Consider the following 112,966-nt stretch of genomic DNA (forward strand, 5'->3'; position numbering starts at 1 on the left):
CACATCCAGCACCCTGCACATCCAGCACCCTGAACTCCACACCCCTGCATCCCTGGAATCCCAGACCCTGCACATCCAGCACCCTGCACATCCAGCACCCTGCATCCCTGGAATCCCAGACCCTGCACATCCAGCACCCTGCACATCCAGCACCCTGCACCCCACATCCCTGCATCCCTGGAATCCCAGACCCTGCACATCCAGCACCCTGCACATCCAGCACCCTGCATCCCTGGAATCCCAGACCCTGCACATCCAGCACCCTGCACATCCAGCACCCTGCACATCCAGCACCCTGCATCCCTGGAATCCCAGACCCTGCACATCCAGCACCCTGCACATCCAGCACCCTGAACTCCACACCCCTGCATCCCTGGAATCCCAGACCCTGCACATCCAGCACCCTGCACATCCAGCACCCTGCACATCCAGCACCCTGCATCCCTGGAATCCCAGACCCTGCACATCCAGCACCCTGCACATCCAGCACCCTGAACTCCACACCCCTGCATCCCTGGAATCCCAGACCCTGCACATCCAGCACCCTGCACCCCAGCACCCTGCATCCCTGGAATCCCAGACCCTGCACCCCGCTGCAGCCAGCTTAGCTCCTGCCATGCACATGCACAGCAGGAGTCTAATTCCTGGCACAGGAGTGAAACCTTTCTCATCTCACAACATGGAAGCAGAAGATTTTCACTACTAAAGCTGTTTTCTGGAAATTGTCTTCTCTTCTCATGCCCTTGAGCAGCAGCAGCAGGCCAGGAGAGCACGGACTGGCAGCCATCCCCTCTCAGCTGCCCGGCTCTCCCCTCCTCAGCCAAACTTGCCACCAGCCCGTTCATATTCTGGGATTCAGTTTCTTCACGGATGTAAAAAACTGGGAATAATCACCACTGTGTGTGTCAGTTCTGCAGGTACAGGCTGAAACACCAGAGGCCTTTCTACCAAGCAGTAAAAAAAATAAAACATCCTGGATTATAAATTCCTGCTGCAGGAGAGCACCATGACAGCCTTGGGATAAGGGGAACCTAAAGCCACCAAGAGAATCCCCAAAACAATCCCAAAATAATCTCCAAGTCTGAGCAGAGCATGGGCCTGAGCAGGTTCATTGCCAAGGTTTGGCAGCAGCGTGGGATGTTATTTTGTCTAAGTTACCAGGATAGTTTAAACAGTTTGAAACCAAAACTTTGCAAGAAAGACCCAACTGTTACACCCAGGTCCTGTTTCCAACAAATCCAGTCAGAACTGCTGAGAGGCTCCCAAAAGCAACCCTGACCCCGGGAGCTGCAGTGGAGACAAGGGGCACAAAGAAGTGTGGGCTACAGGGCAGTGCACCTGTGTCAGACACAAACCTACCCCACCTTTCCTGCTCTCCCACAGGGTATCACAGGAGAAATAAAGCACCAAGGCAATGAAGAGAGGGGAGTCACTGCCCTCACACAGCATTTCTGAGCTCAGGAGGAAGAAAATCACACAGAGAGGGAGGGAGCAGCACTGCAGAGGGAGTTCCAACTCTACTCAACTACCATGTTTGTTTGGTTTGTTTGGACACAGCTTCAGGAAACAGAAAAGTCTCCTGAGCATGACTTGGCACTCCGAGTGCTCAAGTCCCAGGAAAACGAGGGCTGATGAGGGGTGAAGAAAAGGGAGAAGGTTCAGGTTGGGTATCAGGACAAGGTTCTTCCCCCAGAGGGTGGTCAGGCACTGAACAGGCCCCTGCACACTCCAGCTGAGGCAGCAGCAAAAGCAGAACTGGAACAGAAACAGCGACACAAGTGAGCCATGAAGAACAGGCCTTGCAGCCTGGAGAAGCTTTGGGGAGACCCAACTGCAGCCTTCCAGTGCCTGAAGGGAACCTGCAAGGAAGATGGAGAGAGACTCTTCACAAGGGCCTGGAGTGAGAGGACACAGGGAATGGCTTCCCACTGCCAGAGGGCAGGGACAGATGGGATATTGGGATATTGCACCCCAGCACCCTGCACCCCACACCCCTGGATGCCTGGAATCCCAGACCCTGCACATCCAGCACCCTGCACAGGCTGCTCAGGCTATGTTCACTACCACGCTTCCCTGGGAGGGTGGGCAGGCCCTGGCACAGGGTGCCCAGAGCAGCTGGGGCTGCCCCTGGATCCCTGGCAGTGCCCAAGGCCAGGCTGGACATTGGGGCTTGGAGCAGCCTGGGACAGTGGGAGGTGTCCCTGCCATGGCAGGGGTGGTACTGGGTGATCTTTAAGATCCCTTCCAACCCAGGTCATTTCCATGATTCTGTTCTTTCAAAAACTGTATTTCACTCCACCTACACTCAACCCCTGCTGTCACTGAGGGACATCACAGTCTTGTTCTTTGTAACCAGCTCCAGGACTCACTTCAAGCTACTCCTTTGGAGAAAAGTGGGGAGAAAAGGGGAGAGACTGGCTCAATTTCTGGCTCTTTGTGAAAGCCCATCTGAGAAGAGGCCGCTGACTGCTGCTTGGGCTGGTGGCAGCAGTGAACACTTCTGACTAGTGCAGCTCATCTTACCACGTGCCACGAGAGCTGGAACCTCGAACAGGAACTGGTTTCAGTGGAGCTCATCTCCTCTGACTCTTTCCTCCTCTTGAGCATCTTCTCTAAAGACCTCAAGGGGCAGATCAAGGCCAAAGAAAGCTACACTCAGCCTCAGGAGCCCACACCACCTGCTCAACCACAGCAGGGCTCCACTGAGCAGAGTTTAAATTAAACACAGGATGCCAAGCTTAAAAATATGCATTTTCCTTTTTAAAAAAAAAATGTACAGTCAGATTTGAAGTGGATCTACAAGAAGATACTCAGCTATCTTTAAGAAAAGTAAACCTTGCAATGCACTGCACACAGTTTTCTAACCAACAAGAGCCAGTGAGTTGGGTGAACTGCAGCGTTTCCTGAAGGAGCTTCAGTGGCTTTTTGTTTCTACCATGTGAGCAGAGACACTCAGAAGGCAGCACAGGCTCAGTTCCTCTCCTCTCAGTCCTGCCCTGCAGCCAGAGCTCAGCGTGAGGCTGGAGTGGGCACGGTGGGCAGGGGCAGCTCCATGGAGGGAGTCTCAGTCACTTCAGCCGGGCTGGGCTTGCGGAGCTCCAGTTTCTCACCGAGTTGGTTGTAAAGTTCCTTCACAGCTTCCCCACTCTGCAGAATGAGAATCAGGGAGGGGAAACAGCAGAGTCACACTCCATTCCAGCCAGAACACCAAGTGTGCCTTCACCCCGTGTGTTCAACACAAACCAGCACAGAAAGAGGGAGCCATGAGGGAATTAGGCCACAGCTTGGTACAGCTGGAAAGCAGAGCTCGTGTTCCATTAAACAAAGTCTGCAAAGGCAGCTGCTTTCATTTGCGATCAGTTTTCCCTTTCTCCTGCTTCCCTTCCTACCTGCTTGGTGGGCTCCAAAGCCTTCTGGAGAGACTCTAGTTTGGTTGGGGCCACTTTGTGATGCAGATGGAGCAGCAGCCTGAGCACGTGTCTGTGCACATTCTCCTTCCTGCAAGAGCCATTTGAAAACAGAGTAACCAAGACACACAAACACCACCTTGTAACAAGGAAGCAACAGCACCAGAATAATTCACCCCACCACAGACTTTGCTACAGATTTCCAAAACCCCTGAGAATTGTAGCTTCTGTAAGGGGCTAACTTAGTGTAAGCACTAACACTGCCTTAGACCTTCAAGGATACAAGGAATTGTTCAACAGGAGTGGATTACCTGCACAACCATGAGGAGGGAGGGGGAGATTTCAAGCACAGAGTGTGTGGAGGAAGCAGCAGCACATGCTGCTATGCCCCAGCAGCAATTTCAGCGGCTTTGGGAGAAGCTTTCTAGATGCTGAACTGGTCTGCAGGCCAGCAGCTAAAGCACAGTGCCTGACCAGAGGTAACAAGAGATTTTTGTGTGCAGATGATATTGCAAAGAGCTGAAGTTAACTCTACATATCCAGAGCTACTGCAAAGCCTGAAGGATATTCTCCTCTGCAACTCCAACTTAGGGATAATGAATTACAGTTTAGATAATCATTCACAGTCAAGACATAACCATTTTGCTGATAAAAACTTCATCCCAAAACATAAACCTTTCCTTAAAGGGAAACAGCATCAGGATAGTATTTCCACTGCCTGTGAAGAATTTGGTGAACTATTAAACCATTGTTCAAAGCAGTAAAACCTCAGTCAGGCATTCTGTAAACTGCCTCTCTCCCAGTGAGAAAAATCTGCTTTACCTGGAGCAGGCAGTGAGGAAGAAGCCATCAAAGAGACTGGTGCAGAACTCCTCAAGTGCAAACTCATCACTGAGCAGGGTGAGGTTACCAGTGAGCAGATGCAGGAAAATGTCACTGAAGGCCAAGTCACTGAATGTCTCAACTAGAAAACACAGAAAGGAAAGAAACAGAGACTGACAAGGATGTGCCAAAAGCTGTCCACACAGCTCCTGCTGAAAACCCTGCAGTGAGGTTTCATCATAGAATGGTTTGGGCTGGAAGGGACCTTAAAGCCCATCCAGTGCCACCCCTGCCATGGCAGGGACACCTCCCACTGTCCCAGCCCCATCCAGCCTGGCCTTGGGCACTGCCAGGGATCCAGGGGCAGCCCCAGCTGCTCTGGGCACCCTGTGCCAGGGCCTGCCCACCCTCCCAGGGAACAATTCCTTCCCAATATCTAATCTAAGCCTACTTTCTTTCAGTCATTTTTTTTCTAATTTCCTTTGAAAACAGGCAGCCCAAGCAGGTGGCTTTGATCTTTCGGACATAAAAGATTAGGAGCAGATTGCTCCAGAGACCTCCTGCAACTCATCCCAGAGGAGTCAGCGAACAAGATAATACTGGTGAAAAAATTAAGGCTGTGTTCAGTCCTATTTTGTTACCAGTTTTTTCACCACACACAGCCAAGTCCCAGCAACTTCCGGCCACCTGCAATCACCCTGGGCAGCAGCAGAATTAGGGCACCTGCTCTGTTGTCTTTCACATTCATTCCAAACAGTTTTCAGCTAATCTCGTTGCTAATGGAGCCCCTGATGTAAGGAACCACTGTCCCTAAATGCTCAGATCAGCAGAAAATTGCAGCCAAACCCACACACTCCTACAAGGACTCACAGCTAAGTCACCAGAAGAGCCAAAGGCAGAACATTATGTCCCTGGCTCTGACATCCCTTTCACTCCAGGTTTAGTGGCCTCCTGGGTGTCCAATACAAGGCAAAGAACAGAAGATGAGACAAAAACTTACCTAGTGCTGGCAGGAGCCTAAGGAAAGCATTCTTATTCCTCTGTTTGGTGATGTGAAGGATGTAATACAGTCCAATCTCACAGGCTATTCTGTTCTCCTGCAGGAACCTGTTACGGCACAAGCAAAGTTTATTCACTGATAAAGCTAAAACAGATTATTTAAAATTTTAGATCTTTTATTAAAGAGATTTAAAGTAATTTTGGAATAGTTATCAAGTAGGTACAGCAGTGGCTAACCTCAAACCCACTGAAGAGCAGCTACTCAGTGAGTGAGCAGATGGATCATCCCCCCTATGTTCACCACCACGCTCCAGAAACACTGAACATTCAGCACACAGCTGGATTTAACAAAGAACATTTATAATGTATTCATTATAAAAGTGCTATTCAAAATGGGCTCTAGAAGGAGCCCAAATACTCAAAAACTATACAAAGTCCAATGCTGTGTTAGTCTCCCAAAGTCAAATACCAACATTGTCATAGAGGAGAGTACAACTACAGTATCCCAGATTCTGGCACACAGAGAAGAACTGTGCTGGAAGTTAGTGGAAGATTTGAACACAACAGAGCACACAGAGGTTCTAATTATTTTTCTGACATCCCTGGAGTGACAGGTTCTCAATAGAGAAAGAGTGGGGGTGCCAAAAATGCCAACTTTATGATTTCAAATAGTGCTCTTCAGCATGGGCATTCAGCACGGTCCAGTGTGCTGCACCCAAAATCACCCAAAACTCAGCTTCCCAAAACTTGGGAAGCTGAACAGAGACACCAAATACTCTCATACTGAATGAGAGCATGGCTATTATGGAAATATTACTTTTTGTAGATGAATTTTATTTGAGGAAGCACAATGGAAAGCTGTTTTGTTAAAGGGAAAGTTCAGACTTGATGAATTAGCACTGAATCTCATCCCAGGAAGCCTTTCCTTTAGCACAGGCAGTTTTTCCCTGTCAGTTCTGGCTGGCTCCCTGCTGCTTTGGTGTCAGGTACCTACTTGGTGAAAGCCTCGGGAATGGTGCTGGGGTAGGGGATTGGTCCCTTCTCCTCCGAAGGCAGCTTCTGATCCACAGTGAAGGTGTGGTCATCCACCACAAAGGACATCAGCAGGGGCAGGAACCTGGTGATCAGCTCGGCTTCCTTGGAGGGAGGGAAGGACAGAGGGAAGAGAACAAAGCCATCATTAATCACTTCATGCCACCTAATGGTGCCGAAGTGCTCTAACAAAAGCCAGGCAGTGTGAGGAGCCTCACCCCACACTGAGGAAAACCAGCGCACAGACATCCAGTTCCAGCCAAAATTCTTGAATAATTCACTTCCACATGTTCCATGGTAATTAGGAAAACTCTGCTTCATCTCACTACAGAAATACTCCTGCTCAACCCCCTTCTTTGGACAATTATGCAGCAATTCTTCTGAGAGGCCCTTCCCAGCACTGCTGCAGCCACGAGATGTGCTCAGGATGACATCAAACTGCTGATATCAACAATTACAGACTCCCAGCATGGCCCAGGCTTATTTGTGGTAACACAACCACAAATAAATCACATTTTAAAGACAGATTCAGAGACTCCCTTTGGAAAGAAACTCAGCATTTTCCCTTAGAGTTCATGAGAGAACGCAAATCACAGCACTACCTTCAGAATTACTGGTCACTCTCACTGCTGCAGTTCCAGTGTTAATGCACACCCTCCCTGTGGTGAATTTCAATGTGCCAGCAGTCAGGAATAGATGTATTTTGGAGACTTCAAATGCCCCCCTAGGTAAACATTTACTGCTTTATAGTTCAGAACAGAAACAGCAAATTCCTCCTGAGGAACAGCCCTGCTGTGCAACACCAGGGTTGGCCCTCGTGCTCTCAGCTGAACTCCACCAGAGATTCCTGTAACACTGGGAAAGGATTTCCAAAGCATGGAAAAGATTCCAGTCAAATGTGGCACTACACAAAACTGCTGTAACAGAGAGCTGGAAGGGAAAAACCATTTTTCTTGTCAATGAAAAGCTTCTAAACTGCTACCAGAGTTTTAGACCAGTCCTGGAAATCCTGCTTTCCTCATGCAAGATGTGTTCCACGAACCCACCGGTTGTGTACAAGACTCCAGGAAAAATGAGAGAGCAATGAGCAACCAGTGCAGTATCTAACAGAGGTACAGGCTGATTTTAGAACAGTAAGGACCATGGAAATAAAAAAGCAGGTAAAGGAAGCTCGCAGCATATCCACTATGTCACCACTGGTTTGTTCCCAAGAAAGCTCTGATGAGACATTTGGAGAACAAATGTTAAATCAGGAATGCAATAAAATAATAAACAAGTCTAAATTTGATTCATTGTGTTAAAATTCTAAACATCAAAAGGGCTCACCATTTTTGGTTCCTTGAAGACTTGGCTGTCAATCATGTCCCAGGCCCCCTGTCCCAAAGACAGCATCCTAAGGAGCAGCAGCAGATCTGGGCTTTCCTCGAATTTTAAGGGGAGAAGAAAAACAGCTATTTTGATCTTCCACATGAGATATTTATTTGGAAGTAGTGGTTTATATTCAAAGCTGTTCTGGATTAGCAGCTTTAACCAACACTGCTTAAGGCATTCAGTTCTTCAAGTTAATTGAAAACTGATCCTCAAATGGGCATCGAATAACTGACACACCTGAGGGTTTGTGGGGGGTTGTAAATTTATAATGCACCAGGAAGCTTGCAGCCATCTGAGCACATCTTTTTAAAATGTGTCCAGCCCAATTAGTGCACTAAAATATATCGTGTGACAGGACAAACCAAGTCATCTCAGCAGAGGAAAGGAGGAGAAAGGGTGTGTAAGAATGCCAATGGGTTTTTTTGTTTGTATTGTGTCCCGAAACCCAAACGATTTTCAGTCTTAAACTGTCACAAGGAAGTTATTCCATGCAACAATAACATTTAACGACTCAGGGATAAACCCAGCAATGGCTCCCGTTGTTCAGACACCTGTCAAGGTGCCCTTCTTTAACACTTCAGCACCTCCTGCAGACTCCACTTGCAGGAACTGTGTTTTAGCTCAGCCACCAGACCAGAACAGTGCAAACAAACCCACGGCATTCACTGTGGCAGGAGAAAGGTGCTGCTGTCAGACAAACTGATGGAAGGACAAAGCAGGGAGGCACAGATTCTACACATTATTCTGTATTTGCACAGCTGCCAGGGCAGAATGAGCCATGCAAAGAATTTACAGTCAGTTTGGAGAGTTCCAAAATGCCCATGTCCAAACAGCTCCTGCAGAGCTCTGCAAATGCACAGGAATCATGTTTCCCTTATTCCAACCGATTATCTGGGAACTTAAGGAGACTTAGACAGCGTCAGTCCTTCCCTGATGGCTGCCAGTCAGCCAAGACCACAGTTCAGGTTAGGCACACAAGCTGCAGTGCTTACCCTGGGTAAGGTGTCCTGCCCAACGAGGTCTTGCAGGTGCCTTATGGTGCTCAGGGCTAAGGTGTTGATGGCAAAGGGATCACACAGGATCATTGATAAGTCCCTGAGAAGAAGTAAAAATCAACACTTGTCACACATAACCAACAACCCCATTGTACAGATCCATACCCAGCTGTGTGCACCTGATGAACCTTCTCCTGCCTTGCAAAGAAATAACATTCATGGTTGGTTTTGACTTGGAGGAGCACAAAAACAATTGCTGAGAGCCTTCTGCACTGAGATCAAGCACACAGCCAGCTGAAGCCCTGCTGGGACACAGCCCACAGGCAGTGGAGCTCTGGTGGCCCCAGCATTTTAACCTGGCAGGTTTTGACCAACTCCAGAGTGCTGAGGACAGAAAAGTCTCAGAGGCCTTGGAAAAACAACAGGTAAAAGTGATTCTCAAATAGTTTAAAATACCAATGGACAAAATCTGAAAGTACCAGCTAAATAAAATACTGTGAGGGCACCTTCCAGAAAAGTAAGTGTGGCAGATCACAGCAGGGGTGTCATTTGGAGCTAATGGAGTACTTTAACTGACAAACACCACCAGCCCGTTTTCTCTGGGTTTAAAGCCAGACAAGACATTCATAATAAGTTATTCTGACTCCCTAACAAAGGCTCTTGAATTTTGTTATGAGGCCACAGGGGAGACTCAAGAGTGGCAAGTGAAGCAGTGCAAGCTCTGCCACCAGGATGTGCTTGGCTGTGCCCCAGGGCACTGGGGGATGTTTGGGATGTGACTGCACAGAGGGGCTGCTGGAGGTTTGCTGGCTTTAGGGAAAAATTAACACCTTCAGCACCTGTCGGACGTTGAGAGTGCCAGGAACCCATTTTCACTTTCCCAATGAACAGCCCAAGTGCCTTACCCCAACACCTGTTCTTGTCCTTTCTTCACTCCATCCAGGAACCCTTGCAACTCCCGAGCTCTCTTGTTGTCCACGAACTTCTCCCGAATGCAGGCGTCGAGGCACCAGGTGAACTGTCACCAAATGGAGGGAGCTTTATGAACCCATTAAACCAGCAATAAAACACATGATGGCAGAGAAAACAGGCTCAGAATGACTCCCCAATATCTGGAATTAAGATGCTTCATTAATGCACTTAGGCATGGTACCACACTGGTCACAAACACAGGGCTCAGAAATGCCAATATCCCAAAAGGAGGTCAGGAATGCCCAGGGAAGTTAACCTGGGGTCACTTTCTGCCCTCCCAGGAAAGGCATTCCCTGGGAACTAAGGAGCAGGCATTTATTCAATCCACCACTGCCCTGCACACCTGTGGATTTACACAAGTAGGAGACTGAGAAAGAAGCGGCATCACTTAGAAATACAAATTTGGTTTATTTTGGCCATTGCAATAGCACTCTCACTCTCTAAATAAGGGGATTTTGACAGCGGAAGTGTTTCTGCTTTAGAGCTGTATTAGTAAACTAGTTTTTAAGCATAATACAAAAGGCTTTTTCAGAGAAAAGCCTTGTTCCAGGTCAGAGCGATGCTACCATGAACAAGGGGCCAGTGACAAGATCCTGCTGTGACATTAACACATCTGTCACCTCCCAATACTTGAATAGTTTCATGTGTCCTTATAATTCAATATCCAAAGTATTCACTGTTACACACAGAACTTACTGACAGATGGAGCATATCCACAACTGGGAGGGAAGCCTGGAGTAAGAACCTGGGGCGAGCTGATGGTTTTTATTATTTCTGCAGCATCTACACAGATTAGATATCGGATTAGACCTTGCTTTTAACACTGCCAAAGTTCCCTAAATTTGAATGATTCATGGGTTATGAAATGAAAGCAAACTACTGCTTAACCAAGATGAAATTTTCACCTGAAGGTCCAAGGAATATAAGATGACATTTAGGTTCAAGGTCTGAATTCTCTTTACAGGAAGGACTCATCTTCTCTGGGATTTTTCCAGAAAACTCTCCATAAATACCCCCATCTGTCCCACATGATTGGTACCTTGTGACAGGGGTCAACAGTGCAGATCTCACTGATCTCCAGGTCATGCAGTGACATGAGGAGCTCTGCCCTCAGCGTGCAGTAATGGACATTCCTGGTGCGAAGGAACAACGTCCTCAGGAACTGCAGCACCATATCATAGAGCTTCACGTTCTTCCCAATCATCTGGGTCAGCTTCTGCACCACCTGAGCTCAGGGTGGAAGAGATGTGGGCTCAGCACCAAGAGATGCTCTCATTCCACACACACACAAAATTAAAATTAATTCTGTTACGTGATTTACCAAGACTGAAGCATCTGCAGGGACATGAGGTCCTGAAAAGGAACTGTTTACTCCAAGGTTTCCAGTAGCATTTGTCCAAGAGACATTTACCAAACCTTCAACAGCCACAACAGGTTTTTATCTCTGCCCACAAGTTCCTGTCTTTTACCCTTCTGATTCTCCCCCCACCCCCTCAGGGGGAGTGACCGACTGGACGTGTGAGGCTGAGTGCCCAGCTGGGGCTGGTGCACAACTCTACAGTGCAAACCTGGAGTAAATTGCACCAGGGCATTTACACCCAATTATTTTGAAAGCAAAACAGGCCTAAAACAACCCCTCATGTAACAGATGTGCTGCCCTCTCTTAAATTATGGCTTTACACTGCCTTATAGTTAATTTAATTCAAAGAGGAACTTCTCTGGATGCCAATTAACTACAGCTTTCCATGTCCTTCTCCATTTTCACAAAAAAAAAAGCAACTTCAGTTGAGCTATGTCCACTAAAAAAGGTCCCAAGAAAAGAAATTTAACATATTAACATATTCAAACTGATGTGATAGAGCTGAACAGCTGAAGTGTATTAAAGCCAGACTGAACAACAGAGAAAAAAATCTGGCCTTGCTTTTTTTTTTTTTTTTTTGAAGTCCATAAACAGCTTAGAAAATTCATCAATTATTACATAACTACTAAAATAATTCCTGCTGCTTTCATGAAGATGTGTAGAAGAAAATGGCCTGGTGTTTCTTGCATTTGTTCAGCTGAACAACTTCAGCAGCAAAGGTGGGCAGGGGAAAACAGACCCTGTTATGTGATGGTTGACTGAAAGCTGATCAATTCCCCTCACCAGCACGATGTGAGGGTTCCCTTGTCCTTACCTCTCCTTGACGCCTCGTTTTGGGAGATGGACTGAAGAAATTTTGCAGGAAGGAAATATCATTGCTGAAGAGAATGTTCTCCTTCTCCAGGATGTATTGCTTCAGCAGGGGTGACACCTCATCCCCAAAGAGAGCCTGGTTGTCCTGCCAGATCTGTCTCTTCACCTCCACAGCACAGGCCTTGTACAGGTCCTTATCAGCCATCACCAGCTTCAGCTTCTTCTCAGGGACCTGCAATCCACACATTCAGCTGTCAGTGAACTTGACTTTTTAGGAAGCTGCATGGATTGAAGAAAATAGGGAAATAGTCTCATCTGATTATGAAAATATAAAATGCTTTTTGCATTAGTCCACTGAGTTATTAGCAGATACAAGAATGTATTAAACCTTCAGTCAGTCCCCAACACTGAATAACACACCTGCAGAAGGAGCAGAGTCCACCTGCCAGAGCCACAGCAGAGATGCCACAGCAGTGACACACCATGTCACACCAGCACAAGCAGTGCAGTGGTCCTACCTTGGGCAAGTGCTTCATGACACACATGACCACGGGCTGTATGGAGGGCATCTTGACCAGGGAAAAGCTCTTCTCTAGCAGATCTTCCAGCTTCTTGTATCTGAAAACATGGAAAAGCACCAAATTAAGTACCATGGAGCAGTGAAGGAACAAAGTGGCTCACTTCAAAGCCACTGCAACTCAGCGCCTGAGGAACACAACTCTCCTTTACAGAAGTCACCCATCCACTGTATTTTCACGCAGAACTCCCAGCTTACTCTAAGGAACAAACAAGACTGCTGACAAACCTCTCCTCGACCTTCCCCTCCAAGGCGATGGCAGAGACCCTCTCCAGCAGCTTCTCCCGCAGCTCATCGAACACGGACTGGTGGAACTCGAGCCGGGGGGTGCCGTGCAGGTCCAGGAAGGGCAGGGCATACTGCAGCGAGGGCAGCAGCACCCCGTTCTCCGTCTGCAACACGAACCGCAGCGAGGACTGAGAACGGCACTCGGGATAACAAAAAAAGCGAGGAAAACCCCCAGACAACACTGGGGACCGTCCCGTGCTCCCTGTCCCCGCACAGCCCGGCCCCACACGGCACCTCCGCGGCGCCCAACGCACCTGGAACTGCTCGATGGCCTTCAGCGGCTCCGTGCAGTTCGTGAGGGTCTCCTTGAGGTCCTCGCCATTGGCCACTCCCAGCTCCTGCAGCCCCGCGTACATCTCGGCCTGGCCGGGTCCGCGGGGCCGCTTCCCGGCTCAGCTCCCGCTCCCGATCCTGATCCCGATCCTGATCCCGCTCCCGCTCCTGATCCCGATCCCGATCCCGATCCCGATCCCGGCACCGATCCCGCCTCAGCTCCCGCCCCGGCTCCGCGCGGTCCGCCCCAGCCCGCCCCCGCAGCCCGCGGCCCCCGCGCCGCAGCACGAAGGTTCCGCGGCACGAAGGTTCCGCGGCGGCAGCCGTGGGTGTCCCCGGGCTCCCCGCGGGCTCCGAGCGGGGCCACCGCGGCCCGGGGAGCTCGGTGCGGCTCGCTGAGCGCCGGGCAGGGCGGACAGGGCTCAAAGAGCCTTTGGACAGCGCTCTCACGCACATGGAATCACAGAATGACGGAATGGTTCGGGCTGAAAGGGTCCAGAGCGGGTCATCTGGTCCCGCCTTCCTTGCCAAGCACGGTCATCCCAGAGCGCAGGGCACAGGATTGTCCTGATGCTTCTGGAATATCTCCAGTGAGGGAGACTCTCTAGGCTGCCTGTTTAGTGCTTGGTGACCCACACAAGAAAGAAATTCTTCCCCATCTTCAGGTGGAGCTTCCTGGGTATCAGTTTCTGCCTCTTGTCCCACTGCTGGGCACCGCTGAGCAGAGCCTGGTCCACGCTCTGACACCCACCCTTTAGACACTCATACACATTGATGAGGTCCCCTCTCAGCTGTCTCTGCTCAAGGTTGAACAGGCCCAGCTCTCTCAGCCTTTCCTCGCAAGAAAGATGTTCCAGAACCTTGACCAACTTAATAGATCTCCACAGGACCTGCTCCAGGAGCTCCCACATGCTGGGACTGTTGGGAGTGTCCTGTGCAGGGCCTGGGATTGGACTGGATGATCCTTGTGGGTCGCTTCCAACTCAGGAGATTCTGTGATTCTATGTTTCCATGCTCTAGCCAACAGCATTAATTACATTTATTAATTACATTAGCAGGGGGTGTCAGAGCAGCAGAAGTTGGGGTTCCTGGGGGTTTCTGAGGCTTCCCTCCTGGCTGATCACAGGCAGAGAGCAATGAAAAGAGGAAATACCACCAAAAACAGAGAAGTGGCCGTTCCCTATTCCTGGTTTGATCTTCAGATCCATCACCAGTCTGTGGACACGAGCAATCAGCCAGTTGTGCACAGTTTTGTTCAGAATTTCCATTTTCAGGCATGGGGCTTTGTGGCACTGTCAGGAGAAAGCAACATGTGTTTCATAAAGTCTGAGCCTTGGTTATTTTCCGCAGGGAGGCTGTCAGGAAGGGGGGTTCAGATCCCCCAGAAGGCTGGCACACAGAGCAGCCCCTGCAGTCCCCTACCCACAGCAAGGGCCAAACCAGCCGGAGTCTCTGCAGGTGGAAACCCAAACATGCAGATGTTTCTGTGTCCCAGGTGCCACCTGAAAGTGGCCAAGGAGTCAGGTACAGTTGGAAGAACCAGACAGGGTGTCTGTCCTCTTCCCCACCCCAATGGACCTGAGGGGAAGCACCCCAGGTCCACCCTGGAGCCCTCAGAGATAAAGTTAAATCCAGTGACAAGGAGTTTCCCCACTTCTAATCTGGAAGCTCACACTGCCAGACGTGAAATACCAAAGGGATGAGTTTTGCCTGCTTTCTGCTTATTACACAGCTGAGTTAACCCCACATTTCTGTTTACCTCAACCCCGTTGCCTGGGGCGGTTTCGAGGTTGCAGCGGTGCCCTTGCAAAGCTCGCACTGGGACGGGCACGGAGCTCTGCTGTTATTTATGGACAGCAGCGATGCAAGGGAGCGCTGCCTGACGCATCGCAGCCGGGCCCACGCTCCTTGTGGTCCCTGTGGCTTGGGGCTGGGCTGAAGTCAGAGCCTGGCCCCGGCCACGCCTTTCTGCTCTTTTTAAAGGTTGTTAAAGCAGCCGGTATCAGTTTGCTGCTCCACTGCTTCCTCTTTGGTGAAAGGAGAAAGTTCTTCATGTCTTGGCGTGAGCTGCTTCCCCCCTGGCTGGTGATCGTAGCGGGACTGACGGGCATCGTGCTGCTCTGTGTCTCCACCAAAGATGTGCCCATGGCCCCTCTCAGGACCAAGGTAAGGGCTCTCGAGGGGTGAGACAGGCAGTTAAACTGGGCTGGTTTGTTGCTTTTGACATTCACTTTATTACTGAGCTACTTACAAACCGAGGAGGGGACTGGAACAAGGCTGTCAGGACAGGTTGGCATCTTTCAACATGCTGTAGCTTTTCAAGCCAGAAACAAGCTGACCCCTTTGGTTGGTCAGGGAATACAGGCTGGATATGGTCCATGGATCAATGGAGATGCTCAGGGCAGGCTGAGGGGAGGCAGCCCATGTCAGGAGCTTCCCCAGAGCAGCAAGGAACCAGTGGCGTCAGTGCAGGCTCCTCTCGAAAGTCAGTAGGAATGTGCCCCTGAACTGCTGCTTCTGTCTTTAAAAAAATGTCCTTCATGCCTTCTCCTCTTTGGTCCTATCGTGATTTCAATCAAAGAGCCAGCATGCTCCTCACAGCTGGGTCAGGTCTGGGGGGGTTAATGCCCACCTGCTCTGTCTCTTGATGCTCCCGTTGCTGAGGTGAGCTCAGTGGCACACCATGGTTTAACCCAACAGGTTATCCTGTGTGTTTAGAGATAGCACCCCTCCTCCACGTTCCTCTCAGACACGAAATTGGATTAAAAACCCCCTTATTGCTCCGCATTCTGTCCTTTCCTGGTGTTGGGCACAAATGTGGTGATCCCTCCCCTTCTCCCTTGTGCTCTCAGCAGCAGCCTCTCATTTTCTGAAGGAGGAAAAAAATCCACATTTCTCTTCCAATGCCATTCCTTTCTTCCTCTTCTGCGGCAGCCGACGTGTCCCTGCTAGAAATCCGAGCTGTCACTGGTGTGGGAGGCTGCCAGCAGGCTCGGGCAGGGAGCTCCATCCTCCTTCCGCATTTCTGCTCCAGCCCAGCTCCACCAGCCCCTGGCTGGGGTGCCAGGACTGGTGCAACTGGGAGTTCCAGGAGGGCAGCAGGCAGCCTGCGTCGCTCAGAGGCTGCAGCCAGCTCTGGCTGGTGCTGAAACCCTTCTGGTGGCATTAATATCAACCTCTCAGGAGGTTTCTCCTCCCACTCAGTTACAGCTCTGTGTGTGTGTGTGTGAGATACAGCTTTGACCACACGCTACCATGGAGCTCATGAGTTTCCTTCCTGTCTGTGTAGGAGATGTCCCAAACTGGGGTCATGTAATAGGGGGAAGAGGAGCCCTAGGCTAGCTCTGGAGCTATTTTGGATGTGGGTACATCCAGAGCTGTGCTGTAGGGTAGTCCAGTGGCCTCCACTTGCTCACCCTCCTCTACTGGGAGCAGCAAGGCTCAGTCAGCAGGAAAGAGACAAACAAAGAGACAGAGAGCCCTTGACCTGGGCAATAGCAGAGCTGTCAGGGGATAAGGGGCTGAGCTGGTCATGTTCACTGCTGCTGCTCTTCCAGCCGAGACACCATCTCTGTCTCTGAGGGGCTGCTGTGTTGTCTGTGCTGGTTGCTGCAGCTCTCACAGCTCTGCACGTATCAGGGCAAACCCAGCCTGTCTCACACCGTCACTGCAGTGGGACATCAAAGAGACACAGGACTCCTGGCTTCCTCGGGAGAAGCGAGCTGCAGCCCTCCAATTCCTGCACAAAAGCCTGACAAACCAATCAGCAGCAGCTTGAGTCCCAGAATCAGTGGAGAACTCGTATAGTGCCATCTCCCACTGCTTTAGGACCTGTTTTTCCTGAGCTCCAGGTGGCTCAGCTCTCAGGGGAAGCCCTCTGCCTGGTTTCAGGAGCAGCTCCAGCACATGCCTCTGTAGGCCTGATGTATTTCTGGGCATTTCTCCACTCCTGCTGTTCCTCATGTATATTCAGAAATGCAGATGGTTCCCTGCAAATCCTCTTCATCTTCTGGCTTCACCTGCTCTTTGAATGTAACAGGCAAACTCAAATACTGCAGTGCAGGCCCAGGGGTCACCCAGAATTGCTGTGTATGCTGGGTGACCCTACAGCATCAATCAGCTTGCATTCAGTGGTGGTTTTCAGTAGAATGTTCTGGGTTTTTTCCAGTATGGCATTGTTCTGGATGCTGGCCCATCCCGCACCGTCCTGTTCATCTACCAGTGGACAACCACCAAGGCAAACAAGACCGGGGTGATCAGAGGATGCAGTTCCTGTCCTGTGCAAGGTAAGGTGCCCAATTCCTGCTCAGTGCTCTGTGGGACTGGCATGGGATGGATGGAAAAACAGAGACCTGTGCATGGATCAGGGCCACAAATTCCTTGGCTCCTGCACCGCCCAGCTGTGCACTGAAATAGTGAGGCACAAGGTGCTTATTTTCAGCATGGCTCTTCTCTACTGGGCAGATTTAGCCACACACAGCTGGACATCGGGTACTTAGCAGTAACAGGATTTTGGGGCTGCTGCAGGCAGGGAAGCACACAGAGAGGATGGGGCTGGTCCTGATGTCCACATGGATCAGTGGCAGAGCCAAGGTTGCTGGAGCTTCTTACCCAGGAGCAGCCATGGAGACAAAGCTGACTGCAGTTTCCTGGTATCTTCTGCTTCCTCCTGACCATGCCCTGGGCAGTGAGTGGGGTAGCTCCAGGACAACAGAGCTGCAAAGACTCCAATCCCCTATGTGGCATTTGACAGCACAAGCATGAGTTCAGCTTGCCTTTAGGTATCACATTTCAGAGAATTTTAGGATTTTCGTCATGAATTTGAATACGTTTGGCGTTACCAATACCAGCTGAGAGGGTTACATACATTAATGATGGGGTTTTCCTTCCCTATCTCCTAATCTTGCTTTGATGTTAAAGCCTGATTATAGCGGGATGCTGGGAAGGACTGAGCCCTCAGCAGCAGCATGCTGTGGGAGGGCAGCTGCACAGCAAGCAGGGAACAGGCTTTGTGCCCTTGCAGGCTGTAAACAACACAAATCACACACAGAAGATGCAAGAAGGGCTCCCTGAAACCTTGTACGTGTCCCTTGTTCAGTGGCTGGGTTCAGCAGCAGCTCTGTGAGCAGCACAAGAGGCCAGGTGTGAGCAGCCCTGTCTGCATGGCAGCACAGCCACAGCCCTGCAGGGGCTGCAGGAAAGCTGCAGCTCAGCCCTGCACAGGGCCCCAGACAGCAAAGCACGTGCTGAGGGAGTCAGGAGGATGGGGAAGGGAGGCTCTTCCTGGTTCAAAACCAACATTTAAGACCCCACTGACTTGATGGAAAAATGAGTCGAGGCTGGCACACAGCTTCCCTCTGCAAAGCACACTGGTTTCCTCTAGAGCAGGGGTGTCTTGCTTTCTGGCAGGGGCTTGGTGACTGGAGGAGAGAGGTGACACATCAGTCTCTGTGTGTCCTTTTGATTATTTTTAGAGCAACTAAACACATTTTTTCCTCTGTGGGCTGAGACAGCCTCAGCTGCTGCAGCAGTCGTGTGGCTGGGATAGATGTCTCAGCTGCAGAGCTAGGGTAGTCTTAGTGCAAACTCCTTCATTCCATCTTTGCCAGTCTCAGCTGTGTCCTAGGATAGCAATCTCTGGGGTAACAGCTCTCACAGTTCTCCCATAACTTCCCTTAAAATTCCATTCTGTTCCATGGTCCTCAGGTCCAGGAGTCTCCAGCTACTCAGATTCTCCTCAGAAAGCTGGGAAGAGCTTGGAGCCGTGTTTGAACTGGGCCCAGAACGAGATCCCAGCAGAGCAGCACAGCCAAACCCCCCTGTACTTGGGAGCCACCACCAGCATGAGGCAGCTGAAGTGAGTGAATGTTGCAAACCCACACCCAGAGATCAGCACACATCACGGGATCATTCTGCAGGCATCTCACCCTGTCTGCTCTGCAGTGTGAGCCATCCCTAATCTGCTAGTCAGGTAAACCTTCCTCAGGCCCTGAAGAGAGGAGAATGGCTTGGCTGTGTCTCCATCCTGTCCCCCAGGCAGCCATGAAGATGAGAGTCCTGCAGCTGCTGCCAGGCTGGGTAGCATCTCCTTCACAATTACAATTTCACAATTAGCGCTTGAGAAAACACCCATCAGTCTGGAAGCTCAAGTGTTTTCAGTTTGTGTGACAGCCCACATGGGCTTGCAGGGGTGTTTCTTGTCAGCAAATGGGAAATGGTGGTGGGAAGGTTCACCTTATCACACATGCTTTTGTGGACCCTGTTCTCAGTCACTGCATTATCTCCTTTTAGGCACTGGGGAAAAGTAAGGTCTGGAGGGGACCAGACCAGTTGGATGAGGCCAGAAGATTTCCTCAGTGACAGAGGGTACTAAGGTCCCAAATTCTTAAATGGTGGCACAATTGTTCAAATCATCCCTCTGCTGTTCTTGCCTCTAGTGCCATGCGAGGGGAGAGGGAAGCAGCAGCAGGAGTGGAATTGTCACTGTGTCTCTGGGCTACTGCCCGAAGTGGGGAGCACAGCAGAAGCCCTGCAGTGTGCCCCCACTGCAGGCTGCTCCTGGCAGGGTCCTGTAACATCAAATGTGCCTTCTTTTTCTTTTGTGTTTAGCCTCACCCATCCCATCCTCTCTGACGGTCTCCTTGCAGCTCTGACTGGGACCCTGAAGTCGTCCCCCTTCAACTTTCAAGGGGCACAAATCCTGTCCAGCCCAGAGGAGGAAGCATTCAACTGGGTTGCTGTTAACTACGTCTTGGAGAACTTCTTCAAGGTAAAGGATGATTCTCCCTGGGGCACACAGAGCTGGGCTGAGCAGCTGCTGTTAACAGAGAGCCACAGAAACACATGGAGGGATGGGTAAACCCCTGTACTTTAAACAGTTCTTCAGCACAACTTCCACTGTCTTCCAGAGGAGGCAGCTTAGATCCAACACCAGCTGGTTGAGGTGAGGTGTTGCTGCTGTCTCTGGAGTGCTGTGGGATTGCCACTGGAGTCCAGCTGTCCCATGGGGTATCTTGTGAACAGTAGAGAAGCAGATTCTGTTGCTGCCAAAGCAAAAGCCCATCTCATTTCCTCTCAGTCAGACACCAGGGAGGCCTGGTCTGTATTTAGAAGGCACTTGCTAAACAACAAAAAAAAAAGTTTTAGTTTTTTGTGTTTCACCCATCACTTCTCAAGCCAAAGGGTCTCAAAAAAAACTCAGAGGGCAAGAGAAAGGTGGGTTAGACTGAGTTACCCCTCATCAGGGATGTGAAAAGCAGCTCTGATAGCCAGCAGCAAGCACACACTGGTTAGGGATTGCCAGACCCATTGACAGCAGTACGGCCTCCCCCGGCCAGGCACAGAGTGTTCACCCCATGTAAACTCCCCTGCCTGTGCTGCCAACTTCAGCATTGCCAAAGTCAGTTCTGCAAGACTGCAGGAGATGAGGCCACAGGGTTCTTCTGACAGAAGGATCACTTTAGCATCAAGGCTGCACTTGAAACCCTTATCTGCCCTCTTGGAAACGTCCCTGCCATTCCCCACCACCCTCCCCGCTCTCCCCTGCTCCTGCCTGCTGAGACACTGCCTGGTTTGGCCATCCAGGCTGGGGAGCCCTGTTTGCCCCCACGGACTGTGGGAAGGCTCTGTGCAGGTGGCAGTGCCTGTACAATGGCTCCTCTGTTCCCTCCAAAGCCACTGGTTCAGCATCCTCGTGTCCTGTGGGCAAAAAAGAGTTGGGCAGTGGGGCACCATGGAGCTGCTTTCTCTCTGCACTAATGCTGGCACCTGGCTGTGACTGAGATGGAGAAGTCTCAAGGTCTGACCTCTCTTGTTCTTTTTGGGTCAGTACGACTGGCGAGGACAATTGGTCCCCTCTGGAAAGGGGATGGCAGGAGTCCTGTCCATGGGAGGAGCCTCAGCACAGCTCACTTCCGAGCTGGAAGAAGAGAAGCAGGCCCCAAAGGAGGGGGTGAGGCTGCAGCTCTATGGGCAGACACACAGGCTGCACACCCGCCAGTGCCCCTGCCACGGCACGGAGCAGCTCCGCAGCAGGCTGCTCTCCGTGCTCATCCAGGTGAGTGTCTGCCACGGGCACCTGCAAAGCTCCTGGGCACAACATCACTAAATGACAGCTGCACAAGGTGTGATAATGGGCAAAATGTCAATCACTTTAAAGTCAATGCCCCTGTTTGCATATATTAGAAAAACCCAGTGCATTTGTAAAACATTCTCTCTCTCCAAGCAGACACACAGGCACCCATTCAAGGTTTTCCTACTTACAGGTTCTATTTGACTCCTGCTTAGTACACACATGCACAAAACTGCTCTCCAGAGGTGTCAACATCACCTTCAGGGTGAGGAGAGGCAAGGCTTGCCTTGGCTCCTAGGAACTGCTCCTCCATCCTGGAATGGGAGCACCCAGGAACCAGTTGGGGCCTTCCATTTGGGGTATTTCCTTTGCTGACTTTAACCCTGAAGCATCTTTAAAAGAGCAGTATTTCATTTTGAAAACATGCGGGTGTTTCAGTTCTTCCAAACTTTATTTCACTTGGGAAATGGGGGGGAAGAAAAGAGTGGTGTAAGATGGTACAAACTCAAGAATCACCTTAGTCTTCATCAAAACTATGTTTTTTCAGGACTTAACTTCTCCCTGCCCATCCACCTTCCTCTCTGTAAAGCCCCCCTGCCCTTATTTGAGACCTGAATGTCCCACATTGGACACCAGCTTCACCACAATTATATAGGGAAATTTCTAGAGATAAGAAACACTGATTCTTGTGGGGTTGAACCGTTTGGAAGGCAGATCAGAACAGCAACTAGAAAGAGTACAGGATGCATGATACTGTATTTGTGCTCTAAGGGAGGGTGGGTAGGGCTGGGACTCATCACCTCCCACAGCAGGTCCAGTCACTGCACTGGCCCCAAGCTCAGCAGGAGCTGGGACCTGGCTGGGCCTCGTAGTTGACCCAATGCCGTAAGATTTGGCAAAGCTTTCACAGCCTCCCTGCTTGATCTCAGCATTGTGGTGCTTGGGGAAAGCTGTTCCTAACCATGTTACATTCTGTCTTCCTGTGTGAAGCCCTGGGATGCCAATGTCCTCTCTTGCTGCCTCTGTCCTTGTTTTATTCTGTCTCCAGGATCAGAGAAGTGCTAAAACCATGTCCAATCCCTGCTGGCCCCTCAGCTACTCCCGGGAAGTGCAGTGGCAATCAGTGCATGCTGGGCCTTGTGCTGCCAGTGATGACACATGGGACATCCCTGGCCCCAAGGAGGTCTTCAACATCACGGGCTCCAGCAACCCCACTGCCTGTGTGAGACTCGTGCAAAGCCTGCTCAACTCTTCCTCTTCCTGCAGCTTCTTCAAGCATTCCCTCAGCAGTGCTCTCAAGCCTCTCCAGACCAGGTTTCTGGTGAGTTCTCATTTACACTGGGGTAAACAACTGGTATGGGGAACCCATGAACTGGGACCAGTTTGACCATTAATAAATACAGTGGGAGCAGCCAGACCATGACACTCCTGCCCTCTCCCCCTCATTGCCACACAGCTGTTCAAATGTGGATCACTGGCTTCCCACAGTGACTGTGGTGGAGCTTTCTTCATCCATGTCTCCTCAGTGTCTGCTTCTGAGACCAGCTCTGGGGCTCCGCAGAGCCAGCACGGATGGGACAGTCAGGACTTGTGTGCTGAGGTCTTCCCACACCAAGTCTGTGGTAAAGCTGGAGATCCTCTGTCCCTCCCTTAGCAAACATCTGGTCATGCTGCACCACAAGCACTCTTCTATCTGAGAACCTGGATTCATTGTCCAAAGTCATTGGCTTGTTAAGCCAGGAGCAGCTCACGATCCTAGGGCAAGCTGAGTGCATTTCCAGGGAGGGTAGTTACGGACATTTCCCCAGCTCCCTGCTCCTGAGTCTTCCAGGGACGTGGTGCCAAGGAGCATAGGGATCATCTCCCAGTCCTCAGCACTGGTGACACCACACCATGAATACTGTGCTCAGTTTTGGGCCCCACACTGCAAGGACATTGAGGGGCTGGAGCATGTCCAGGGAAGGGAATGGAGCTGGGGAAGGGGCTGGAGCACCAGGAGTGGCTGAGGGAGCTGGGAAAGGGGCTCAGCCTGGAGCAAAGGAGGCTCAGGGGGGACCTTGTGGCTCTGCACAAGTCCCTGACAGGAGGGGGCAGCCGGGGGGGTCGGGCTCTGCTCCCAGGGAACAGGGACAGGAGGAGAGGGAACGGCCTCAGGCTGGGCCAGGGGAGGTTTAGATTGGATCTTAGGGAAAATTCCTTCACCAAAAGGGTTGTCAAGCCCTGGCACAGCTGCCCAGGGCAGGGGTAGAGTCCCCACCCCTGCAGGGGTTTAAAAGCTCTGTAGATGTGGCACTTGGGGACATTGTTTAGTGGTGGGCTGGGCAGTGCTGGCTTAATGGTTGAACTTGAATTTAGACATCTTCTGCAACCAATATGATTTTTTGATTCTATGACCAGTCTATTGTCCAGGCAGAGCCAGGGAGGCTGCTGGATGCAGGCTGAGAACAGAGCTGTTTCCATCTCCAGACACCAACAGCTCTGCTCGTGTCCTTTGAGCCCTTCCAAGGCACTGGACCCAGCCCTGCACACCAAGGGCACCCTGGCAATGGACAGCCACTGCCCCTCACTTGCCAGGGGTAATTTCTGGTGTGCAGTGCAAGGACACAGAGCACAGTCCTACCTGATGATTATTTCTGCTGCTGTTGTAGGTGGTTTCTGAGGCCATGGACTTCATGAGAGGAGCTGCACCCTCTCCTGACTTGGGCCAGGCTGTCAGGAGGCTGTGTGGGATGTCCGTCAGAGAGGTAACTGTGGAATACCTGGGGGTGCAGGGAGAGTGGGAAGCACGTTGTGTTGTAAAAGCCCTCAGGGCTCAGACTGACAGAGCTGTAAGTTAGTGGCTCCCTCAAGGAAAACTTAGATTTGTCTGGATTATGTGGGGTTTGGTTTTTTGTGGGGTTTTTATTTGCTTTTTTTTTTTTTTTTTTTACTTTGAGGAAACAGGCTCCACTTATTTTCTTTCCTCTCAAATCCCAGCTGCTGCTGGTAACACCTGGACCTAATTAAATGAAAAGCCACAAATACCTTTTACTATATTGTAAGGAGTAAACAGGAAGGCTGTCTACTGACTCCTGTACATCACCTTGGTCTTGCTGTTATTCTTCTGTCCTTCAGTGCAAGGGACACATCCACCCAGACTCCAGGGTTCCCATTTCATCTGGGCCCACAGAGCTCAAGCCAGGGGGAGTTTGTCGGTTCTTTCCTCAGTTGGTGGTTATGAGGTCACCCTCATTTGCACTTACACTGATGGAGCATCCACAGCAACATTCAAATGGGACAATTTCTCCAGGGTTTGTTAATGAGGCAGCAAAGCCCATAAGCAGTTCCCTAAAGCATTCTCTTCGGGAAGGAGGAGAAAGATCCCAGTTCCAGTTGGGAGAAAGGCTGCAGCATTAGCTCAACCTAATTAGAGAGCAGGGAATCAATCCTACCAAGCAATTCACCAGCAAGGCAACCTGGCTGTCAGTCCTGCTGCTCTTGGATCTGGCTTAATAAGACGGGATCAAAGGCAGTAAAAGATGACACTGATTTCCACCCCACAGCCCAGGGAGTGCAGGAAATGTGGTTTCAGTCTGCACAAGACACAAACCCCTCCTCCAGTCCCACAGTCAGTCCCAGAACAGGACAGGAGAGATTATAGCAGACCTGAAATTCAGTTACTGAGTATTTACTTCTTTTATTTCCCCCTCTTTTTTTTTTTTTTTCCCTTTTTTTTTCTATTTTTCTTTTTCGGAAATGGCACCAGCTGATCAGAGAGTCCCAAGCAAGCCTGGATACACTTGTTGATTACTGCACTGAGTCTGCCTTCATCTTCCATCTCAGTACAACAGGATACACTCTTGACTTTGACTGGCCTGCTTGGACTGCATTCCAGAAGGTCAGTTCCCGCAGCAGTGTTCCCAGTTACCAGGGAGGGCTGGTCCCAGTACAGCCAGCCTGTTCCCACACTGACAAGCCCTAACCAGCTGGGCTTCTCCAGCAGGATGGTTTTGCAAAATGGATTCATAGTTGTGATAAACAAGAAAACCAGTGTTAGAGAGCTAGAGATGACACTTGTCCCCACTGAAAAACAGATGGGTCAAAAAACTTACCTGGATCAACACCATCTTTAGAAATCTGTGTTGACAGGGAAGGAAGAACAGCTTGATCTCCACTTAAGGCTAAGGACAAGCTGCTGATAACATTTCCTGAGCCAAAAGGTGCTTCCCTACTTTTTGCAACCACCTTTATACTCATGAGGGGTGATAAATTCCTTATAGAATCACAGGATCCTAGACTGCGTTTGGATTGGAAGGAAACTTAAAGATGATTTAATTCTACCCCCTGCCATGGGCAGGGACACCTTCCACTATCCCAGGTGGCTCCAAGCCCCATCCAACCTGACCTTGGACACTTCCAGGGATCCAGGGGCAGCCACAGGCTGCTCTGGGCACCCTGTGCCAGGGCCTGCCCACCCTCACAGGGAAGGATTTCTTCCTAATATCTAATAAGATAACCTAATCTCTAATAAGGTCTGAAATTGCTTCAGGATCTGGAGGCCCTAAGGACAGGGGGATTTGATTCAAGTCGTTCCCTTCACAAAAGAAAAAGAAGCCTGTTCCCAGACCTCTTCAAAACTGGCAATCACAGCCATGGTCCCACTGAGCAGGGCTACATGGTGACCATCAGAGAAAGGCAAGGTAATGAGATAGGTCCGGGGCCTCCAGGGAGCCCTGCCTGGAAAGACGGAGGCAAGCAACATAAACATAAGTCTGAGGTTCAGCCAGGGCCAGAGAGACAACTACCCACAATGCAGACTTAAGATCCACTGGGAAAACCAGTCAGTAAGCAGAGAACAGCACTCCCCTACAGCACAGCTCAGGAGAGAGGGGCTGCCCAGGCCAGAGCTTAAATGCAGCTCCCATGCCCATGGGCAGAGGTGTGGGTGGAAGTGCCATTAAGGCCTCTTGGTGTACTCAGGGCACTGAGAGAGAGAAAGCTCCTCATTTCAAGGCAAATCCTTGGATCAGTCTCAGATAATACATACAAAGCCCTGGGCCCATGCACAGAAACACAGCTGGGGTCTAGGCCATCTCCTTCTCTTCTGACCTCTCCTTTTAATTTCAATAGATGGGTGACAGATCATCTGGCTGGACTCTTGGGTACCTGCTGAGTCTTACCAACACCATCCCCCAGGACAGCCCAAGCTTCCTCAAGGGGATTGAGCCAGGGGTCTGGTCCTTGCTCCTGATCCTCTTTGTTGTGCTGCTCATGGGCTCCTTCATGCGCATCTCGTACCGAGTGATGGTCAAGGAGAGCAGCTCCAGCCACAGGAACAGCAGTGCTTTTGATGACTGACAGTTTTCTGCAACTCAAGACTTGTCAGAGCACAGTTAACAGGGTCCAGACAGAAATCACAGAGGTGTAAGTCACTGGAGGATATAAGTCATTTTCCTGCAGGGCTCCCAGAGCCTCGATGTCTTATTTCAACTTGCTGGTACTTGGACTGCTGTACTTTGAGACAATGGATCCTGCTCCACAGGAAGTCTGTGATTCCTGGTGGATGGCAAGCTATTCATTCTCCAAACAAGAACAGCCTGCGTGGCTCTTCCTTGGGCTACAGCTGGGATTACTCATGTCAGACATGAAACAATGCCTCTGAGTACGCACGCCCTGAGCTATTGCGATGCTAATACTGAATAATCCTGTCAAATCAGGAGAGGTGGTGTCTGAAAAAAGTGCTCTGTCCTCTTCTATGCCCACTTGAGAGATGATACCATTAGTGAGAGATTGCCATTAGTGAAGACTGGAAGAGCATTAAAATACAGTCAGAATATAACAGCCAACTGCTTCCATGTTCTAGGGAAAATGCAGGTATTTTCTGCCCAATCTGTCTGTGCTTCCATCTCAGTGATGATGTCCAAGTGTCCCTTCCAATGAATATTCCTGCTGACCAGGAATCCTTCAAAGCCAATCCTTCTTAGTCTTGGCCTCTACAAAATGCGCAGAGGATCAAAGGAGAAACAAAGGGCAAAAAAGAGTTTTTGTCTCTCAGCTGAGTCATGGCCACTCAGGGTTAAAATTGCCAACTTAAACTCTTTAGCCAGGACTCAAATTAACACATCTAATTTCACATTTGCTAAAGCTGGGCTCACGCTGGGCTGAGGTTCACCTGTTTGCTCATTTGCACTGACCTGCTTGCCTTGCTGACTCTGGAATTGTCTCAGCTGACACTGTCCTTTAGACCAGAGCAGACTCAGGAACAGAAGCTTTCCTAATTGTCACTTTCATATTAGACCATGCCCAGAGTTACTTTATGATCTAATAATCAGGATTCCCCTGGGACTTGGCAGTCATTCTGGCTCCTCTGGTCTGCTCTGCACGTCTGAAAGATGAGGTGCTGTACAAATTCTCTGTGTAACTGTGAAGAAAAGGAATCGATTCACAAACACTGTCCTTTGACTAAGGCATTTAGAGCTCACTTCTCAACTGTTTCAGAGACTTAAAACACACAGGCTGTTAAGAGCCTCAGGGATGAGTGTCTCCCAGGCTTTTCAGACCACTTTAAACAGAAATGTAAATGCTCACAGATGCAGTGATGTGCCTTGCAGGATTTTTAAAGCTACCATGGCACCTAAATCCTTTCAAATCTGATTATTTGTCCCTTGTGCTCCCAACTGATAATGTACGACACACACACCCACCCACCATAATATTGGGGTATTCATACATTTTCAGGCCAATTAATGAAGATTTGGAACCTGTCAGTCAAGTTTTGAGGGGTGTGGAAATAGACCTAAACAAGCTTCATATTCATTTCTTTGAATTGCACGTTAGATATTTTTAATTATATCATGTCATTAAAGATGTTTTAATAGACTGTCTGTGTTATTCTTGGCAAGAGATCAAAGCGGGGGGGTTATTGTGAACACAGAGTGTTTCAGTGAGCAGGATGGGGGCTGCTGCTGCTGCCTCTACTCAAGAGCTGTTTTGCTGTATACTTTTGGGGTACACAATGAGAACCCCTGAAGGCACTTTCTTTCCAGTGAAAGAAAAAGATTTCAGATAACCTGACTGCTGGTATTTAGTTGATGAGAGACATGCCTACACCTTTTGATGTGTTCTTTGCTCAAACCATCTGAAGAAGGTAGGAGGGATCCAGGCAAGGCAGAGTAGAACAAATAAAGAGGTTATCATGGAGTCAGCAGTATCAGGGAAATTCCTGAGACTTCATTCATCCTGCACCTGGAAATGCAATCCTTTAACAGAGCTCTGGGATTCCTGGCTGAGATTTGGGACCTGCCCAGGAAGAATCCTACCACTGTCAGAAATGGAAACAAGCCAGTGGGATGCCAGGAACCCCTGGACTCCAGGGTGCTCTGGCCTGTCAGTCATTGCCCCTTCTTGAACTGGAATAGATCACAGGGTCCAAGAGAAAAGGATGTCAGCCAGAACTTCCCCAAGCTCTTGTTTAGAAGCTTTGGGACTTCCACACAGATAATAAGTGAGTAATTAGGCAATGAGCTCAGTGTGGCCTCCTGACACTTCACTTTTGCCTTGCACATGCCACTGAATTAAATCCCTGACCCTTGAGCCACCCTGACATTGAACCACTGCTCTGCCATGCAAAAACCCACAACCACTTCTTTTTCTGACAGATTTATAGATGTATTTACTAGATGATAAAATAGATTGGGATTTTAAAACTGAAGTGGTTTTTTAGCAGTAAAAAAAGCCATAAAATAACAAAATGGAGAAACTGTGAGAAGAAAGGAAACTAATACTGGTAACATATTCCTTCCTCCCAGCTCTCTGTAGAGCAGCTCCTTCATGTCAGCCCCATATAAGTTTGCAGAATTAATCCCCACATTATCTGGACAGCAGAAATCTACTTAAAAGGAGATTCTAGATGAATTCACTCACTTTATAACAAAGATGCTTGCAGGCCTTTGGTTATAATTCAACTGTGGAAATGATAAATAATGAGGATTTTCTAACCATCCATAAATTCTTTATGTTTATTCACAGGTCCCTCACTTCTCACTCACGCTGAACCATGGGAGAGATAATAAAGTCGGCTCATGTGCAACTGCAGTTCTGCTGCTGTCAGCAAATACCAATGAGAAGGAAATAAAAAGTATTAGATACAAAAATTGACACCAGAAAGCACTTTCTCTGTTTTAGCTCCAGACATACAATGGTGACTGACCTGCATCTGGTTGTTGGGGCCTAACTGTCATTTAGGCATCCCAAAGCACTGTGGATTCTCAACCAGTACATCCCATCTGGGTTGTCCCAATGATTCCCCATGAAAACTGAGAGAAATAACAGTTTTTTGCCTGCAGTCCCACTCTGCAGTACCCACAGGGCCTGAGTTGTTTCTTTCTTCCCATTCTGACATACCTAGGCTCCCTGTGGTTGTAGGAGAGACCCAAGTTGAGGCCTTCGAATCCACAACCAGTTGGGGAGCAAATCCAGCAGAAGATGAGAGGAGTGCCTTTTTGGATGGCTGGATTTAGTATCAGTGTATTTTCATGTTGTTCTTATACCCTGCCTCTGATCCTGTATCTGAGTATCTTTCCAGAGAAGTAGGCAGCCATATGATGTTTATATCCTACCTCATGGACTGTCACTCCTACTTCAAGAGCTAATTCTGAACACACCGAAGAAGAACAGGCCTGAAGGAATACTGGGATCAGAAAACCTGCAGTAATTTTTGCCACAGCTTTCTTAATATAAAAGTCCTTTCATAATGCCATCAAACCCAGGCAAGTCACAGTGTTTTGGTGTTTTCTACGTGCAGACATCACTGTGTACTTGTACATTGAGGTGACCACGCTCCCACCATGTGAGATATTCAGAGCCCTCCTGCAGTCAGATGCTGTCAGACCCTGTTCAAGTCAGATAAATACAGAGAGGAACTGCTGCTCCCCGGAGTAGTGTGCAATGCCAGGGATCAGTCACGAGAGGGAGGCTGGCAGAGCACCCCTAGGAAAGCCTTAGGAAATCTCTCCCACCACAAATGACATCAATTAGCAAGGAGGCTTCTCTGGGAACATGTCGTGGATGCAGGGGGAAGACACTGCAGTATGGAAACCCTCTCTGTGTGGGATGTGAAAGCAGCTCTAACCAAGGATGTAAGAAGCCATGACATTGGAAGAAGTCCTCTATGCAGGGAGACAAGCACTAGCACAGATTATGGATGGAGGCTCTTTTGGGAACAAGAGGGAGAAAGAATAATCACTACCAGGAAGAGGATGGCCCTGGGAATGAAGAGGAGGTTTGAGAGAGACAGAGGAATGATAAAATCAAGGTTTGTGTGAAGGAAAGCTTATTTTTGTTCACAGCAGGGGTGTCACCATATGTGCACCTCATGATCAAATTAGTCACCACTTCTTGGTGGAAAGTCTCAGGAGAAACAGATCCTCCAAATGGAAGAAGATAACAGCTACCAGACTTATCACTGGACAAGGAACAGCAGCGGAGCTGTGGAACCTTCATGGGAACAATGTTCAAAGTTCACAGATTTTAAACATGAAGGAGATGTAAATGGCCAATTAATGCTGAACTTTACATCAAGTAAAAGCTGGTTTAGCATTAACTTGTCTCACATTATCACTGACAATGTTAAACACTCCTGGAGCGAAAGCTCTGAAGGGACAGACTCACAGCCTTGTGAAGGGAGTTACTCAGTGGAAAGCATCAAACCAAATGGAAGGAGCTCTTCTTCCACACAGATCATGGTCAAACCACAGGATTCATCAGGACAGGAGGTTGTTTATGCCAGAAGTTTACATGGCTGCAAAAGGTGATTAGATAAATTCATAATAACCCATTGGGGCTATTAAAAAGTTACTTGCTTGTGGGTAAAGAATTGCCTGAACCACCTGCCACATCCATATCGGTTTGCCCTGTTCTTTGGTAACTGCTGTGGACCATTAGAGACAAGACACTGGCTTGGGTGGACCCGTGGCTTGATCCCATTCAGCTGTTCTGATTTCCCTTAGGCAGGAATCCCACAACTGCACCTCTCACTCACTGGTCTCTGGAAGCTGCCTCTCACCTCCATAATAACTTCAATATCACAGGAGCAATAAGTTCTGGGAAACAAGATTGTTTATCCTTAGAAGTAACAATCAGAAAGATGAGAATGAGAAAACACCTGCACATACCCACGTCTCACTTCAGTGTCGCCATAAACCTGGCACGACCCCAACACCAAAAGCCCTCTGGTTCTGGAGGCAGCTCCCCCACACACTCATCCTCCAGCATCCCTCCCTTAAGTCAGGGCTTCAGGTTTTTACCTACAGAAGCAGAATTAGTTCTGTGATTTCTGTCTGGTCTCCTGCCAGCCCCAGGCAGAGGCTCAGTTCAGACTGGATGCTGTTTCAGAGACACAGGCTGCAATCTCGCTGGTTAAGCACCAAGAGGAGAATGACAGCCGCTGTCTGCCTGCCTGCCTGCCTGCTGAGGGGAGGGATCAGCTCTGTACACACACACAGAGAACGCTGGTTCAGCGAAAGGGGAAGGCAATATGCAAAAGTGAAAAGCAAGTCCCTCCCCACTCTGCTTAAACCACTTGTGTTTACAGTAAAATCTGTTTCCAAGCCAAAAGCAGTACAGGTAGTTACAAAATCAAAACAATTACAATAAAAAGTTAAAAAAAAACCCCTAATACATAATTCAACAAAACAGGAATGTGATTTCCAACTCAATTTTAACTTCCCTGTGTCTTTCTTTGGGTTATACCCAGGGTCTTCAGCCATGTAACACTGGCCCTGATGTTTTCTAGGACCCCTATTGCAGCATTAATTTATGCAGCACTTACAGATGGGACCTGCCCCTAAAAGAGGTGAAACCTCCTTGCTTGTCACTTGCAGCAGAGTTTGGGGAGAGCTTTCAAAGCAATCAAATACCAGCTAAGACAGAGGTCTGCAATGAAAACACGATGTGGGAGCCACAAACATCCCACCTTAGTGCTGCTCCTTTTTCTGCCCTCCCAACTGCTTTCCAGCATTCCTTACTCTGGCAAGCTGCAGCCTCTCCACTAAACCAACGACCACTAGAAATGCACTTCAGCATTTTGCTCAGGCAGGACCATGGAATGTGCAGCTTCTTCTCCCAGAATTTGCCCCAGAATACCCCTCAGTATTCCATACAGAGGTTCGCCTCGGGAGGAATGCTCCATGTGAGCCAGGGTTCTGGCACAGACCTGTCATGGTACTTGCCAGCTCACCTCCTGGCACACACTAATTAATGCTGGGCTGCCACAGCAATAGAAATCACAGGGCTGACATGGTCGGCAGCTCCAGCAGCTCTCCATGGAGATTCCTGGCTGTGTTCCTCCTCAGGGAGATCTTAGCAGTACTGGCATTTTACTTCAATTTTAAAAATTGAAAAGTATTTAAAATAGAATTTTAAATTTCCTGTGGATGTAGCTAAGAGCAAAGTACTCACTGACTGGGATAGAATTAGCAAAAATTAGTGTTGCACAAATAATTTGGAATGTCTCCTATGCCATAAATATTCAGGTGGCTGAATCTCCTGGGGAAACATCTGGAAGCTCAATCAGAGAGCAAAGTTTAGCTCCTCCCTAGGGTCCTACCCCTGCTCTGCTGGGAGCAATCCCACTGGTGTTCTGGAGACAGGTATGGGAGCCTTAACCGAGCAGAGCATTTCCACTCTCACACTCCCTCTGGGAATGCTGGGGGTGGCAACAATTGCTCACTCCACACATTACAGAGCAGCTTCCCAAACATGCAAGGCAGTGCGGGCTGGAGTAGAGGCTGTGGGAAGCACAAAGGCTCAGGATTGCTCACACAGTGAGGAAATGGATGGCACTAACGCACAGGCCTTGGCTTTCTGGCCCTGACTGAGAAAAAGCCAAACCTGTATCTGCATTAAATACAGCAGCACTTGTACCAGGAAACCTCCCCCAAGCCCTGCAGTGGCTCCCCTGCTCCATTTCAGGGAGGGTTTTCCAGGGTTTCCCGAGCACACGCGCCTGTGAACGCTGTGCTGAGCACACCTGATGAGAATTGATGCTGAATGTACCTTCCTGCACAGCACAACACAGGCAACACACAATACATTCCCTGGTTTTAATCAGAAAGAAGCCAGGATTCCTTTTGTACATTACTTGGAAGAGATGGCATCGCATCCTGCAGGAAAAGCTGTCTTCACTGATTAGCACAGCCTGGTGTGAAATCCTGAGCAAGTCTTATCCAGATTCATCCTGGCTGCCTTTGATACCTAAATGATGCTGCAGTTTTTCGAATTGGTCACCTCAAACACCATCACAGAGAACAGAAAGGTGTTGTCAGAGGACTGCTCACAGCCAAGCCATCCCTTTCCACTCATTCCAGTGTGAACACTATTCAATCAATGCCGGTAATTAGTGGGATAAATCGAGACCCTAATGCCTCTGCATTACTCAGCTATCTCAAAGGGAACTGCATAAACCTCCTGCATTCCGGCTGCGGATGTGAAGGATGAGCCGTGTGTGTCTCCCTGGATACCTCTGAGGCTGACCCAGGCCTTTCCCAGGACCTTCTCAGGTCACTCCTGATGCTCTGGGACTCCTCCCAGGCTCTCTGGGGCTGCTCCAAGTGCTCCTGGACTCCTTCCAGCACCTCTGCAGGAATATGTTGTTTATATGCCAGAAATATCAATCACCATAACCTTTATATTAAGCTGACTACCAGAGGACATTCAACCTCCAGCCACAGCCTTCACCGGGCTTCTATATCCTGCCATCTCCTTACCTGACCCAGCCACAGGATTGGATTATTGTTATCCAGGCGCAGATTCCAGGATGTGTACAAGCCATTTGTGTGTCACAGAGCTGGCTTGTGTCAGCAGAATTGAGGTCATGGCTGCCTTTGCCTCAGCCCACCCCACGGCGAGGCAGCAGGATGAGACTCCCTGCCCTGGGAGCTCCATTAGGAGCCTCTTTCAAGTTTTTGCTACAGTATGAAACAAGAAAAGATGCTGGGACTTGTAGACTCAGCTGGCATCACAATGAACACATACAACCATAAAAAGATTCTGCTGGAACAATAGTCAAACACGCTTAATAAAACTGTGACCAGTGGATGCACTGCCTGGGCAAGAACGTGCTCACAAAGCTGGGCGGTAGAATAAGGGACAGAGGAAAGGCAAGGGTGGTATTTATCCAGCCTGGGGTGTCTGGCTGCCTCATGACAGGGCTGCAGCACCCACACACAGCTCAGGATGGACGTGCCCATGTGGGGAAGCATTGGTAAGCAATGTCTAGCTCACACAGATCCCCTCACAGGCAGGACCTCCTCACTGGGGCCTTCCCCTCACAGCACACAGGCCTCTACAGAGCTGCCATTGCAAGGCAGAGCACCTGCACCCCCCAAGCCTCTACACTCCCCTCACAGCTGCCAGGGCCCCCCGCACCCCCAGAGCCCTCAGACCCCCTGAGCCCTCAAAGCCCCTCAAGCCCTCACAGCCCCTTGAGCCTCCCAGTCTCCTCACAGCAGGCAGACCCCCTGAGCCTTCAGGGCCCTCTGACCCCTCACAGCCCCCTCAGCCTCCCAAGCCCTCACACCGCCCACCCCTCCCGCCACCCGCCCGCGCTCTCGCCCCGACAGCGCCCGCGCGCGCGGCCCCGCCACCCTCAGGCAGGGCCGCGCGCCAGAAAGTGCTGGAACGTCGCTGCAGCCCGCGCGTGCGCACGCGGGGCTCTCCCCCCCCCCCCCCCAACGCGGCGCTGCGGCGGCGAACGGGACATGGGGACGGGGAGGGAAGGAAGCAGGGAGACCCGCCTGGAGGAGGGGAGGCGAGGGGCGGGGGGGAAGCGCTGGGGACCCGCGGGGAACCCGCCCTGTCCCGCAGTGAGGAGGAGCCGCCGCCTGCGCTGCGCAAAGCGCGCACTCGGGTCCGTGAATGGGCAGCTGCGGCGGCCACCGCCCAGAGCCCGCTGCGGAGTCACTGCGACGGTTACCAGGGCACTTGGTTCTCCGCCAATCAAATGGCGTTAGCTCATCCCCCAGGGCCGGCAGCCAATCGGCTTCGACATCAATCATTCAATTGAGCCAATCGAGAGCGCCGTGAGCGAGCTGGGGCGGGCACTCGCGGCTCCCGGCTGCCTAACTGTAAAGCCAACAGACAGGCGGGCGGGGCGAATAGGAGCCGTCGGTTTGAGTGACAGCAGCAGAGCCAATCAGATTCTCTCATTTTTAGAGCCTCGCTATAAGTATCCAATCGTTGCTGCGGATGGCCGCCTGGGCGGGGAGAAGACGGCTGCGCGCGCATTCCGCTGCTATATAAAGGCTGGCGGTTGCCTCACGCAACCAGAGTCGGTTGGGGGAAGGTTAGGGTCGGTGATAGTGCTTGGAGCCGCCGCCATCATGAGGGAGATCGTGCACCTGCAGGCCGGGCAGTGCGGGAACCAGATCGGAGCCAAGGTCCGGGCGGGGAAAGAGGGCGCGGGGGCGGGAGGGGAGCGCGCCCGGTCCGGCGTGGCCGCTGCTGACGCGCTTCTCTTCGGCAGTTTTGGGAGGTAATCAGCGACGAGCATGGTATCGACCCCACCGGCACCTACCACGGGGACAGCGACTTGCAGCTGGAGCGCATCAATGTCTACTACAACGAGGCCACAGGTAGGGCCCGGACCCACCCCCCAGGCTCGCCCCAGCCCCCCCGGCGCGGTAGTCACGGCTCTCCCTGTGTTGCAGGTGGCAAGTACGTGCCCCGCGCCGTGCTGGTGGACCTGGAGCCCGGTACCATGGACTCGGTGCGCTCCGGGCCCTTCGGGCAGATATTCAGGCCAGACAACTTCGTGTTCGGTGAGTGCGCGGGGGCGGGAGGAGCCGCGGGGTGGGGCGGGCAGGGCACTGCGGGGCTGCCCCGCCGCACATGCTCCGAGGGACCGGCCCGGACGGGGCTAATCCTGGCGTGGAATACCGGGATTGCGGCTGGGAGCAGCTCCGAGGTGGCACCAGAGGTCGTTGCTCTTCCGATTCTCGTTACCGCCTCCGTGCGTGCCACCAGGAGAAGTGGAGTGGCTGCTGTATCATTGATAATTAATGTTTTCCCTGTGTCTGCCGAGCCACTGCAGAGGTGCCTGTGTGAAACCACAGCCCTGTGCTCGATAAGATAAAAGCTTTCATAGAGCCTGATGCTCTTAAGCTTTGCTTGCAAGCAATAAGCAGGAAGCAGTGACCGTAATCTAATACGAAAATGGCTCTTTTCCAGGTCAGAGCGGAGCAGGAAACAACTGGGCAAAGGGCCATTATACGGAAGGTGCTGAATTAGTCGATTCTGTGTTAGATGTTGTAAGGAAGGAGGCAGAAAGCTGTGATTGTCTCCAGGGCTTTCAGCTTACTCACTCCCTGGGTGGTGGCACAGGCTCTGGCATGGGTACCCTTCTCATCAGCAAAATCCGTGAGGAGTACCCAGACCGAATTATGAATACTTTCAGTGTGGTGCCCTCCCCTAAAGTGTCAGATACTGTAGTAGAGCCCTACAACGCCACGCTGTCGGTGCACCAGCTGGTGGAGAACACGGACGAGACGTACTGTATCGATAACGAGGCGCTGTACGACATTTGCTTCAGAACACTGAAGTTAACGACCCCCACCTACGGTGATCTGAACCACCTGGTGTCGGCCACCATGAGCGGTGTCACCACCTGCCTGCGGTTCCCGGGCCAGCTCAACGCTGACCTGCGGAAGCTGGCGGTGAACATGGTTCCCTTCCCACGTCTGCACTTTTTCATGCCTGGTTTTGCCCCTCTCACAAGCCGTGGGAGCCAGCAGTACCGGGCTCTAACCGTGCCAGAGCTCACCCAGCAGATGTTCGATGCCAAGAACATGATGGCGGCGTGTGACCCTCGTCACGGTCGCTATCTGACAGTGGCCGCCGTCTTTAGGGGCCGCATGTCCATGAAAGAGGTGGATGAGCAAATGCTAAACGTTCAGAACAAAAATAGCAGCTATTTTGTTGAATGGATCCCTAATAACGTTAAAACGGCAGTCTGTGACATTCCACCTCGCGGCCTCAAAATGTCTGCCACCTTCATTGGTAACAGCACGGCCATCCAGGAGCTGTTCAAACGCATTTCTGAGCAGTTCACTGCGATGTTCCGCAGAAAGGCTTTCCTGCACTGGTACACGGGCGAGGGCATGGATGAGATGGAGTTCACAGAGGCTGAGAGCAATATGAATGACCTGGTCTCTGAGTACCAGCAGTACCAGGATGCCACAGCCGAGGAGGAGGGGGAGTTTGAGGAGGAGGCTGAGGAGGAAGCTGAGTAAAGCTATGCAGTTGAACACCTGTAAATTTTGTTTAAAGTTGTATGAACTCTCTCATTCAAAAGTTCTGTTTGTGTTGTGTTATTATTGCTGTTTCCAAGTCACTCCCAATGCTGTACAGGCACCATTAAAGCAGTTTTCACAGTGCAAGTCCCCGTCTCCTCTGTTCACACCGGTAAGCTTCCCGCGTGCCGTCCCCGTAAGTGAGCCCGTAGATGTCCCGCAGGTCTGCAGAGAAAAACAACGCACTTGGCACGAGCACTGCCACCCTGTCCATGGCAACCCCCTTCTCTCCTGCCCTCAGCCAGCTGGTGCCCCGTTGTGTCACTGGCACGGTGGCAGTCCTGCTCCTGGTGGTGTGGGGAGTGAAGAAATTCCCTGGTACTGCCTTAGAATCAGGCACTGCTGGAGAGGAACACATTTAACAAGGAGGCTAGAATTAACTCCAACCTGTATCTAAATTTAGGTACCTGCCCATGGCCCGTTGCAGCCTGGCCTGGCAGGAGCTTGAGCGGGGGCCACGGGAGGTTTGAGCTGCCTGGGCACAAAATGGTGCCATGGAGCTGCCACCCAGCACTGGGCGTTGCTGTTCTGCTGCAGCTCCTCAGCACTGCACACCCTGCAGGGAGCCCTGGCCTGGCCCAGGGATGCTGGGCACAGCTGTGACGGGTGACACCAAAGCTGTCCCATGCACACAGCCCTCCTGCAGTGATTTCAGAATTCACTGTAAAGGTTTTGAAAACCAGATGTTAGTGCAGCCTCTGCTTTTGGGCTGAGCTGAACACCTGGCAAGTGTCTGACACTGGTTTGTCTCATGAAAACCCTGTATTAACTGCAGCTTTTTAGGATGGAACCAGTTCATATGCTGAGTGTCAACTTCAAGTGACAAAGCTTGAAGGAGCTCCTTGACTGAGGAGCTGGACAGGAGGGAGCAGGCTGCTTCCCTGCTGAAGAAATTCTGTTCAGCGTTCTAAATTATAGCTGCTTTTGTTTAAAGGTTTTCTGCCTTAATTAATTTTCTCCACCCAGAGCTGGACTGGTTGGAGCAGTTAAAACTGTGCTGACTGGTGGCTCCAGAGGCAGGGAAGTGGGAATGTCTGCAGGAATGGGGCCCAGTGTCAGACCTGCACTCAACATTCTCCTCTCTGGTCTCTGCATCAGCCCAGCCCTGCCAGGAGAGTTGTTTTCCCACTCTTTGCTTTCAATCCTACCACATTTTATATCTTCTCCCATTTTCCCCCTCTGCACTGCAGTAAGGACAAGCAGTGAGTTCCGTTCTTCCCAGCTGAGCTCCATGACCTCCCACCCACATTGCTGAGCTGTGACCAAACACAGCAATGCATTAGTTGCTGATTTGTTGAGATTTTTTTAGCCTGGTACATTAATGTTTTCAGGTGCATGGACACACCTTCCCCTTACTCACAAAATTCCTCCAGCCCTCTCCTTTTAGGCAGCCCAAGACGTCACAGGGCTCAAGCAGGGACTTGTCCTGTTGGCAAATACCATTTCCCCAGGCTTTTTGTGCTTTCTCAGCTCCTTCCTATCATCTACCTTTTCCTTTTTATCAGACTTCAAGCTTTTTAGAACAAATCCCTTTCCTGACATGTGACAGGTGGGATGTCACTGAGCCTCCCCTGCCTCGGCAGGGGGGTGGTGGCTGGAAATGTGAAGCCTAGGAGAGGCTGGCAGTGGGAATGCTGGGCATGGCACAGCTCCAGCACCTCGGCACAGATCGGAAAAAAATCCTGCTACCTGTGTGGAACATCTCAGGAATTGTTCACTTCTGTGCCACTCCAGCCCATAACAGCACTACTTAACCCAGTAATTAGTGACTTTCGTTTTCACTCAGCTGATGAACTTACGTGGTACAAAGCCCGAGTAGAAAGGTTTGAGTCCGGCACGGGTGTAAATTTTGGTGTCTGGCCAGTGTGTCCGGGGAAATCTCGTGCCCAAGGTATAAGGTGGATTTCTTTCCAAAAGCTGGAAAACAAAACAAAAAATCCCCACAACAACATGGAACAGTTTATTTTAAAACATACTATTTTTACCGAAGTCATGCGCTTTGACTCTGCATTATATAAAATATTTAAGCCAACATAAAGCAATTCTCTTTCCAGTCCTGCTTTCTTCTAATTAAGAGCTACATCACATCGTCCCTTTTTCCACTCCATAAATTTTTCTCCTGGCAGGTGTGGGCAGCAGTCCCTGCCACCTCCTCCTCCATGCCCACGGCATGGCCCAGGTGCTGTCCTTGGGATCCCTGCACTCCAGGCTGCAGAGATTTCTTCCCTTGGGGATCATCCCCAAGTCCCAAAGGCCTCGTGCTCCTGCTCTGCTGTCCCTGGAGCTGGGCCTGCTCCTGTGCTGTGGCTGTGTTTGGGTTTGACACCCTTTGTGTTTCCATGACTCCCACCAACAGGAACAGCCTGAAATTCCCAGGCCAGGAGGGACAGGAAGGCTTAGGGAGCATTAACTGAAGGAAGAGTGTAAATCATCTCCCAGAAGCGTCCCTGCCCTCCAAGGCCAGATGCAGGCAAGGGGCTGGGCACCAGGGTGGGTGTCACAGCTGGGTGTCACAGCTCTGCAGCCACAGAACCCCTGAAAGTGTCCCTGGAGCTGTGCCAGGGATGTGGAGAGGGGATGTGGGTCACGGAGCCCAGCACACTGCAGGGCATGGAGCCCTTTGTGAGTGGGATGGAGCCCAGGCTGTGGCTCCTCGAGAGGATTTTTGCTTTGCCTGCTGCAGGCAGTGAGCAGTGATCCATGGCACATCTGTAACCGAGGACAACTGAGATTTAGGGCAGGAGATTAGTGGCTTGAAGTTGGAAGCTATCTTAGCTAGAAATGTGGCGTGATTCTCTCTGGTGCTGCCGAGCCCTGCGAGCCTGGATTCCACTGAATCCCACGGTGGACAGACACCTCCCTGGCTGATTCATGGCAAGGCAGGCGTTTCTGAAGGCATCGGGGGCAGAAAGGCTTGGCAAACAGCACATTTGGGGATAAATGCCCGGGTTTTGTTCTGTTTGCTCCATTTCAATTCCTATTCACTGCAGCAGCAAAGGAGAAGGAAGCCAGCGCAGGGAAATACATTTCATCCAAAGCACAGCATTGCCCTGCTGCTCTCCCTGCTGACTCATTTCTTTCCAGCTGATTTCTCTGAGCTGGGGATCCTCAATCTTGGATGTTTTTCCTACATCAGCCCCATACGCTCGGGGACGCAGGCACGGCAGTGGGTCCCAGGGAGCAGGAAGGGCTGAGATGCTGCAGCCTGCATTTAATGAGCTGGTCCACACAAGGCTGCTGCATCCCAGAGATCTCGCTGCATCCCGGAGATCTCGCTGCATCCAGGGATCTCACGCCATCCTGGGGACAGGGAGGGATGTGTAGCTCTGAATGCAAACTATCAGCTGCTGCGGGAGGGATCTCGTTTTCCCGTGCCGGGGGATTATGTGTCATTGTATGGGAGCTCTTACAGCAAGGGAACAACAGTTTTTCAGAAGGGATAATTCTGCATCCTTCCCAAAAGGAGGAGAAAGAAGATCGAGATCCCTTTAAGACAAATTGTGTTAGGAAGGGGAAAAGCCTTACAACCAATTAAAAGGGAGACGTATCACAGGAAGCCATCCAGCACTGCCAACCAGACAGAGGAGATGTATTCCATACGGGAAGTGCAGATAGTTGCATCCTGTATTTCTGCACTCAGAGCAACATTTTTAACAGCCGCTCTTGACCCAGCCCTCATAGATTTGCTTAATCCTTTTATGAACTCATTTACCCTCCCTTAATGTCCCAAGGAAACAAGTTACAGAATTTAATTGCTCGTGTTTTTTTTCAACGTTACCTGACAGTGTTTGATTTTGCTTGTACTTATATCCCAGTTCTAATTGTACTATTGAAAATTCGGGTGGATCAGCATTATGCACATTGTTATTTCAATAATCTATAATCTATAATCTACCTGACGTCGGTCAAATTCCTTCATGGCTTTCTTCACAGATAGGATGTAGTTCATGCCAATGTTGTCAGTGGCACAGGGGATGAATCCAGTGTACCCTTTGGATGGAGGCAAGAGAGAACATTTTCTGCTTGAGAACATACATTGATCATCTAAAGATCAGCCACTCTGAGAGTGGAGGAGACTGGGATGAATATAAAACCTTAAAGTATAGGAAGGAAAAATTAATCTGTTTAAAGTGTAAAATTAACTCTTACACATGGGGTATCTTCTCTGAAAGAGGTGTTTTTTCCTTATGATTTCCAAGGAAAACAAAATGGCCTGAGCTGGTTTTTGTTGGTCTCCATGTGGTATGGGAGAACCATCTCATTTTCTTAGGTTTTTTTTTTACATCCACAACTCTTTCGCATTCTCTCCCAACTTAATACACATTCAAGGGCTAACAACAAGCTGTCCAATCTTTTTTCCTCATCTGCTCTGCCCATCCAACAAATTCCCACAAGAGAAAATTTATAAAGTCTAAAACTACATAAAACCTAGTGAGGTAGAACTGAAAAGCAGCCCAAACTCCCTCTTTCCAAAGGAAAGCTTTGGAGAGAGGAGTTCGTCTTCTGCATCCTAAAGTATGGACTCTCTCTCCTTTTAACTGAAATATTGTGATCCCTGTACTCCTGTGAGCCACTGCAGAGTGAAGGGTCCCATCCTCTGGAGTCAGACCCTTGAGGGAGGAGCTCAGCACATCACCTGTCACAGTTCTCCTGCTGCACAGGAATGTTCTCCCAGAGCAAGTGGGGAGGTCACAGAACACCCCTTGTTGGACAGGGTTTATGCCTTTGTGGTGGTGCCATACACCCCTGTGTGTGGATTTGGTCATTCAGGAAAACATCTGATTTCTAGGAGATGAATAACCACCCCAGCAGGGTGGGGCAGAGCCCAAGGCCCAGCTCTCCTCACCCTCTGGAGCTTGGCCCCACAGCTGCAGGGAACCGAGGTGGTTCCTGAATCCCTCCCAGTGTCCACGGGCACAGAGTGGCATCCACAGGATGACAACATCCCAAAGAAACGCCCATGCAGGGAGAGGAGCAGGGATATTTTCCATCCCAAACGAACTGGAGACACTGGGCAACACCTCTGAGGTTTCCCCATGGGGGAGATGGGTCGCAGCAGTTCTTCAGAGCTGCAGCCTCGTGCTGCACGTGCCCTCCCTGTGTTTTACCGAAAATGGCTTTCTGCTGGATGGCATTTGGCACAGGCAGCACTGGCAAGGTGTAATCCGCCGTCGCCCCTCCTGGCAGTGCCACACCTCCGGTTTGTAGCTGCTTGAAACAAAAGGAGAAAGAAAAGAAAACACCAGTAAAACCCGCTTCTTCCCTTGGCTGCAGAGCTTAAAGCACTGCCAGGAGCTGGGAACAGCAACTGCCATTTCCAGTTCTTCCCAGCTTTACACTGAGAGCTACCCCAGCGATTTCTGGGAAGGTCAAATTACGAGATGAGCAAGTAGCAGAGCTTGAAGGGGTTTGCAAAATCCCCATGGAGAACAAGGGGAGCTTTGGGCACTGTGCAAATCTGTTCCTGAGGGCAAGGAGCGGGAATGCCCCTTCTTGGGATTTACATCCAAGCCAGCTTTTGACTCCATGCGTCAAACCTCTAATCTCTGCCTTCAGAGGATTTGCAGAGCCATGGCTGCAGGAACGTGACAAAGGCTGTTGCTGGGTCCAGAGGAAATAAAAGGATTTTTTTAAAAAATAATAAATATAAAAAATTTTTTTAAAAACATAAAACATGTTGGTCTGGAGTGATACTGGCTGTGCTGTGCTCAACAGCCCCCAGCTCCACGGGCAAATCGCAGTACTTAAATGTTTAAATGTTAATCAGTGTTTAAATGAGGGGTAACAATGATGGGAAATTCAGGTGGGGGAGATACAGGGTCAGAAACGTAACCAAAGGTGCTGGGAGTGCTCTCTTTTGGGGAGGAGGAGGAGGAGGAGAAGAAAAAGGCAGAGAAGGAGGAAGAAAAAGAGGAGGAAGAGGCAGCCTCAGGGCTCCAAGGACACCCTAAGGAAGCTCAAGCCTGGCTGCCCAGCACAGCCTAACACAACTTCAGCAACTGGAATTGAAGCCAAACCCATCCAAATGAGAAGTTAAGCCTTTTTGATTGGGAAGCCTAATTAAAAACTAAAACCATTTCCTGAAGATGGAGTAGGTTTGCTACTCCTGGAAACATTTGTGTACCTGCTCTTTCTCTACACGACACTCTTAACTCGGCCCTTGCCACCCACACCCGAGTGAAATTCCCTCCTCGCTCCCTCCAGCCCCCAAGCCCGCTCACCATTTTGCCCCCTCCACAGTTACACTGGCAGGTTCCAGCTGCTTTCCCCAGACAACAGGCCAGGGGTGGCTTGGCCACCTCCCTCTGCAGCTCCTCAGCCGCGGGGTGCAGGGCGAGCCCCCGGAGCGGCTCCTGGGGCAGCCAGGTCTGCCGGGCGCCGGGCGCGGCCGTGTCCGGGGGGCTCCGCCAGTGCATGGGGTCCATGTGGGCCATCATGGGCTCCTCCAGCGCTGGCGTGACCACGGGTTGTGGCCCAAGGGGTACTTCAGGAAGGCTGTTGATGGGCTGGAAGGTGACATACCCTGAAGGACAGACACTGAGTTAGGGGATAGGAGTGGCCTGAAGAGGGTGAGGGATTCCCATTATCCCCATGCACCTCCGGGGGAATGGGAAGGAGCCTGGAGGTCAGTGGTGTAGAATGAGAATAGCTCGAGTTGGAAGAGACCACAAGGATCCACTCCATGCACATCCCATGGCTGTGCCGTCAGCCCCATCGACAAACTGGCCTGCACAGAAAACCCTGCACCAATCCGAGCTAAATAACACTTATATATTCACCTAAATGGTAAAATATCACCAGCCAAGTTAAAAAGTAGTAAAGGGGAAAAAAATCCTCAATCCTTAACTCCACGTGGCTGTGTCTGTCCACCCCAAACAGAGCCCCCTCCAAGGAATTCTTGCTCTGGCACCGTTGCTGCTCATCGAGGAAAGGATCTGCTGTAACACTGGCTGGAAAAAATTTATCTTACATCCAGCAAATGCGAAATATCTCCACTGTGAGCCAGGGGCAGAGCCCTGTGATTTGAGACTTCGCAGGGACAGCTGAGCTTGGCAACTTTTGTCTTATTTCCCCTTAAAGATCCCCCATGCCGTGGCTCCTCGAGTGCCCCAGCCCTGGTTCAGGCACTTTCTCTTCCTCTGTGCCAGCAGTGAAGCCCATTTTTCCCTCCTCTGTGGTTCCAGACGAGGATCACTCGTCTACCCCACAGCCACCTTTTCCTTATTGGAAAACTTTTATTATGTCAGCTTTGTCTTTTTAAAACAAACCAAATTCCTTCCATTTTTGTGCTCATAGGTCGTTTCTTTTCCACCCTCTGGTCATTACAGCCTTCCTCTGAGCTCCCCTAGGGAGCACATCTGCATCCCGGGGCTGAGCCTGCAGGATGAGGCACCGTCTTCCAGCAGAGGCTCCATCTGCAGACAGTCCGTTCATCTGCAGTGCTGGATTGGTGTGGGACTCGATCTCAGAGGTGTTTTCCAAGCTGAATGATTCCATGATTTCTGCAAATCTGCAGAAATCAGCAAAATCTGCCCATTTTCTGCACGAGTATAAGCTTCTGGTGGGCATTTAGCTTTGCAATCTGCCCAGAATCACAGAATAATGTGTATATATTCTGTATATAACTTATAAAATATGCTCTATGCAACTGAATTATCAAGTGTCCAGGCTGGCAACAAAATAAAGAAAAATCCTTGATTAAAATGATTCTTCAATCCAGAGTGCAAATTTTAAAGCAGGTTTACTTTTTACTTCATTATTAACGAGAATGTTGCATCTACTCTCTCCCACAAACCAAAGGAAAGGGAAACTTAGGTTGTTCTGTACTTGAGAAATCCCTAAGAGGTCCTTTTTATGACCCTGGGATTTGCAAACTGATCAATTCTGAAAGGCTGCTCAGTGAGGTGCAAAATGAAAAGCCAGGAGAGCACAGTGCTTTTGATTTGAGTAAATATCCCCATTTTCAGGTCAGGTTCCTGGGGAGCCCACAACCAGTTCCAGCATGGATGATGGATAATTCAGCACATCCCTGGCTGATCTCATGGAACCACAAAATATCCTGAGCTGGAAGGGCCCATCAAGATCATCCAGTCCAACCCCTGGCCCTGCCCAGACCCCCCAACAGCCCCACCCTGGGCATCCCTGGCAGCGCTGTCCAAACGCTCCTGCAGCTCTGGCAGCCTCAGGGCCGTGCCCATTCCCTGGGGAGCCTGGGCAGTGCCCAGCACCCTCTGGGGGAAGAACCTTTCCCTGATATCCAACCTAAATCCCCCTGGCCCAGCTCCAGCCGTTCCCTGGGTGCTGTCACTGGTCACCAGAAGGAAGAGATCCCCCAGAGCAGAGCCTGATTTCACTTCCAGCAAGAAAACAAATGGGGTTGAACTGATAGAAACCAGCAAAGTACTTGGTGCCCATCAACGAGGCTTTATCAAAGCCAGACCTTGAGAAAAAGTCTTGAGACCGATTTTGCCAAAGGCAGCCACAGGCCTGGCACTGCCATGAGCTCTTTGATCTCCATCACATAAAACACCCAGAAGGACACCAGGCAGCACCTGGGGAGGGTTTCAGGGATTGCACGGGGCCAGCTGGACAGCAGGAGCTGTTGGGGACCTTATCAGCACAGCCAGGGGTGGCTCCCCATGGCCACGTTCTTCAGGACCTCCCTAACGAGCAGCGAACGTGAGCTCTGGCACTGGCAACCAGGAGAGAACCAGAATAATGAGAGAGCAACTCGGTCAACTGGTTAGTTGGGTCTGTCCAAGCTCTATTTTAGTCCAAAGAAATGCAAATTCAAATCTCCAGGAATTAAGCCTGTAAACACCACCTGTGTAGTGGAGGCCTGGATCCTGGAAAACAGGGCCAGGAGGAGCAGAGAGGCCAAAAGTCTGCAAGAAGCTGCACAGCACGAATTCCCCGTGAGAAATGAGAAAGCAACACTTTGGTGTGGCATCCCCAGGGAAATAAAGACCCAGGCCCCATATGGGCACATCATCCTGGAGGAAACTCATTCCCACTGCCCAGGGCATCCACAACAGCCACGGCTCAGCCACGGGATGGGACGTGGCAAATGTCCCCAAAGGATGGCACATCCCCGAGGGGCTGGTCAGGATCACAGGGCAGCTCTGCTGTGCCTGGATTGGGGCTGCTCAGCACGGACCAGGCACTCTGCCCAAAGGGCTGGGACTTGGTAGGAGATTCCTGCAAATTCCCAGTGCTGGGAATCCACATGAGCCTGTCTCTGATGGAGGAGATGGGGCCTGTTAGCAAAGTGGGGAAGGGAAAGAAAGGGAAAGGATGGAAAGGGAAAGCGCAGGAGTCCTTCTGCTGTGCTGAGGAGGAGCAGCAAGAAGCAAAATCAATCCCAAGCTGTCAGAGCTCAGAGCTGAGTGAGCTCTGCACCAGGCAGGTGAGCCAGGAAAGGATCTGAGGTAGGAGACCAGATCTTCCCCAGAAAGATGGATCCTAGCCCGTGGAATTGTGCTGGGCTTGACAGGGGTAGAGGTCATTATCTTTGCAGCAGCTAATACAGGCCATGTTTGGGATTTGTGAGCGAGCAGCTGTGTGGGGTTTAGTTGCCAGCCAGGGTTAAACCACAACAGGAATTCTGGAAGAATCAGGGAGTGAGTTCATAATATGCCATAAAATCACTTATCTTCATCTAACTGAAGATAACCTGAGAACCCAAACTCTCCTCTCCACAACACAAGAATCCCCATCCTCACAAGCTGAGGCTGAGAGCTCCAACTCCTCACTCTGCTGCTCTCCAGGTGTCAGTGCTCCTACACCAGAGCTGTGATTGCTCCGAGGAAAATACCCCATTTCATCCAGCAGCCTACCAAGGACGGGTGGGCACAGACCCCAGTACTGGTAATTAACCCTGTGCTCATTAGCAGGGTCCATTTGCTCACCTGGATGCTCGATGTGGTAATGGAGCCCAAGGAGGTTTTCCTTGTTGTCCAGTGGAGCCAGCACGGAGCGATGGCTCTTGCTGACAGTGGGATCCATCAGCACATCGTGGGTGGTTCTGCCGTAGGTCTTCCCAAACCTGAAGGTGAACTGAGGGACGTAGCCCCCATAGCTGAGGAGGAAACCGGAAAAGAGCCATCACCGAGGCGGCAGTGGGAGCTGGGGACTGGTGGGATAATCATGGAATCCCAGACTGGTTTGGGCTGGAAGGGACCTTAAAGCCCATCCAGTGCCAGCCCTGCCATGGGCAGGGACACCTCCCACTGTCCCAGGCTGCCCCAAGCCCCAATGTCCAGCCTGGCCTTGGGCACTGCCAGGGATCCAGGGGCAGCCCCAGCTGCTCTGGGCACCCTGTGCCAGGGCCTGCCCACCCTCCCAGGGAACAATTCCTTCCCAATATCCCATCTAACCCTGTCCTCTGGCAGTGCAAATCTGCTGCAGAGCTTTTGTACCCTGGAAAGGCCCTGTCCAGGAGCCCAGGGAAGGTGATGGATAGGATGTGCCCGTGAGCCCGGGTGGAGCCGCAGCGCGGGGGCAGAACCGAGACCACACGTGTGGTTACACAGGAGGCCGGGGGCAGTGTCTGTGTTTCACACGCATGTTCTCATCTGGCAGCATGAAAACTGGCTCAGTTCACAGGCGTGTACAGGCACAGGCCTTTGGTTCGTGGAGAAATGCAGGATGAGGTCAGGGAGCTGCACCTGTGGATGGGAAACTCCCAGCACAGCCTGCAGTGGCTTTGGCAGCACCAACATCCACAGTCCCCCAGTTAAAATATCATTTCCAGTTCAACGTTTAAACTTTGCAGTGCCTCTGCTCTGACACACAGTGAGTAGCTGAGAAAATCCCAGTGTCTCTTGTTCAGTACTGAAACTCAGAAATCAGAATAATTCCTCACTTGCACCCTCCTCTCTCTGCTCACAGCAGGAGTGGGCCTGGGCTGGTGAGTCCACCCAGGCACTGCCTGGCACAGGGCGGGCACAGCGAACGTGGTCAGCCCCAGGAACAAATACAGCTCTGGTTTTTTGGGATCTCTCCGCTGCCCAAGCCCTGGGATGGGCACTGTGACTCGTTGGTGGCCGAGGGCAGGGCAGGTGCTGCAGCTCTGGCTCTGCTCCGAGCCACCATGAGAAACTCGAGCTGCTCCAGTCTCAGATTTCCTAATGGTGATGTTATTCCAGCACTGAAGAAAGGTAGAGCTGCCAGTTGCAAGGGACAGACAGAAATATTCCATCAATGAGCGCAGCGTGGATCCAGGGATAAAGCCAGATGATGCATGAGGATCATAAGATGATGAGTAAGTACTTTCCCTTCCAAATAGTTTAAACAACAGCAAGCAGAGCCGTGCATTTACTCTTGGCAGGTTTCCCCACTCTGCACGCAGGATTCCTCCCCGGCAGCTCGGTGGCTCATCCCCAGGGATTCTCAATGAGTCTTGCAACACAGGGAAGCAACACCAGGATGATAAAACTGAGCGAGGGCACAAATGACACAGCCCAAATAATTACAGGATGGCTGGAGGGATTTTGATCACGGACAAAATAATGGTTGGGCTGAGAAAGGGCTCCGTTCCCCCGCGATTAAACACGAGGTCAGCTGAGCGAGTCGGTCTGGGTGCACAGAGAGGGATCTGCCATGGAGGGAGCTACGAGTGCTGCTGGTGAAAGCCTGGGGAAGGGACCAGCCTCAGCAGGGCTGTTTGTGCCCCTGTGCTGAGGTGTTGATCCCTTTTGGGGATCCCTCTTTGGGGGTTCAGGCTGGTGAGCACCAAAAACCCGCTCGCCCGAGGCTGAGCCCGGCTCACCCTGCCCTTGCTCAGCCCTATCTCCTCCATCACCACTCCCAGGCTGCCACCCAAACCTGCTCTGCCTCCCTGGTCGCCAGCAAAGCCTTGGCCCTGGGCCCACCCTCACTTGTCTCCAAACCCTTCCCAGCTCCGCAGAGCCAGGACAGGGCTGTGCCCAGGATTCATGGACTTGACCCCTTCTCTGCCCACCCAGACCTTCCCAAGGCATCCCACTCATTGGGTTTAGGCTTCCCAGTGCTCTTGAGCGCTGTGGTGGCTTTTCAAACTCCTGCTGTGACCATTGCCTGGCCTGAGTGTCAACAACGTGCTTTGGTGTTCCCGTGGTGTTTGTAGGTTCAGTGGCACAGGCAGGTGCAGCACATGGGACACCTGGTGACATCCTGGACACAAACCCTCCTCCCGTGACACCCCAGTGCAGGGCTCTGCTGATGATGCCCTTCAGGCAGCTCTTCCTCGCCCTCAGCCACCCAAAGCAGACACAAAGCAGCGCCCTCAGCACCCACGGGGGCTCAGGGGGTGCCCTGAGCCTGCATAGCACCAATAAATGCAGCAGCAGCACTTGGTTCCTCCTCCAGAGGTCGAAGCAGCTCCGGAGAGGAGCAGCCCCAGCTGCTGTGTCCATACCTGGGCTTGGAGCTGCCCCTGAGGGAGCTGCAGGCAGCCAGGGGTGAGCAAGGGAAGGTGTTGAGGCTTTTGGGGCTGCAATTCCAGCCATGGCTCCCTCCTTGCTGTCCCTCGTCATTCCCAAGCTGCTGCCAGCACAGCTTTGACAGCACACACGGAATGTCCCATCAGATGGCCACAGCAATGCAAAAAGGAGTTTAAAACCCCCAACCTCAGAGCTTTTGTGAGTGGGAAGGTACAGAGATCAGTAATGGAAAATGCTGCCTGTCACTGTGATGGGAAGGGCTGATTTGGTCGTCACTGCAGGAGCAGCCTTGAGGAAACCTGCTCCACCCTCTCCCTGTGGCTGGGATCTGCCCCCACTGTTCCTGCCCTGCACCCACAGGACATGGCTGGCATTCCCTGTGCCAGGGCTCACAGCCTGGTTCGCCTCAGCCTGGGCTAATCCAAGGGATTCTGTACCCACAGCAGCTGCTTTTCCCTTGGGGACCACCCAGCCCTTCCCACCCTCTTTACACACCCAGACCAGGTCTCACCCCACACACAGCTTCTTAATTCACAGCAATTCCCTTGTTCTTCCCATTCATATCTTACCTTTTCCCCTGTAAATCATTGCCTCATATCCAGGGTTTCTTCTTTCCAAGCCTTTAGAGGAGAGCATCACAAAAAGCTTTGGAAAGAAATCCAACTACTTGTGGAGTAAATCACTAGACTTTCCAGTCCCTGACCCAGCAGCAGGACAGGGCTCCAGCCTAGTGACCAGAGGGTGTCACATCTGTACAACCATTTACTTAAAGGAGACTTCCAAAAATCCTTGATGCAACTATTACAACAGTTTGGAAGCCAAACCCGGCCCAGTAGCTCTGGTGGCATTTGGCAGCTTAAAAGAAATGGGAAAAAAGAACAATTTTGGCTTTGCTGTCCACACACTACGGCATGGTCTGTCACTCTACCCTTCTGTAAGGTGCTGCTTCTCCTGGAGCTCTGTGTCCTTCAGAGCACTGTTACATGGGTTATTGAGTTGTGTCTTTAAGAAAACCCAAAACATCACGAGTCATAAATTCTCCCTGATCCCAACCAGAGCTATTTGCATTGGAAATGGGATGTTTTGCATGAACTTACCCAGGGATGTGGTAGGGGTTTCGAGGGAAGATGCTGCTTCCCTTGTAGGATGCCATGGTGATGTTACAGCTGGTGGTGGGGAGGGGGGGAAGGAGACGCAGCTCAATGCGGTCACCAGGGGAGCCTTTGTGATGTCAGCCCCCACCACGTTCCATCTGCAGCACAAAACCCCTCAGCTTCTCCTGGACACAGCTCTTTCTTTCCCCACCTGGAAGTTTTGGACAAACACAGGAATTTTACAGCGTTTGTCAGGCTGCCTGAGGGCTCCCAGCCCTGGAGACAGCAGTGCCAGATGTTCCCCATGAGCGGCCCCAGCACAAACACGTGTCCGTGGTTCACATCCAGCACCAGCACTCTGGAGAGCCCAGCTGTGCCTGCCTGGTCAGGCCATGTGCTCCTGCTCCCAGCAGGGAAAGCTCGAGGCACAGGCTCAGGGATTCCCTGGGCTCAGCCATCCCTCCTCTCCCCGCTCCTCGCTGCCCTCCCGGCCTGCCTGTCTGAGGGTGGCATGATCCTTCACTGCCTGATTCCTGCAGGGTAAAGCTTGCTCCCATTCCCAACACAACGTGGCCACGTTGCCTTGCAGGTGCTGGGTTTCTCCCTGCCCAGAACAGGGGCTCCTGTTTGCTGAACAGCCCAGACTGGTTTGGGTTGCAAGGGACCTGAAAAATCACCTTGTCCCACCCCCTGCCATGGGCAGGGACACCATCCCAGGCTGCTCCAAGCCCCAATGTCCAGCCTGGCCTTGGGCACTGCCAGGGATCCAGGGGCAGCCCCAGCTGCTCTGGGCACCCTGTGCCAGGGCCTGCCCACCCTCCCAGGGAACAATTCCTTCCCAATCTCCCATCCAGCCCTGCCCTCCTTCATCTTAAGGCCATTCCCCCTTGTCCTGGCACTCGATGCCCTCATGCAGCTCCTGTACACTGCATTGATCAGCTCACAGCTCCTGGGGAATTAAAATATGGGATATTTTGCATGTGAGCTTAGCACTGGTCACTGCTGCAGTTTAAACTTCTTGCATGTGTGATGTTTGAATTAAAAATTAAGTATTTATGAATGTGCTTGACTTTTAGACATCTCACTGAGCTGAGTGTTCTTCAGCCCTGCAAAAAGTACATAGTAGCTTCTGAAGCTGAAAATTATTAACTTCTTTCTCCCTGAATTCCCCTCCCAGCTGACTGGAATTGCAATTGGAGCTGCAGTTGCACTGCTGCTTATAGCAGTTGTTGTGTTTGTCGTGTACAGAAGAGTGAGACAGTCTAGTAAGTACTTGAGAACCATGTAAGTTTTCAAACCAGTTTTCCCATCAGTCTTGAGTCTTTTTGTAATTTTCTGCGGTAGCTGTTGCTGTAGGGGTGTGGTTCTTGCAGGACAACAGCTTTAAAGGGTGAAGAACTTGTGTTGCTTCACTTGCCCAGGTCTGAACCCAGAGCTGTCCGTGCAGGACCTGCAGGGTTTTATTTCTTTGGTGTCTGAGCAGTATCAGCCTCTGTGAATTATGCAAATAGTTTCAGCCTTGCTGTGATTTCACTGTCACAGTAAGGAGAAAGGATTGAATTAGAGGTTTCCCTGAGGAGATTAAAACTACCCACTCCTTCTGTCTGTGTGGAGAGCCCTTTGTCTCCTCCAGGGCTGAGGTAGAACCCCAAGCCAGCCCTGCCTTGGTGGGGCTTGGCCAGAGCTGGGGAATGAGGGATCCCAGGGAGGTTTAAGTTCCAAACGCTGCCCTGAGCTGTTCTGGAGGCAGCAAAGTCACCGAGCTGTGCTCAGGTGTTCTCCCCCAGCTGCTAAAGGTGGTTTCTGATGTGCTGCTTCTGTGTTCCAGAACAACTTCAGCCACACGTGCCTCAGTACAGGTTTTCCAAGAGTGACACAGTGATGTGTGAGGGGCAGAAGATCATTAGGAAGGTGAGGGCACCTGGCCCAGGGGGAGGGAAGGAAAGGAAAGATTAAAATCCAGTTTAGGAGGTGTAAAGTTTGCAATACTTGACTTGCTGAGCCTGGCCCAGGGCCTTCAGCCTATCAAATCTCACTGGGAATTTGTGGATGTTTCAGAACTCCTGGAATACTGACTGGATTGCTGATGGAGCAGCAGTAGCTTCTCCTTTTGGTCAAACCTTTCTTTTTTCAAGAACATTTGCAGCCAGTGAAGATAGAAATAAATCAGTGAATATCTAACTCCTGTATGGAATTGATTAAACATCCCAGAATCCCAGACTGGTTTGGGTTGGAAGGGACCTTAAAGATCATCACCTTAAGGCCTAATTTCCCTCAAACTTATATCTGAGAAGATAAAAATGCTGCTTTGACTCCTGTCCTCGGTGCCTAAATGGAGAGATCTGATATCCCCAGCCTTTATAAAATCTATTTGAGTTTTCCCAAATACCTAAGCTCTGAGCAGGGGCAACCCCAGGGGCTGCCAGGGGTACGATGGCTCAGCTCAGAGGGGCACAGTGAAAGACCAAGAGGGAACAGGCACAAGGGAAAGGTCCACCAGGCGCCAGGAAAAAGTTCTTCATGGGCACGGGTGCGGGTGGCATCTCCAACCCTGGAGATTCTCAAAGCCCAGAGCACCCCAAGGGAACTTTGAAATTAGCTCAGCTTTTAGTGGACAGGTTGATAAGGGACCTACAAAGTCTCCTCCCAGCCTAAAGCACCCGATTTTAACACTGAGATGAAAAAGTTGCTTATTGAAATGCAGCACCAACCAACAACCCCAGGCCCATCCAGGTCCCACCAGCCCAAGGGGATTTGGGCCAGCACCTTTCCAGCATTTCCAGAAACTCCCCTCAAAACTCCCTTCTCTGAATGGTCTGTGGCTGCTTCCTCCAAACCCAGGGGTCACACACTCCCCAAAGAGCTATTGAACAGCCACACCGAAATATCAATTCTCAGGGCAGACACCTGGGTAAAAAAAGAAAAAAGGTAGAAATTCACTTTTGTCAAGGTTATCATTAGAATTTATTGGTATGAGACAAACTTTGTATGTCACCATGTCAGTGGAGGAACAGCACATCCAGATGTCACAGAAGCACAGAGGGGACACTCCACACCCTGGGAGCTCCCAGCTCCGGAGCACACACATGGCTGGGTGATACTGGGGACATGTTCTGGGGCAGGAGTGCTCCAGAAACCCCATGGCTGAGTGGTTTGCCAGACAACAGCACCCAGCAGGCTGCAGCAGGGACCTGCTGGCTCTGACTCCCACAGGGAAGGGCAGCTCACCCCAGTCACAGGGGAGAAAAAAACCAAACCTATGTGGAGGTGAGATTCCAGGTATCCCTGCAGGGAGATGAGAGCACTTGGGCCTTCCAGCTCCCCAGCCCTAAAGGGGCTCAGAGGAGCAGCTGGGGTGGGGACACATCCCCAGCAGGACAGCCCAGGCATGGCTGGAGCCCTCCCAAGGAGCAGACACAGCCATGCCACGCTCCATCCTGGCATCTGCCCATTCAGAAGCAGGGTGTTTCTTTTAGCACAATTATCCCTGTGTTGTAACCACTCAGGCATTCCCCTCTCAGCAGTGCCCTCTCGCAGCACAGCCAGCCAGTCATCTATGCTTGTGGCTAACATGAAAATTATCTTTATAATCTTTACTGGAAATACATCTTATGCTGGATTCTACTTTTTAAACAAAAAAAAAAAAAAAAAAAAAAAAAAAGCCAAGTGCTGAGCTTTCATCTTCTCCCAGCTTATGAAATATTTGGTTTGGTCCAAAGTATCTTGCTAAATGATTAGAGAGGGAATAGCAGAGTATTCCCCAGGCACCTGGTAAATCCACAACGGATTCATTGTAGAAACACACTGAATTCTCTAACTCGCTCCAAATGGATTTCAGAGCCCTCTAAAACCCTCCAGAGAATGAGCTGTTTGTGACAGGACACACAAAAAGCAACCCCAAGTTCAATGAGTTACAGGCCCCGCACTGAGATAAAGGACAGGCCACAGCAGGGGATGTGCCAGCCCAGCCCTGGGGCCTCCTGTGACACAGCAGTGACAGAGCCTGGGCTCAGCTGCCCCTGCCTGGCCATGGCACCAACCTGCTGCACACCTGGAGAGGAACCTCGGGCTCCAGACACACACGTGTGACCTGCGTGCTCCTCCCGTCCCTCTCGTGGCAGCTGTGACAAGTGACAAAGAGGGTTCTGCTCTCAGCCATCCGGTTCCACCAAATCTAAGTTCCCTCTCCCACGTAACAGCATTGATTTAGAGATCTCATATTGATGGGTAATTATACAGGATTAATTGCACATCAGTCCATTGTGGCTACAAGTTCATTAGGTTAATAAATCTACGTAGTGACAGTAGTACAGTATCGGCTACTTCTCAATACAAACTCCCTACCCTAACCTTAATTTGTAGGTCAGAGGAAGACCTTCTAACACAGTGACCTCCCAATGACCTTTAACATTCATTTTCAAAATCATTTTTTCTAGAAAACAACAACAAAAAAATCCAGTGTGGGGAAAACGCACATATATAACCAAAGCAGTGCTTAACAACCACAGGAAAACAGAACATCATCTTGGACTCTTGTTTCAGCATCTTCTGTAGACCCTGGCAGTGTCACTCCCAAAGGGTTCCTAAATGCTCCGTCAGTTCCCAAGTCCATTAAACCATTTCCCAGCTCCAGATGCTTCTGGTCTCTCACCATTGTAGCAAGAGCACACAGAAACACTTGCTAATGTGCACAAGACTTCCATCTGATTTCATGGAACAGCTCTAGAAGGCTGCAGTCTTTCCTTCCAGAAACCTGCTCTCGAGTGGCAGCGCTCTCACCGACCAGGCCTTCTCTTCCAGCCAGGAGAGAGCTCCGAGTCCCTCCAAGTTTTAGTCATTCCTTTTGCCCAAAGGTGTATGGGTATCCAATAAAACCCCTCTCACAGTATTCCCAGGAAATGATTCAGAAGAGGAGATGATTTTTTCAACCAAATGAGATCCTCTGGTCCTGTGTGTCAGACCATGGCCAAGAGAACGAGCAGCTGCCATGGACATCCCAACTGAAATAGGGCCCAGACTGTGAGGGACAGGCAAAGAGACCCCAAAGTCACTCTGTTCTCAACAGCTTGCCTCTTTCCTGGAGTCAAATGTTTGATTCCATTTGTTCTAGCAGGAACTGGTGGATCATGTCAAAAGTGGGACGATCTTTGATATCCCTGCTCCAGCATTTCAGCATCAGGTCGAACACAGGGTTAGGACACAGAGGAGTCTGGGAGAGATAGATCTGAAAAGAAGAGAGTCATGGTATTTCAGTGGGGTTTTCACAAAAGAACTGAGCTTTTACTAAAGTAACACCAAAAGACAGTTTCATTCCAGGTTTACAAGACACAGCCACCATGCAGTGTTTGGAATCCATCCAGCCCCAGTCTGGCAGCAGAGTCTGGACAGAGCCTCTCAAACAGCACCACGGACACTTTGCCAACTTGACTGATGAGCTGGTCACAAAACAGGCCTTTGTCCCCCAGAAAACATCAAGGCTTCTGAGGGATTTGTCTCCCAAGAGACAGCAAAACACAAACCAAACCCAGATTTACCACAATAAAATCCAAGTACTTTCAACTCACCGTAGACAATCCATGAGGCTTTCTAAGCATTGTGACAGCTTGTTAGCAGAGACAGAAAGAACACCTTTTAGAGCTTATCTACAGCACAGCTGGGCAGAATGATTTCATTTCTCCCTCTCATTTTTTAGGCTCACTTCTTTTAGGCTCTTGGTTAATCATTAGTATTTGGGAGATGGTGAGTAAACCCCCCATCATTTTATTTCCCTTTATTCCCTGGTGCTAAAGGTGAATTTTGGGGAGAACTGTTCTGAACTGGCACTCCACAGCTTTGGGTACTGAGGAGATGGAGTGTCCTGTACCACTGGTATCTATTGAGGGCAGCAGCAGTGGGGACAAAATGACACAGAAAAGCCCTTCAGCAGCTGGAGATGGCCAAAGGCTTCCTGGCATATGTGGAGATACTACAGGGAGAATCTAATCCCTGGGAACTAACAACTGCTCCTTCCCACCTCAACTCCCTCCTGCTTCCTCATCTTTCAGAGGCAATGCTGGTGGGAGAGTGCTGACAGAAGAAAGGAGCACGAGGATTGTGTGGGAGAGCCTGGAAAAGCTGCAGACAGGGCAGAGTGAAGTGGTTTAGAATAGGAAAGAAGCAGGACAGGGCAGAGAGATTCTTCCAGTGAGACTCCAAGAGAGGAAAATTGGTGCAGTGAGCCCAGGAAAAGGGGAGGAGAGGCAGGACACAGGTGAGAAGTTGAGTAGATGCAGAGGAGGTGAGGGCAGCGGGGAGGCCCCGGGAACACCCACCTGGATGGGAGTGGCTGAGTGAAGGAGGAGCCTGCTGCATTCCTTACCTGCCTGCCCTGGCTGCGGAAGAACTCCCCCGTGTTCTCGATGACCTGCTCGTCCGTGAGGAGGCTGTAGGGCTGCTCCTTGCACAGCACAAACATCTCCCACAGGGTGACCCCGAATGCCCACACGTCGCTGGCTGTGGTGAACTTGCCCTGTGGACAGAGAGGATCTGCTCAGCCCAGGTTTGCTTTCAGCAAAGCCCTTTCAGTCTGCACCCTCTGCAGCTCAACATGAGGATGCACCAGGGAAAATGCTCCAAAAAGAGCCAGCACAGCAGGTGAGCTGCTCCCAGCCACACATACACAAGGATGACAGGGCTGTTTGTGGGGCAGGAGTAGCAAGGGGGGGTCCCACAAGCCCTGAGAAGGTTTTCACAGGGGCAAAGCTTTGTAACAGGGAGCAGGTCCCAGAGAAGGCCAGAAACTTCTGTCCCTCCAAGAAATTCTGTTTGCAGCAGAATTAAATGAACTGGGGGGGTGGACAGCTACTGCCTACCTCCACCCAAAACAGCAGAGCTCACAGAAAAGCCTTTGAAAGGGAAGCAAAGCCCTCAGGGTGAAAGCAGAGCCAGAGCAGACTCCAGACTCTTAGAGAAAGGCCCAAGACAGTTTTGATTTTTGCACGTGTAAGAAGCCAGTGACAATCTTCTTGCAGTCCCTGTTTTCTGTCTTCAAAAAAATGTGCCCAAACTGGCTGCGTTTGGAACAATGTGTTTCTGGAGAAGTAAAAAGAAGATTGCTCAGAAAATAACACAAAACACTTGAGGGGCTGGAGGGCCCGTTTGGGCAGAAAACACCCAAGCCCCACTTCACCCAGGCTTATCTGGCAACCCTTGCAGTCTGTCAAGGTTTGGAAGATGTTCACACAGGGAAGATGGGAGTGATTTATGGTTTAGATGCAGCTGTAACCAGGAAGAGGGTGGTTTTTAGGAAAGCATGGGCCTGGCAGCCTTTATAGCAGAGGTAACTGCAATTTTCCTGGGTGCTTGGAGAGCGTGTTGCAAGAAAGTAACTCACCAACTACTATGAGAAAGAAATACTTGGCTAAATATCCTCCAGAGGGGAGGTGTTTGCGCTGTGGAACAATCTGAGGGGAAAAAGCAGGACCCTTAAACATGAAAAAACCCCACAACCTGGCACTCGAAAAACTCATGAAGTTTTGTCCCTGCCCCTCTCAGCTTCCCAACTGGGGAAATAAGCACAGAGAGGCAACCTCCTTACAATTCCAGCAGGAATGTCAGGCACAGAACAGAAACCAGGCCCCAGAGCAGCTGTGGCTGCCCCTGGATCCCTGGCAGTGCCCAAGGCCAGGCTGGACATTGGGGCTTGGAGCAGCCTGGGACAGTGGGAGGTGTCCCTGCCCATGGCAGGGCTGGCACTGGATGGGCTTTAAGGTCCCTTCCAACCCAAACCATTCCATGACATGCTGTATTTCCAAGGATATGAGTGATGTCCAACACAACCCCGTGGATTTCTCACCCAGGGCCAGGTGCAGCACAGATACTGGTGGTGCAAGGGCTGGCACACAGATGTGTCACTGCTTCAGGGGCACAGTGAAAATCAGAGGCAGAAAGGAGGAGAGGCTTTGTGCAGTGCCTACCAGGAGGATGCTTTCCCAGGCCATCCAACGAATGGGCAGCACAGCTCTCCCCTGGATCCTGTAGTAATCCCCACTGTAAAGGTTCCTGCTCATGCCAAAGTCTGCAATCTTGATGGTGTAGTTGTTCCCCACCAGGCAGTTGCGAGTTGCCAGATCCCTGTGCACAAAGTTCAGGGATGCCAAGTACTTCATCCCCGAGGCGATCTGGGTGGCCATGTACAGCAGGTTGGAGTGGCTGCAGTAAAGGAAAATAAAACAAAGAAAAATCAGTGGAGTTCCCCCACACTCAGGACTTTATTGTATGTGATGGGTTAGTGACCTGTTGGTTTATTTCCTGCCATAACAGTGGAACTAAACTGTCTCATTCCAGGACATGAACAGCCAAGCTCCCAAGCTGAGTAAGCAGGAGCAGACAGGCTGTCCCTGAAATTCAGGCCTTTACAATCTGACATCCTTTAGATTTAATTTTTTTTTCAATATCAAACATTAATTTCGAGATTTTCAAAGAGTTCATGCATCAAAGCACCAATTTTTTTTGCAGAGAGACATGAAAAATGAAGCTCAGAATCTCATATCTTAAAAACCACTTAGCCTGGTATTTCAAACAACACCACTATTGAATGCTTATATTAACATAAGTGTGTCACTTCACATGAAAGAGAGTTTACTTGGTTTTAAATATGCTAAACATTACTGAAAATGGAAACAGATGCATTTCCCATCTAATTTAATTTTAATTCCTCCATTAGCAAAATGAAGATGGGATTAATAAAGCTGCAGGATACACAGACAGGGTTTGGACCATTGGACTCTCAGCATTCTTCCCACACTATTGCTCTGTGCTGCTCAGCCTGTTTCCCACTGCTGCTGCTCAAATGCTTCACACGACCAAGCGCTCATCAGGACACATCTGATAAACTGCTCCCAGTTTGTATTTCTCTAGTAAAGGTCAAAAAAAAAGGTCTTTGTCACCAGAACACAAAGAAAAGGGGACTAATCACAGAATCATGGAAGGTTTGAGTTGGAAGGGACTTTAAAGATCATTTCATTCCACCCCTGCCGTGGGCAGGGACACCTTCCACTATCCCAGGTTAACACTCCTGACAGGTCCTGGCAGCAAGGCTGGTGCTGTCTGGCCATGGTAAGAGCCAGCCACCTCCTGTCCAGCACACCAGAGCTGGCTCTGCCTGCCTGCCTTGTGCCTGAACCACAAATCTGTGCAACCCTTTGGGGAGGAACACGCCAAAGGCTCAGCAGTGATGCAGCTTCTGGTCAGTGCAGGGCTCTTTATCAAGCAGAATGTATTAGTCCTACATCACTCTCCTCTGAGGACAGCATTTCTGCAATAGCAGAGATGCTTTTATGTCAGATTTAATCCTCCCATTGAGGAGGGAGACGAGTGCCACTGCTGACAAAAAGTGGTTTTCTCTGCCAAATATTCTCCTTCTGTTGGCTGATGAAATCTTCTCCTTACTGAAGCTCCACACTCAGCTCCTCTCATGCAATATTTTTTGGACACCAGGGAACATATGAAACTACTTAAAAGCCTAAGAGACATTATTGATTTTCATCCCAAAATTCTTGCTGTAATGCAACTGCTTTTCGTATTAATGAAATATTTGATGCAAGCCCACTAACATAAACAGATGGTCACCTCAATAAATACATCTAGGATGGTCTCTGTGACCAGAACAGCTCTGTCAGGGACACTTCAGGGGAACACAGAGGCCTCAGGAACAACAGCAAGCAGGACTGGTGTCCATGTGCCATGGCAGTGGCCAGGCTGCAGGAAGGTCCCTGCTGGGAAGGCACGGCAGATAAAACTGATTTATCCCAAAAAGACAGGCAGCTTCTCTTACGTGACACAGGGGATATTGTTTGAAATGGCAAATTTGCTGTAGATCTCCCTCTGGGACAGGAACTGGTTGAGGTCTCCGTTCTCCATGTACTCTGTTATCATGCACAGGGGGTCGTCCCGCACACACACGCCCAGCAGCCGGATGATGTTCGGGTTCTTCAGCCGGGACATGATCTTGATCTCCTTCAGGAAATCGTTCCTTGTAAACCAGAAAACACCTTTGAATCCTAAACCATTCCTGAGGACAGCACAAGTGGTGTGTTCCCAGCTCAGAGCAATTCACACTTTGCACACACAAGTGTGAAACTGGTTCTGAGCTCGTGTTCAACGCTGACCTTTCCCAGCAAACAGGATTAATGCAGCATTCCAGTCTGACATTCCAGCTTCCCCTACCCCCACTCCCTGCTGTGTCCTGCTCCTTCCATGAACACATGGAACATCCACCACAGACACACGACACTCCCACAGCAGTCCCCAGGGTTAACCTGTGCTTGGGGAGCATTTGTTTTCCTCCCCAGCTGGTTGGCATTGCAGGTGCACTTACCTGGCTGTTTTGTTGACATCTGATCTCAGCATTTTCACTGCCACAAGTACTGGCTGGTGAGTGAATTCTGAGGATGAGACTCCCAGGAATTCCAGCAGGCCATCGGCTTCACAGAGGTGCACCTGCAGGGCAGAAGGCAGAGGCAGCTGTAAGAGCACACACGGGCAGAAAACCAGAGGAAAACAACATCCCAGCCAGGTCACTGCTCTGTCACTGCTGGCAGAATGAACAAGTGAATGATCAGCGAAGGTGACACAGCTGTGATGAGAAATGACCCAAGGGCTGGCCCTAGATCCTGGTAAAATGTGTCCAGGATGTAGCCCATGACACAGGAGCACAGGGATCAAAGCCAGATGTGCCCCCAACACTACAGCACCTCACACAAGTCCAGAACCATCAAACCATGGCCTGGCTTGAGGCATTGCTCAGACTTCACTGAGGAGCATCCAGGAACTACAGCCAGTTATCCAAAATCCTCTAATTCCAGAGGAAAAAAGAGGAGAAAAGCATGTGCATGTGTGTCCCTGATATGAACACCTCACCTGTGCATATACCCAGAGATAAATAGACAAATACTCTAATGACTACACACAATTCCAAATGTCTTCCAATAAATTAATGATTAAAGATATAAAATTGCTGCCAGGGTTGTACAAGAAGGGGTGACAAGACACTTGCTTAAGAAGTTACCAGAATATGCATCCAAATGGAGAACAGGGTGGGGAAAGCAGACAGACCTGAGGGTGTGGATGGGAGAAAGGACTGGAAAAGGGGAGCAGACTGGATGTGTCAGTGAAAGACTTGAAGCAGTGAGGGGAGTGTAATGGGAGCACAATGAATTTTGTATGAAGGGAGCAGCAAGAGCTTTTGTCACAAGCATGGTGAGGAGAAAAATGAGAGAGCAGAGAAAAATGGGACAAAGCTGCAGAACGGGAACGAAGGTACAAAGATGCTGCTGCAGTTCCACAGAGAATGAAGCTGCTGTGGGGAAAGTGCGGCCACGAGACCTCAGACAGGGAAGAGCCACAGGACTAAGCACAGGTAATTCCGAGGTGATGTGTCACCAGGGAGGGGTGGCTGGGAGAAAGGAGGAAAAAAGACTGAAAGGAAGAGTGGAGAGCTGAAAGAAGCAATGAGCCCTGTTTCTAGGAGCACACAGAGCCAGAGCAGTGGAGCAGAGCACGTGATGGCCGGTTTGGTAAGGACTGAGGAGGTGAGAAGGAGAGGCAGGAAAATGTGGTGCAGCACATTTGCCAAAGAGTTTGTGATGCATGGAAAGGAACAGGCTCTGAATCCATCCTCAAGGAAAATGAGGATGGGAGAGCAAATCTCCCATCAACACAAAAGTAGAGTTATTGCAGTTACTAGAAGGACAGGCATGAGAGGAAAGGAGAAACCAGAAGCAAAACAATGAGAAAATAACTCTCTCTGTGTCACTTTTGGAGCACAGAGCAGGATCCAGGCAACAGCAGAAAGGGCTGCACTGACAGCCAGGTGAGGAGGCTGAGGATGTCAGCACCTTCCCAGCACATAGAGTGAGCCAGGAAGAGGTGAGGGGACAGGGAAGGGGCTGGGGTGTCAGAATGGAGGAACCACAAAGATGAGCACATCACAGAGCAGGAAGCAGCCAGTAAAGGGCTGTGCTTGCCAAAATGTAATAGAGAGACAGACTTTAAGGCTGTGAGTGAACAAAAGCTGGGAAGAAAAAAGACAGTGGAAAAGTGAGAGCAGGAGAGGGAAAGACCTGCTCAGGATGGAGCTACAGATGGTATGAAAATGAAGCAGGGAGAGAAGAAAAGGCGAGGTGAAAACACTGACAGCTTGAAAGGAGCTCAAGGAGCAAAGGGAAAGTTTGGCAGATGACAGATGTGTGCATCATTCTGCCTGAGGCTGCTGACAAACTGGGGCTTGAGCAAGCAGCAGTGCCAGAAAATGAGGGTGCCACAGTGCTTGGGAAATGTCTTTGTTTGGGTCAGTGCACAGAGCACCCCCAGAAGCTCCATCTATGGCTGAGAAAGCTGTTTTTACAGCAAGGATCGGTGTTAGCTGGACTTTGGAGAGTTTTCAAACCCACATGCCTAAAGGTGGGTGACAGCCATCACATTTGAGATGTCCATGGAAGACATGAAAGCCTGGATTCCCACCCCTAGGTGGGAATTAACAGAGATACAGATAGCAAACAGAAAAAGTTTGCCAAGTTCATCTATTGATAAAGACTCCTGTGGTACCAAGCAGAGCCTCAGAGCTGACAGGGGCTCAGTGGCTTAGCCTGAGGGACATCAGCTTTCCCCAAGAGCAAACACACATTTTAACTAAAACACTGGAATGCAGACCCCTCAGTCCCACTGCACAGCAGCTCAGGAGATTAATCTCTGCCAGGCACCTCCTTTCTGCTGGAGGAAAAGCAGCAGAGAATGGCTGTACCTCTCCAAACTGTCCTTCCCCCAGCTTCTCCTTGAGCCTCAGCTGCTGCCGGGGGAATTCCCCCACGGAGATGTCCTTCTTGGTGAGGGAGTCCACGGTGAGGGCCGGCACTGCGTACATGTTGTTGCCGGTCACCCCCTGCAGGTGCACGATGTCCGTCTCGGCGTAGTGAGGGACGTTGTTCTGGAAGCCTTGGTGAGGGGTGGACTTGGTCAGGTCAGGCTCAGCATAGTCCCCACTGCACACTAAGGGGAGCCAAAGACAGGTGAGTCACACGCTCATCCCTCAGAACCAGTGTGTCCCAGTTTCCACTCCTCCCAGTCCCACAGCTCTGGGAATTCGGCCGCCTGCTACCTCCCACTGAGGGACACCCACACGGGAGACACTGCTCTGTTTTAACCAGGGCTTCAACCAGAACAAGCCACGGAATACCTGTGAGCTGCTAGCAAATTCCTGCTCAACACAGCCTGTTCTAGCCAGTCATGAGAGCTACAGTTCTTGTCCAGACAGGGAGGCGAGTCTGAAGTGATTTTCTGTTTCTGATTCATCCTAAGTACAATCAGTTCCCATTACCTGATGCAGGGATGTTTTTCACAATGTCAAACTTGCTCTGGATTCCCTCCTGCTACAAGAACTGATCGAGGCTTCTATTTGCCATGTCCTCCGGTAGCAAACTCCTCTCCCTCTTACAGTTATTCACATAAATATGGGATAATGCTTTGGAATTAACTCCCTGTATGGTCAGTACTACACAGAACATTTGTTCTGCTTCGAATTCTTGCCCTGGCTCAATCCAATCAGTCTCCCTGTGCAGAATAATGCTGGATCTTAGCAACTTGCCAGTGTGAGGAATGCAGCACTGCCCTTCCATTCACTGATCAGCACTGCCCTCACCGAGTACAAAACACTGTTGGAAACATTCCCTTCTGTGTGGGTCCAAAAGCTCCCCAGGGGCTGGAAGCCAGGACACCACGGACAATTCCCTGCTCTAGTTCCTTCTGGTTTTTCTACAGAAATTTCAAAGAGCCCTGGGTGCAGAAAAAGGTGCTAAAGGTCTTCTCCCAAGAGTGCTGCAGGCAGCAGCTCCACAAACTATGTGTGATTGCTTTGACTGCCCAAACCAGCTGCTAAAAGATGACCTGGGTAATACATAAACAGTCTTCAAACAAAAAAATAAAAGGCCACCACCCTCTAGTGGGGCTGCTGCTCCAGCTGTCACAGTTCCATGCCGAAAAGTGTCAGAGCTCCACAATACTGCCTGAGGTCCCTGGGTTATTGCATTGCACAGGAGTCAAAGGTGGCAACTTAAACAAGTGGCACATGTTACAATCTGACAGAAATAACAAAAGAAGAAACATGCAGTTCTGGAGACTGATGATGCTACCTGAATCCTCTGCACTTTGGGAGAGCTCTGGAAGCTTTTGGAGCAGTGTAGCTGGCTGGTGATATTCCAAATCCAGTGGGAAAGCACGTTCATAGGTGGGATTTGACTGGTGGATCTGGGTCTGGTTGTTGGCAATGGTGTAGCTGTAGAAGGAGAGGCGAACGGTGGCATCCTCCTCCAGGATTCGGCGTGGGGCCTGCAGAGAGAGGGGAAAAAAACCCAAAACACTGAGGCAACACTCAGTTGTTAAGTAATGCCTTGGCTGCAACCACAGCAACTTCCAGTAACGTCTTGGACAGGGCTGGCATCCTCCCCTGCTGTGGGAGCAGCTTTAGCTACTCCATGGAGCTGGAGAAACCCTGTGCTTTTCACACAGTTCTGAGCTCATTAGGGTTAATGATTAGTTCTGAATTTGTGTCTGCAAAATAGCCCCATTGTATTACCTTTTCCAACCTTTTCTGAACATATTGCTTCCAAAGAATGATGATTATAATCATCAGGAGCAGCAGAATAATAGCCACAAGGCAGCCCACGAGGATGGAGGTGTTGGAGTCATCTGCCTTCTCCCCTATCCAGGTGCTAGTTACAGAAGATGTGGTTCCTGCAATCACAGAGAAGGAGAATCTGGGGTTAAAGCACCAGAAGTTTTCTGTGCTGGCCAACTTCCTACAGTCTGGTACAGAAAAGATCTTGGGCAGCTCCCTGAGCATTAACATCAGCTGTGTTCACATTTTGCTCTTACCAGAAATTCTCATTTTGAAGGCTCAAAGAGCTAAGAATTGTGCAGAGAACTTCTGCAACCAAACACAGCTCTGAGCAGAACAGATTCCTGCAGTGGATCCATCCTAGAGCAGACAGTGCTCAGAGTTTCACTGGTTCCATCTAAGCCTCACGTTCAGAGGCAGCTCTGGCCAGCTGAAGGCAGGAGGACCAACTGAGGCTCAGGGGACTGTCAGATGCTGCCCTGTGCATAAGGCACCACCCAAACCATCCCCAGATCTCCAGAAACGGAGGGAAAGACCACGTTAACTGGGATGTTCCTGTGAAACTCCCCAACACTTGAACCCTTGACATGGCCAAGGGGCAGAAGCCCTTACCCCAGGTGCCTTCAGTAACGTTGTACTCCGTTTCCAGGAGATCCATGGTGCTTGTGGCTGCCGTAACGAAATTGGGATTCACACTCTCCATGTCTGGGAAAGGAAAGGGAATGTGTCAGCCCACCAAAACCTTCCTGCTCCTGCCAGCAGTCCCTGCAATCCCAACCCCAGCAGGAGGGTGCTGGGGTCCAGGCAGCAGGTCAGGAACCCAGCAGAGGGGCTGCTGTCTCCAAGGTAAGCAACAAGCAGCACTGAGGGCATTCCTCTCTCAGGAATGTCCTCTCACTACAGCTGATTAGAGACCTTGGAGCCAGATCTTTTCCTGCCAGTCCTTGGTTTTCTCCAAGACTCTTGTCCTTTTCCTTTCAGAGCCTTTTAAAGCACCTCATGGCATTGACTTCTACATCATAGTTAAGACTTGAGGTAAAAAAAAAAAAAAAGTCAGCCTCTATTTTTTAATAATCTGCTAAACTTGAACTCCTCATCTCTAGATATACTTGAATTATTCATAACAAAATACTTGGTAAAGAGAAGCAAAAATCAACCTCATAGCCAGCAGGCAGCTGGGGAAGTGGAGGCAGATACTGATATCTTCAATCTGGTGACCAGTGACAGCACCCAGGGAGCAGCTGGAGCTGGGCCAGGGCAGGCTCAGGCTGAGAGCAGGGAAAGGTTCTTCCCCCAGAGGGTGCTGGGCACTGCCCAGGCTCCCCAGGGAATGGGCACGGCCCCGAGGCTGCCAGAGCTCCAGGAGCGTTTGGACAGCGCTGCCAGGGATGCCCAGGGTGGGGCTGTTGGGGGGTCTGTGTAGGGCTGGAGTTGGACTGGATGATCCTGGTGGGTCCCTCCAGCTCAGGATATTTTGTGATTCTGTGATCTGTTTCAGAAAGAACAACTGCTCTGCAGCCCAATTTTTGGTTGCCCAGGTTGTGCTTCTGCACATGTGCATCAGTGTCAGCCTGGAAAACATCCACCCAACCTTTCAGCCCCTGCATCGCCCTTCCAGTGCCTGCACAACCTCCTCCTTCCCATTGTGCAGCCCACAGTGCTACAACTCCTGTGAACCCCACATCTCCTGCACTCCCACGCCAGCTCTTCTGCTCCCTGTGCTTCTCCAGGCCTGCCTGACTGCAGGAGCACTCACCTGACTGGAAGGAGATCTCGCTCATCATCATCCAGGTGTCGGCGAAGTAGAAGCGGCACAGGATGGCCTTGCCCACGCGCTGCTGCAGGGGCACGGTCACAAACCTGGCACTGGGGTTTTTGTCATCCAAAACTGTCGCCACCCCCACAGGCTCGGGCTCCCAGTCTGCGATCAGGCGGGGTTTGAACAGACACTCCACCCTCTGGAAAATCTTCACCCCCTTGGAAAACATGTTGTTACAGTGCACCTGGGAAGAGGACAACGGACTAAATCAAGCCCCAAGGATGTTCCGTTCATGAAAATTCTCCATGCCCAGTATCTCCCTGTAAGAATGCAGAATGAGTGACTTGTTCCAGCATGCAATGGGAACACCTGTGCAAAAAGCTGCTCTGGAACAGCTCTGAACTTTACCTGCAAGAGCTACATTCATGGTCAAACTCTGGCAGGCTCTTCAAAAGGCCCATATAAAAATCAATCAAGCAAACCCTGTACTAATCTAAAGCCTTGCAGACCAATTCTCTTTGAACATTTAACCTAAGAAGGGAAAGAAAACCCACACCTAAACTCTTAGTGTTAAAAATGTGATATTATTTGAATTGCTTGACATGAATAGCTGGAATTGTTAGGCCACAAGTTGAACTTTATCTGAACTACATGGTTCTGTACTGCAAGTCAAATATGGATTAGAGTAAACCCTGGAACTAATAATCTGATCATTGATAATAGGAAACATGGATTGTAGTGAAACTTGTAGGTAACAATCTGATCATTAATAATAGTTACAATAAACAAAGCTGCAGCTTAAATATTACTTAAAGATCAATAACTGGAGTGGACCGCCCACAGATTGTGGTCTGTGAGCTGTAACAACCATGTTAAAAAAATGAACTACTGAACCCACCAAAACCCCCACAGAAACCCATCTCAGAGGCCAGAGTGGAAACAATGACACAGCAGCCACTTGGCAATGAAACAGTGAAGCAATGAAGAGCAAGGAGAATCCAGACCCTAATACTGCTCTTGGATTCTTCTTCCGTCCCTCTTGGCATGAGAGATCCCAGGGATTTCTTTGTGGTCCCTTTTTTGAGGTACCAGCTCGAGCTGTGAGATGTCACAATTGATCTCTTGCCATTAGATGAAGTTTGTCTTCTAAATTTCTTTAGCATTTAGAAACTTTTGGCACCTGCAGTCTAAGCTAATGGCTTCCAAAAACCACAAACCAGTACAAACTCAAAAAGATACTCCCCTGTGACACACACCCTGCTGTGGCTGCACCTTGAATACAATCAAGAATCTGAGTTTTATATGAGGTTTTTTTATGAGTTTTCTGAGGGGAAAACCCTCACAATAAGCCTGTATCCATCAGCCTCTCCTGGTGGCTCAGCATCAGGTTGTCTCTGCTGCAATTGCAGCCCTGGTTTAGCTGGAGACACTGGAGTTTAACTGCAATCACTGTGCTGGCACAACAGCACCTCACTGAACAGAGACACCCTCTCATCTCCCCGTGGCAGCTCCACAACCCGTGCTCACACTGAGCAGTTCACAAGCACCTCCCAGGCTGACTCCACACCTCCCTAGCTGGGGTGTGTTTTACCTTCCAAGAGCTGGGAGCAACTTTCTCTCTCCTTGCTCCTGGGCTGCAGCATCAAAGTGACATCTCCATCACCACCAAACACCTGGCACTCCCCCAGGCCTTCAGGAAGCAGGCTTTGGGAAAAGGGACAAGCTTTGGAAGCTTCCTTTATGCTGTTCCACTGTCAGTCATCAATGCAAACCTTACCCAGCTCCTTTTCAACACCCACCACGGAGTTCTGCCATGCAGACCTGAAGCTCAGGACCACAATCTCAGCACTGTGGCCACCGATCTGAACCAGAAGAAACAAGGTGACTCAAAGTCTTCAGTATCCCTCAGGCTGCTCCATTCTCACAGCCACAGTGGTCCAGCCCTCCCCAGCGACTCCAGGAATCATTTCCTAATGGCTGTGGAGGATTTGCCATGGTGACAACAACAGTTTCCAAACCACCTACAGCCTTGAACCCTATTAATTGCTTGGCCTCTGCAAGGTCCTGCAGTGAAAAGCAGTGAAGCAGTAATGAGGACAACAGGCCTGATGAGCAGCAAAAAGACAAAAGGAGGGTATTTGCATATAATTAGGACCAGATGAAGCGTAGAAAACATTATTCAATAAGGAGAAACAGTCATTCATAAGCAGGCAGGAAAGCCTGACGCCTGGAATATACAATTTGTGCCATATTTGGGCAGGAGTTGGATGTGTTTCCATCCTGGACTGATACAGAGACATTTTCTATTGCAAACATCTCCTACTAAAGTCCAACTTTACAGCATGCAAGCCTATGCAATGCAGTTGTGATGTTACTAACATTTATTTTTAATACTTCCTCAGATACTGGGGAAGCCCAGAGGACTGGGATAAAGCTAACAGGTAAGAGGATGCAAAAATTAACCACAGACCACCTGGCCTGCACAAAAGAAATGCAAAGCTGAAAGAGGCAACATTCAATAAATAATGAAGATTGATTTATGCTAATCAGAACAGCTTTTTAATTAAGTGCTGGATGAAGTAGCTGTTTTTATGATCTGATGTGTTTGGTTTATCAGGATGCTTGTGTTTACAAGACAGATTTTTGGAAGGCATCTGTCCCCAATGTCCCAGTGTGGGCTCATGTATTATATTAATTTGATTAAACATTGTCAACTAGTAAATGCTACAAATTTTAAGGCACAAATTCTTCTCTTATTTTCTGACAGGAATGGATTCCTAAATCAAAATTTTTTGCTACTCTTTTTCAATGACCTCAGGGAGACAGAAGAATCAACAGCAATAAAATAAACTAAACAGGAGAGAGGGAATTTCCTAAAATAATCTCAAGGACTGACTCATGTCAGGGTAGTGAACTCAGGGACAAAATATAAGTGATGCTTTCCACACTGGACTTTTATCCTGGACACTAATAACTTGGAACTGGCTTTTAGCATGATCCCAAAGCTTTAATGACCACTGGCTCCCTCTCTCTTGGCTTGGAGGATTAATATCATCACAAGATTCACAAACAAAGAGGAATCATCCAAAAGCAGGAAATTGGTACCATTCTTTTGTGCAATTTGATAGAAAGCCTGCATCCAGGTCCAGATTCTGTACCTCCAAAAGAGTAATCAGCAAAGAAAGAAAGGACTGGGAGACAGCTCCAAAAATGACCCTTGGTCTCACCAGGAAGGCATTGAGAAGTCCTGCCAACTTAGTTTACTGAAGCAAAGATTAAGAGAGTGGTTTAATCAAGGTTGAGAAGCAGAAGATTTCTGAGAAGGCAGGACTCTTATTTTTGCCAGCAAAAGCAGGCAAAGAGCCAACAGTTGCAAGTTAAAAATAGACAAAATAAAACCAGAGTAAGTAACCACCAAAACAATTTACTTAAGGATGTGGTGGGTTCTCCTTCATTTGAAATCTCTACAAGAAAAGCCACCAATCCTTTTTAAAAGATCCTGCTGTTTACTACAGACCCAAAGTTCAGCTCTTGTTTTTCCTGTGTGTTTAAACAATTTCCCACAGCACAAGCACAGGCTGAGGCATCCAGAGAAATCAAAATGGAAGCGCAGCCACATTCCTTTATCTCCAGGGTCAGTAAATCCTACATCCTAAATCTCAGCTGCCTAAACACTGCTTCAGGTGTCTGCTTTTTATTCCTTCAAGCCAAATACTGGAAGGAGAGTCTGAGCTCTGAAGAAGCAAGTGCTCACCTGCTTCACCTTTCTACACTGGAAAACTTGGGGTATCTCCTGCTCAAATTCTGCTGTCAGGCACTTCCTGTATCCTCATGCTTTTGGAAGAGGATTCAAGGCCAGGTTGGACGGGGCTTGGAGCAACCTGGTCTAGTGGAAGGTGTCCCTGCCTGTGGAAGAGGGTGGAATGAGATGAGCTTTAAGGTCCCTTCCAAGCCATTCAATGACCCAAAGGGGCAACCTGGAAGCCCCTAGACCCAAGGCTTGTCCCCCTGGAGAGGGTCCAGGCTGAGTTACCTTCATGGAGGTGAAGTTCCGTGGGCGGTCAAACTGGAACTCCATTTCCACAGCGCCTTTGCTGAAGCTCTCGTTCTTCCAGCCAACGTAGTCATAGCCCGGCCACACGCGGTACTGGTGGCTCTGGGTGAAGTCATCCAGCCCCAGCACTCCGTCTGTGAGCTGGCCCAGCCCTCCATACAGGTGCCTGGCCAGGGAGAACCAACAGTCAGCCAGAGCTCCAGTGGGAAACCACATGGGTCTTCCAACCAGTACCAGGAAAACATCCGTTTTCCCACTCTTAACCTCTCCTGGGCAAGAACTCACTCCCTGTTCTTATGCAGCACCACCTTGATGCTGTTTGGGCTGGGATTTTAACATTGTTCCCAGCTTGGGAAAAGACAAGTTTTTGCTCTGGTGTCAAGGACTAAGAGCAAAGCTGAGCTACAGCCAGAGCCTCTGGAGAACAAAACCAGACTCTATGGAAAATGAGTCTGTGTGTTCTCCCAACAGAGCTGGAAGTGCAGCATCCCACCATGCAGCTGCATGGGAGGAGCTCTGTTCATCCTGTGCTGGGGGAAGCAGTGGGGAAAGTCCTGCAGGCAAGCACAGAAAAGCAGGGAAGGGGGGAGTGAGACCACAGCCAGCTCTAACCAGGATCACTTCTGGCACTGCTCCTTGTGCAAGAGGAGAGCGTTATTGGCTCTTTCCCAGGCTGATTGGACTCTTTGCCAGGACTCTGCCTCATTCCACTCCTGTCTGAGGGTGCAGAGCCCATTATGCAGTTTTCCAGCACTGTTCCAGAGTAGAAGATGCCAATGTGGCACAATCCTGACCCCCTCTGCAAGTCCTTGGCTCTGCAAGTCCATCCCAGGTGAGCCCTCCTGTCACTGCAGCACAGGAACAGGTGCCTTTGAACTCCAAACCAGGATTAACAGCTGGAAGAGGCAGATTCCTACTTCCAAGCCAATCAGGCATGTAAACTAGAGGTTAAGTAGTTCCAAAGAGTCCTGGCTTAGCAGGTTGGGTTTTGCACCTACATCTGCAGCTCCCTGACACTCTCCAGCAGGTTCCTAAGTTAGTGCTGGACAGCTACATGCAATACCTACTCATTTCTCTACATAAAAACCCTTTTTTCTTTTTTTTTTTTTTTTAATATCCAGGCTCTACTGTATCAGCCCCATGTGAAAACATCAGATAATATATAAATACATTGGTACCCAGCACCTTGCAACATCCTACAAGCACGAGGAAGCGTTTGGGATACAAGGTACCAGTGACAGGGTGAGAAGGAAAGAAGAGAATTTGCACAGTGACAGAGAGAGAACAGGACAACTTCTCCCACCTTCGTTCCTGGTAGCCATCGTAGGTCGAGTCATTCAGATAAACAATGGGGAAGCCAGGAGCTGCTATTGTCCCTCCTTCAGGGATGCTGTAAGATGCCAAACCATCTAAAAAAGAAGGCCATACACCTCAGAAACACAGCAGCAGCAGCCTCTCACCACCTCTGTCCGTACGGCACTTTAATTTATGACACGAACCAACAGCAGCAGTTCCACGGGCCGGGGATTCCCTCTGCACACGAGGGGGTGCAGGGGAGCCCCAGGCAGTGCGGTGCCAGGCGTGGGAACGGGCACTCACCGTGCCAGACACAGCCATAGAGCTCCACCCTCATGCAGACGGTCATGGGCGCCTTGGTGACGGGGATGAGGCGCACGAAGCGCGCGATGATGGGAGGCCGCAGGTCCTTCAACACCACGTCGTACGTGTCGGTGTTGCCGTCGATCACCTGGAGGAGAGAGAGCCTTAGCAGCAACTCCTTCCTGTTGTGCTGCACTGTGGTACCCCCTTGTTTGAAACCTGGGAGCTTCCCCGTGTGGAATCTGCAGGGAAGGAGCTGCTGCAGCTCCCCTGCTCCTTCTGTGGCTGGTGGGGTGTGAGGGGTGCTGCCATTTCACCTCCTGCCTGCTGCAGACCCCCCCAGGCAGCACTGAGGGAGAGGAGAGGAGAGGAGAGGAGAGGAGAGGAGAGGAGAGGAGAGGAGAGGAGAGGAGAGGAGAGGAGAGGAGAGGAGAGGAGAGGAGAGGAGAGGAGAGGAGAGGAGAGGAGAGGAGAGGAGAGGAGAGGAGAGGAGAGGAGAGGAGAGGAGAGGAGAGGAGAGGAGAGGAGAGGAGAGGAGAGGAGAGGAGAGGAGAGGAGAGGAGAGGAGAGGAGAGGAGAGGAGAGGAGAGGAGAGGAGAGGAGAGGAGCAGGTGGGGGTGAAGGTGAGAGTGGATGTTGCAGAGAGCTCCAGTTACTGGATGCCACCCCTTCCTTCAGGTGAGCCATGTGCATTCCAGCAACAGGTAACAGAGCTTGCCCTCATCACCAGTTAGCAGGCAGAGGGTCCTGATGCCCTTTACAAGCCAACACAATTCCAGAGGTGCTGCAGTATTTGGTGCTGCACAGGAGGTATCTTGGACTGAGGTGTTCAGCATCACCACAGCCACCCCATCCTGCTACAGTGCAGTGATAGGGCAGGGACCTTCACTCTCCCCTTCCCCTCAGTGCCACCATTGTCCTGGGAACACTCCACTGTTTATTTTGACTTCCTCTCCCATCCCACAAACACAACTTTTGTAGCACACACCAAAATGTGTGCCACCAAAAAAAAAAGGTAGTGGCCAAACAGCTGATCAAAGGTCTGAGGGAGCAAATAATTCATTAACAAGCCAAGAGCTGTTACCAAATACCGCAGTGCAGACCCTGCTGGGACTTCAAAGCACCCCCAGTGCAAGAAAACATCACCACACCCAGGACCTCTCAAGTCTGACTCAGGTCTTCAGACTCCACAAGCCAGCCTGAGGCAGGGTGACCAGGCCAGATGAGCTGCAGGGGATTCATTCCCAGGGGAAGTTTCACAAAGGCTTATGAACATGACCAGAGCTCAGCCAGCCCCAAGCTCTGTGCTCAGGTCTGCAGACAGCATGAGACAACTGTGGTGAGGGGGAAAGCCTCTGAGTGTGTGGGCTCAGCACATTTCCTACTCTGTAAACTCCTTCCTCCTCAACATCCATACACCAAACACTGCTATCAGATACCCAGAAACTCCTTAGTTCCCTGCCACCCCCTCCTATTTTAAATCAGCAGGCATCTGTTTGGCAGCTTCTAAGCTTGTTTAAAACAGGTGTCTAAGAGAGGGATGCCCACGTGGTGTTTGGGACATGCACAGACAGGTAGTGAAGAGCCACAGTTTTCCTGATTTGGGGGATCAGGTCAGGGGACATGGGCAAAGGAAGAAAGTTTCAGACATCCCCTCAGAAAAAAAAACACCTTTGCAGCAGCTCCAAGTGGAAGAGCTGGGAATCCTGCCCATCTGCTGAGAGGAGCAATGAGACGATGCACCTTGTGTGGCATCTCCACACCGTGGGGTTGCTGCTCCTGAGCACGCCGCTACTCGGGGCCAGAAAACCCAAATCAGTTGTGTGTGAGACAAACCCAGCAGCAGTTTCCAGTCCTGGCCACTGCTGATCCCAGTGCTCCCCACATCAGGAATGACACAGCGCTGCTGGATGATGCCCAGCAAGCACAGAACTGAGGCAGAACACGCTGCTCCAGCGGAGCCGGGATGAAGTACAGTGCATTAAGCAGGATGTGGAGGATGTGCCTTGCACAGTGCAGCTTTCCAAGCAGGCTCAGCTCCCCCCACGCTCACCTTCCTGCCCTGGCGGTCCCTCCAGGAGATCCAGCGCTCCCCGTTCCGGCTGTAGTCGATGCGGTAGGCGCGGGCAAACTCCTTGCCCGTGGCGCGGGCGTGCCGGCCCTGGGTGCCCACCAGGGTGATGAAGAACAGCTTGTGCAGGTCAATCTGCAGGAACTGCACATCTTCAGGCTCCAGCAAACCAGCTGGGCACCAGGCTCCATCCCCCTCTTCCCTCTGTAACCTGAGGGGAAAACCACAGGCATTAAAAAGAATCCGATTTCCAGTGATTAATTGAGGAAACACCTGGAACTTCAAGGATTGGGAGGAAGCAACCAAATCAGCAATGGCTACCAAATACCTCTGCCCTTTGGGATGATGGTCAGCTGAGACTCAAGTCCTACAGGCACTTTTGCCATATACAGAACAGCTCCTCAGTTCCAGATCTCTTTCATTAACTACTCCAAGTAATTTTTTTCCCAGACATGAACTTCCACCTTGATCAGAAACAATCCTGCTGCTCAGTAGGGAACTGCTTGTTGCTCTGTAGCACCTTGCTACTCAAGTGCATCCTCACTGCTCCTGAACCCCACTTGGTAAGGCCTGAACTTCTGCTTGAGCACCTCCTGCAGCTCTACAAAGCTCAAAAATGAGCAACCTTAAAAATAAATTTTAGCAAGGAAAGCTCTGCCACAAAATTATTGTGGGTCATTTAAACACATATTTCACATTTCCTGCAGTCATCAGAGCTGCTGGTGCAGGACACTGCCAGGAGAGTGGTGGGAAGTGTCTGCTCCTAAGCTGAATACTGTGAGAGCTGTAGTTGTAAAAAATGTATCTGCACACCAGAAAAATGTGTGGGTTTTTTAGCAATAGGGATTTCTTAGCCAACAGCAAGCCCTTGAAGTGCCCTTGGTTTTCAGACAGCTAACCCCACCTCCAGCTGATGGGATCAGTGAGTGCACCAGGGAAGGTGGTACCCGGGAGGAGACACGGAAGGTCAAGGCTCAGCCCAGAGGAGATTTTAATCTCTGGCTGGTCAGCTGTTTGTGCAAGACTTTCTAACACTAGAATAGCAAGTAAAAGAAGCTCTAAAAAAGGCAGGAAGGGTGACTGAAGTGACAGGGACAGACATCTGCATGGGACAACTCTGACCAAACAAGGTCAGCTTCATGCCTTCACCCTGTGGACATCCAGCTGCCCCAGCAAAGAGAGGATGGTAACAGATGGTAAGTGATGCCCAGAGTGTTTGCAGCACTGGACATAAGCCATGCTCAGAGGACAAATCTCCCAGCGTTCAGACCCACAGGCCTGTTCAAACACCATTAAAACACAGCGCACTGAGCATCATTGCTCTACCATATATTAAGAAAAAATAATAATTGAGTACTAGGAGAATTTTATGATTTTGGACTGCCTGAATTCATCATAAAAATATCAGTATCATAGTTAACCTGAAATTCTTACCTGACTTTCACCAAAGCTGTAGGAATGTTTGATATCACCACTACAAACAATTCTAAGGAAATTCACATTTGCAACTCTTTTGTGAATCATCAGTTAGTAGCTTTGAGAGAAATAAAATGACAAAAAAAAAAAAAAGAAGCAAAGCTTATGATAAGGACTGTAGGCCTCCTTGACAGTGAAGAAAATCATTTAGCCGCTTGCTTAACAATTCCTTAACTCTGCCTTTCCAAGGTTTTTGAGTCAGAGTGAGCACAGCCCATTTCCTCAATACGATGCTGTTGAAATGTTCATACTTGCAAAGGATTTCCTATGACTTAGTTTAAAGCACTCCACAAGAATCCCAGGGGCACTGTCCCTGGCTGACCTGTAAGTCACAAATCCTTTGGAGATTTATTCACAGAGTGACTGAAAGATGGAAGTCAGAGGCAACCTCAGAGTCTCCAGTCCAATCCCCTGCTCACAGCAGGGCCAGCTCCAAGGCCACCCTGTGTTGCTCAAGGCCTGGTACAGCCAGGTCCCCAAACACTGAGACACCACCACCTCTCTGGGTCCCTGTCCCACCACTCCATTGTCATGGAGAAGGATTTTTTGTCCTTAATATTTAAGCAGAATTTCCTGTATCACAGCTGTGACCATTGCCATTGCCTCCTGGCCTCTCACTGTGCTCCAACCAGATTGAATACAGAAGCAGCACATGAGGTTTTAAGGGTGGGGGATCTTCTTCCTCAACCACACATTGGGTATCTAGAGGGGAAAAGGACTAAATTTGTTGTCAGAGGTGAACCCACCGTGCATACTGGGGCCCTGTGGAGTCGTACCACTGACTGGAAGCAGTGATGTCCTCATCTCGGATGGTCCCCTCGTGCATCCCCAGGGGGTAACGACAGATTGCTGCAAATGGGAACACAGGCAAACGAAGATCAGCACTCATTTCTTTTAAAATCACCAGGCGAGTTTAATGAAAAGCCTGTCATGCCCGTGTGGTCACTCTCACCTGTCCCACCACAGACCAGTACAACTCTTGCTGAACTGTGGGTAAACACATGGAGATTTTCCAAAAGGGTGGGGTCACCATTTGAAAGCAGAAAGTGCTTTTTGTGCTCCTGCAGCGGGACTCCTGTCTGGTCACACCTTATTTAAAGGTCAGACACACACTGTCCAGCAATGCCAGATAGAGAGCTGGCTGGGAAGGACTCTGGGGGACTGAGTCTTCCTGCAATCCTGAGCAAAACCCATTTGTTCACAAGCCCAGGGCTGGCAGCAGAACCCAGAGCGTCCTTGGCACTGAAGGATGCACTCTGTGGGTGGGCACAGCTCTCACCAAAACAAGCAGCATGAGGCTCTCACCAAATGCACATATCTTGAGCAAAACCATCCTTGGGTTCTGTTTAGGTGCCACCAGGACTCACTGTGCACTCAGGAGACACTGGGGCTCAGAGAGGTGGCCCAGCCCATCTGTCAGTGGGGACAAACAACTGCTGCAAGACAAGAAGACTCACCAGGACCCTGCTACACAGGTCTGAAATCACCCACACAGCAGCCCCTGTGGTTTATAAGGACATGCAGGATATACTTCAGGCTGCTCCTGGAGTAGATCTGGAGGTCAGGATAACCCATGGAGCCTGTGGCATCACAGCCAAGGAGCACCAGCTGGGCCATGGTGCTGGAATCTGTCTGGGAAGAGCAGGGCACAGCTCCAGGCAGAGGCATCAGAGCAGCTGGGGCAGCTGAGGAAGCAGAGCTGCCTGAGGATGTCACAGGCAGAGCTGAGATGTGTGAGTGGTTATTTCTTGGTGGAAGAGATTCCTGCAGGAGGGTGGGACCACAGATCTGTGCTCAGAGCCCACCCACCTCCCTGGAGCTGGCATGGAAGAGGTATTCCTGCACCTCTGGGTGCACTGACTCCTGTACCAATCACCATCAGAAGGAATCTGCGTGGGACTGACCCTCCAGCTGCCATCACCCTTTCTCCATGAGGTTTAACCACCAGAACCAGACGGCAGCCCCAGTTCCACGCTGGGTGTGTGGTGGGGTGCACAGTGCAGGGAATGCTGTGTAACAGGGAGCCCAGGAATGCTGCTGAGGTCCCCCCACAGCCCTCACTGCACTTCTGGCTGGTTGCAGCACAACCTCAAACCTCTGCAAATATCCACAGGCCAGAGCAGGGTCAGAGCCAGCCACAAAGGGCTCCAAACAAACAGAGCCAGCCCCGGCAGAGCCAGCACAAGCCCTCAGGGCAGCACTGCTGCCTCACCACACCTTCAGCCAAGCTGGAAAAGGATTAAATTTATTTATTTCACAGACTGTCTCCAGCTCAAAACACCTCATTAGAGGAATTTTTGCAACACATTGCAGACCATTATCTTATCCATCGTCATCATGACCGTATCTTGCCAAATGCTGCAGCATAAGAGGTCCTGCCCTCCACAGGGACTCAGGCTCATATCCCTATCTCCACCCTAGCTCTGTGCAAGGTAAGGTTTTGTATCTTCCCTTCCACACTTCTCTCTCCAGAATGCCCCTTGCTGGCTGGAGAGCTGTGGCTGATGCTTTGCTAACTGGTAATTTGTTCTCCACAGCGAGCATGGAACCTCTGAGCCAGTCTGGAGCCAGGTTTGTTCTGCAGGCCACACAAGTCAGAGCAGTGCAGGGATATTCAGAGCTCAAGACAGGCCTGGGTGGGCAGAGAAAGGAGGATGTCCATGTGCCTGGGGCTTCCTGGGACTGCCAGGAGAGTGTCCCAATCCAGCACAACTGTCTGGGAACATCTCAGTCCAGAGGACATTGGGGAACTATGTTAGTGATTATCTCCACATGCAGCCTTTACACTCAGTCCCCGTGAGAAGCAAAGACAGGCTGAGAAGGAGCACACAAAAGGTGGGAGATGAGTCCTCTCCCAGCCTGGCAGCTCCCTACCAGGGTTGACTTCGGTGCCAGAGGGCTCGGGCAGGGAGGCCAGCAGCAACATGCAGAAGATCATGGTAGCAACCGGAGATGCTGCGCAGGGTCAGACGGGTGCGAGTCCTTCAAAGGCAGCAGCTGCCATCTACATCTCTGAAAGACAAAGCAGAGAGAGAGGATGAGTCCTCCAGAGAGAGGACTTCTCTGTGCTGTAGGGTTGCTGTGTGTCATTGCCTCGTGACAGGCTGGGCAATCTTCCCTGCCTTCAAGAGTGTCTTTGACCTCAGCCCTGCTCTGCTCATCACCAGATCAGAAATTTCGTGAAGAACCAACGATCACTTGACTGTTTACATCAGCCCTAAAGCTACCAATGCAACCCATCTCCCAGGCCCTTGGCTGCCATGGCTCCTGGGCAGATGAATGGACCCCCTTAACTGCTCTTAAACAAGTCCAGTACAACGTAATCTCCCTCAAAGGAATCTCTCCCATATCAATTCTTCACTTTCCTTACTAAATTAACAAGTAGTGAAACTGCAGCTACAAATGAACCTGGCTCCACAAGCAGGCTTTATCCACCTCTACCTTGGCACCAAGTAGCCAAGCGGGCACCTTGGAAGTTGCCACACAACCTTAAGATAAAGGTCCAAAACAGGGTGAAAATAACCTCTCCCTGCACATCCCCACTGCTGCCAAAAGTGCATGTGCACTCACACGGGCGAGCACGCTTCATTTCCTGTTTGGAAAATGAAAAGGGCTTAAACACTGGCGATTTCATCGGAAAGCCATGATAACACCTAAAGGAACAGGAGGTCAGATCAGCAGCTAGGCGAATTCTTTGTGTCCACATTCACTACAAAGAGCCTCGGGAGGCTCCCACCCTGGAGGATAACTTTGCAGAGGCTCTGTCTCATAATGGAATGCCAGGAGAAAAGAAAACAGAACAAATCAATAAATGTAAAGTTGCCAGGACCAGAGGGTGTTTGCTCAAGAATCCTCGGAATGGTAGTAAAAAGGCAACGTTGATTGTTGGGATTTGTTAGCAAAGGAGGAGAGGCTATAAAAGGGCCCATCACTGTGCCAGTGCAGGCATGCATGCAGGAGCATCAGATGCCATTAGCTCAGAGGTTGGTAACAAAAGGCTCTCTTTTCCCACCCAACATAATTAAACTGTACAAGTCACAGCCCTGAGTTGCCGTGGATACCCAAGGAACTGGATACATTCACAATAGACAGATACACCACAGCTTCTTAAATCCAAAGGTAAAACCTTTGGCTCGGGAAATCCCCCAGCCGCAGATTGCTGGACGCCCAGAAGCTAAATCGGGGTTAGAATCACTGGAGCTTGCCCTGTTTTTATTCTCTTTCCTAAGGATATGCTACTGGCCATTGTCCCTGCTGGATTCCAACAGAAAAGATGGCTCTGAGCCTGAAAAACAACTAAGGGCCTTCTTGGGAAGGAAGCCAAACATGCAGGCAGGAGGGGGAGCTAATAATGGCTGTGGCTGTGCCGTGCTGTACCCAGCCAGGCAACCAAAGAACACCTTAAAATCACCAGGTGCCTCCTGCTTCAGCCACCTCCTGATTCCCACATGAGCACCCTGGCCAGAGCTGGGAAGGAGCTGTGATCCCGTGGCATCCCCTGTGGTGAGCCTGCAAAAGCAAAGCACAAGCCCAGGTCTCAGCAGGAGGGTCTGGCGACCACAGAAGAGGTTTTGACCAAGCACTCTCCAGCTGTTTGTGCATCCAAGGTCATCCTCTCCCCCTGGAATGGAAGGAGGTGATCGCTGATGAAAACACAGCGATTCCCACCATCCCAGGGCAGGCTGCAACTCCCACAGAGAAGAGACATCATGTACTCAAGTGGAGGCAGACTTTGTAAAGACAGTTTTGGGGCAGAGTTTGAAGACAGACTTGGTGGGTGTTCATTTATGCAGGTGATTTGCCAAGGTGTCCTGGGAGCTCCCAAAGCCAGACCTGCAAAGGGAACTGCAGAGTTCAGCACTAGGGGAGACAGTCCTGCCACAGTACCTGAGAAAGGGACCTGTCATCAACATCAAGGCTTTAACTTCAAATTTGGCCTTTGCCTAAACAGTATCCAAGACAAGCAGGATGAATCCTCTCTGGATGTGTCTCTGCTGTTGACAGAGGAAAAGGCTGGTCTGGACTAGTCCTGTCACTCGCAGTTTGGTAACATGAATTCTCACCTTTCTATGTGGCAGTGGTGAACTGTTCCCAGCAGCTCAGCCCTGCACAGGGACTTCAGCAGCTGGTTCAGGTTCTGCTGGATTTGTTTTTCCCATCACATTTGGTTCCCAGTCCTGGACCACCACAAAGTGCCTGTCAGTGAGTCCTGGGAGAGGTGATGCACTGAGGGAGCAAACAAGGCCATTTCTCATCTTTTAGTGCTCCACAGCAGCTGCTGTTCTAAGCACGGTCACCAAGAGTGGTTTTCACCCCTTTGGAGGGTGAAACATTTTGAAGGAGGTTCAGCCCCACTCAGGAGCTCCAACTGCAGAAATCACTGCTCGAAGAACTACTGGTGTTGATTGGTGCTGAGTCTTAATCTCAGCCAGGAGTAGACTGGACTCCCAAACTGCACACTTCCCAAAGCTAGGACACACTGGAATTACTCCTAAATACAACCCTTTGCACAAACTGCTTGGAAATCATTTTACTAAGGACTTTTGCTGTGTAAATGGCTCAATACTTTTCTTTCAGCTGCATTAGAGTCCTTTGCTGTACTCACGCCTATCTTCCCACCCTGCCCACACATACACACCAAGTGCCAAAACTACAGCACAAGCCTGAAACCAGCAAAAACAGGATTAGCAACATCCTCTGAGAGGCAAGAAAGTGTTAAACTCTGTTCCCAAGCCCGACTGGATCAAGTTGCTAATTGCTAACAGCTGGCTGCAGGAGAATAAAATCCTGTTACAATCATTGGGAGAGTGGAAAAAAAAAAATCTACTTGTTGAAAAACTCACCAAGAAATGCAAAAGAGGGCACTTTTCCCCAATAAACTCGCAGATACCATGCCTGAAAAGCCAGTCCGTGCCTCCACAGAGAAGCAGCTGGCTGTGACCCAGTGCTGTCCCCGGCACAGAATGGCTCAGCGAGCACAGGAGGGAGCTATTCTTTAGTGATGTGCATGAAGAAGGTGGGACTTGGAGCTCCTCCAGGTACTGTTCTCCCTCCAGAGATCCATTACGGAGGTCTGGCACGTTTGCAAGCCTCTCTGGATCCCAACTGAAACAGGCATTTGTTTTAACTGGTTCCTTTGCAGATCGTTACCCCGGAGTGGGACCGGAGGGTTTGCTGCAGGAATCCCATTCCAGATGCCCAGAGCCGCGCCAAGAAACTCCACGGTCATGGGCAAGACACAGAGTGAATCACACACAGAGCCCTGTGCAGGACAGGAGGATCTATCCTAAATCAAGTCATCCCCAGAAGAGGTCCAGGAACAATCAGATGGCATCTCCTAGCATTCCTAAAGGAATTCAAGGAGGAAGCAGCAAAGCTAATAACTGCAGCAATATCTGATGTTTGAAGAAACAAGAGGCTGGGAAGTGTAATTTCCATTTTTCTGGCTCCAAAACAATGGTAGAGCATTGCTCTTTGCCTCAGAGTTAATCTGAGAGACCCAAGACCCAGCAGTCCTCCCCTGGAGCCCACACAGCTCCAGCTTGGACAAAACAGAATTTGGTGATAAAAACACTTAGCAGAAAGAATTCTGATCACCTTTTAAAATGTTCTGGTCAGTTTGCAATTCTAATACTGGCACAAGACTGAAAAAATATGGCCACCCACTCCAGCAGAGCTGCTGGAGGGTGAAGGATGGACCACGCCACGCCGCCTGAGCAGGAGCCCTGTGTGAAAAGAAGGCAACAAATTTCCCCTCAGGTGGACTCAGAGTGTGGTTTCTCTCTCCCTGGATTCAATCTACCAGGCAGCAATGGAGAGGTCTCTGCACGACACGTGGGTGGCACCTGGACAAACCAAGTGCCAACAGGGACATCAAAAATCATCGTGTCAGAGTAACAGGGCAGCTGGGCAGGGCCAGCAAGATCCTGGCACGAGGTGCAAGGCTACAGCAGGAGATTTTGGATTTAGGCACCAACAGAGATGGTCAGAAAGAGGAAAAACCCATTGTAATGTTAGGAACACGGTGGGGGACACTGGGCAGAAATAGTGACACCACAAAGTGATGTCCAGAGCAGCAACAAGGCTGGACAGATAAAAGCAAACAGATTTTAGGTGAAAAGGTTGGGTTAATGAAGATACCTGTGAGAAGTAAATCGCAGGAACAGGGAAATTGAGACAGGAATAGGCTCCAGTATAATCTTTGAGGTGGCATTAGGAGACCTGTTGGAAGAGACATGAATGTGGGACTAAAAGGACAATATTCAGGAGTGGCACCTGGGGTGGGGACGGGGACATCACAGAGCTGGGCCTGAGGCAGTGGCAGAGGAAAGAATCGAGGTCTGGGTGTACTTTGTGGTCACCCTCTTAAGAGGTGGGGGATAGTCCTGCCCTGAGGCTGAGGAGGGTTTGAGCCTCATTTTCCATGTTGTAACCAAACATCTTAATGGGGTTATGAAGAAAGTGACAGCTCACTCCTGCTAGATTTTAGGAGAAAAACAGCACTCTGGTCACCCACGCCACAGCATTTAACACTTGGAGGAGCTTCAGCCCGTGGACTCAAACATGAGGCAGTGCCTCAGCTACAGCCCAGAGAGGTGCCGGTGTTTCTGCACAAGACCAATAAATCCTCCAGCTTTTTCCCACTGCCTGTCAGCCAGTCCTGCAGGAGTGGGGTGTCCTCAGTTTGTAAAACTGCCCAGAGCACTTCTGTCACAAAACCAGACTTGGAGATAATTGAACATGCATTAAATGTAATTTAATCCATCCAAGTAACAAAGCCAAGATTAGAAACCATTAGAAAGACAAAGCCAAAGATAAGGAAATGCAAATCCACTGCACCACAATGGTGGGGTTTAGCTCAGCTAAACCAAAACCAAAGCTTCCCCACCAACCCAGGGCATGGGAACTCTGCTCATCTCAACTGAGGAACCTGGAAACACTTCCCATGACCCAAGCCAGACCTGCTAGGCCCCCTGCTCAGGACATGGACATTCCCCGGGAACCCCCCACCCAGAGCAGGGGCAGGGGAGCCTCCAGCACACCCTCCAAAATACACATCATCCCCTCAGCTGCAGAGGCTCTAGTTCCCAGTTCCCAACTCCAGGCTCCAGTGCCGCTGTTCCTGTAGTGGCAGGGAAACAAGACCATGCACAAAACCAGCAGTTCCAAGTACCTCCCTTCTCCCTGCCCAAGCAGCAGTGTCCCTTTCTGCCCCTTTCCAGAGCTTCCTTCCCACCCTGACAGGCCCAAAGAGCACCCAGCACAGTGACAATTTCACTGTTCCTTCACACTGGCATCTCTCTCCAGCTTTTTGCTTTTTTTTTTTTTTTTTTAAACAATCCTTAAAATATATCAGCTACAAGTCAGCAATTCCTCTCAAGACCTACAATCTTCCACTGCAGAGTCTCACATAGCAACCATCCCCACGACACGTTAACCACAGAGATGACAGATGGGGTATTAAGAGCACTCAATCGAAACCACCTTCCTCCCTCCCCATTCTCAGGGGGCTCCACCATAACCTTTTACTTAACCACGCTCAAACTTGCACTCAGAAGGAGATCAGGTTCCTGAGTCGAAGAATTATTTGGGCTGGAGGAGATCCCCAGGAGAGCATCTAATCCCACCTCCTGCTCCAAGCAGGGTTAGCACCAATGTCAGAGCAGCCTGTGCAGGGCTTTGCCTAGCTGTGTCTTAAAAGCTCCCAAGGATGGAGGCTCCCCCACCTCTCTGGACAATATCTCCCACTGCTCGACCGTCTGCAGAGAGAAAACTTTATCCCTCTTTATTCCAAGGCAGAACTTCCTGTTATTTCAGCTGACAATCGCTGTCAATCCTCCTGCTATGCACCTCCTTGATAATCTGCTCTTGGGTATCCCAGAGCTTCCTCTTGTCCCAGCTAAACCACCCTGGCTCCTGCTCAGGGAAGCCAAGTTTCAGTACTAATTTACTTAATATTTTCTCCTAAGTTTCTCTCTGGCGGCACAGAGGCTCCCTCCAGGCAGTGGGACAGCTCTACTCAGATTTTGCTGTGACTCCCACTGGCTTGTTCACAGGGAAACTTGGGAATAACTGAGTTTGTCCCCTACTGGTGTCAGAGTGGCAGGAGCACGACTCCACAGCCCTCTGCTTACAGAGTGCAGGGATCACATTCCCACTGGTAACTATTTTTGAGGGGTATCAGGTGGCACTTTCTAAATCAGCTTGTTCAACACAGTGCTGACGAGCGACAGGGAGACAGACTCTGCCCCCCTGGCACAGGGGACAAGGATCAGAGCCCACCAAAACTGCTCAGGTGGGTGTTTCTCAGCTCAGAGCCCACCAGCCATGCTGAGGCATCCAGGAAAACATGAAGGACATGCCAGGGATCAGTCCCTGCCCAGGGGATCCAACACACTCCTGCTCTCAAAGCAAAGCCTCTTCTGCCTCCTGGGAGCAGCAGCCTTTGGTCAACAGCAGGGTTGGATCCCTCAGGATCCAGGTATAGGATGTCAATGCAGCTACTTTTGGCAACCAGTGCAGGAATCTCAATAAAGCTTTCCATCAGAGCACAGGGATTGCTGAGCAAGCTCCTCCTTTAATGTGACAGAGGCTGGTCTCCACTGCCTGCTGGTTACCTGCTCCCTTCTCTGTTTTAAAACACTGCTACAACATTTATGTTTTCCCAAACTTCTGGAACTCCTTTGGTCTTCCCAGATTTATTACAAATTGGCAGCCAGGATTCAGAAAGCTGATTTGCCAATTAATTTTAAACAAACAAGTCCCAATGTTGCTCAAGTTTCAAAAGACTTTGAAATGTTATCTTGCGTTTAACACCCTCCCTGGTCACCAGTGCAACGGAAGATATTCTGAGAGAACATCATCCAGCTTCTCCACAAAAATGGGAAAGAAATGTTTTACTTCTCTGCATTGTTATCAGCAATCAGGTTTAACCTTTCCCAACAATATAATCACTGCTGATTAAATTAATTTTGTTATACAGATATTAAAATATTTCTCACTGCCCCATGATATATTTGCTGTGCTGTTTCTGTTATCTTTAGCTTTCCTTATCAACTGCCTACCTTCAAAAATACTGACTTTACAGTAACTGGTCCTTACCTACAACCTCTGTTTTGCTAATTGCTCATAGCTGAACCTATTTAAAAGCTAAAACATGATTACTGGGGCAAACTCTTTGCAAAACCAGAAGAGAAGAAAACAGTTGCATAGAGCTGCAGTAGTACCTGAGAACTGCTGATTTTTGCAAGGGTGGAAGCCAAATGCTAAGAGAGTTCAGTGAAAATCAAACCAGAAACAGGATTTTGGAACATCTGCTAATTGAGCTGCCCATCCAGTCTCCATCAAACCACCACAGAAATGATGATATTCTCAAAAGCTGTGTTTTATGAGTTTTGCAATTGCTCTTCATATCTGTAAAAATAAAACTCAGAGCACCTGTAGCTGGCACAGAGCCCCTTTGCTGGAGGAGCATTATGGGCTCTGCTCCAGCATCACCAAAAATGTTAATAAAAGTGAAGAGCCATGCCCTACAGCCACAGGAAGATACTGACTTGAAAAAGCTTTTCCAATATGAGAAAGAAGAATAACTTATCATCCCTCACTGCATTCCACAGATTGCAATAACTCCAAATACCAAAATGCAGCGAGGGGGAAGTGCTCCAGCCCTCCCACAGCACCCCAGGAGCCAGAGGAGACAACACAGGCTGTGACCTCAGTGGGTACCATTTCTCCAGAGGCTGAGCACAACCTCCAGCCAAGGCAGCCAAGTCTGGGTACACACAGCTGTTGCATTTGGCTTGAGCAAACTTTGTTTACGACCCAAAGTGGTTTTAAAGTTTAATTTATGAAGTGCCTGGCAGAGATGGGAGCAGTGAGTGGCAACACTCACACATCACCTGAAACCACAGCACCGAGCCCGGAGACTCCAGTGAGGATTTCCACGCAGGTCCAGCCATGTTCCACTGGGTTTACTATTTACTAGTACAGCTCTGCAAGATAAAATTTAACTCCCCATGTACAGAGATAAAGTTGCCATTAATTAAACAGTCCAGCAAAATACCTACCATGACTAGAGACAGAGAAGATATTTGCTTACCACAATGTATTTCAAGCAATCAAACCAAATGTTCTGCTTATAAACAAAGGAGAAGCCAAGAACACAGAAAAAGCTCAAGCAGCATTTCACAGCTTGGGCAAGGCAGAATGACCAATTCTGATTAAATTTTCTCAAGACAGAACAAAAAACAGAAGCCCACAGAGATGTAATAAGATTTAGCAATTACACATAAGGCAGGTAGCAGTAGGAAAATCCTGGTATTGAGGCAAAGGCAAGAGAAACAGGAGAGATGAGAGGGGAAAAAAGAAACATGTAAAACAATGATGCCTAAACCAAAAAAAAAAAAAAAAGGACCCCATTTACCTCTTTTCCATATTGAAAGTGAACTAAAATTAAAAAACAACAAATTAAAACTGAGGAAATGAAATTCCACAGCATACCATGTGCATTGAGCCTCTGGGACATATTGCCACAGAGCAATGTGGGAGTAATTCAATAAAACATTGGAAGTAGATCTCCATAATAAGAACATCTGCAATTCCATTAACAGAGTGAAAGCGAGCACACTGGAGATAAATTTTCCTCTAGCCAGCCATAAGCAAACCAGTAATTAATGTGGCCAGAAAGTTATCTTCTACACGGGCAGGTTATTCCACAGCTGGCTGCACTCAGGCTCTGGGGCTTTCCTGTGCCTGTGATAAGATGGGTGCCTGAGTAGGTGGGCTGTGATCCCAGCCAGTTTGGCAAGCTCTGCCTCTGTGGATAGAGATCACATTTCAGTTTTCAGCAGCTTATTGTGCAGCTTCTCAAAAAGAAAAACAACACTACCCACCTTTTTCTTTTTCTTTTTTTTAAGAGATTATCTACTGTGACACAAAAAAAGCAGATGAAATTTCAGCCAAACCTATTAAAGAAATACCTGTGGAGCAGTGAGCGACCCCAGAACACTCTTGGTGGAAACACAGCTATTTTGGAAAGTTCTCAGCACCTGAAAAAATGGGTTTACTGAGGAAATAAATCAGATTTCACCTGGAGGGGCTGCATACTCATACTCCCATGTTTCAGGGTAAATGGGAGCCTGAAAATTTTGACGGTGGCCAAAATTGCAGTAGGTGCTTCAGGAGGGGACAGGGTCTGCCTCTCCTCCAGAGAGGAGGTGAGTGAACATAGGCAATGCACACCCCCAGCTTGTGCAGGGCAGGAGCTGCTGGGGCTCAGGGGACAGGAGAACATTCCCCCACCTTCCCACTGCCCACAAGGCACTTGCTGCCAGCTCCAGTTTCTGCACATCTGTCCCAGCCTCAGCCCTGGCACATCTCAGCAGCACCTCAGAGCTCAAACACTGCACGAGCTCCCTGAGAGCCCCAGAAACCACTTCTGCCCAGAACCCCCCAGCCAGCATCACATTTGTGCCCACAAAACACCCTGCATGTCCCAGAGGTGCCCAGGCACACATCCCTGAGGGAATACCCACAATTTGTGAACCCTCTCAGAGCTGCAGGAGGGAAAACGGGGTGGGAAGAGCCACCTTCTCCCTACCAGCCCAAGGAGCAAAGCCTTCGCCTCCCAGCATCGCCACCTCCACAAACCTCTCCACCACTCCCAGAAAGTCTCCAAAGGCTTTATCCAAGGAAAGAAACACAAGGGGAGAGAAGGGAGAGAGCTGATCCCAAGCTGAGAGCCAGGTTAAGCTAGAAGGACCCTACCTGCCTCTGCCAGGGTCTCCTGAGCAGAGGGAACAACTGCCATGTCTCTTTGGAACTCCACAGGTTGAGCCAGGCTGTAGTTTCAACATTCCTTGCAACTTTCCACCAGCACACACATGATATGTTCAAACTTGAGTAACTCCTCCCTCCTTCCGCACACACAGACAGGCCCAGGAGATGGCCCTGCCTCTATCATCCCAGTTCCTATAGCAACTCCTGACCCAGCAGATGGAAACAGAGCTGTTTTCTAGGCAAATCTGCCTTCTTGGATTCCTCTGCTCTTCCCTGCTGTTGGCCCCTCCTTGCTCCAGTGCTCTCCCTGGGGGCTGCTCCGCTGGCACCTGGCCCAGACTTTGCCTGGAGGAAGGCCAAGCTTTGAATTCATTTAGTAAAACCACAACATAAAGCAGCTCTCCTGCTCAGGAAGCAAGGCCTGTGTAGTCCCAGGGGCAGGCCAGGCACCGCAGAGCCAGCCTGCACCTCCTGGTGTAACGCAGCTGCCTGCGCTCGCCGGGAGAATCCCGGCAGGAACATCACCGCTCCTCACCTTCATCTTCTCCAGCCTGTGCCATCCATGGGGAAAGGTAAAAAGCAGAGACAGAACTAGTCATTTATTAGCAAGCCCAGCCAACAGAATTATTATAACCCCGAGCACTTCTCAGACATTTGGACTTGTGCTTCCAAAGTCTTTCCTGGAAGAGGGAGAGCCCAGCTGTGACACCAGGGCTCTCTGCATGTTCATCACAACAGCTCACCCCATTGCTTTCCTCAGCTCAGGGCCCCACAGGAGTGGAGGTCACCAATGCAGCTGTCTGAGAACAGCACATCACACTCAGTACCTTTGCTCTAAAAATACAGAAATTGAGGGGAAATGCAGAACTCAAACCAGGCTGTGGCACTTCAGGGGAGGTAATTACCAAGGGTGACAGTGGGAACATCACGAGCAGGTGGCTCCATGATGACTGGACAAGCAGGGCTGCAGCAAGACACACTGAGCTGGGCACAGGGCCAGCAGGTTGTGACACTCTGTGAGACCACCCAAACCCGCCACAGGAGCTACAAAACCGCTCTTGGGCTGCACAGCCCCGCAAAGCCCTTCCACCCCCTGACATCCCTGCCCACGTGGGCTCTGCTGCCCCAGCCACTGGAGAGCCCTGGAGGGCACAGCAGGATGGGGCCACGCTCACCTGGGTGACAAGGGCACTGGGGTTTGAGAGGAACATCTGAGAGCTGGGATTCAACCCCAGCACGAACCACAGCAGCACAGGGAGACCAGAGAGCAGAAGGAATGTGCTGACCCTGCCTGCTAGGAAATGCAGGTGCCAGCCTGCCTCCTGCAAGGGAGCTGCTCAGCAAGGGAAGGGCTGCAATGTCTCACTCACACACCTGGCAGGGCTAAGACTCGTCCCAAGGCCAGCAGTGCAGGGCTGGGACAGCAGAGCCAGGGTGGGAAGTGGAGCCAGCATTGTACAGGACTCACGGGGACTCCACAGCAGAAGGCTGAAGAGAGGGGGCAGCAGCCATTTAGCCCATCCTGCAGAATCCCACAGGCTACAGCAGCTTCCAGCAGGAATCACTGCAAAGCCTCAGCAGAAGCAGCAGGTGTTTTGGGTATCCCATAGGAAAAAGGGAAGCAGACATGAAGCACACTGTGCCCACATTAAGTCCCAGCTGAAAAATACAGCTGTGAGCTGCAAGATGTGGTCAGACACGCACTCAGATGACACCTTGCTTCCATTTTGCTCCCTGCCTCCCTACCCCATCCCAGCCACACAATCCACCTCTGTTCTGAGAACAGAAAACTGTTTTCTTTTTTGTCCCCTTGGTAATTTTTCCATGCATCAGTGAGTTAATCAGCACAGAGGGATGGGACAGTCCCTGAGGCTCATAAATGGTTTGGGACACGACCAGCAGTAGGGTGGATGTGGGAAGACAGCAGATCCCTTTCTGCCTGATCCAAAAGGGTGTTGCTCATTCTGATAATGCCCTCCCAAGGCACTGTCCTCCCAAAACAAGGATGCCTGCCCTGAGAACATAATGGTACATGGGAACCAAGCTGGATACAGGCCCCTGGGGTAAACTGGGACCAAAACAATTCCCTTTGCAAGACACAGAGCAGTTTGTGGCAGTGGGAAACACTGGACATCCAGGAACAGGGAGTCCAGGAGTGGCATCAATAAAAGCATCAAAGCAGATGCATATCACAGAAACAACATCAAGAGTCTAGAAAACACTCCCGATTTCCCTGTGGTGTTGGGAAGAGCAATGGCTCAACTCACAAACAGATCTGAGGAGCTCCTTTCCCTGGGGAAGGACATTGCTGTGGAGGCACAAAACACTGCTGGAAAACTGCTGACCTTGCAGTCAGACTCACTTGAGCAGTTCAGCACAGAAAAAGGCTCTCTGCTGGATGCCCTCTGAGATGTAACTTGATCCCACAGTACACATCCACTAATCAATCGAGGGATAAAGCAAAGCAGAAAACAGTCTTTTTTTTTTTTCTTTTACTGGAATGAGCCCAAATATGCACAATAACAGATCCCACTCAGAGCTATTGCAAACTCAAGTTCTTTGGAGAGTTTTGCATCTCACATCGCAGAGCGAGCATACTTCTGCAATAGCATCACTGCTTCTCAAATTGGGTATTTGAGAGACTTCCTAATGACCTCATAGCAGCACATGTGACCACTAAGTCATCTTCTCAAAGGACCAGGAATAACATCAACAGACCCTGTTTTGGTTGTGCACAGGACAGCTTTGCACAGCACAGGCAGGTTCCTAAAAGGCGAGGGAGCAGAAAGGAGCAGGACCCAGCTCAGGCCAGAGCTGGCATCATGAGAGTTTCTCCAACAGATTCTGTTTGGCTTTGGAAAAGATCCATCCAGTTAACAGATGAACACCCATCAGCACATACTAAATTCCACATACAAATTTAGGCACAAAAGCTTGTTTATCCCAATGCAGGCCAAATTCGTTGGGTTTAAGGCATCTATATAATGTGAATCCCAGAAATATTCCAAATGCACTCCAAGAGATAAGAGGTGAACTCACAAAGCACAGAGTAATGACTTGAAAGGGTTTCCAATTTTTTTTTTTCTCCCAGTGCTTAAAAATAACCCATTATGCTGAGCAGAAAGGCAGGAATTAGGAATTTATGGGTGATGAACTGGTGAGCTGATCACATTGGGATCAGGAAGTTGTCTTTTGCTGACCCCAAGCCACCCCCAGTCAGGTGGCACTGGGAGAAATAAATGAGTGAACACCTGTGATTGTGTTGACACTGATGTGAAGGCAGCTACACAAACAGCTCAAGACAGTCTGATGGCCTTGAACACCTGAGGGGATCCCTCCTCTGTACCCAGCACAAGGCTCCTGCAGAGGGAAAGGGACAAAATCCCACTGTGGAAGGGACCTGCACCAGACCTGTGACCAGAGAACTGCCCCAGTTACCAAGAGTGAGATGGGAACACACATCCAAGTAAGAATAAGAAACATCATGAAACAGCACCCAAGAGCTCCTTCTGGCTGGTGTTTCCTGCAGCAGCAGCAGCACAGGTCCACAAACCCTCCTGTTCCTCCCCAGGGGCTCTGCTCCATGGGCCTTACACTCCTTGCCTCCTATGCTATGGCAGAACCTCCACCTGCCTTTTCCCAGGAAGGCTCCAGCAGGAGCTGGTGATCCTGTGGGCACCAACATCTCATGTCACACAGGACCAGGACATCCCTGAGTGGCCTTGGGCTAAACACAGACACAGTTGAGGAACACAGGACAGCCCCACTAAGGAGGCTGGACCTGCACAATGTTAAAGCTTTTTATTCTTTCCGTGAGAGGTGGTGAAAGCCATCTCCTGCCTTTACCTTTCCAGGAACTTTTGATGGAACACAGAAGGCTGCTGTAAAAGTGCTCTGTTTACACCCTGCAGCCCTGTCCTGTCTTTACCCAGTGTGAGCATGTTCACTCCCACTACCCCATGAAACATCTGCTCAGCCTAGCTCTGCTGGAATCACTGCAAAGAAATCCACTTCCAGCCACAGACCTGGGAAAAGAGGGAAGTGGGGCAGAGCTCAGCATGATGAGGAGGGCAAGTTTGAGATGTGACATCTTCCAAGAAATACTGACAAGCCATCTCCACGTACCAGGAGCTGACTAGAGCTGTTCTGCAGGGCAATAGAAGGCTCAGAGATTACAAGACAGTGCATGTGGTGACATTACAGACACCTGATGTGGGACACACCCTTCGCAAGAGGTGTAAAACAAGGGGAGTACTTACCTTCCACCACATTCCCCCCACTCAAGTGCCAAGGAAGCTTTTCCTGCTCTGAAGGGAAGTGATCAGAGTCCTCAAGGGGGCAAGTATCAGAGCAGAACTTCTCCTTTGCCTCTCAGTCACTTCCCAAATCACCAGCACAGCCTGTGGTCAGCCATGGGACAGATACATCCTCATGTCCCCAGCTGATACAATTCTGCAGCTGCACCAATCTCCTTGTTTCTGGGCACGCAGGCAGCTGCTCAGCAAAGCCCTGTCCTGCTGGGACATGGGAGCAGAGTCCTCAGCACCCCTGTGCCACCACAGCTCCCTCTCCGAGGAATCAGAATGGCTGGGGAGGTGGCAATGGAGGAACAATGACTCTTCCCCAGCTCCAGAAATCCCTCTCAGAGCTTTAAGGTTACCAGGAAAGATCCAAACAGGAGCAGCCTCCCATTTGCCCTGTGTTTAAGCAGCAGGGTCCCCATCATGGGCTGCCTCAAAAGTGGTGATGAGGGTGAAGAGCTGTAACCCCAGGTCAGACCCAGGGCAGTGAGCTCAGCTCAGCTTTTGTTGCTGCAACGACAAAGGCCCAGAGAACACGTCATCCATGAGGACTGAGCTGCTGGCACAGAGCAGTGCTCAGCAAGGACACACTTGTAAACACTCTCCCTGGCCATCTTCGCTGATGTAACAGCGAGGAAGGGGCAGAGAAAACCATTATCTGCAAACAGACATCCCTCCCTGTCCCTGGACACCAGAACCAGCCCAAGCACACATCTCCAGCCTTTCTCTTGTCTGCATGTTGAGCCAAGCATCCTCTGGTGTCCTGCTGCAGATGAGGATCACTGCCACATCAAGGAAGGGCTCAGCTCCCACAAACCAGAAAACCTCTGCTCTGGGGTTTTGACCCCTAATCCCTGGAAGCAGATGGTATATCCAGCATGTACAAGGCCTCTTTCAAAGCCAGCCTTTCTTCTTGAAGCACTAGGCAGTATCTAGCATTCTCCTTCACGTGTTCCTCCCCCACCACGGCAGCAGGCAGCTCCGTCTGCCCATCAGCCCTGTCAGAAGTTCGGAGCAAGGAGATGTTGTAAGGAGTTCTGACAAGCAGAGCTACTCGGGTCCTGGGGCTGCTGGTGACAAAGTCCTGCTGAACCTCCCACAGTGATACCTCCCCATATCTGTTCCTCTCTCCCAGACGTTTCCCAGATAAATCTATGTTGGCATATCACATCTACAAGCTGTAGGGATCTGAAGAGACCAATGTCTGAGTAGTGATTCAACATCCAGCTCAGAGAAAAGCTAATCAGCATCCTTCACCAGAGATTTTATTGCAGACACATGGAAAACAACAGGAGAAAACCAGAGCAAACCATAAGCAGTGGCTATAACCTTCATCAAGGAGGAACAGCATGAGGGAAAAGAGATTCGGCACCAGCCATGTGATTTTTCCCAGCAAGGGACACCAACCCAACTGAACCATGGAATGGCAGAGCTCAGCTTGTGGCAGCAACGCCACTGCAGCTGCTCCCCCTGTGGCACAAAAAGACAGACCTCTGCAAAAGTAAGCGGTGCACGGAGAAACTGGTGGTAACAAAAGAGCTGTCAGCCAATGTCAGCCTGCGGCTGACACCCCTGAAGCCCTTTACAGCTGCTGCTCCAGGACCCTCTGGCCATACAACCCCAAACCTGACCTCTGCACTTCGGACCAGAGCGAGCACATGGAGAGCAGCTGACAACAGTGATCCCCACATTTCTGTGATTCCTCAGCAAGGACCCTCCATCTTCAAATAACCAGAGCATGCAGAAGCCCATGCTCCCATCCCTTTTGGCTGCCCTTTCTGGCATGGAAACAAAAGGCAGGAGCAGTTCAGATGTGCAGGATGCAGAATTTGTAATCCACCCAAGGACACTGCTGCTCGCTCCACAGCATCAGATTCATTCTACACAAAACCTGGTTTACACTCTAACAGGAACACAACATGAATCTCCAGAGCAGATGGCAGTGCCAAAATCAGGACCAGACCACAGGAGCTCTCCTTTTCAGTGTCCATGAAGCATTCACATAATTCCTGAATCTCCCTGTTGCACTAGAGGATGCACAGTCCAGGGATCCAGAGTCAAGTCTAGCAAAGAGGCCTTGGCTAGGGAAGCTTCCACCTCAGCAGCTCTTTCCATCTCAGCCATTTCCCTTCCAAGCAAGGCTTCCTGGCTGGAGCAAGCACGAGGGTGTTGCAATCCACAGTTCTGTCTGAAGAAATCCAGCCCAGACATAGCAGCAGGCCTCTGGTCTGGCCTGACTACGTGCCATCCCTGGACACCCACTGTGTCCAGAAGCTCGTGGCATGTCAGAAGGCAAGTCTACTCCTCAGATGTAGAGAGCTGTTCTGCTCCCTTCAACACACAGGACCGTGATGGGCAACTCAGATGTGCACACACTCATCTCATGGCCTGGGAGTTTTTCTGAAATACATGCAGCAGTCTCTGGGGAAAACCCACGGTGAGGGGCTGAGGAGGATGGATAAAAGGCAACTGTGTGCCTTGTGCATGTGTGGCCTCAGTCTGGGCAGCATCAGTCCCACACTTGACCTTGGGGCGAAGGATGCTCAGGGGTGCTCATCCTGTGCCTCCTGACAAACACCATGGCTAACCCCCATGGGTAAACACCCATGAGCTCATTGCAGCAACAGGACATGTCCTGCAGGCACTGTTTCACCTGCAATTCCCCATGCAAACATGAGAAAACCACCTAACAGGATCCCTGCCTTTTCCTGCAGAAACAGCACGAGGGTCTGCTCATGTTTCCCATGTTAGCACGGAAAAGACAGAAGGATTTTGATCCATTACACATTATACTAACCCTACTGGGACATTTCCCAACAGCTCACTCAGATGTTTTCAAACCTGCAGGATGAGGTCATTCCAACCTAAATGCATAACCCACTCTCCAAGGCGGTTCACTAGGTATAACTCCCAAGCAAAAGCAAACAAAAGCTGATCTGGTGTGAGACCCCGTTCCATCCCCGGTGTGTTCAAGACTTGGCCAGACAAAGCCATGGCTGAGGTGATCACTCACATGCTGGAGACAGCCCCACTTCAAGCAGGAGGTCAGGCCAGAGACCTCCAGATATCCTTTCAACTGGTGCTTCCATCATTCTGTGGCAGCAAACGAGAAGAGGCAGAGTAATTATTGCCAACAAGGAAGACATGCATCAGGTTTCTCTGGAGAGAGCCTCCTAGATAATATTAAAAGCTTGGTTAGCAGAGATGTCAGCACTGACACAATGAGGGCTAATTCTGTACTGGCAGGAGTACTGGAGTGCCAGGATCTGAGCCTTGTTGCATTGCACGGGTCTCAATCAGGGTCAGCACACTGCGTCACACTGTCCTTGCACAAATTAACACCCACCAGAAGAGATTGCTTTTCGGCAATTTAACTTCAGCTATGCATTCAAATACAATAGCCTGCAATAATCCAAGAATACAGGTTAAAAACCAGACAGGCAATAGCTCTCAAGACATTAGAAGGAACTAGAAAATTCATTTCCCACTATAAGTCTTTACTCTAGGGAGGTCTCAGCATTACTGCTGCTATTTGGTGTCCTTCCAGTGCTGGGAGAAGGCCAAAAAATGCCGTAGCAGAGACCGAACTACACTAACCACTGGTGGGTTCAGCCCTTGGGAAGAAGGCAGAGAGGCTACATGAGGTGCTGTCTGGAGGGTGATGGGGAAGCAGCTGCTGGCACCGAGATGAAAGGGAGTTGTTGGTCACCAGAGAAACTGCCATCGCTGCTGTTCCCTCCAGATGTCCATCCATGGTGTTGCCAGGACTGACCCACGGTATCCACTGATGACACTGGCCAGAAAACCTCATTTTATCAGAGTAAACCCTTGCCCCAAAACATAAAAGAAAATATAAGATTGGTGCTAGCCAAGTATGCAGGCAGAGGGCATCAAACTGATGGAAAGAGGAAGGACACTTTGGGAAGTTACTAGAATAATATCCATCACAACCCAGAGAAACTCAAAACACGTGCACTTAAGAACCAAAAGTCCACAGGACGAATTCACAGCGTTGGGACCCTCATCCAGAGGAAAGTGAGGGAGCTCTGCATGGCAGCTCTGCTGGTCTGGTTTGTTCCCTTCAGCAGCACAGGGGCAGCGTCTCATCCCAAACAACAACAGGGCACTGAAGGCACATTCCCAGCACCCCCAGCTCAGCTCCACCACAAATGCAGAAATGAAAGATAAACATTCCTGGAAGATCACATTACCCAGCATGAAGATATGACAGCTTGTCAGGAGCAGCAGAAACAGGCTGAGCTCTGTGAAAAGCACTCACTATAGGCTGACATCTTCCTATTGGAGAATACTGATACTCCAGCTATTTCTGCTACTGTATTTAATTTTTTTTTTCCTTTTTTTACCTTTTGACAGGCAGAAACAAACAAGCACAAGTGAAACAACATAACAGTAATCGAGATGGACAACAAAACCTGACACTTGGCTAGTTTAGCTCTCCATGAGAGGAAAACACAAATGACTGACACCACAACCAAATGATAAACGTAACAAAAACATGCCCAGACTCATTCTTCAAGGAAAAAGAAGAGCTGCAAAGGCAGAGTGCTCTGCAGGCTCCATCTCTGTATTTGCTTGTTCTTGAGCAGCTCTTCCTTACTGATGGGTGGGACGTTTTAACACCTTAAATGCTATTCCCAGAGAAACTGAACTAACGCCTCATTTTCACAGCACAAATTCGTCTGGTTGGAAGAAAATACCCCGCCCTACTCCTCTGGCCTCCGAACTGCAGCTGGCAGCCTCAGGACACAGGACAGTCCTGGGGAAGAAACACAACTGTTTACGCAGTTTGTCTGTCCCTCCTCCCTCCCCCAGGGCACACAGGAGCTGATCATCTCCGTGCCATCCTCTGACAGGAGCTGACTTGTTTCAGGTTCATTACGCACCGGAGTTCTGCACTGCAGAGCTCTGCAGACAGATTTGGGCACAGCACCCAAGCATCAAGAAAGAAAAGTCAGATCAGGTCAAGAGAGCATCATCCATGCTGGGAGCACTTCCAAGCAAACACCCAAAGCTGCTGCATTAGGAGCAGACAGGCCCCAAATCCAAATTTTGGAATGACTCCACCCAGTTTAATTCCTTGGTCATGCATTCTGCAAGCATTAGCTCTGAGTGGGCTGGGGTTCTGACAGCTCCACACTTAAAGCTTCATGGACAAAACAAGGTTTAGGCAGAGTACAGACCATCATCTCCCACGTGCACCCTGCCAGGTCTAGGCTGACCATCAGCCAGGCTCCAGGTGGGCAGACCCAGCAGGATCCCATCTAGGAGCAGAGTGAAGAGTGAAATGGCTGAGCTGCTACAAAACATATACAACCTCACTGCCATCCATCAGAGCAACAAGTGTTCTACCAGTCCTTTCCATCAAAAGAAGGGATTATGAGCCAGTAAGTGCATGGAACCAAAGCAACTTGTGTTCACAATTATTTTATGTAAAATAACAATATAAATAATATTATATGTACATAAATAATATTATATGTACATAAATAATATTTATATCCAATAATACGACATAAAAAGCAGGTTTTTCACGTATGTAGTACTTCCATTAGTACACACTCTCAAGGAAGCCAAATGAAGATTGATAACCTGCATACAGGAGTTTTCCACTTTCACATGCTTGCCTTTACACCTGTGTAAAATACCTGTGTGAAATTAAACGTTGGAAGAAGTTTCTGATAATCTCCCATGGAACAAACATGCTTAGGTGACAGGAAAAAAAGCCTGTGCTGATCTGTAAATTTTACTTTCAATTATTTGTTTCAAAAAGACAGCTCACAGGAGTGACCCAGAGAAGGAGACTACAGGCACAACATGGCTGTGGAGTAGTAGGAGGTTTTAACACATCTTGCCTTATGCATTCCTGTCTTCAAGTTGCATAAAACGTTGATAGATTTAAAGTTTGGGATTTGAAACTTTCCTCTCCCAGTCTGACTCCATTGTTAATTTTTTTTAAAGAGAGATTGGGATCAACTGGCTCTTTGGCTCCTATTTCCACAGCCAATAAAAACTCCACCCACCCCCAATGCATGTTTGCATAATTAATGCCTTCTTGATTGGCAAGAAGGGGTTTTAGGCACAAAGAGGCTCTGGCATCAGAAAGGTGCCTTCCTACCTTGCCTGTGAGAACAGGTTGTACTTTAAAGCTATTGGCAACAAAAGTTCCCTGTGATGGGAACACCACCCAACATCACCTCAGGACAGCTTTGCTTAATTTTCAACACTCTCAAACAATGGCTGTGATTATTTTGGAAGAGTAACCCAGCTGCCATCAAGAGAAATGGAAACCAGCATCCGTTTTGAGAGCAAGACCAGAGTTTGCTGGGATCCTGTGCAGCAGAACATTACCATCAAGCCTTCCCTGTTCAGAATGTTCTCATGCATTAACAGAAAAAACACCATCAATTCTACATAAATTCCTTTGCTGAAGCCAGCAGAAAAACGTCTGCGGAATTAAGGCAGATGAGAGCCTTCCCTCGCTTGGGCTTATCCCAACCCCACACACACTAAAGAGAGAAACAGAGCTCAGGAAAGATGAAATACTTCCTTGCCATCGTCTCCCGTTGCTGTCCAAGCAACAGGACCCAGCACTTGAGAGCATCCCTGGCTATTCTGTGTGCTCAGAAAGCTCCTGTTGGAGCACAAAGCCACCCTGAGCTCAGCCTTGTCGCAGCCTCTGGGGTTTTGTGTGTGCCATGAGGACACCGGGCATGTGACTTGCGTGTTAAAACTTTCTGGCTCACCAGTCGAAGTTCAGATTCTTTCCCTGCAAAACACACTGCATGATCTCATCTGCAAGCAATCAGCCTGAGAAATCAGCTTGTTAAAGGAAGCTTCTAGGAAAGGAGAGATGTCTCTGGAGGATTTGGGGGCCTATATAATTTTAACCACTTTGTTAAACCCCAGCTGCTCTTCTCCCCATTGGGGTCACACAACCAAGAAACCATTTCTCCTCCCACACAACTCCAGACAGGACACTTTGCCAACACCTAACTGCAGCATCCTATTTGCATTCTCCACAGCCTGAGAACACACATTTTCAAGCAAAATTCATCTCAAGCAGGCACTAAAAGAGTGCAAGGACAAACTCAGAGCTGCAAGCTGAGCAGCATCCAGAAAAGCAATTCTTTAAACATGCAACAGTGATCATCTCAATGTGTAAAACAGAATAGTCTCTTAATTTCTGGATGTGCATTTCAGCATTTCCTCACAATTCTCACGTGGACCCCAGACATGCACAGAAGACAGGAATAACCAGTACAGTAGGAGCTTTGAGGAGGAGTAAGGGAACAAGCAAATAAACTCCCTGGAGTGCCAGTTGTCCTGAGATTGCTCAAAGTGACCTAACAGAATTTTACCTGAGCTTCTGGTGATGCTGCAGGAGCATCCAGGAGCCCTACGCTCCTCCCTGTGCTACAGCATCCCCTGAAGGCAACACCTTTTAGTCCCCAGTGAAAACCCTGTGGGTTTTCCCGCAGTGGGGAAGCAGCGCTGCAGAGCGCAGAACGAAGTGCAGCATTTGATTCCCAGGTTGCACTCCCAGTTCGGCTGCCCAAGGCTCTGTGGTGAGCAGAACGAGCAGTGTGGAGTCCTGTGCTCACACACTCGGTCACATTTGCATCCCCTGAGCTCCCAGAAGCAGGACCACCACTCTTGCACTCAGCAGGGAGGGAGGGAAGATCAGAGCAGCATCCTGCCTCCTTCACTTCCTCCCATGCTGTCACACCCTGCCTCAGCTGCTCCCAGCAGCATCTCCCAGGCAACCCTTTCCCAGCTGCCCCTCGTTGGTCATTCAAGTGCTTTGAAAGACTTTCCTTAAAATTCTTGCATAGAAATCACTGTTTAATGTTCAGCACAGAACACAGGAGGGAGGGGGGGAAAAAAGCCAGCCTGTCTCTAACAAAGGAGATCTGGAGGACTGAGCCCTTGGCTCTTCCCAACTGTGGATTATTCCCAGTGAAGTGATTATTCACCACTTCCAGCACCTATTTTCAGCTCAACTTGCAGAAGTAACTGTTCTGAAACAAACAGAAGGCAGCAAAGATCAGGCGACACACATTTACTATCCTGAGAGCAGAGGCAGAAAGAAGTTTTAATCACGCCGGGCTCTCCCTTACAAAAGCTACTTTATATAAGTTAAGTAACTTTTTCACAAAAGTTACTTTTATTTAAGGACTACGAACTCTTCAGGCCGTAGCTGTTGAAGCCAGGGTGCAAATCAGGGTGAGGGACTTTGCCCTGGACAACGCAGGATCACAGTCATGCTGCAACTTTTTTGGTCAGTGGTGGCACCTTCTAGCTCCAGATGACATTGTTTGAAATAACTGCCTTAAAAAAGCTTTATGCTTTCTGTGTCTTTAAGAAACACATAGCTCTGACTGCAAACATTCAGGCTAAACAAAATGTTATGAGGGGAAAAAAAAAAAGTCTCCTTCGAGCTTTTTAGTCCCCAGCCAAATTCTTAATTTTACCAGATTAAGAGCAGACACCCCCCTCACCCCACCCCCAAAATGATGTCCACTGCTAAAATCAAGGTACAGGACAACTGCCCCCAAATTCCTGGAAAACCACAGCTCAGAAAATTCAAAGTCTAAAGGGAGGGGGGCAGTATTGAAGGGCTCAGCTGCTGGCTCCTCTGATGCAGCTTCTCAACCAAATCATGAAAGAAGAAGAAAAAGGAGACTTTCCAGCTCAAGTTCCAAGTCCTTTTTAAAAATCAGTTTATAACCACTAAAATAAACACAGTAAGAACAACTGTGCAGTAACTGGGAACCTGCAAAAACAGCTGCAGTTTAAGAGCAGTTTAGGCAATGTCTGGCAAACACCAGCAGATACAACAGCCCAGGAGGATGGCAGCACATCAGGGAATGAAACAGTGAATTTTGCCCACCAGCTCATCGAGAAACTGCATGAAGTTCACCCACACTGGGCAGAAGCAGCTACTCTGTGCTGTTTACTGCTACAGTGAGCGTTTGCTTCCTGTTAGCACTGCCTCTCTCCCAAATTCCAATCTCCTCCTGAATGCCCAGGCTTCTTCCATGCCCCCACCTGCCCCATGTTGTCTCAGCCCAGCCAAGAGTTTCCCAAAGCACCTAGAGCCTGGCTGGGCACACTGATTTCCTCTTGGACTTGTCACCCAAAAACCTTCTGCTGGTCACCTAAAAACCTTCTGCTGGTCCCTCCAGGGCACAGACCACTGCACCCAAAAGCCCCCAGGGAACAGCCACCTTGAAGGGAAGGGCAAGAAACCTGGAACAAGCAGACTACTCCAAAACACCGTGACTGGGATATTTCAGCTGCTCTAAGTCACTTTAGGACATCTCCAGAGCGACAGCAACCACAGCAGATGGTGCAGAACGACAGCACCAAGCAGCACCTCTGAAGGAAAGCCATGCATGGCCCTACTGCCATCTCACCTTCGTGCTCTAGCCAACAGAACTCCCCAGGATTTGGACATCCTGACTTTCTTTAGAACTGAAGATCCAATTCTCCACTCAGCGTTATCCGAGGAGCTACCCCAAGCCACATGCTTTGAACATCCTCTTTTGCTGCAAAGCTGACAGTTTTCAATTACAGCCAGTTGGAGTTGTTCTTGGCTCTCCGTCCCTCACCACAGACCTGTGCTCTCCATGGCCGGGCTGCTCAATGTGCACATCAAGCAAATTCAGAAAAGATGCGACAAATAAAAGCCTTCCTGGACACTGACTGGAACTGGAAAGACAAAAACTCCTAGGAAAGGCAAGGAGACAGCTCAGGGGGAGGAGGAGCTGACCTGGGCCATTTCCAGTGAAGGAAAAGGACAGGGAGCCTCAGGGTCTCGCTCTTGGAAGTTTTAAAGTTTTTAGGTTAAGTGGGACAAGGGGCAAAGCTTCTAAACTAAAAGAGGGGAGATGTAGATTAGATATGAGCAAGCAGGGGGTTTTTTTTAATGAGGGTGGGGAGGCCCTGGCACAGGGTGCCCAGAGAAGCTGTGGCTGCTCCACCCCTGGAACTGTCCAAGGCAGGGTGGATGGGGCTTAGAGCAACCTGGGATAGTTGAAGATATCCCCACTCACTGCAGGAGAGTTGGACTAAAAGAGCTTTAAAGATCCTTTCCAACTCAAGCTATTCAGTGGTTCTAAGATGCTGCAAATGTCAGACTGCAGCCTGTGAGCATCAGAAGGATAGAGATCATTTGCTCACAGCAAAAGAAAGCTCACACCACCTGACACCTGCCCAGGGGACAAGCACACACCTGGATAATAGATTTAAGGGTTCTTAAAATACAATTACTTTCCTAATTATACACCAGAGGCCAGAACCCACAGGCTGAGCAAGCCACGAGCAGCACAGCAGCTAATTCACAGAGAGCTCCTCTTGATTTCCACAGCCCACATTACCCAGACATCAGACTGAATGGACATCGGAGCCTTTCTAATTTTATAGTCCACAGAGACAAGGCAGGAACGGCTGATGGAAGAGCAGCAAGGCCTCTCTGCCCACACACACCACTGCTGCTGGCTCCACAACTGCAGAACTGCTCTTCTACATTTTTTTAAAAGATTTTTTTTTTTTAATGGAGTCAGCTGAAGAGAAAATGAAGAGCTCGGCATTTCAAACCAAAGCATTTCAAAATGCTCATTTATCTTTCAGCCTCAAAAGAAGAGAAGTGAAACAAAATCTCATTCGTTCCCTCATAAGTTTTTCCTCTCTGCCTCCAACAAAGCAAAGTGCCCTGAGCTCCACTTGATCACTTTTTCTTTTCTTTCCCCTTTGGCTTACAACATTTCAATTAAAGAAACTGACACAAAACAGAGCCAGATTCTCATATTTTATCTATTCCCAATCCCACCTCTCCATTAAAGAGCATTTAGAAGGCAGAGCAGCCAAAGGAACAGTGCATCCAACACAAAAAAAAAGATGGGGAAACACACCAACGAACAAGCAATGGCATAAACCAAAAAAATCTACAATAAAAGCTTAAAAGCAAAGTTTTCCCACAAAGGTCGGCTTAAGGAAAAAAAGAAATTGAAAGCTCTTTTCTTCACAAGGAGAAGAAAACCCCAGGCAAATGAGCCATGGGGCAGCACGAGTACCCTACTATCAAACTTGCGAGGAAGAACCAGATCCCGGGACCTGAGCGGAACAAACCCGGCAGCTCCGCACCGGCGCTTCTCTCCCACCTCGCACAGCCCCAGCAGTCGCTGGTGGGGCAGCAGGACCGGCCCGGGCGCGGGTCCGGCTGCGGGAACCAAAAACCCCCGCGGGAAGGGCCGGAGCGGGGCACGGGGACCCGCGGGGGACACGAACCCCGGCGGGAAGCCCCGGGCGGGCACGGGGCCGCTCCCGGCGGGGCGGAGAGGCCGAACAAAGCCCCGGCGCTCGCTTCGCGGGGCTCCCGGGCGCGTCCCTGCCCCGAGCACCGCGCGGTCCCGGGCAGCGCTCCCACAGCTTTGGGGGCTCCGCGGGGACCGAGCCCGGCACGGCCGCGCACAGCCCGGGGCACCCCGAGGACCCCGGCCCGGCCCCTCCCCGGCCCAGCGGGGACACGGCCCCGGCACCCACCGAGCCTCGGGTGCGGGTCCGCGATACCCTCGGGACACCGGGAGCCCCGGGGGCGGGGGGGGGGGGGGTTCGGCAAGCGGCGCCCCGGGGGCGGCCCCGCGCTCCTCCCGCGGCGGGACCGCGGCGGCCGCGCCTCCTCCGTCCCGTCCCGTCCCGGCGGGCCCCGGGGAGCCGGGCAGAGGCGGCGGGCGGGCGGGGCAGCCCCGGCGCTTACCTGAGGCAGGCCGGGCGCGGCGGCGGCGCGGGCTCGCGGCCCCTTCCGGCGGGCGGGCGGGCGGGGGCGGCCGCGGGCGCCGCGCTCTTAAAGCGGCCGCGCCGGGCCGGGGCCGCCGGGAGGCGTCGCTACGGCAACGGGACAGCGGGGCGGGAGCGCGGCGGGGCCGGGCCGGGCTCCCGTGTGCGCCCTGAGCGCCGGGGCTGTGCACCCGTGTGCCCTGCGCATCCCAGTCCCTTCGTGTCCCTGAGCTCCAGGGCTGTGCACCGTGCGTGTCCCTGGTGCGTCAGAGTCCTTTAATGTCCCCCGGGCGCCGCGGCTCTGTATCCATGTCCCTTGTGCATCCGAGTCTCGCCACATCTCCCGCGCGTCAGGGCTGTGCACTCATGCCCTTGCGCACCTTGTGGGACGGCTGTGTCCCCCCGTGCCTCCCAGCTCTTCCCTGTCCCCCTGTGTGCCTCCATGTCCCCCTGTGCCTCCCAGCTCTTCCATGTCCCCCTGTGTGCCTCCATGTCCCCCTGTGCCTCCCAGATCTTCCCTGTCCCCCTGTGTCACTCCATGTCCCCCTGTGCCTCCCAGCTCTTCCATGTCCCCCTGTGTGCCTCCATGTCCCCCTGTGTCGCTCCATGTCCCCCCGTGCCTCACAGTCACTCTGCATCCCCTGTGCCTCAGGGCTGAACCGTGTTCCCCCGCGCCTCACGGTCCCTCCATGTGAGCCGGGTGATGTGCTTTAGTGGTTATGGGGTTATGGTGGTAGTGCTGGCTGGGCATTTGGATGGGATGAGCTTGAAGGTCTTTTCCAACTCTGATGATTCCATCTCCCCGTGTGCCTCAGGGATGCTTGAGGAGCCGTGCCCCCATATGCCTTGGAGCTGAAACATGTCCCTGTGTTCCCATGTACCTCACATCCCTCCGTGTCCCCATCTGCCTCGTGGTCTCTCTGTGTCCCCGTGTTTCTGAGGACCCTGCTGTGTCCCAGGTGCCTCTGGGCTGAGCCATGCCCCCCATATGCCTCACTTTTTGAAGGTACAGTTTAAGAGCAGATAACGGTGAAGGACATTGCTTTGCTCCAGAAAGCAGAAATACTGGGTGTTTAGGTAATCCTGTGGTCATAACAACCAAACTTTCTGTCTCTCACAAATAATTTTAACTCCTTTTTTGCTATTGAAGTGTACACAAACCAGTTTTCGGTATCACGGCTTTTAGCTCTGCTAAGTGGCTCTCTGTTGCTATGAGGCAAAGAGAGGTACAGACTCTGCAATGTCTTCACTAGATTGCTCATTGATTTACTGCATTCTTAGCATTTTCCCTGGCTTTTGTCTCCTTTCTAAGTCTTATTTACAGCAGCATTTTCAGCCTCCCCTTTCTCAGACAGCCAGTTGTGCAATGGAGTAGAGCAGCACACAATATCTAGGTGAGGCAAAGCAATGAAAAAGCACTTCAATATGTTCCCCATTACGCTCCTGAGACATCATCAGTCCAACGGAGAGTGAGCCAGGGGGTGAATAACATGCCTGAAGAAAGCAGCTGTGTTTATAATTCCCACGGCACGCCTCTGCAGGGTGCAGCTCTGGTGCCCTTGTGTCGCAGGAGGGGAAGCGGGGCCGGCTCCTATATTTGGTGGAGAGTCAAAAAGCTGCCACAGAGCTCTCTCTGCTAGTGAGGGTGTGAAAGATCTTCTTACATCTCCCTGGGAAAAAGTACTGAGCAGCTGCAGGTCCAGTCTGGATGGGCATGGAGGCAGTCAAGTGTTCATGCTGTAGGATTAGGGAAATATGGAGCAAGGTACCCCTTTAGGAGCATCTTTGGAGGGCTGCATAGAATCATACAATCATTAAGGGTGGAAAAGCCCTTCAAGATCAACCATTAACCCAGCATCACTGTGTTCACCACTAAACTATGTCCCCAAGTGCCACACCTACTCGTTTTTATAACCGTTCCAGGGATGGTGACATCACCATTTCTCTGGGCAGCCTGTTCAAATCCCTGACCATCCTTTCAGAGAAGAAAAAATTTTTCCTGGAATCCAGTCTAAGTAGATATTAGGATCTCCCGGTATGCCTGGTCCTATAGGACACACTAGGACACACCAGGACACACCTTTAGTACCAAATTAATCCACTCCTGGGGACACTGCTGGCTCAGAAATGTGGTCATGAATAATGACAATCTGCCAGAACAGCCCCTGCCTTTACCTCAGCTCGCCATCTCACGCTGTAGGAACAATAAAACCTCCCACTTACAGGACTCAGGCATGGGGGATGTTCTGTTCAAGGCATCTGTGTCTGCTCTGCTGGGTTATGCCCCAGCACGCTCGTTTATTTTGACAGATTCTGGTTTCCTACTGGCAGCATCCTCAGCAATGCCCTGTACCTGCGCCATGGCGATTTCAGACTTGGTGTCTGGAGCACTGCAGGCCACTCCTTGTGTGTCCTGCTCAGCTCCTGTCTCTGCTGCCCTCTCGTGATGCCTCCGGATGTGCTGGGCTTGGGGGAAGACCTTGCTTTCCTTTGACTCTGAGAGATGTCAACACCAACACCATTGTTAAAAGTTCTTTCTATTTCCAACAGAATTTATAATTCCTGAATTTTACAAAACTTCACGATCAGTTATTCCTTGTGTTTGTGTGTCCTCCCCTACTTACCCCTCTGAAGGGCTCATCCTGGATCTTCACCCACAGAAGTTGTATCCCAGCTGCTTCTTAATCCAGCCAGTTCCTTGGCTGTACATGGGTTGTTATTTTTTTTTCCAGTAGAAATCAAGCAGCTAAAATCCCGTAGAGGTTCAGTTTCATCTCCTTTTTTCTTGAGGCAAACAGGTCTCTGTGTTCACCGTGGGCTGCAGCAGCTCCCTGTTCCCCTCTGCCTTGGCCTGCAGTGCTGCACTTGGATTTTCCACCCCTCCTCTGCAATCACCACATGTGTCACCCGGCTTCCTCCCATCCCTGGGTCACACCTGGCTGCTGTGGGTCATTATGAAACAGCTGAGTTCTGGTTTTATCCAGACCTGAGGAAATAACTGCTGTTCCCAAGAAAACACCTGCTTTCCGGGACACTCTGCCCAGTGAACAGCTGTGTGAGGCTCACCAGCTCTGTCATCATGTGGCACGGAATTAATTGGAATTAAGCCCCAGGCAAGTGTAAGAGATTGGCCAAGGAGACGGTGAAGTCTCCACACTTGGAGATTTTAAAAGTTGGGCTGAACACGGCTCTGAGCAACCTGGCAGAAGTTTGAAGTTGTTCTGCAGAGTGAATGGTTGGACTGGAGACCTGGAGGGCACAGACATAACATGGTATTTTGGGGATGAACTTCATGGGAAAAGCCCTGATGTGTGAGGGACGTGAGTCTGGAGCGTGGGCATGGCTTGAAGAAGGGGTTTCAGGTGCCTTTTCCCAGGCAGCCTCTTCCCAGGAGACTGGGCTGGGAAAATCCCAGGAAGCCTTACTCAGACTTTCCTCAGGATGCCTAAATTAGGGCAGCTGAATCCCAGCCTCAGGGGCTGTCTGATAAAACAGCCCCGGGAACTCAGTAAGATAAAATACCATCCGCTGGAAATCCTGCAGTCCGAATTTCCTGCAAGGAGCCCTGAGTGCCTCTTTACAATAAGCTCTGAGGAGCAGAAGCAGCTCCTGAGCCAGATTTCTCCACTCCTGGCTCCCACAGCCTGCTCGTGTCTGGAGGCAGCTGCCCCACCCCGAGCTGCCCCTTGCTGTGCAGCCCCCACACATCATCACTCTCACCAAAAAACCTGCACCTGCACTGCTCTGCAGCTGGGAGAAATCTCGTGTTTCATGCACAGAACCACCCAGTAACCCCCTGGCCAACACAGAAATGGTGGAACTGTGTGAGAAAGGACCCCTGGTGATTTCTAGTTCAACCACCCCTTGATCAACCCTTTTCCCCAACGTGTCCCATAGTTTTAGGAACCTCCCAACATTCTCCCAGAAGTTATCCCAGTGCTGGGCTCATCTGGTGCCCCATGTCCCCAGCTAGAGCCGTGGCATCTGCCCCAGGTTGATGGACCTCTCTCAGTGCTCACCACCAGCATGTCAATGCCCGGGTCATGCCGTGGCTCCCACCCCACTATCCTTGCTGCCTGGACAGTTTCATTTCCCCAGGATGGCCAGCAAATCTTCGTTTTAAAATCTGAATTGCAAAACACGCTGTGCAAGTCGGGTCTCAGCAGTTTATTCTTACAGTGTTACCGAGGGGAGCTTTGCCCTCTTGTTACTGTGAGAGCTGAGCTACTTTGGTTTAACTTCTGAGAACTGACACGACACGCGAATACAGGCACTGAAACAAGTCACGCAACAGTGACAAGCAGGTCAGCACAGCACAAACCCGGCCCAGGAGGGCGATTCTAATTCCTGCAAGCCTTTTGTTACAGCTCGTGGAAACCACAGCCTCTCATCACAGTCACGAACAAATCAGCAGGAAAAACTGCCCAGCTCTTGCTGCTGGGCTTTCATCAACGCTTCTTCTGGCCACTGCTGGCCCCGTGTCACCATCCAGAGTCCCGGTGTCCCCTTGGAGGGGTGCAGGAGTCCCCAGGCCACCCCTGCAGCCGCTGGTGCTCCGGCGGCCGATGCGCAGGGGCAGGAGCAGGAGCAGGGCAGCTCCTCAGAGCCAGCTCAGTGCTCGGCACGGGAGGAGTCGGCCCGGCAGCGCCTGCAGAAGGCGTGGGGATGGCTCTGGGCTTGCTGCGGCACATCAGCCGTGCTGTGCCCCAGAGCCCGGTGCCCCGCAGCTGCGGAGGAAATGATTGCTGCGTGTTCTCTGGAGCGGTTCCGTGCGAGCCCGGCAGCTCCTGGGGATGCTGCCGCACAGAGCAGCTTCTCACGGGGCTCTGCCCCCCAGCCAGGCTCTCCTGCTCAGGAGCCTCAATTAACACCTGGATGAGGATGATGCCAGCACAGAAGAGCAGCCACCGCTTGACTGGGTCTTTCTCTTGACGTGGCAAATATTTTCTCACGTGGGCTGGGTACAGCACCTTCCTGGCTTTCCTGCTTCGCTTTGTTGAGAGGCCTGAAGGTCTCCTGAGAGCTTGGGCAGCAAACATCGGCCTGGACAGATTTTCTGAATTGTTTTTCAGCAGATCTGTGCTGGAGAAAATGTTTTCTCTGGTGTAAGACAGCATGTCCTTAGCAGTCTGCAGGCGTAGCTCTGAAAGCTGGGAGAACTCTATGGAAATACCTCAAAGATGATTTTAGTTCAAAAAGCAGACCGCTGAAATAATATTAAGAAATATTAGTAATAACACCAGAGTTTTTATTCACTCTCATTAAAGCAAAAAATGCAGAGCCCCAGAGCTGAACTCTTGGAGTGATTTATGCGTCTTTCTGGGAAGCTCCTCTTTGATTTCTCCCCCTGCTCCTACCTGTGCTATAAATACTTACTTTGATGAGTGAAGTGATGATGGGAGGAGCTCATCCGCCTCAGAAATCACTCTGGAATGTCCCTACCCCAGCACCCCATATCTGCCCAGTATCTGCCCACGGGCACTCGCTGCTAACAGCACGCTCCAAGTTTTCTCCTCCCCGGTTCTGTTCTCCTTTATTACCACTGTCTACCACAAGGCTTTGCCTCGAGACATTTCAGTGCTTTTGAGAGTGTATCCTTCATTGAAATTCACATATTTGCTATAAAGAACAGAATTTGAGGATGGCCGTGCTGTCCCCTGCCTTCCCATCCCATCCACCAGCGACTCTGGCCCTGAGCTGGAGGGATGGAGATGGGAGATCACAGTCTCTGTTATGATCCTGCGCAACCTCAGCACTCTGCCCCAGAAAAATGAGCAACCTCAGCACTTGCTCTGGCAAGCTCCATCTCAGATATGCCCAGAAAAGGAAAAAACCAGCATCATGTTCGAATTCTTTGTGCCTTATAATGACTAAACAGAGCCTGAAAGGGCTGAGTGCCCACAAACCTGCTGGAAAGGGCTCCAGCTCTCTCAGGTCTTTGTCATGAATTTTGAAGATTTAGCTGCAAACTTCACGTGTCTTGGTCATTGTGGGCCACCTCATGCCCTGAGCAGGTGGGAGTGAAAGATGGATCTCTGTAAAAGACCTTGGGCAGTCATCTCTGCACAGCTAATGTAAAATCAAACAATAGAATCATAATGTTCTAGAATGCTTTGGCTTGGAAAGGACCTTAAAGTTCATCTGGTTTCAACCCTGCTGCCGTGGGCAGGGACACTTTCCACCAGATCAGATAAACAGAACTTGATCACTCCTAAGCATTTTTAGGCAGCCTTTAGCCACCACAAAGCAGCAAAGGGCAAAAATTAAAAATTTAAAACTATCTTTTGACAATTTAAAAACTACTCTTTGACATCTCCTCTTGCCCTTTGGGCTCCCTAACGTTTCTTGCTTTCTGCTTCTTGGAAGACCAAAGTGATGTTGGCTTCGAGCCACAAGGCATCAAACCCCTGTGCTCCCAGCACTGTAAATCACCAGTGTGGCACCTGCTGTCACAACGGGAGAACTCTCACTCTTCAGGCTTATTCCTCTGGAAACTCAGGCAAAAATAAAATAACACAGTGACTGCAGCGTGTGGGGTCCCCCCTGCAGGACTCTGCCACCCAGCACATCCAAGGTGATGGGACATTCATTCCACGTGGCAATGCTGCCGTAGCTTGTGCAATCACCCCTAACCCCCATTCAAACCTGGAGCCCCTCACTCCCCTCAAGGCACTTCCTGCTGAAAAAACCCATCCTCAGGGCTCTCCCTTGTGCTGCCCAGGTGAGTCCTTAAACAGCGCCAGGGCTTTAAGACAGCACTTCAGTGGTCTTTGGTAATCTTTTCCCCCCTCTCCTCTGCAAGGCAAAGTCCAGAGGGCTGGGAGACAAGCTGCTGCTTCCAAAATCCCCCCCTCCATGGTGAAGCAGCTCCTAAGATGTACAGAATTGGCTCAAGCAGCCTCGTGGGTCACCATCTCTCAGGGAAGCTGGCTGGAGTGGGGTGGAATGGCTCATCCCTTAATTCTGATGGCGAACACTCAGTGACCACGGCCCAGTCACTGCTCACCACTGTCTGGACTGGTGAAATGCTGTCAGGCAACACCCAAGGCACATTAGTGGTTTAAAAGAAGCACACAATTAAGAAAGAACTCGTGTGGATTGCTGCTGCTTTGCCCTGCGGTGTCTGGGCCCTCAGAACCACCCTGGTCCCAACACCTGAGTGAGTCAGGCTGGGGATTGGTAACACCCTCCCAGACCATGGGGTTTCAGGCCAGGAGAGTGCCACAGACATTGACCCAAATGGACACCTGGGTGCTGGGTGGATGTTAAACACAAAACCCAAAGATTTGGTGTTACATTCAACTCTCGCCTTTATTTCAATCAGGATCATATCCATGGAGAGCAACAGATCAAATCAGCTTTTTCCAGCTGTCCCATCACTTGAGCTGTGTCACCCTGGTGCAGTTAACAGGCAGCTTCTGAAGCACAGGCACCCAGGCGTTGACTCCAGCTCTGGCACCAGAGGCATCACCTGCTGTTCATCATGTAGAGGTTTTCAGTGAAGTTCCACATCTCACCCCCCTAATCCCTCTCCCCAGCATTGCCCAACTCCCAGCTGGAGGGGGCAAGTGCAAACCCAGCCCCCGAAGGAGCCCCAGGAAGAGGAAGGGACCTGTAGGGACAAATCCAGTTCCTATTTCCAATCCCTGTTACCCATCA

General features: G+C 50.3%; 5 protein-coding genes and 1 long non-coding RNA gene across 12 annotated transcripts; 2 read left to right on the forward strand and 4 right to left on the reverse strand.

Moving 5' to 3' along the window:
• Positions 1-2,738: 2,738 nt before the first annotated feature.
• Positions 2,739-13,098, reverse strand: NELFB (negative elongation factor complex member B). The gene is made up of 13 exons (XM_048325868.1): positions 12,891-13,098; positions 12,577-12,740; positions 12,290-12,389; positions 11,773-12,003; positions 10,638-10,823; positions 9,532-9,644; positions 8,624-8,726; positions 7,587-7,682; positions 6,223-6,365; positions 5,230-5,336; positions 4,230-4,371; positions 3,390-3,498; positions 2,739-3,147 (listed from the first exon to the last, which is right to left on the reverse strand). The coding sequence occupies exons 1-13, from the start codon at positions 12,990-12,992 to the stop codon at positions 3,010-3,012; spliced, it is 1,734 nt and encodes a 577-aa protein (XP_048181825.1). The 5' UTR covers positions 12,993-13,098; the 3' UTR covers positions 2,739-3,009.
• A 1,654-nt stretch (positions 13,099-14,752) lies between these two features.
• Positions 14,753-27,839, forward strand: LOC125336817 (ectonucleoside triphosphate diphosphohydrolase 2-like). The gene is made up of 9 exons (XM_048325885.1): positions 14,753-15,075; positions 17,078-17,195; positions 18,616-18,766; positions 19,519-19,678; positions 20,738-20,965; positions 22,029-22,301; positions 23,629-23,724; positions 24,726-24,857; positions 26,090-27,839. Exons 1-9 carry the CDS (start codon positions 14,962-14,964, stop codon positions 26,315-26,317), a joined length of 1,500 nt encoding a protein of 499 aa, XP_048181842.1. The 5' UTR covers positions 14,753-14,961; the 3' UTR covers positions 26,318-27,839.
• Positions 27,840-33,046: 5,207 nt separating this feature from the next.
• LOC125336818 lies at positions 33,047-34,351 on the reverse strand. Its single transcript, XR_007207855.1, has 2 exons — positions 33,724-34,351; positions 33,047-33,593 (listed from the first exon to the last, which is right to left on the reverse strand). It is a non-coding gene; the product is annotated as an uncharacterized LOC125336818 (long non-coding RNA).
• Positions 34,352-35,259: 908 nt separating this feature from the next.
• TUBB4B (tubulin beta 4B class IVb) lies at positions 35,260-37,392 on the forward strand. Of its 2 annotated transcripts, XM_048325737.1 has the most exons (4): positions 35,260-35,394; positions 35,481-35,589; positions 35,665-35,775; positions 36,185-37,392. In XM_048325737.1, exons 1-4 carry the CDS (start codon positions 35,338-35,340, stop codon positions 37,243-37,245), a joined length of 1,338 nt encoding a protein of 445 aa, XP_048181694.1. In that variant the 5' UTR covers positions 35,260-35,337; the 3' UTR covers positions 37,246-37,392. The 2 variants fall into 2 exon arrangements, with proteins under 2 accessions (XP_048181694.1, XP_048181693.1); XM_048325736.1 differs by having other exon boundaries at positions 35,481-35,775.
• Positions 37,314-53,724, reverse strand: FAM166A (family with sequence similarity 166 member A). Its single transcript, XM_048325738.1, has 8 exons — positions 53,588-53,724; positions 50,825-51,032; positions 47,214-47,383; positions 43,527-43,828; positions 42,414-42,513; positions 41,201-41,295; positions 39,105-39,222; positions 37,314-37,470 (listed from the first exon to the last, which is right to left on the reverse strand). The coding sequence occupies exons 2-8, from the start codon at positions 50,878-50,880 to the stop codon at positions 37,382-37,384; spliced, it is 930 nt and encodes a 309-aa protein (XP_048181695.1). The 5' UTR covers positions 50,881-51,032; positions 53,588-53,724; the 3' UTR covers positions 37,314-37,381.
• Positions 53,725-54,460: 736 nt separating this feature from the next.
• LOC125336633 (discoidin domain-containing receptor 2-like) lies at positions 54,461-105,331 on the reverse strand. Of its 6 annotated transcripts, none has more exons than XM_048325405.1 (18): positions 89,196-89,371; positions 88,409-88,477; positions 79,305-79,442; positions 77,177-77,279; positions 74,937-75,165; positions 72,884-73,031; positions 72,588-72,693; positions 71,264-71,450; positions 67,228-67,474; positions 66,084-66,176; positions 65,430-65,587; positions 64,987-65,182; positions 63,603-63,847; positions 61,179-61,300; positions 60,636-60,833; positions 58,777-59,011; positions 57,180-57,329; positions 54,461-56,045 (listed from the first exon to the last, which is right to left on the reverse strand). In XM_048325405.1, exons 3-18 carry the CDS (start codon positions 79,366-79,368, stop codon positions 55,905-55,907), a joined length of 2,622 nt encoding a protein of 873 aa, XP_048181362.1. In that variant the 5' UTR covers positions 79,369-79,442; positions 88,409-88,477; positions 89,196-89,371; the 3' UTR covers positions 54,461-55,904. The 6 variants fall into 6 exon arrangements, with proteins under 6 accessions (XP_048181362.1, XP_048181361.1, XP_048181364.1 ...); XM_048325409.1 differs by lacking the exon at positions 88,409-88,477 and adding an exon at positions 56,386-56,423 and having other exon boundaries at positions 55,904-56,045; positions 89,196-89,379; XM_048325404.1 differs by lacking the exons at positions 88,409-88,477; positions 89,196-89,371 and adding an exon at positions 105,288-105,331.
• Positions 105,332-112,966: the final 7,635 nt, after the last annotated feature.

This window comes from Corvus hawaiiensis, chromosome 21 (genome assembly GCF_020740725.1).
Source record: "Corvus hawaiiensis isolate bCorHaw1 chromosome 21, bCorHaw1.pri.cur, whole genome shotgun sequence".
Lineage (NCBI taxonomy): Eukaryota > Metazoa > Chordata > Aves > Passeriformes > Corvidae > Corvus > Corvus hawaiiensis.

Excerpts from the sequence above, each read along its gene's own strand:
- FAM166A (XM_048325738.1), bottom strand. The coding sequence starts at position 50,880 with ATGGCATCCTACAAGGGAAGCAGCATCTTCCCTCGAAACCCCTACCAC. Across the intron at positions 47,384-50,824 it reads AACCCCTACCACATCCCTGG|CTATGGGGGCTACGTCCCTC; the intron begins GTAAGTTCATGC and ends TTTCCTCCTCAG. Across the intron at positions 41,296-42,413 it reads CCAGCAGAAAGCCATTTTCG|GGTACACTGGATTCATCCCC; the intron begins GTAAAACACAGG and ends CTCCATCCAAAG.
- TUBB4B (XM_048325736.1), top strand. The coding sequence starts at position 35,338 with ATGAGGGAGATCGTGCACCTGCAGGCCGGGCAGTGCGGGAACCAGATC. Across the intron at positions 35,395-35,480 it reads GGAACCAGATCGGAGCCAAG|TTTTGGGAGGTAATCAGCGA; the intron begins GTCCGGGCGGGG and ends TCTCTTCGGCAG. Across the intron at positions 35,776-36,184 it reads GCCAGACAACTTCGTGTTCG|GTCAGAGCGGAGCAGGAAAC; the intron begins GTGAGTGCGCGG and ends GCTCTTTTCCAG.
- LOC125336817 (XM_048325885.1), top strand. The coding sequence starts at position 14,962 with ATGTCTTGGCGTGAGCTGCTTCCCCCCTGGCTGGTGATCGTAGCGGGA. Across the intron at positions 19,679-20,737 it reads TCTTGGAGAACTTCTTCAAG|TACGACTGGCGAGGACAATT; the intron begins GTAAAGGATGAT and ends TTTTTGGGTCAG. Across the intron at positions 23,725-24,725 it reads GTGGGATGTCCGTCAGAGAG|CTGATCAGAGAGTCCCAAGC; the intron begins GTAACTGTGGAA and ends AAATGGCACCAG.
- LOC125336633 (XM_048325404.1), bottom strand. The coding sequence starts at position 79,368 with ATGATCTTCTGCATGTTGCTGCTGGCCTCCCTGCCCGAGCCCTCTGGC. Across the intron at positions 72,694-72,883 it reads CTATGGCTGTGTCTGGCACG|ATGGTTTGGCATCTTACAGC; the intron begins GTGAGTGCCCGT and ends CTTCTTTTTTAG. Across the intron at positions 67,475-71,263 it reads GGAACTTCACCTCCATGAAG|GTGCACTGTAACAACATGTT; the intron begins GTAACTCAGCCT and ends TCCTCTTCCCAG.
- NELFB (XM_048325868.1), bottom strand. The coding sequence starts at position 12,992 with ATGTACGCGGGGCTGCAGGAGCTGGGAGTGGCCAATGGCGAGGACCTC. Across the intron at positions 12,390-12,576 it reads GAGGGGAAGGTCGAGGAGAG|ATACAAGAAGCTGGAAGATC; the intron begins GTTTGTCAGCAG and ends CCATGTTTTCAG. Across the intron at positions 10,824-11,772 it reads AAACGAGGCGTCAAGGAGAG|GTGGTGCAGAAGCTGACCCA; the intron begins GTAAGGACAAGG and ends CCCTGAGCTCAG.